Source organism: Lathyrus oleraceus, chromosome 6 (genome assembly GCF_024323335.1).
Source record: "Lathyrus oleraceus cultivar Zhongwan6 chromosome 6, CAAS_Psat_ZW6_1.0, whole genome shotgun sequence".
In the NCBI taxonomy this organism is placed as follows: domain Eukaryota; kingdom Viridiplantae; phylum Streptophyta; class Magnoliopsida; order Fabales; family Fabaceae; genus Lathyrus; species Lathyrus oleraceus.
The window spans coordinates 122662480-122806658 of NC_066584.1; positions in this window are offsets into that span (position 1 = coordinate 122662480).

Sequence of the window (144179 nt, forward strand, 5' to 3'; positions counted from 1 at the left end):
TGAGTGTCTTGGCATATATACCAATTCACGCTTTGGTCGGTCACCTATTATATACCCAGTTACCGGTATCCCTGGTGTTCCTTTCTTTCTGCTCCCTATTATGACCTTGGTCCCCTATGGAGTCAGATCTTCCTGAGTTGATGTACCTTTTTCAGGTCTTCCTCAGATGTTTGGTTGATCGATATCTCTCACCCTTATACTGGTCTTAGATATTCATTCTTCCTGAGCTTGTTACCCTTATACCGGTAACACCTCACCTTGCAGATTTTCCCCAGGAGTCTCTTTGTTAGACATTCCCCGGTGGCGTTTTCCCCCAATATATGCAGTTTTTCCCCGGCAAGGAGATTCTGTGTGAATCTTTTCAGTCCGAGTCTTGATTTTTATCCGAAGTATCCTTTATGGATAGTTTGAGTCAGCTTGAGTCTTTCCATTAGATTTGTCCCTTTGGAATATCCTTCTTCTTTTCCCCCAGTTTGAGTCCTTTATCCCCAGTGAGGTCTCCAGTCTAGTTCTTGTTTCCCCTAATTCAGAGTCGTGTCCTGATCATGCATTCTTTTTCTTATTCCCATGAGAGTCCTGCTAGAGTCTCTGTTCCTGGTGAGTGTATTACTCCGACGGATCGTCTTTTCTTCTTTGTGGACACGTATCCCCACAAAATTTGTTTGTTTTACATGCATACATCTGCATCATGAGGTCTCTCATGGACCAAAATTTGTCATTATTGTTATTTAAGCCCATTCTACCGCGTCAAGATGAAGATTTTAACCTTCACTTCTCCGGCTAGAATGACCATAAATAGGGGCATCTGTAAGACCCCAATTTTGTCCCTAAGATCCCTCATGGCATCATATCATTTCATTGCATTGCCTCAAGGATCATTGGACACCTTGCCTCCTTCCCCGTGGGTGGAATCTTTTTGAGAGTGATTCTTGATCACCAAGCATTCCTTGCATTTGTATGTCATTGCTTTTCTTTTAATCACTAACCAAAAGTACAAAAATATGTCATCTAACCTTTGTCTTGCAGATGAAGTAACAACAGGTCAAGGCAATCAAAGGCACTCATTGAGCCATAGATCGTGGTCATTCTTTAGATTTGGACCCCACAATCATTATCAAGAGTTCATATGAGTTATGATGTTCATTTTGAAGCAAAATCCCAAGTGGTAGAGGCTTGAATCTCATCAGAACAATCTCAAGTCATCTGAAGACCTAGAAAGTCAACTACAAAGTCAACTGTGGATTTGGAGGTGGGAAGTGATTATAAATACTTCATTCATGTTCAAACAAGTCTCATTTGACATTTCAAACACTCACTTTGAAGAATTTGAGGTCAGGTCAAAAATTGCCAAAAATAGAAAGTGACCTATAATTTGAATTTGCCAAAAATGGAAAGGTTTTAGACCAACTTCAACTCAAGATTACATCATCAATAAAGCTTCAAATGAAATTTTGTTGAACATGAAAGTTGTAGATCTTTCTCTCCCATTTCCAAAAAGTCCAAGATCAAGAATTTCTCATGTGTGGTTAAGGAGATATGATCAAATCTTGGCAAAGTGTGCATGGGACTTCAAATGAGCATAACTTTTCAACCAAAGCTCCAAAATGAGTGGTTCTTTTTGCATTATTCTCCTCATGACCTCTAATTTCCAAATCATGCATCACATTACATGAATTATCATCACATGATCACTTGCTAATTCATTGGCTTTTTGGAGGGAAATCATAAAATTCAAATTTGGTGCATTGTTTGAACTTTTTGACATTGCCATTGGTTTTAAAAATGGATTTTAAGTGAAAATGAATGGGATTCGTGTACTGTTCACACATGCATTCCATGCATAGAGGTGAAAAACCAATTTGTGCATACACTCAAAAACTTAATTAATCTCATTAGCATTTGGCTTAAGCTTGATTAGAGAATGATTAGCATGAGGTATTTAAGCATAAGCATAACTGTTTTCAGGGGAGGAACATTCATTTTTCAGATCTAGATCCAAATTCTTCAAACTTTTCTCTCAATTTTTTTTGCAATTTCTTCAAACAAGAACACTTTCTCTTGCTCGATTCATACTCCTGAGGTGTTATTGAAGAGATTTGGACGTGAAATTGAAGCAATCTGTGCCATATTGGAGCATACATGAAGCTTGAAGCATCCATGGTGATTTCAAGATTTGCTGGATTCAGGTGCTGTTGAGCTTCCAATTCATCATCAATCAACTCCATAAGCATTGTAAAGGAACTTTGAGGCATTGCTGAGCATTGTGGAGCACGATTCCAATTTCTGCACTCTAAGAGGTTACAAATCAAATCTCTCAATTTTTAAATCCATTGCTATGTTGTTGTAGATCTCTTTGTGCTGGTGATTCTGAGCCTTGAATCGTGAATTTTGGTGCAATAATGAATGAGTTAGGTTGAATTAAAGTTTCATGCATGATTTTTATTCTCTTCGATTTGATCTTGTTTTGATGTTTTTGTGTGAAATGAGTATGAATCCTTGATGTACATTGCATGATGAATCGATTGGTATGCTTTTGGATGATTTCTGGACATTTTTCATTTTTCTGGAAAATCCAGATGAAGATCTTCATGATCTTCATCTTCAACCTTGGCGTGTTCTTCATTTTCCAGATTTGGCCACGGTTTTGATGTTAGAAACGCTTTCCTACGCCTTGCCACGCTAGCCTAGGGTTTATTCCTCACTGGTCCACGTTTTGCTTGCCTAGCATTTTAATTGGCTTACGTTTGTTTGACCGCACACACTCAGCATTGACTGCTGATTCACCACGCCACATGTATAAATGAAACGCTGTGTTTCATCCTTGGCGCTTTTCACATTCAAATTCGTCTGTGGTTCGATTCCTGGCCAGTGTGTTTTTTCAAATGCTTCTTATATTTTCTCCTTTTCCCTCCTTTGCCATATACCATGCTTCACATGCTTTTTTTTTAATTTTTCTCATCTTAGAAAATTCATATCTAATTGAAAATTCATCCAAAAAATACCAGGTTTTTTGCATTATGTTCCTTTTTTTGTCTATTATTTTCTGATCATGATTTTACAAGTTGTGCTTGGCTGGATATTTTTTTGTGCTAGAGTGATTGAACATGTGTCCTTATTTGACCTTGCCTTGGTTATCATGTCATGAAATGCTTGTTTCTTATCCAATGAATGTGAAATTTTGCATGATGAAACTAGACACATTGCTTGACATTTTGGTGTTGATTTGGCATTTTTATCAATTATCAATTCTGTTTTATGATTGTGCTAAGTTGGTGTGACAATTTATGTCACACCTTTTGATGTTCAACTTGTATGATGTGTTTGCCATGCCAAATGATGTCCTATGCTTCTGATTTTTTGTACAATGCATTGTTTTGTCTTGATTGCTCATGAATTTCGTTGGAATTATTTGAATCATTTCTGTTTTAATTGAGATTTTTCATTCATGTTGATCACTTTTGAGCTTTAAAATTACCTTGAACTTCATTTGATCATGAAATGCTTTTGGTAATTGATTTTGATGTGAGACTTTTTGAAATGTTTCAAGAGGTGTTTGAAGTTGATTCATGTTAAATTTCAGCTTCTGTTTTGGATTTTTTCTCCATCTTTGACCCTAGGCTTTGACCTAGTGGTTTGTTGCTCACATTTGACCTTTGATTTTAGGTTAAGCATTCAAGTTTCCATAATTGATGATGCTTCATCACTTGAGCATTGTTGTTTGCTTTTGATTACTAACATTTGTGTGTTTTGTAGGTTGATGCTAGCTCATTTGATTTTGCTTTTGGCTTACATCTTTTGTATATTGGGATTATTTGTTGCTTATTGAATGTTGTCTGTTTGTCTGAGTATTGTACTAATTTGTTTAGTTGTTTCCACAGGTACTTAAGTTGCTTTAAGTTCATTTTGAACTTTGCTTTGCTTGGTTGCTTAACCACTTAGGTATAATCCCTCTTCTTCATGTAGTCTGGAAGACCTACTGTTATTGGTAGGCACCTGTCTGAAGTCCTCCTTAAGAGGCAATGCTTGTGATTGTTTAGTTTGTGCCAAGCAGGAAAAGTCCTCTTATGAGGCAATTGGCAGATAAAAGAGATGTGTAATCCATCTCCTGCTATTCGGTTGTGTCATTCACCTTGCTCACACCATGTCTTGATGCATTGTGAATAAATACCCAAGATCTTATAGAGTCAGTCATATGTGGAGAAGAGTTCCTACTTTCTGAACTCCCACACTTTCTTTTGTTTAGAAGCTCTCCCAGGCCAGGGATAAGAGCTATGAGGCACACCCCTCATCTCCATTTCATCTGCTTCACCCTAACTCTCAATGTTAGGGTTAAGAGCTCAGAATACCCCAGTCCAGTTGGCTGTAAAGCCTAACCTTGATTGAGCCTAATTGATTGTATATAGTATGTGCTAATTGACTTGTTTGTTTGCTTACTTGATTCATCTGTGCATATCTGCTTATGTGTGCCTTTGTGCATTTATCATCATTAATTGAACATCATTGCATGATCATTGTTCATATCTTTGTGACATCTTTGTTTGTCCATTGAGGAGTCAATTGTAAGTCCATTTATTGGCAGTTGTTTCCTATGATCTGGAAGGAGTTGGGACTAAGACCATTGATTGGCATCCTATTTCCTTGGAGTCGAGTGTAAGACCATTTATTGGCAACTTGTTTCCTCTTGCTTATTGCATTTGTTTTGTTTGTTGTATGTGAGGAGTCAATTGTAAGTCCATATATTGGCAGTTGTTTCCTATGATCATTCCTTAGGAGATTGGTATAAGTCCATTGATTGGCATCTGATATCCATGTTTTGTTTTGCTTTGGGAGATTGGTATAAGTCCATTCATTGGCATCTGATATCCATGTTTTGTTTTGCTTTGTGAGATTGGTGTACGTCCATTGATTGGCATCTGGTATCCATCTTGTTGTTTGCTTATTGCGTTGTTGCTTATTCCAAAGGAATCACTTTAATCATCTACATATGATTTCAAGAGGTGAACATCTATGAAGTTTTGCATCCCTTAACCTCCACCCTTTTGTTTCTTTAATCCTCCATTTGCATGTTAACCCAAAACCTGAAAACTATTGTGCAAACATCTTCATTTCTTTTCAAATTAGAAACCCAAGCCTTAAGCCTATGACTTTTCAAACTTCATTTCATAATACTTCTTTTGAATTGAATTCTAATCATACTTTGACCATCTTTTGTGAATAAATCCTAATTGGTTAATCCAACTCATTCAATTGTTTTGTGGCTTTGTCCATTCTTGATAAGTTTTCATACATTAGCCATAGGTTTGATTTATCCTAGTTGGTTGATGTTAATCTCACCTTTTATCCTTAGTGATGGAATTGTAAGACTTCCTTGCTTATTATAGGGTTAACCCCTCACTAGCAAGTTGAAGCTTTTCTCACATGGTGGACTTGCGGTTGTATAGGTTGAGTTTTCTCCCATGGATAACGAAAGACCTTAGGGCTTTTGTTTTAAAATGAATCCACTCATATTTTGGAAATCTTTTAGCCGAACTACGGCGTTTTGATCCTTACCTTCCGAGGAAAGGTACGTAGGAAACGGGTTCATCCGTTCAAACACAAAAATAATAAATTGTATATTCTTTTCTCATCCCTTCAATCCATGTTTGCACAATAAATATTTCATAAACAAATAAAATTTCATACAACAAGTTGTGAAAAGGGCTCCCTAGGAGTACCTAGGACGTTTTGGGTGCCTAACACCTTCCCATTGCGTAATTAACCCCTTACCCAGATCTCTGATCTTTTCATTAGTTTTCTATGTGTAAAACTTCTTAGGCTTTTGTTCGCTTTTTAGCCATTCCTTTGGATAAATAAAAGTGCGGTGGCGACTCGATTCTTTGTATGCTTTGCTTTTGGTTTAATCAATAAATCATAAAGTGACGAATACACCGCTACAAAGACGCTCTGCTCATCTTGCTTTCTGAAGTTGATGATTAGTCGATCTTTAACCTTCGAAGATTGCCGGATTGAATGAAACGGTGATATAACACGGATGAACTCAGATTGCAGTCATTCGCTTATTCCCTCTTTTGCGTGGACCGCCCTTTTGGGTTTTCAATCCACCGGTATACCCTTTTTTTCCTGAGCCGCCCTTTCGGGTTTTCGACTCACCGGGTGTACATTTTTTTTATATCCCTAATTTTTGCCCGAACCTCTTTATTCTTCTTTTTTTTTTGGTTCGTCGGGATGCCATTTTTCTCCTGGACTCTTTTTCTTTTGTCCAGCGGGTCAATTATGCGAAGTATTTTTTAACTGCGTCTTTTATAAATTAAACTTTGGGTGAAAAAGAGTATAGAAGGTGTTCGCTTCACTATCTCTCGAGTATTCGAATATTGACGTTCGCCATTTTGCTCGAATTCTTGTCGTCCGGTTAATTATAATGAAATCGAATTCGAATGATTTTTCTAATCAACATAACTTCGAAGGACATTTTTATAAAAACTTTGGATGAAAAAGAGTATAGGAGGCGTTCGCTTCACTATCTTTCGACTATTTGAATGATGGGCGGTCGCCCCATTGCTCGAATTCTTGTTGTCCGATTAAAACACCTTAAATAAACTTTGGATGAAAAAGAGAATGGGAGGCATTCGCTTCACTATCTCTCGAATATTTGAATGATTGTCGCTCGCCACATTGCTCAAACTTTCGTCCTCCAATTAAAACACTCTAAATAAACTTGGATAAAGGAATAGGTGGCACACGCCTCATTATTCCTCGAATAAGTAAGTGAGAGGCGCACACCTCACTACCGCGCATATTTGATTTCCACAAAAAACTTTCGATAATTATTTGAATGAAAAGGGAGTAGAAGGCGTTCGCCTTATTATTTCTCGAATAATTGAATGATTGGTGTGCACCATATTGCTCAGTTTTTTTGTCGTTCTTATAAAAAATACCAAACACATTAAATCTAATTTCTCGCTCCCGTGCGATCAACAACTTAACTCTTTTCACAAAGAACATTGCTTAATCCCTTCTAATGCGTATACAAACTAGCACTCAAGTCTCCACCGCGAGCCTACAAGCCAACATTTAACCTTTAGAATGTGATTTAAGCACTTGTTCATTAAAACACATCCAACTTATCAAACCTCTTTCCTCTCCCCCGTGCGATTGAAACTCTTTTAAAAAATAATACTATTCAATCCTTTCTAACGCGCATAACAAACTAGTGCTTAAGCCTCCGGCAAGAGTAGACAAGTCAACGTTTAGCCTTTAGAACGTGATCTAAACAATCGTTCTTAAAAGACACCAACCAAATGTAGTTCCTCGAACTACGAATTCTCTGATTTCCTTATTGCACCATAAGGATACTTAGGCAGGAGATTGCTAGATCTTCGCGAGCACAATAATAAAAAACCTCCATTTTCCCCCCTTTTGAGGTTTCCATCCATCTCCCTTTTAAATCTTTTATTCACTTGAAGAAAACAAACAAAATAAGCTAACATTCAAATTGCAAATTAAACTAAAAGGTTCTTGTTGAGTACAACAGACGTGAGGGGTGCTAATACATTCCCTCTGCGTAATCGACTCCCGAACCTGAATATGGTTGCGACGACCATTATTTTATTTTTTAAAGGTTTTATCGATATTTTCCTATTCCTTCATGGGAACAAATAAAGTTCGGTGGCGACTCTGTTCAAACTAAATTTTTCCACGACCATTACGAGGGATCATATTTTTTGAGATGCGATAGATGGTGACTCTACTGGGGACTTTTATGCTCCAAGCTATAGAGAGTCAAGCATAATTTAGTTTGATTTGCAATGAATGTTAAAATTTTATTTCTTTCTTCCATGTTGCTTCTCTGTATCTTTTTGTATTATTTATGCTATATGTGATTTACTCTGATACTGTGATGGGTGATCTATGGGGCTTGATGCATGTTGTAAGATAAGCTTTGTACCTGAGCTTTGCGAAGAACTTAGAATTTGGAGTTATGTAGTATTGAACTGAGGGGTATACACCTCGTTGGAACAATACGAAAACTCCATCTAGAGTAGATCTGTTCGGAATTTCCATCATAATATTGCTAGCCCATTATTGTGGGGAAATTTTAAATACGATATGTGACTGTAGGAACCTCGCATTAACCCAAAGTCTGTTTTCATGGTTGGAGGTTGTGTAGTATTGAACCGAGGGGTTTACACCATGTTCGAACAATACGAAGACCCCACTTAGATTAGATCGATTCAAAACTTTCATCACGATGTGGCCAACCCACTATTACGAGGAAGTTTTGAACGTGATCCGTGACTCTAAGTTCTTTCCTTGAAAACACAACTTTAGAGCCTACCCTTGAGATTTCTAGTAATCAGAGAGACTCATACTTCCTCATATTACCCTTACTTACACGACATGCATGTGATCATGAGTATTGCATTGTATTCCCTTGCATATAAAAAAACATGGCAAAATTTCATGCATTCGCATATCATCAGCATGGATTGCATATCATTTTCATAAACCAGAAAACTCAAAAAAATTACACCATATTCTACCCTTTGTCCAGTAAATGTTGACTGCTCGACACCGGTACGAGACGCACCGCAACTACAGGATGACACTCGAACAAATTGAAGCAAACCAGGGTACAATGAGAACAGACATCGACTCTATGCAGGCGAAGATGGATCGTTTGCTTGAGACTATGTTACTCTTAACCCAAAAGGAAAGATATGCTGAAACGAATGTTGAAGGCAGAAGAGTTGTTTCTCAATTTAGTTTGTCGTTTCTTAGCATCCCTGGAGTAACTAACATCGATGGTAGTCTTACTCATCCAAAAGGATGCCATATCCCTATTCCTATTCCAGCGGCCAATATAGACCTCCCTGAATATTCCGCTGCGTCTGCTCGGCATGGGTCTATAACTGATGATGAAGATCAATATGATGCTTTCTTTATGCTGCAACCTATAAAACCTGTTGTTGGAGGTCTCCTAGACCCAGCTGTTGAGAGACTCCAGGCTTTGGAGGAGAAATTCAAGTCCTTGGAAGTTCACACTACTCCCGTCTTGGATGTTGTTGATATGTGCCTGGTGCCAGGTCTGGTGATTCCCCGAAAATTCAAAGTTCCAGATTTTTACAAATACAAAGGGATTAGCTGCCCTAGAACCCACCTTAGAGCTTACTGTCGCAAGATGGAGGCCCACATCAGTAATGATCAACTCTTGATTCAATATTTCCAAGATAGCCTCAGTGGGGCATCCTTGGAATGGTACATGCAGCTGGAGAGAGGACAAGTCCAATCATGGAGAGATCTTGTAGAAGCCTTTCTCAGGCATTATCAATACAACACTGACCTGGCGCCCAATCGCACCCAGCTGCAAGACATGACTCAATGTAACAATGAGTCATTCAAGGAATATGCCTAACGGTGGAGAGAGCTTGCAGCTCATGTCCAACCTCCTATCCTTGATAAAGAACTAATTGATATGTTTATGGGGACTCTTCATTCCCAATACATGGAGAAAATGGTAGGATCCAACTTCCCAACTTTCGCTGAGGTTGTTTCTGTTGGGGAACAAATTGAGAGCCAGGTCAAGAAAGGAAAGTTGACATGCACTGCCAATGTCTCATGTGGAGTGAAGAAATCATATCCTAACCTCCCGAAGAAGCCAGAAGGTCAGGCCAATGCCATAATTGGAGGAGGGGGGAATATAGCACATCCATATGTTCCTGTGCCTTACCATTAGGCTTCTGCCATCATGCTCGCACCATATCAACAACCATATCAAATTCCAACTTACCAACAACAACAACCATATCAAGAACAACACCGAAATCAACAGCAATGTGTTCCACAACAACGTCAACCTAACCAACAGAGGGTAAGGAGGCCAGAAAGACATTTTGATCCTTTGCCAGTACCATATAGCCAGATCCTTCCTTACCTACTAAAAGGTAGATCAGTTACCTTGAAAGAGATAACGCTAGTAATTCCTCACTATCCACCAGGCTATGATGCAAATTCTCATTGTGAGTATCATATGGGTTCCCCAGGGCACACAGTGGAAAATTGTAAGGCTTTGAAACACAAAGTTCAAGACCTGATTGACTGTAAGGCAATTTCTTTCACGCCAGTTAGCCTAAATGTTGCGGCAAACCCCATGCCGGCGCATGCGGAGTCGTAAGTAAATTTCGTTAAAGGGATTGCCTAAGATAAGCTTCATACCGGCCTGAACAAGAAGAACAATTTCTAACAAAGTTAATCCGGCAGCAAATCAAGAAAGGAAAGCTCAATTCCTCAATGAAGGCAATCATTATGCCATATTATCATTTTGCATTCTTGTAATTTATTCTCGTTTGTCTAAGTACTATTTTCTTTAAGCATTGTTATTTGTATTTGGTCTTATTAATGAAATGATTATGCATGTCTTGAATCAATCTTTTCATATTCATTTATTGCAAAGCACAAACACATAATTTTCCACTTTACTTTCTTTATCATACTATTGTTAGTAAATATTGGAAGGAGGATGACGAAAATAAAATACCCATAATTGTTGACTGTATGCTTTCAGATAAAATCATGCTGATGATGTACATGCATTGCTTTAAATCCTTAAACACTGGAGAGATAAGGAGTTAATCCTTAGTCAACCACTTCGAGCCTAGAAGTAGGAGTTTCTTTCGGATCTACAAACCCTTATGTCTAACCCGGGGTAGGGTAGTGTTCAGTTAATCTAACTCCACATTTGTATCACAAGGGAATACATCCCAATTGGATATCAACTGCATGCCATTCTTCGCAAACATCCTGAAGTGTCAAAGAAATCGTGCAAAATCCAAAAGTTCTTCAATAATCAATGACTTAGCAGTCACAACCTCTCAAAAAAAAAGGAATCAGTAAAAAAGCCCGCTAAGTCGATACCCCCGAAAGGAGACTTAGGCAAAAATTAGGGAAATCCAGATGGACCTAAAGCCTCAAAAAGAAGTCCAGGAAAAAGTTAGGGATCAAGACAAAAAATCAAAAGAGGTCACGAAAACCCTCAACAAAACAAAATAAGATTCAGTGACCACCATACCAAAATATAAGGGTCACCGATGTCCGAAAAGCAAATAAGTTGACTTCCATTTTAGAAAAATATTGAATCTTCATCTTCAATCTTACATCGGCAAACACTCTTAAGAAGATGAATGTGTATATTGAATCAATTTAATGTAGGACTGGAGATCATCATGAAGAAGGGGTGGGTTAAAACGAATTTGAGCCTTATATCCTTTGTTTCACAAACCATGAACCAAGCCATGTTACAACCCTAAAAGACCTAATTGAAGTAGGGTATATTCTAAAAGCATGATATAGTAAGGTTGCATAAAATGACTCCTATAGATTTGCTAATCTTCTATTCTCGTTGTATCATTCACACACTAGCTAAATCAACACCGAGTTTGGACTCATGGTCCGCTCGTCACACGCTACCACATCATTCCAATAAAAGATTTTTAAAAACATGCATGAATAGCGCATTAAAATTAGCATTTTTGAATGAACAATTTTAATTGTAAGTTAGTACTTGACATCAGGGAAATTCCAATAAGGGGCAATCAGAGAAGTGCATGATTGTTGGTGCTGACATGAATCAAAACCACCCCATAATCCTATGGATCAGGGGCATGATTTTTTTTATTGTATTGACCTAAGAATTATTCAATATAAGATAAATCGTCGAGCATCGGTTGAGGAAAATCACTTCAATACTCAGTCTGTCTGAGGCAAGACCCTCAAAGGCTCAATCAGGGGCAAGTCACCCCAAAAGTACAGTGGAAACCAACTCCCAAAGGTCAGTCGATTGAAGAAAATCGTTTCGAGAACCAGCTAATCAAGGGAAGACCATTGTAAGATTTCAACACTAGGGAAAACAAACTCAGACCATGTCATGAGATAATCACTCCTAAAGGTTTCCTTTTGTGGAGAATTCCTTTAAATACCCTACAGACTGGGGCAAGACAAATTGCAAGGAGGCAAGTTCCCTCCACATCTTCAAGTCGGTCAAGCAGATTGTGTAAGACACTAGTAACTATTTGAATTCATAAACAAAGTGTCAAAAGTTCATGCTAGTGCAACATTATATATTAACCATCATCCTTAGGGCATAACAAAAGCGCAATCGTCACGCCTTGATCATGTCAATATGCTCATTTACAGGTCGCCTGAGCCCATCAGAAAAGAAGTCGAGATCTTCTCAAGGACAAATACACAACTTATCAGCAAGGGGTCAAACTTGGGGCACCAAGAGTATCCATATCTGTTGTCTGATCATCACGTCATCAACTACCGAGTGTCGGGAAGTCAAATCCTTTCACCAACCAAAAGTCCAATACATGTTGGTAATTACCAGAAAACCAAAGTCCACCTTGTTGGCATCCTCATAAAACCAAATCCAATCAACATTGGTATCCAGAAAAGATATCATCTTCGAAAAAGGGAGACCAATCCCAAACACCCAATCACCTATTTACATTCAAACATGCATCACATGCATCACTACAGGCATAACGTTTCAGAAAATCAAAAATATGTCATGCGTCATTACATACATAGCATTTCTTCTAAGATAAGACATTATACAAAGTTATGTCAATCATTTGCTTTCCTACATGAACCTAAAAAAGGGGTATCCCAAACAGTTGCATCCTTACATCAATGTATGCACGGTACTTCCACTAAGGTGGAGTACTGTACAAAAGTCAAATGCACATAGCATGAATCAGGATCCATGGTTAATCATAAGTATCTAGGTCAATCCTCAGTTAAGTCATTGGTATTTTCTCTGAGTGAGTTCCTACCCTGTGTTGTTTTCTCATTGGGTGTTCCCTATTGAGTTACATAATTTAACCTTTTGTTGATGAGATATTATCCTCAGTTAAGTCAATGATATATTTTTGAATAAATTCCTACCTTGCTTGTTTCTCTTTGAGCGTTCCTCAGTGAGTTATTTCCTTTAACCTTTTGTTGATGAAAATTACATCTTTCAGAGAATATTTTTCTGCAACCTTTTTGTTATTGACATCCTAAGCAAGTCTTACCCATTGGGGTTACAATACTACCCAATAAGTTTATTCTATTTACCTTTTGTTGATAATCTTATTCCCCAGTCAGTTTGTTCTATTGACCTTTTATTAATATCATCATTCCGCAACAAGTATGTTCTATTTAAACTTTGTCGATAGTCTTATTTTCTAATGGGTTTTCTTACTATCATCCTTTTAGTGGAAGGCCCTTAATCAATAATATTAATCATCACCCTTTTGGTGATGGTCGTCATCCTTTTGGTGATGGTAATCGCTAAAGTTATTGTGGCTTATTGTCATCCTTTTGGTGGTAACAAGTTTTGTTGTTTGATCTTACCGTCATCCTTTTGGTGATGGAGATCTTTATCATTATGGTCTAACCATCATCCTTTTGTTCATGGTGATCTTTGTTATGGTGTCTAATCATCATCCTTTTGGTGATGACGTCCAGTTTGATCTAACCATCATCCTTTTGGTGATAGTGATTGTTGAGTTTGGTTTAAACTATCATCATTTTGGTGATTGCGACGTTTGGCAAGTCCAATCTTACCGTCATCCTTTTGGTGTCAATGATCTTTACGGTTATGACCTTACCATTGTCCTTTTGTCAATGGTGATCTTTGGAAGATATGGTATTACTATAATCCTTTTGGTGGTAACAAGCTCTATGGTTGATCTTACTATTATCCTTTTGGTGATAGCAAGCTTCGTTATTGATATTATTGTCATCCTTTTGGTGTAAGTTATATTTGCAATTATGATCTTACATTGTCCTTTTGTCAATGGCGATCTTTGTAAGCTATGGTCTTACTCTCATCCTTTTAGTGATGACAAGCTTTGTGGTTGATCTTATTATCATCCTTTTGGTGGTAACAATTTATTGATCTTACCTTCATCCTTTTGGTGATGGAGATCATTGAAGTTGAGTGCTTACTGTCATCCTTTTGGTGGTAACAAGCTTTGTTGTTTGATCTTGTAGTCATCCTTTTGATATCAGTGATTGTTAAATTCATTATCAATTAATCATCATCCTTTTGGTGATGTTCATCATCCTTTTGGTGATGGAAAATATTTGTCATTTGTGATCTTACCGTCATCCTTCTGGTGTCAGCAATCTTTGAAGTTTTGGACTAACCAACATCTTTTTGGTGATGGCGGTCTCTGAAATGATTATGGCTTACTATCATCCTTTTGATGATGGCAAGTTTTTTTGTTGATATTACCTTCATCCTTTTGGTGGCGGTGATCATTGAAGTTGATGAGTTAACTATCATCCTTTTGGTGATAGTCTTATTGTTATCCTTTTGGTGATGGAAAGCTTTGTTAGGATAATTGTCGCACCTCGAAAATGCGATCCCTCGCGATGGACATGAAAAAATGTGTTCAAATAGAGTCACCACCGAACTTTATTTATTCCAATGAAGGAATAGGAAAATATAGATAAAACCTTTAAGAAATAGAATAATGGTCGTCGCAACCATATTCGGGTCCGGGAGTCGATTACGCAAGGGGAAGGTATTAGCACCCCTCACGTCTGTTGTACTCAACGGGAACCTTTTAGTCTAATTTTCTTTTTGAATGTTAGTTGAATGTTATTCGCTTTCTTCGAGTAATCAAAATAGATAATAGATATGGGTGAAGACCTCAGAAAGAGAAAATGGAGGTTTTCTATTTAGTGTGCTCGCGAAGATACAACAATCTCCTGCCTACGTATCCTTATGGTGCAATAAGGAAATCAGAGCATTCGTAGTTCAGACACTACGATTTGGTTGGTGTTTTTTAATGAACGAATGTGTAGATCGCATTATAAAGGCTAAACATTGGCTTGTCTACTCTCGGAGGAGGCTTAAGCACTAGTTTGTTGTGCGCATTAGAAAGGATTAACAATGTTCTTTTTTGAAAACGAGTTTCGGTCACACGGGGGTGACAAGTTGAATTCATATGTTTGTTGTTTTGTTTGATTGGTTTCGATCGCACGGGGGCGAGAAATTAGATTTGATGTGTTAAGATATTTTGAAGAACGAAAAAAGATTGAGCAATATGGTACACACCAGTCGTTCAATTCTTTCGAGGAATAATAAGGTGAACGCCTTCTACTCCCTTTTTTGTTCGAATTATTATTGAAAGTTTGTTTGCGGACTTCGATTATGTGTGGTAGTGAGGCGTGCGGCTCCTACTGGCTTATTCAAGGAATAATGAGGCGTTCGCCACCTATTCTATATCCGAGTTTATTTAAAAATGTTTTGATCGGAAGTTAATAGAAAATCGAGCAATATGGCGAGCGTCAATCGATCAATTATTCGAGGAATGGTGAAGAGAACGCTTCCCATTCTCTTCTCCGAAGTTTGGATTATAAAGTAAAGTCTTTAAAAGTTTTAGTTGATTTGAAAAAAAAAAGTAATTTGAATTTGTACGATTGCGACTTTAATCGGAAATCGATAACTTGAGCAATATGACGAACGCCAATCATTCAATTATTCGAGAGATGGTGAGGCGAACGCCTCCAATCTTTTTATTTTCAAAAATTTAGAATTGAAAAGGTTTGGAAGTTGTGTTAATTTGAAAGAAATGATTTAAATATTTTAATTAAATGACGAGAAGTTGAGCAATGTGGAGGGCGCCAATCGTTCAATCCTTCGCAAGATAGTGAGGCGAACGCCTCCCATCCTTTTATCCGAAGTTAAAAATGTGTTTTTTTTAATTATATTAATTTATCTTAAATAAAATACTCGACGCCGGATCGAGGTTTGGATTCGTGTTTGGTGAATAAAGTGTAGTGAATCGATCATCTACTTGATTAGTCATAACCGAGTAGGTCTCATTGTAAGAAAGCCCAAGAGCAAGCTATGTGAAGTTGATGGTGATCCTAGAAAGCAATCGACTTACAAAGGATTTATTTTGAAAGTGGGCTTGATGTTAAATCAAGAATTGTGTGATTTTTTTTTTTTGAAATTGGTTTGGATTGATGATGAAATTGAATTAGTTTGAAAGGATTATGAATTAATGATGAGATAAGTCGGTCCATTTTTATTAACAAAAATTGATTAAAGTTCGATTACCTAAATTAAATAAGATTAGGTATCAAAAATTATTTACTTAAATCAAATAGTCAAGTTAATTTAGAATTGGTCAATAGTAATTAACTAATTGGTCAAAATTTAATTAATTAATTTATTAACGAAAAAGTGTTTAAGTGACGGTATCACTTTATTTAATCGAATCGGTGTGCTCAAACCGGTTTATGTGAGATAGCAACGATTAATATTATTCGCGAAATCCAAACGCGGTGAAATGGTCTATTTTTTTATTGAAACTTTGGTGGCATATCGACATGGAAAGGCCGAACCCATTAATTTAAGCAACATCTTATTTTAAATGCAACAACATAATAGTAACACAAATTCATGTACAATATTGCAAAAATATTTACCACGCATATGGGAAGTATAATGATAGAAAATGATGTATGACTTAATGGGTTTGGAGGCTTTAAATATGGTGATGGCCCAACAATCAAATGTATCACAAAAATCCTAAACAAAGATAACAACAATGAAAGGAAAATGTGCATTGACGTTACAAGAATACAGCTGTACACATACTACCTTATTTTCAATTTCCAAAACAAACTTGCCACATTGTGACACATGGCGAGGTTGTATAAGAGGAAAAACAAAAAAACTAAATCTTCCTCCCCTCACTCGATTTTGTCACTGGGAATCCTAATCTAACAACCTCCAAAATATTCTTCTCTCTCCACATACATCCGCATATTTTATTTTATTTTATTTTATGCCATGTAATAAAATAGAAAGAGAGCCAATTTATTTACATCGTTTGTAAATTAGAAAAAATAGTTAAACCAACATTGAAATAGGACGTACAAATCCAGAGGTGGTAATGTCTAACTGAAATAATTGGGCTAACCCATCTCAAATGAATATTCAGTAATAATAAAATGAATTGAAGATCAGAGAGTAACATCAAGGGCAGAGGTATCGCCGCTCTCTTTCATCATGGATAATTACTGATTATTTAAAAAAATTATAGTAAGATTTCTTCATCAGAACCAATTGGGTCACGCTATGTGGCCACCCCTTGCTAACATTAATTAAATGAAAAGATAACTCAGGGAGTGAAAACATGGAAGGTCACCATAAATAACAACTCAAATCAACATCCAATTTCCTTAAGTTCATAACATTTGAACGATAAAACAAATATATGCCATCACCATAGAATTGAAGATTACCAATCTCAAATAATGATCATAGCCGGTCGCGACTAGAAACGGGAAGTGGTTTAATGTTGTCTTCTTGGGAGAAACTTGCTATCCAGATCCATTGAGTTTCTCTGCTCGAAATCGTAGATGTGTGGCCGTAAATCGGTGCTAGTTTTTTTTGTCAACGGTTCGCGGCGAAGGATGTTTTGAAGGTTGCGTGAGGTGTGTGGTTGGAGCGGTGACGGAAGATTTGGATTTGTGAAGGAAGGCGGCACGATTGGAGAGGGCGGTGGATGTTGAATATGAAGGTGGATCGGAAGAGGTGAAATGTTGGTTGAAGGTGACGACGCGATGGAAGATGATGGGTTTGGTCTCCGGTGAGTGGTGTGTCGGTGTTGTTGGAGTAGAGATGATGGAAGGTATGACAAAAGCGCGATGTTGAATTATGGTTGAAGGACAGTTGTGCGTTGGTCGGAAAGCGATGGAGGTGTTGGAGATTTACGGTGGAGGTGTGTTATTAGCGGTGAATCGCGGATGAAAATAGAGGGTGGTTGGTTCAACTTGTGGAAGAGGAGAAAGTTTGGTTGAAGGTGACGGCGTGGTGGAAGACGATGGGTCCGGTCGCCGACGAGTGGTGTGTCGGTGTGTTGGGTTGGTGACGAAGAAGATGGATAGTCTTCTTTCACCTTTTCTTGTTTTTTTTTTATTTTTTTGTTTTTTTGTTTTCTTTTTTCAGAGAATAGAAAGATGGAGAGTAGGAGCCCCAAAATTTTCTTTTCTTTTTCTTTTAATGCTCTGAGAGAGGGTCTAGGCTAGTGTGTGTGAGTGCTATTGAATGAAGAGAGTGACAGTCTTTTCAGAGAAAAAGTTCTTTCTCTTCTCCCAATTTTTCTTTTTTTTGGACCGTTTTTTCAAGAGAGAGAGAGAGAGTGTGGAGTGGTTATCCCCTTCTCCCTTTGCTTTTTTCGTTTTTTTTTCTTTTATGCCGAGAGATAGTTACTCAATGGATAGTGGAATGGGACACGTGGCTCCGGTTGAGAGGAATATGGTGTGAGTGTACCGTTAAGAGAGAGTTGAAATTTGCTAGCTGGAAAAATCCATTCCCTCAAGTGATTGGTGTATTTTGGAAAGAGAGAGGCTAATGGGGCGCGTGGCAGCATATGTATGGAAGGAAGAGATATACTTTGATATGCATCGTGTGAGCTAGCATGTAGTTGATTTTATTTGGCAAAGAAATCCAATGCTATCCCATTGTTTTGTTTTGAAAGAACAACTATTATTTTTATTATTAAAGAAAATATGCTTATTAAAAATTCATTATCAAATTTCAAACTAGAAAAATTATAATTAATTAATTTGGATATTCAGACAAAGGAATAAAATAAAATGACTAATTATGAATAAAATTCGGGCGAAAATTTACTCGAAAAAATAAATCGGATGCATGAAAATGATCAGTGCAAAATATACTTATTGAAAAAATACAGCGTTTCTTTTAATTTTGAAATAAACTTTCATCGGTTAAAAGGCCTAGGCGGGTCAAAACGCAGCCGAAACAGTCGTTGAAAAATATAATGAGCACACCAGGTTAAACTGTGTGAACCGTAGATTAATAATACTGTCGTCTGCAATTTTAATTTTGAAACTTTTTACTTGCTGATTTTGCCCGTACTTGAGGAATGATTTAACCAATTTGTCTGTATTTTCAATAATTTATTCCGACTGATATTTTAGGTATTATTCATGATGAAATGCATGTCATGCTGTGCATATGATGTAAATTGAAAATGAAATCAAATTTACGAAAATTTAAAAAATGCCTGGACAAAATTGGGGTATGACAGTTGCCCTTATTTAATTAACTTGAACTAGAAGGTAAGAATGACAGTGGTCTTCATACATTCGTGGTGGAAGATAATTAAATACGAAAAGACCCAAATTTTGTCCTTTGAAATGAAATGGAGAAATGCAGTAAGAAAATGCAACTAGTTCTAACAACACCAAGGTATTATGGGTAGAACGTCAAATCAATGTCAACCCTCAAGTCGAAATTCAAATCTTGTAAAGGTCGTTATGATATAAGGACAAAAACTGAACAGGTTTTTCGGCACCAAAAAGATGATAGTAGAATTAATTACCATCACCAAAAGGATGATAGTAATTCACCACGATTTCAGGATCGTCACCACCAAAAGGATGATGGTAAGATTAAATAACCAAACTTGATGTCACCAAAAGGGGATAGTTGATCACAAAAGATCTTCACCACCAAAAGGATGACGTCAGTCATTAAAAGGATGATGGTTATTCTGATACAACTTTCCATTAACGAGGGTATGATAGCAAGAATACCACCAAAAGTATGATAGTCAACTCATCAACTTCAAAGATCGCCATCAAAAGGTTGAAGGTAAAATCAAACCACAAAACTTGTTATCACCAAAAGGATGATAGTAAGTCAATAAATTCAATGATTATCATCACCAAAAGGATGAAGGCCGGATCAACCAACAGAACTTGTTATCACCAAAAGGATGATAATAAGTCAATAATCACCATCATCAAAAGGATGAAGATATGATCAAGCAACAAAACTTGTTACCACCAAAAGGATGATACAAAGTCAACAATCACCATCACCAAAAGGATGAAGGTAAGATCAATAACATAACTTGTTATCACCAAAAGGATGATAATAAGTCAACAATCACCATCACCAAAAGGATGAAGGTAAGATTAAACACACAAAACTCGCTACCACCAAAAGGATGATAATAAGTCAATACAATCACCGTCACCAAAAGGATGAAGGTATTTATCAAACAAAAAAACTTATTACCACCAAAAGGATGATAATAAGCACCGAACTCAAGCGATCACCATCACCAAAAGGATGAAGGTAAGAACAGGACAAAAACTTGTTACCACCTAAAGGATGATAATATGTAGACAACTCAAATGATCACCATCACCAAAAGGATGAAGGTAATATCAAAAAAATGCAACTTGTTACAATCAAAAGGATGATAATAAGTCAATACAATCACCATCACCAAAAGGATGAAGGTATTATCAAACAACAAAGCTTGTTACCACCAAAAGGATGATAATAAGTCAAAAATTTAAATATTATTGACACCAAAAGGATGGCAGTAAGATTGAACTTTCCTAATGTCGCAATCACCGAAAGGATGATAGTTTAAACCAAACTCCATAATCTCTATCACCAAAAGGATGATATTTAGATTGAACTGGACGTCATCACCCAAAGGATGATGATTAGACATAACAACAGAGACCACCATCAACAAAAGGATGATGGTTGAACCAAACTGACAAGGATCCCTATCACCGCAAGGATCGTCGACACCAAAAGGATGACAGTAAGTTGTAATAATTGCAGAGGTCGCCATTCACCAAAAGGATGAAGGTTAGGACAAAACTTCAAGGATCGCCGATGCCAAAAGGATTACGGTAAGATCACAAATCTCAAGGATTTACCATTACCCAAAGGATAACAGTTATCATAAACAGGACAACGATCATTATTCATCAAGGGGATTTCACCAAAAGGATGACATTAAGAAAAATCCTTCGGAAAATCAGACTACCGACAAGAGTTAAAATAGACCAGACTTGTTGGGTAGCATTGGAATATTGTAAGACCCCAATTTTGGGCCCTAAGATCCCTCATGGCCCATATCATCTCATATCATGTCCTCAAGGATCACTGCATGCCTTTGCTTCCCTCCTAGTGGGTAGGTTGCCTTGTGGGTTGTTTCTTGATCACCAAGAATGTCTTGCATTTGTATATCTTTGCCTTTCATATGTTTATCATTCCCAAGTGCAAAAATATTGTCAGTTTAACCTTGTTGCTTGCAGTTGAAGCAACCATCAGCAATTAGGTCAAAGACAGTCAACAGTCAGTCAAAGTAATGGATGGTGGCCATTCTTGTAGAATTTGGGCACCATGATCAATAATCAAGAGTTCATACAACTTGGGACATCATTTGAAGTCAAGGTCTCAAGAAATTAGGGTTTGGAATTCATCAGAAATGCTTCAGTCATCCAAAACCCTAGAAAAGTCAAACTTGGTCAACAGTGGATTTAATCAGTGATTTGATGGATAGAATTGATTTGAAGGAGCTCATTCATGATTATACAAGCCTCATATATCATGCCAAACCTCATCATGGAAGAATTTGAGGTTAAACAGAAAATTTCCCAAAATAGAAAGTGGACCTGTAATTTCAACTGCCAAAAATAGAAACTTCTTGATCTTCAACTTACATCATGATAAAAGCTTCAAATGAATTTTTGCCCAACATGAAAGTTGAAGATCGTGTTCTCCCATTTTCAAAAAGTCCAAGAACTCCCAAATCCCATGAATGGTTTGCAAGATATGATCATTTCATTTTCACCATTTTTTGAACTTCAAATGGCCATATCTCATGATTCCTTTGGCCAAATTTAGTGGGGTTTTTTCCTACAAGCTCCATTTAATCCCCTCTTTCCAAAAATTCATTCATCATTTACCAAAACCTTACTATGCAAAATGGCATTTTTTGAGTTTGACTTTATTCATTTCAAGTATGTGCAATTGTTGACTTTTTGAATTAAGGGTTTCTACTCATTTTCGCCATTTGGGACTTGGTTGGTATGATATTTGAGACATGTTTTAAGGCCCAAATCATGCAGAACTTATACCTCCATGTGCATATATTGGAAATTAGCAAAAATGCAATATGGCTTCATTAAAGTAAAACAAGCTTAGCACTCCATTAGCAGACTTAAAACAGCAAATATAAGGGTCATTTACAGCCTGTTTTGAAGCCCAAACTCGTGCACCAGCCACTACACCTCCACATGTGAACCAAAACCACCAATTAGCAAAACTTACCATTTAATCAAATTGTGTTTAGTTCTTAATAATGCAACCTTAAACAGAGGTATTTAACCTTATTTTCTGTTCATTTCCAACCCTAGAGACTAGGAGCAGCCATAACAAAACCAGAAAACTCTCACTCTCTCATTTTTCCAATTGGCACGATTTGCATTTTCTGGCCAAAAGCTTCAAATCCCTCGAGCCTTTCTTCATTGTTCCATCATCTGGACATCATTTGGAGCCTTTTTCAAGCACAGTTCATCATCTGCACAGCCTTCTTCATGTTCTGTTTTCACTAAGCATACAACAATGGCAGAAGTTGGTTCAAGCTATCCTGTGCATTCTTGAGCTGAAATAACTTCATCATTCATCATTTCAAAGCACCAGCTCCATCTGTTTCGAACATTGAAGGCCAAATAACCACTACAACTCAACTGTTCTTCAAAACTAGTAAGATTTCGACTTCTTCTTTTTTCCAAATCATGATATGAAATGTATAGATCTTTACACGCTGAGCATTTTGAGCTTTGATTCACATAAAATGATTAAGTATTGAGTGAATAATTTGTTTTTTTAAGATTGATGTTCATATGATGTTTGGTGTGATTCTTCCATATGAGCTCGATTTGATGCAAATGCTTTTTGGAATCTTGTTGCACATGGTTTGTTGGTTCGATTAATGTATTTGTTACTCATTTCTGGGCATAAAATTCTGGCACGATTGTTAGAAGTGAAGATGATGATTCTGCTCATAAACCCTAAGATAGAACCCAGAAATTCATGAGAAATTGTGTTTGTTTGTGGCTGTTTGATGTTGCATGATTGTTAATTGCCATGTTGTTCATGAAGTTATGTTGGATTTCGTTTCATGTTGGTTTGAATGAGCAAGATGATGTTGCCCTGCTGTTGCATGAACCCTAAGTTGCATGAGCCCCATTGGTCATTTCCCAGAACTCATATGCGATTGGCTGTTGTTGTTGGTTGTTTCTACACGAGTTACTGTTCTATTGGTGAGGGCCAATCAGAACATCTCATTTCCCTCCCCAAAACGCTGCGTTTTGCCTAGTTGTTGTGGTAATTTCAAAAATGCCACTCGGTCAACCACCTTTGACCATTGAAACATGTTACTTTGCTCATTTTATTCCAAATTGATGCTCAACTTCCAAAAATCATTTGTCATTCATTTCAACTCCAAAAATCATGAAAATTTTTGCATCATGTTCATGAGAATGTCCTCTATTTTATCATGATTTTTAATTATTTTTTGTGTGGCTGGATTTTTAATGGAATTAAGTTTCTTGACATGTATGCTCATTTGATACCTTTTGCCAAAACCCTTGTGAAATGATGAGGATGTATCCAATGGTTCTGAAATATTTTGTGGTGAATCTACACTCATTCACCTTTGTTTTGATGTAGAGTTTGTGCATTTATCATATGTGGTTTGTGAGATATAAATTTTTGAAGTAGGGTGTGACAATTTGTGTCACACCAATGATATGCTATTTCATGATTTTTGTTAACATGCTTCCTGGCCTTCAAATAATATGAAATTTTGCATGAATCATCTCTCATATGTCTAGTTTGTGTATGAATTTCCTTGGATTTAATCATACCATTTCCTATTTGCTTGTGAATTTTCTTCCCTGCCTAGTCAAATGTTGACTTTGTATGACACTTCTTGCCTTTTCATTTGGGAAATTCTCATATCTTATTGTATGATCATGAAATTTCATATGTGCATACTAGACATCTTGAGCTTTGCATTGGTGTTGATCCCATCCATTTCTCATCTGTTTTCATTTTGTTATGATTTTTTGAAGATGACACATGTTTTGATGACTTCTTTGTGCACACTTGAAATTGTGTTGACTTCTTGATTTTAATTGACCATCTTCCCATGATCCAATTGAGTTGAAATTTCATATGTATGTCATGTTATGGATTGTGGTTGACCCTGATTTATTTGATAATTTTTGGAAATGTTTGTGTTTGGTTTTGAGATAAGTCTTTCTGTTGACTTCTTTGAACATGTTCAAATGTGCTTTGACTTCATGATTTTCATTGACTGCCTTCCACTTGTCCAATTGTGATGAAATTTTACATGCTTACCATGTTAGGTGTTAGGATTGGTCATGATTTATTTGGTGATTTTTGAAAATGTTTGAGTTGACTTTTGATGCAAGTCTTGCTGTTGACTCCTATGTGCTTTCATTTGCCATGCCTTGCCTCCTTTTGTTTATAAAATAATGATGATGCATGATATGGACTTGGGCCCAATTGAGATTGCTTCTTAAATGTTTGAATTTGACTTTGGTTGACTTTTCTTTGCTGTTTTGACTTTTTCTTTCATCCTTGACCCTAGGCTAGTCCTAGTGGTCTCCTGGCTTATGTTTGAGTTCATTGTTTTAGGTTAAGCATCAATGCTTCAAAGAAACCATACAAATTTGATTGAGCTTGATTATATACCATGTGCTAACCTTTGTTTTGTAGGTGATATGACTCATGTGACTTGAGTCTTGTGCTTTGCATATTGGTCCCTCTGTGTTGACTATTGTTTATCCATTCCTTTTGCTTTAAACTGTTGAGCTGTTTACTGATTAGTTTGACTATTTCAGGTACCCTTAGTTGCTTAAGTTCTTTGAACTTGCTTTGCTTTGCTATTTAGCAATTTGCTTTGAGGTATAAACCTTTCTTCTTCATGTAGTCTGGAAGACCTGGCCTGTTACTTGGCCAGGCAACTGTCTGAAGTCCTCCTTAAGAGGGAATGCTTGTGTGTGTTTAATTTTGTCCCCAAGCAGGAAAAGTCCTTCAAGTAAGGCAATTGGTAGATCAAAGGGATAAGTAACCTATCCCCTACTATTCAGTGAGTCTTCTCCTTGCTCCCATTACATGGTTGTAGCATTGAGATCAAAACCCAAGATCTATTGAGTCAATAATGTGGAAAGAGCTCCATCTTTCTGAGCTCCCACACTTTCTATTATTTGATGCTCTCCCTGATCAGGGATAAGAGCAATGGGGCACACCCCTCATATCCTTTCATCTGCTTCACCTTAGCCTCTCAATGGCAAGGTTAAGAGCAAATCTTTGACCCTACTCCAGTTGGCCTCAGTGCCTCACCCTCTTGTATGAGCCTCCTTGTTTGGTTATAGAATGTGCTATTTGATTCTCATTGATTGATTGATTGCTTCATATGCACGTGTATGCCTGTATTGCTTTATGCATCTATCATCATCAATTGCCATTAATGCATGATCATCTCATTTGTCTTTGTGATGCTATCATTGTTGTGTACCCATTGAGGACAATTGTAAGTCCATTTCTTTGGCCTTTGTTCCTGTGATATGGAAGGATAGAGTGTAAGACCTCATGGGTCACTCATATCTTCTGTTGTTTGTTTGTATGTGAGGATACAGTTATAAGTCCCTGTAAGTTGGCATCTGTTTTCCTGTGATCATAATTTGATCTGTTTAATTTGTATGTGAGGTTGCAATTATAAGTCCCTGTAAGTTGGCAGTTGCTTTCCTATGATCATATTGTTGCTTTTGTTCTTGTACGTGAGGATCCATTGTAAGTCCCTGTAATGTGGCATTGGTATTCCTATGAGCATATGTGCAGTTGACCTAAGTCCAGATAGATTGGCAGTTGACTTTCATATTCCATCTTTGTTTCTTTTGTGGAGATTAGTGTAAGACCATAGAGTGGCCTCTGATATCCAGTTCTGTTTTAGGAAATTGGTGTAAGCCCAGTGATTGGCATCCGGTATCCGCTTTTTTTAAATTGCTTCTTTGTTTGTTTGCTATTATCCATTGTCCATTCCAAAGGACACACTTGAATCATCTTCTATATGATCTCAAGAAGTGAACCTTCTAAGAAGTTTTTACAATCCATCTTCATCCATTCATCCCCATTATGTCCTAAACCTTTTCACACTTTTGCTTTTCAAGTTGAGATAAGTGTTGTGCAAACATCTTCATGCTTTTTCTAACTGAAAACCTGGACCCAAGTCCTTAACTTCTTTTTCAAACTTCATTTCATAATACTTCTTTGAATTAATCTTAATCATACTTTGACCTCCATTTTCATAATCATAATCAGTTAATTTCACCCATTCACTTGTTTTGGCTTTGTCCATTGTTAATCTTTTCATACATGAGCTATAGGTTTGATTTATCTTAGTGGTTGATGTTAATCTCACCTTTTGTCCTTAGTTGATTGAATTGTAAGTCTTCCTTGTCTATTATAGGGTTAACCCCTCCCTGACAAGTTGAAGCAGTTCTCCCATGGTGGACTCGTGGTTATATAAGGTTGAGTTTTCTCCCGTGGATAACGTAAGACCTAGGGTTTGTGTTTAAAATTGAATCCACCAACTTTTTGAAATCTTTTAGCCGAACTACGGCGTTTTGATCCTTACCTTTGATGGAAGGTACGTAGGCAACGGGTTCATCCGTTCAAACCCATTAAAACTTGTATATTCTTTTTCTCACCATCCCGATCATGTTTGCACAATGCTTATGTCATAACAAATAACAATCTTTTACAACAAGTGTGAAAAGGGCTCCCTAGGAGTACCTAGGACGTAGTGGGTGCCTAACACCTTCCCATTGCGTAATTTACCCCTTACCCAGACTCTCTGATCTTTTTCATTAGTTTTCTACGTGTAAAACTTCTTAGGCTTTTGTTCGCTTTTTAGCCAGTCCTTTGGATAAATAAAAGTGCGGTGGCGACTCTAATTTCAAATGTATGCTTTGCTTATGATTTAACCAATAGATCATATAGCGACGAATACACCGCTACAGAAAAGTGGCGACTCTGCTGGGGATCGAACCCAGAATCTCTGGTTCCTTGGTGGTATTGCCTACTTTTCACCCTTTGTTGTGTGATATTATTATCTGTTATTTGACATATTTTTGTACAATTTGGGATGACTGTATTGATTGTAATGTGTGAATTGCTTGATATACAATGCTGTTTGCTTTGGTGATCTGTGAGATGAGTTCTATACCCGAACTCGAGTGCACTCTAGGATAGGAGAATGGCATAGTCTTGTTGACTGGTGTGGAGTATTCCTTAGCCAGTTGACTTGCGAGTCCATTCACTTGGTGGAGGTCATGTTGAATTAATAATGTCACACAAGTTATTTGTGGTTAGGCATTATTCTTTCAATCATGTGCCGAAGAAGCCAATGACCGTAGTTTACCAAACCCATCTTGGCCTATTTTTAGGACCGTAGTGCGGAGATCGTTCAGATGTCAGTTCTGATACGATTGTTACGCGATACTACACTCATAAGAGTTTCTCTTGAGAATATTCTTGGAATACGAGTATTCGTTCCTCCGATAATATTCGAAAGATGGAACGATGATTATGGGAACCTCTGATAGAACATGTCTGGCAGGTTTAAACCCTAGTACACTCCCTTTGGGTGGTTCTTAACCGAGACTCCATGCTCGTGACTCTCAACAAACCCGTGATTCGTGGTTGAGTCGTTCAAACATTGTTAATATCAATGGATCCCGGATCAGGTGTAAAACCTAAATCCATCAAAGCGGCTGGTTGATATTAAGAATGTTAGAACCGGTTCGTGTACCGTTAATATCAATGGAACTTGGGTGTCGATAAGGTGAAAACCTAAATCCACCAAAATGGATGATTGATATTAGGGATACATAGAGCTTTCCCACGACCTTTGCTTGGTGTGCTTTGCTTGATCCTTGAGTGTGTTTGTTGCATTCATGCATTCACGCATTCATCCGCATTCATGTCACCAAAAAAGGAAATTTTCAAGGGACTTAAAAAGGGTTTATTTGCAAAATTTTCAGACATGGAAAGACCAAAGAGGTATACAAAGAAGTACAGCTTTAGACAGCCTGATGTCAAAGAGTTAAGGAATCTGACATCATATGTATTAGATCCCTTGGGTTTCAAAGCTCGCTATGGGAAGCTTCTGCCTCTGCTCACCACTCAAGTGGACGAAGGATTGATGAGTACTCTGGTTCAGTTCTATGACCCATTGTACCACTGCTTCTTATTTCCAGACTTCCAGTTATTGCCGACCTTGGAGGAATATTCTCACCTTATTGGGATTCCGATTCTGGATCAAGTGCCGTTCAGTGGCTTAGAGGATATTCCATCTGCTCGAGAGATTTCCAGCTTATTGCACATAGAGGAAGATCTGATTAGAGCTAATCTGACTACCAAAGGCGGAATTCAAGGTTTTCCTTCCGAGTTCCTCATTGCTCAAGCCACTTTCTATGGGAAGGCCATGAGTGAGGACGCCTTTGAGGCTCTATTTGTGCTGCTCATCTATGGATTGGTGCTGTTTCCCAACTTCGACAAGTTCGTAGATATGAACGCTATTAGGATCTTTTCAGTCCTTAATCCAGTTCCGACCTTGTTGGGCGATGCATATGTCTCCATGCACTTAAGAAATATGAAGAATGGAGGAGTCATTGTCTACTGTCTACCCCTGCTATACAAGTGGTTTATTTCGCACTTGCCTCAGACAGTTGCTTTCAAGGAGAACAAGGGATGTCTACGGTGGTCTCAGAGACTCATGTCTCTCACCAATGATGATATCACCTGGTATGATCGCGTGTACGACACCGTCCAGATTATCGATTCTTGTGGTGAATTCCCCAATGTACCTCTTCTTGGTACATGTGGTGGGATCAGCTACAACCCTATGCTTGCACGACGTCAGCTTAGGTTCCCCCTAAAGGATAAACCCCATAACATTCTGTTAGAAGGTGTATTCTTTCAGGAGGGTAAAGATCCCCAAGGCCTGAAAGCCAGATTTGTCCGCGCTTGGCGTAATATTCGAAAGAAGAGTAGGAATGAATTGGGTCCGAAGAACTGCATCGCTTTGGAGCCATACACCTCTTGGGTCAGACAGAGGGCTGCTACCTACTTGATGCCGTATGATTATCCAAGACCTACACCGTTGGATGTGGCTGGGCCTTCAACCCTCCCTACCCAACGTGTAGAGGAGTTGAGAGAGGAGGACCTTTCGCGTGCCTGGATCCGTGAGAGGGAGGAATTGCTGCAGCAGCTTAAGGAGAAAGATGCGATGATTGAATTTCTCGAGCACCAAGTGATCGACGATCCGAATGATGCTTGGACTTCTCTGCTTCCTCAGTCTTCCAAATTCTGGAAGAGGAAGTATGATCGACTTGCGAAGGAGAAAGCTGATATGGAGGATGCCTATGAGAGAGAGATCAAGAGGTTGTGCACTCCTCGTCTCCCAACATCCCGAGCTTCTAGGGATCCATAGGATGTTATTTACCTTTTCTCTTTGTAATGATTGAATCAAAAATGCTGTACTTCTTTGTCTCAAAATATTGAATGAAATATTTTCTACGAGCAATTAAAATGTTTAAATATTCAAAATATTGCAAATAATGCCCTAAGGGTTCCTTGAAAAACAAAGCATTTGCACAAGCATTGCATGCATCATTCCTTGCATAAACAGGTACCCCCTTTTTTTCTGGTCTTCTGGTTCTAACCTCTGCTCTTCATTTATTTTGAAGACAAGCTGACTCACCGGTATTATACAAGAGTCAACTCTGCCAGAATCATGGAACAGTTGGAGCAAGAGAACCGAGATTTAAGGGAAGAAGTCGCCAGACTTGGCGCTCTGATGGAGCAACTTCTTGCTGCCCAGAATCAGCCTACTCCACCTCCTGCAACTCCTGCTCAGAGGACGGTTATATCCGAGGTTTCTACTTCTACTGTGCCCGCCAGCGCCCCTGCGCCCAATGCCATGCCGCCCGGTTTCCCCTGGGGCATGCCTCCTGGTTTCATGCCAGATCTGCCAGCTCCAACATTTGCTCATGTGCCGGCATCTAGCCCGGTCCCTGTTGCTGCTCCGCCCGTCGTGCATACCATGCCCAGGGTAGACGACACCATTTATCATTCTGAAGCATCTGAGGGCTCAGATGTTCACGAGAAAATGGATGCAATGAACGATCAATTCCTCGAGCTGAGAAAGGAATTGAGAACTCTTAGAGGCAAGGATCTCTTCGGCAAGTCAGCAGCCGAACTCTGTCTGGTTCCCGGTGTTAAGATACCAGTTAAGTTCAAGGTCCCAGACTTTGAGAAGTATAAAGGGAACACTTGTCCATTAGCACACCTGGTCATGTATGCCAGGAAGATGTCAACACAAACTGATAATGATCAACTCTTGATCCATTATTTCCAAGACAGTTTGTCTGGTGCCGCGCTCAGATGGTACATGAGCCTGGACAGTGCTAACATCCGGTCTTTCAATGATCTTGGCGAAGCTTTCGTCAAGCAATATAAATACAATGTTGATATGGCGCCTGACAGAGATCAACTCAGGTCCATGTCCCAAAAAGACAAAGAGACGTTCAAGGAGTACGCCCAGAGATGGCGTGAGCTGGCAGCTCAAATTACCCCACCGTTGGAAGAGAAAGAGATGACCAAGATTTTTCTGAAAACTCTTGGTTCATTTTATTATGAACGAATGGTGGCGAGCGCTCCCTCTGATTTCACCGAGATGGTGAACATGGGGATGCGTCTGGAAGAAGGGGTCCGAGAAGGACGATTGGCTAAAGACGACAGCTCTTCCTCTAAGCGATATGGAGCGTTTAAGAGGAAAGAAGGGGAAGCACATGCCGTGCAGTCTCAGCCCAAGCAAAGAAGACCCTCTGTTCAGAGGAAGCCTGCACGTCGTGCCGGACATCAGCACCAGGTGGCTCATATAGCGCCTGTATTCAAAGACAATGCTCCTCAATACCAACCTCCTCAGTATCAGCATCAGCAGCAATATCAACAACCGCAATATCAGCAACAGCAACGTCCACAGCAACAGGCTTACCAGCCTCGTGGAAGTACAACCAATCAGGCGAATGTTAACTATGATAGGAAGAAGGTCAGCTTTGACCCGATTCCGATGACATACGCAGAGCTTTATCCCTCCTTGTTGGAGAGGAAATTGGTATCTCCCAGAGATCCTCCTGCCATTCCTGCCAATCCGCAATGGTGGTACAAACCAGACCAGCATTGTGTCTACCATTCCGGTGCTCCGGGTCACAACGTGGAGAATTGCTTTCCATTGAAGACTAAGGTGCAAGACCTTATGAGAAGTGGAATTCTGAGTTTCGAAGACTCAAACCCGAACGTCACCAGGAACCCATTGCCTGCGCATGGGAAATCTGTCAACATGATCCAGGAATGCCTTGGGAAGTACAAGGTCAGATATGTCAGTCATATCAGGCAGTCGTTGGTTGACTTACATAAGATGTTGTGTCAGCACAGCTATTTGGAGCATAACCACGACAAGTGCCGCGTCTGCTCGGTCAATCGTTTGGGTTGCGACCAGGTCCGCAGAGAACTTCAGAAGCTGTTGAATGAGGGTACCATTGAGATTCTGCAGAATCGCAATGTTGATACAGTTGAACCTGAGGTGAATGTCATATCACCAGTGTTCAAGCTGCCTGAGCCCGTTGTTATTCGCTATAATAGCAACAAGGCAAAGGCTTCCCCCTCTTTGATCATCAAACCAGCCGGCCCTGTGCCGTATTCATCTGATCGAGCTGTACCATTCCGGTACAATCCTGTTGCTGTCCAGGATGGAGTCGAAGTGCCGTTGCCTTCCACTTCTGTAACCACTATTGCTGATGTTAGTGGGTTGACCCGAAGTGGTCGTGTATTTTCTGCACCGGCTAAGGCTACTACCTCTGATGCTGTTGAGCGTCCTGTGGGGACCGCTGTGAGTATTCAGAATCCGGCACCTGATGCTGCCAAACCCTCCTCCTCCGTACCAAAGACTCCTGTTTCTTCAGGTGGCCCTAGTGGCGTTATTGATGAAGAATCTGATGAGATACTGAGGCTCATCAGAAAGAGTGAGTACAATATTGTAGACCAGCTTCTACATACGCCCTCCAAGATTTCCATTCTTTCTTTGCTGCTGAATTCAGAACCCCATAGGGAGTCTCTGCAGAAAGTCTTGGACCTGGCGTACGTTGATCATGACGTCACCCTGGAACAATTTGATAGCATTGTTGCAAACATTACCGCTTGCAACACCTTGAGCTTTTGTGACGCTGATCTCCCTGAGGAGGGAAGAGACCACAACATGGCCTTACACATCTCCATGAACTGCAAATCTGATGCGATGTCCAATGTACTGGTGGACACTGGATCGTCCCTTAATGTGTTGCCAAAATCCACACTCTCCCGATTGTCATATCAAGGTCCTCCTATGAGGCAGAGTGGGGTTGTTGTGAAAGCTTTTGATGGGTCGCGCAAGACCGTGATTGGGGAAGTTGATCTCCCAATCAAGATTGGACCAAGTGATTTCCAGATCACTTTTCAAGTAATGGATATCCACCGATCATACAGCTGTCTCTTGGGCAGACCATGGATTCACGAGGCTGGCGCCGTGACATCCACCCTACACCAGAAGCTGAAGTTTGTGAAAAACAAGAAATTGGTTGTAGTAGGGGGAGAAAAGGCTCTCCTGGTCAGTAATTTGTCTTCTTTCTCGTACATTGATGCTGAGGATGAAATTGGAACTCCGTTCCAAGCTTTATCTATAGATGAACCAATCGAGAAGAAGTCTCCTTCATTCACTTCCTACAAAGATGCGAAGCTGGCCATTGAATGTGGTGCAGTTGCTGGTTTAGGGAGAGTGATTGAACTTGAAGATAACCGATCCCAGGCTGGCATTGGCTATGATTCTGGGGCATTCAACGAGCAAGGTTTGTTCGCCAGTGGAGGATTCATTCACGCCGATCAACCTGAAGAAGAGGAAGCTGCTGCTATCATAGAAGAAGACGCAGAAGATGTGAACAATTTTGTTATTCCTGGTGGTGTCTGCCACAATTGGGTCGCTGTAGATGTTCTACAGTCATCCATAGATCAGAGTAAATTGTTTCACTTTGTTTAAAACCCTTCTCCCATGCCAAAAGGAGAAGTGATGACATTGTTGGCAAAACATATATACAATGATATTTTCATTCAATTTTCGCATTATCAAACATTTGTTTTTCCTTTGTTTTCACTTTTTGCTTTTCTTTATGAAATCAGTGATCACAAAAAACCATAAAAACAAAAATAAAAGAAATCAAACATTTTTCATCTGCATAATGATTTGCTTGTTTGAATTCTAAAGTTTTTCTTAACCAAAATCATTATGCAGGTTGATCCTAAAACCCATTGAACATAATGATCCAACACCATCTCCCAATTTTGAATTCCCTGTATTTGAGGCAGAAGAAGATGACGTTGAAGAGATTCCTGATGAGATCACCCGTCTCCTTGAGCACGAAGAGAAGATCATTCAGCCGCATCTCGAAGACTTGGAAACAGTCAACTTGGGGTCTGAAGATTGTGTTTGCTTGGTGAAGATTGGGGCACTTCTGGAAGAGTCTGTTAAGGAAGATTTGATCGGTTTGCTACGAGAATATTCAGATATCTTTGCTTGGTCCTATGAAGACATGCCGGGTTTAGATACAGATATTGTGCAACATTTCCTACCTTTGAAGCCTGAGTGCGTGCCTTTAAAGCAGAAGCTCAGAAGAACTCATCCAGATATGGCAGTAAAGATCAAAGAGGAAGTTCAGAAGCAAATTGATGCGGGGTTTCTGGTGACTTCGACATATCCTCAATGGGTGGCCAATATTGTGCCTGTTCCTAAGAAGGACGGAAAAGTCCGTATGTGCGTTGATTACAGAGATCTGAATAAAGCTAGCCCAAAAGATGATTTTCCTCTACCACACATTGACATGTTGGTAGACAATACAGCTAAATTCAAAGTCTTTTCCTTTATGGACGGATTTTCCGGATATAATCAAATCAAGATGGCACCAGAGGATATGGAGAAGACAACATTCATCACACCTTGGGGAACATTCTGTTATCGAGTGATGCCCTTCGGTTTGAAGAACGCCGGAGCCACGTATCAACGAGCTATGACTACCTTGTTTCATGATATGATGCACAAGGAGATAGAAGTCTATGTTGATGATATGATCGCTAAGTCCCGAACGGAAGTTGAACATGTTGAGCATTTGTTGAAGCTTTTTCAGCGTTTGAGGAAGTTCAAACTTCGTCTGAATCCGAACAAATGTACTTTTGGAGTCCGTTCCGGCAAGTTGTTGGGTTTTGTGGTAAGTGAAAGAGGTATTGAGCTTGATCCTGCGAAGGTCAAAGCAATACAAGAGATGCCTGCACCCAAAACTGAGAAGCAAGTCCGAGGTTTTCTTGGCCGCTTGAACTACATTTCCAGATTTATATCCCACATGACTGCCACATGTGCGCCGATATTCAAGCTCCTCCGGAAAGATCAGTCTCATGATTGGACCGAGGATTGCCAGAAAGCTTTCGACAGTATCAAGGAATATCTGTCTGAACCTCCGATTTTGTCTCCGCCTGTAGAAGGAAGACCTCTGATCATGTATTTAACAGTTCTTGAAGACTCGATGGGTTGTGTACTCGGTCAACAAGATGAATCAGGGAAGAAGGAATTTGCTATATACTACCTCAGTAAGAAGTTTACTGATTGTGAGTCTCGGTACTCTATGCTTGAGAAGACGTGCTGTGCTTTAGCTTGGGCAGCTAAGCGGTTGCGCCAGTACATGATTAATCATACAACTTGGTTGATATCCAGAATGGATCCGATTAAGTATATCTTCGAGAAGCCTGCTTTAACTGGGAGGATTGCCCGTTGGCAGATGCTGTTGTCTGAGTATGATATCGAGTATCGAGCTCAGAAAGCTATCAAAGGTAGTATCTTGGCTGACCATTTAGCGCACCAGCCGATTGAAGATCATCAGTCCGTTCAGTATGACTTCCCTGATGAGGAAATTCTGTATTTGAAGATGAAAGATTGCGATGAGCCTACACTTGATGAAGGTCCAGAACCAGGTTCCAGATGGACGATGGTGTTTGATGGCGCTGTTAATCAGTATGGAAATGGGATTGGGGCAGTGATCATTAATCCTCAAGGTTCACACATTCCGTTTACAGCAAGGCTAACCTTCAGATGCACGAATAATATGGCAGAGTATGAAGCTTGTATTATGGGACTTGAAGAATGCATTGATTTGAGAATCAAATATCTTGATGTCTATGGTGATTCAGCTTTGGTTGTCAATCAGATCAAAGGTGAATGGGAGACAAATCAACCAGGTCTCATCCCATACAGAGATTACGCAAGGAGAATTTCAACATTCTTTACAGAAGTTGAATTTTATCACATTCCTCGAGAGGATAATCGGATGGCAGATGCACTTGCTACGCTTGCTTCCATGATAGTAGTCAGATGGTGGAATGATGTTCCCAACATTACGGTGATGCGCTTGGACAGACCCGCTCACATATTTGCAATCGAAGAAGTGAAAGATGACAAGCCTTGGTATTTTGATATCAAGAATTTCCTCCAGAACCAGGTCTACCCGCCTGGGGCATCTGTGAAAGATAGGAAAACTTTGAGAAGGTTGTCAGGCAGTTTCTACCTCAGTGGAGAAGTGCTGTACAAGAGAAATTTTGATATGGTTTTGCTCAGATGCGTGGATAGACACGAAGCAAACCTGTTGATGACTGAAGTCCATGAGGGTTCATTTGGTACTCATTCCAATGGACATGCCATGGCTAAGAAGATGTTAAGAGCAGGCTACTATTGGCTGACAATGGAGTCTGACTGTTGCAAGTATGTGAAGAGATGTCACAAGTGTCAAATTTATGCGGACAAGATTCATATTCCTCCGACACTCCTGAATGTGATTTCATCTCCATGGCCTTTCTCTATGTGGGGAATCGACATGATTGGCATGATTGAGCCAAAAGCGTCCAACGGACATCGGTTTATTCTCGTAGCAATTGATTACTTCACCAAATGGGTTGAAGCCGCTTCGTATGCGAATGTAACCAGACAGGTGGTTGTGAAGTTTATCAAGAACCAGCTGATTTGCCGCTATGGTGTGCCAGAGAGGATCATTACTGATAATGGATCCAATCTGAACAACAAGATGATGGATGAGTTGTGCGCTGAATTCAAAATTGCACACCATAATTCCTCTCCCTACAGACCTAAGATGAATGGGGCTGTTGAAGCTGCTAATAAGAATATCAAGAGGATTATCCAGAAGATGACTGTTACGTACAAAGATTGGCATGAGATACTACCATTTGCTTTGCATGGATATCGTACGTCGGTACGCACTTCAACAGGGGCAACCCCTTTCTCTCTCGTTTATGGCATGGAAGCCGTTCTCCCAGTAGAGGTGGAGATCCCATCAATGCGAGTCTTGATGGAAGCCAAGTTGACTGATGCTGAATGGATCCAGAGTCGTTATGACCAGTTGAATTTAATTGAAGAGAAGCGATTAACTGCCATGTGTCATGGTCAGTTATATCAGCAGAGAATGAAGAAAGCATTTGATAAGAAGGTCAAGCCTCGTGTGTTCCGAGAAGGTGACCTTGTGCTCAAGAAAGTCTTGTCTTTCGCGCCCGATTCCAGGGGCAAGTGGACTCCGAACTATAAGGGTCCGTATGTTGTTAAGAGAGCCTTTTCAGGCGGAGCTTTGATGCTTACAACAATGGATGGGGAGGATTTCACTCGTCCTGTGAACTCAGATGCAGTTAAGAGATACTTTGCCTAAAAAAAAGTATATGCAAATGAAAAACAGAATAGCTCGCTAAGTTGAAAACCCGAAAGGGCGGCTTAGGCAAAAATGAGCGTCTCGGTGGAGAACCCGCAAGGGTAATCCAGGCAAAAATTAGAGACTTGAAAAAGAATATATTTGCATCCCGCTAGATTGAGTACCTCACCCTGGGGCAATCTAGACAAAAATTAGGGATTTGGCAAGTAACTGCATCCCGACAAGACTTGCTGTTTCGCCAGTCGTCATTTCGTCAGAAGATTTTCGATTCGTCATCAACTGAAGCTTCGGATACATCGAGATTCAAATTGGTAGAGAAAGGATCATTATGTTCAATGTAGCCCTCTTCCAATATATATCACTGATTTCAAATTTGTACAAATCTATGGAGTCTTGCCATTTGCAGACTACCATTCCATCAAATAAATTTGAGCTTTTTATCCAATTATTTGCCCTCTTGTTTGTTTCAAATTCAACAAATGTTTTGCATGTTTTAAAATTGATAAAATATCATTGTTTTAAACAAGTGAATTTTTCAAAATTGTTGTTTTAAACAAAGTGAACATTCACGTGATCGAAGATACTCAAGAATATCTCAGTGCTTTCCCAGGGGTGGCATGATTTCCAACAGGTAAGACATTTGTTCATATTCCTGGTTTGGTGGTATCTTCTTTCTTCAGACCTTTGTCGAGGTTGTTCCTCAAACAGAGTTGTTGTTGGGGTTGTTCCTCGGTACAGTCGCAAGCAGAGTATTGTTGAAGACTTCGTTATCTCCAGCGGCTTACCCCAGCATGGGTGATTTTCTTGTAGAAGTTTCGGTGGTTGATGGTTTTGTCATCTAGGTGCCCCGACATTTTCCCAAGTGGATTGACATCCCCGGACTTTATTTGTCTCCTCAGCACAGTCATGAGTAGAACTGTTATTAATATCCCCAGTACGGTTGCAAGCAGAATTGTTGTCACTCTTCCCAGTGCAGTTGCCAGCGGAGTTGTCTGCTTTCTTTAGCGCGGTTGTCTTTCACTCGGTAAGTCGGTGGTTTGATACCTGGTACTTTACCCTTTCCCCAGCGAAGTTGTTCGCGGATTTGTTGCTATCTCTCCATCAGAGTGCTTATTTTCTCCTCAGCAGAGCGGGATTTATTTTCCTACTCGACGGTTGTTTGGGTTGATATCCCAGTATTTTCAACCATCTTGTCCTCAGCGTAGTCTGCAGAGTATTTTGTTGTGGCAGTTTCGCCCGTTGAATACTTTTTCAATCTACTGTATGGTCAGATGATGGCTCTATCATCCAGAGAATGGATTACTTTCCTGACTGTTTGTGATCCCCAGTAGAGTTGGCTTATATTGCAGGATCTACTTATTGTGATCAATTTGCTGTGTGTATTCTCCCCAAGTAGAGTGGTTTGTTGCAGAATCTACTTGTTCGATTTGTCCTCCCTCAGTGGGTTGTTCCCCAAGAGAGTAGCCGACAGTTTTCCCCAGTAGGTTTGCTCATACAGTTAGATTCTATTTGGATGATATCTTTCTCCCTCAGTGGGTTGTTCCCCAGCGGAGTGGTATGGATTTTCGCTTCTACAGCAGTTCGTGCTTATGCACTTCTTGTTTTTCAGTTGACACTGGGGTCCCCTGCAGATGCTTTGGGATTTCTCTTGTTCCCCTACAGATTCGTCTTGGTGGCTGTTTTGCCCGTTGTGACTTTCTGTACCCTGATGGGGATGTTTCCTGACATTTATGGTTCTCTGCTTCTTCAGCAGTACTCGCAGATCTTTGCTCTTCAGCATGTGGATCTCCGCAGAGTGGCTCTCCAGCTAGTTTTTCCCCTGGAAATATAATACCGGATGTTTGATTCCTGAACCTGTTTGTGTTAGAAATGTCTGTTTTGTCAGCATTCATCAAACATAAATCACGCATATTCATGCATATTCATAAAACATTCAGATATTCATGTTGCATTTCTTGCCATGTATCCTTTGTTTGTCGTGTCTCCTGCTATGGCGATATAGATCTCTTTACAGATCTCCCAAAGCAGAGGTCGGGTGTTATAAATCTCTCCATATAGAGTCAGCCCCATAAGCAGAAAATGTTGTCCTTCCTTCTGCAGTTCCCCACTGAGATATATCCTCGTGGATGACGGTTTCTTCCGTTTCCTCCCAACACATATATTGGGATGGATGTTCCTACTTGAGTTATATCCTCATTAGGACGTGTCTTGATTCAGTCTGTCTTTTCGGATTATTCCCGAATTGGCTATTTGTCAAAGTCGTGTGCTTCCCAGTGGGTTGTTCCCCAGTGGAATCTTTCGGGCCTCTACCCTCATACCGGTAGTTATAAGTCCTATCTTTCCTGGCTTTCTTGGCAGAATTTGTGGTTACACACCTTTTATTCTCCAGCCAGAGTTGTTGGTTTTCTACCCTCATACCGGTAGTTGTAAATCCTATATTTGCCTGCTCTCCAGCAGTTTGTGGTTTGTTATAAACCCTATTTTGGTTTCCCGTGCGGATTTGTGATTCGTTCTATCCCCACGCGGAGTTTTTGGTCTTCTACCCCGTATTCGGTAGATGTAAACCCTAATTTTGTGGTTATCTTCATTCGATATTCGATGTTGATTTTCCTCTTGCTTGGATAAGTTGCTCAGATAAGCACTTATGTCTCCAGCAAGTCTTTTGTGGATAATTGCCGTATGCTAGCAATTTTATCCCCAGTGGGTCCTTTCACCGTTTGCTAGTGATTTGTGCCCCGGATCATTGATTGTTATCAATGCGTCTCCAGCTTGTCCCTGTAGATAATTGTCGGATGCTTGCAAATTATCCTCAGCAGATCGCCTTTCATTTGCCCCTTTTGTTGGTAATGTCTGTTGCTCTCTTTGATTGGTTATCATTATATACCTAGTTTGGTATCCCGATGCCTTTCTTTTCGGTTGATTTATCCTTTATTAACCCAGTAACCGGTTGTGGATAATCTTCCATGCGAGTATATTATTCACGGTCTGCCGGTAATGAATAATATGTCTCACGCACTCTTCAGTCGAAACCTTTTGTGTTTCCCCAGTCGAGTAAGATTCGTTTTTCCCTTTTGCGGAGTCGAATATTCCTTTGTTGATTGGATAATTGCCGGATGCTTGCAATTTATCCCTTTGAGTTGTCTTTCGTTTACCCGAATGCTTGGTATTGATTGTCTCTCTTTTTGGTTAGTCACCTATTATATACTTCGGTATCTCTGGTGTCTTTTCCTTTCGAGTATATTATTCACGGTCTGCCGGTAATGAATAATATGTCTCATGCGCTCTTTAGTTGGAATCCTTTGTTGATTTTTCCCAGCTGAGCAAGATTCGTATTCTTTGTAGAATCGAATATCCATCCTTTAACCAGTTTGTGTTTCGGATGATGAGTGTTTTGGCATATATACCAACTCACGTTTCGGTAGATCACCTATTATATACCCAGTAACCGGTATCTCTGGTGTTTCTTACCATGCGAGTTTATTATCTACGTTCTGACGGTAATAGATAATATATCTCATGCGAGTATTCTTATCCACGGTCTGCCGGTAATGGATATTGTATCTCATGCACTCTTGGGTTAATCTTTTGATTGTTTTCCCCGCAGAGTAAGATTCATACTCCTTGTGGAATTGAATATCCATCCTTTAAACAAGTCTGTTATTCTAGCTTTCTTCAGGATGATGTGTGTCTTGGCATATATACCAATTCACGTTTCGGTCGGTCACCTATTATATACCCAGTAACCGGTATCCTTGGTGTTCCTTCCTTTCTGCTCCCTATAATGACTTTGGTCCCCTGTGGAGTCAGATTTTCCTGAGTTTATGTACCTTTTTCAGGTCTTTCTCAAATGTTTGGTTGATTGATATCTCTCACCCTTATACCGGTCTTAGATATTCTTTCTTCCTGAGTTTGTTACCTGTATACCGGTAACATCTCATTTTCTTTGTTGCTTCCTCAGTGAAGTTTTATCTTTTGCTTCTCCTCAGGAGTCAGCTTATGTCTCTCCAATGGATTTATTTTCCTTGGGATTTCTTTTCCAGTGTGAGTCCTTCACTTCCCAGTGAGGTCTCTATGTCTGTTTTCTGTTATCTCCTAATCAGAGTCGTGTCTTGTTCACGCATTTCTTTTTCTTTTACTATCCCCAATTAGAGTCTTGATAGAGTCTCTGTCCCTGGTGAGTGTATTACTCCGATGGATCGTCTTTTCTTCTGTGTGAATCATATTCCCCACAGAATTTGTGTCTCTTGCATGCATACATTTGCATCATGAGGTCTCTTAGGGACCAAAATTTGTCTCATTACTGTTATTTAAGCCCATTCTACCGCGTCGAGATGAAGATGTCCAAACTTCACTTCTCCGGCTAGAATGACCTTAAATAGGGGCATCTGTAAGACCCCAATTTTGGGCCCTAAGATCCCTCATGGCCCATATCATCTCATATCATGTCCTCAAGGATCACTGCATGCCTTTGCTTCCCTCCTAGTGGGTAGGTTGCCTTGTGGGTTGTTTCTTGATCACCAAGCATGTCTTGCATTTGTATATCTTTGCCTTTCATATGTTTATCATTCCCAAGTTCAAAAATATTGTCAGTTTAACCTTGTTGCTTGCAGTTGAAGCAACCATCAGCAATTAGGTCAAAGACAGTCAACAGTCAGTCAAAGCAATGGATGGTGGCCATTCTTGTAGAATTTGGGCACCATGATCAATAATCAAGAGTTCATACAACTTGGGACATCATTTGAAGTCAAGGTCTCAAGAAATTAGGGTTTGGAATTCATCAGAAATGCTTCAGTCATCCAAAACCCTAGAAAAGTCAAACTTGGTCAACAGTGGATTTAATCAGTGATTTGATGGATAGAATTGATTTGAAGGAGCTCATTCATGCTTATACAAGCCTCATATATCATGCCAAACCTCATCATGGAAGAATTTGAGGTTAAACAGAAAATTTCCCAAAATAGAAAGTGGACCTGTAATTTCAACTGCCAAAAATAGAAACTTCTTGATCTTCAACTTACATCATGATACAAGCTTCAAATGAATTTTGCCCAACATGAAAGTTGAAGATCTTGTTCTCCCATTTTCAAAAAGTCCAAGAACTCCCTAATCCCATGAATGGTTTCCAAGATATGATCATTTCATTTTCACCATTTTTTGAACTTCAAATGGCCATATCTCATGATTCCTTTGGCCAAATTTAGTGGGGTTTTTTCCTACAAGCTCCATTTAATCCCCTCTTTCCAAAAATTCATTCATCATTTACCAAAACCTTACTATGCAAAATGGCATTTTTTGAGTTTGACTTTATTCATTTCAAGTATGTGCAATTGTTGACTTTTTGAATTAAGGGTTTCTACTCATTTTGGCCATTTGGGACTTGGTTGGTATGATATTTGAGACATGTTTTAAGGCCCAAATCATGCAGAACTTATACCTCCATGTGCATATATTGGAAATTAGCAAAAATGCAATATGGCTTCATTAAAGTAAAACAAGCTTAGCACTCCATTAGCAGACTTAAAACAACAAATATAAGGGTCATTTGCAGCCTGTTTTGAAGCCCAACTCGTGCACCAGCCACTACACCTCCACATGTGAACCAAAACCACCAATTAGCAAAACTTACCATTTAATCAAATTGTGTTTAGTTCTTAATAATGCAACCTTAAACAGAGGTATTTAACCTTATTTTCTGTTCATTTCCAACCCTAGAGACTAGGAGCAGCCATAACAAAACCAGAAAACTCTCACTCTCTCATTTTTCCAATTGGCACGATTTGCATTTTCTGGCCAAAAGCTTCAAATCCCTCGAGCCTTTCTTCATTGTTCCATCATCTGGACATCATTTGGAGCCTTTTTCAAGCACAGTTCATCATCTGCACAGCCTTCTTCATGTTCTGTTTTCACTAAGCATACAACAATGGCAGAAGTTGGTTCAAGCTATCCTGTGCATTCTTGAGCTGAAATAACTTCATCATTCATCATTTCAAAGCACCAGCTCCATCTGTTTCGAACATTGAAGGCCAAATAACCACTACAACTCAACTGTTCTTCAAAACTAGTAAGATTTCGACTTCTTCTTTTTTCCAAATCATGATATGAAATGTATAGATCTTTACACGCTGAGCATTTTGAGCTTTGATTCACATAAAATGATTAAGTATTGAGTGAATAATTTGTTTTTTTAAGATTGATGTTCATATGATGTTTGGTGTGATTCTTCCATATGAGCTCGATTTGATGCAAATGCTTTTTGGAATCTTGTTGCACATGGTTTGTTGGTTCGATTAATGTATTTGTTACTCATTTCTGGGCATAAAATTCTGGCACGATTGTTAGAAGTGAAGATGATGATTCTGCTCATAAACCCTAAGATAGAACCCAGAAATTCATGAGAAATTGTGTTTGTTTGTGTTTGTTTGTGGCTGTTTGATGTTGCATGATTGTTAATTGCCATGTTGTTCATGAAGTTATGTTGGATTTCGTTTCATGTTGGTTTGAATGAGCAAGATGATGTTGCCCTGCTGTTGCATGAACCCTAAGTTGCATGAGCCCCATTGGTCATTTCCCAGAACTCATATGCGATTGGCTGTTGTTGTTGGTTGTTTCTACACGAGTTACTGTTCTATTGGTGAGGGCCAATCAGAACATCTCATTTCCCTCCCCAAAACGCTGCGTTTTGCCTAGTTGTTGTGGTAATTTCAAAAATGCCACTCGGTCAACCACCTTTGACCATTGAAACATGTTACTTTGCTCATTTTATTCCAAATTGATGCTCAACTTCCAAAAATCATTTGTCATTCATTTCAACTCCAAAAATCATGAAAATTTTTGCATCATGTTCATGAGAATGTCCTCTATTTTATCATGATTTTTAATTATTTTTTGTATGGCTGGATTTTTAATGGAATTAAGTTTCTTGACATGTATGCTCATTTGATACCTTTTGCCAAAACCCTTGTGAAATGATGAGGATGTATCCAATGGTTCTGAAATTGTTTGTGGTGAATCTACACTCATTCACCTTTGTTTTGATGTAGAGTTTGTGCATTTATCATATGTGGTTTGTGAGATATAAATTTTTGAAGTAGGGTGTGACAATTTGTGTCACACCAATGATATGCTATTTCATGATTTTTGTTGACATGCTTCCTGGCCTTCAAATAATATGAAATTTTTCATGAATCATCTCTCATATGTCTAGTTTGTGTATGAATTTCCTTGGATTTAATCATGCCATTTCCTATTTGCTTGTGAATTTTCTTCCCTGCCTAGTCAAATGTTGACTTTGTATGACACTTCTTGCCTTTTCATTTGGGAAATTCTCATATCTTATTGTATGATCATGAAATTTCATATGTGCATACTAGACATCTTGAGCTTTGCATTGGTGTTGATCCCATCCATTTCTCATCTGTTTTCATTTTGTTATGATTTTTTGAAGATGACACATGTTTTGTTGACTTCTTTGTGCACACTTGAAATTGTGTTGACTTCTTGATTTTAATTGACCATCTTCCCATGATCCAATTGAGTTGAAATTTCATATGTATGTCATGTTATGGATTGTGGTTGACCCTGATTTATTTGATAATTTTTGGAAATGTTTGTGTTTGGTTTTGAGATAAGTCTTTCTGTTGACTTCTTTGAACATGTTCAAATGTGCTTTGACTTCATGATTTTCATTGACTTCCTTCCACTTTCCAATTGTGATGAAATTTTACATGCTTACCATGTTAGGTGTTAGGATTGGTCATGATTTATTTGGTGATTTTTGAAAATGTTTGAGTTGACTTTTGATGCAAGTCTTGCTGTTGACTCCTATGTGCTTTCATTTGCCATGCCTTTCCTCCTTTTGTTTATAAAATAATGATGATGCATGATATGGACTTGGGCCCAATTGAGATTGCTTCTTAAATGTTTGAATTTGACTTTGGTTGACTTTTCTTTGCTGTTTTGACTTTTTCTTTCATCCTTGACCCTAGGCTAGTCCTAGTGGTCTCCTGGCTTATGTTTGAGTTCATTGTTTTAGGTTAAGCATCAATGCTTCAAAGAAACCATACAAATTTGATTGAGCTTGATTATATACCATGTGCTAACCTTTGTTTTGTAGGTGATATGACTCATGTGACTTGAGTCTTGTGCTTTGCATATTGGTCCCTCTGTGTTGACTATTGTTTATCCATTCCTTTTGCTTTAAACTGTTGAGCTGTTTACTGATTAGTTTGACTATTTCAGGTACCCTTAGTTGCTTAAGTTCTTTGAACTTGCTTTGATTTGCTATTTAGCAATTTGCTTTGAGGTATAAACCTTTCTTCTTCATGTAGTCTGGAAGACCTGGCCTGTTACTTGGCCAGGCAACTGTCTGAAGTCCTCCTTAAGAGGCAATGCTTGTGTGTGTTTAATTTTGTCCCCAAGCAGGAAAAGTCCTTCAAGTAAGGCAATTGGTAGATCAAAGGGATAAGTAACCTATCCCCTACTATTCAGTGAGTCTTCTCCTTGCTCCCATTACATGGTTGTAGCATTGAGATCAAAACCCAAGATCTATTGAGTCAATAATGTGGAAAGAGCTCCATCTTTCTGAGCTCCCACACTTTCTATTATTTGATGCTCTCCCTGATCAGGGATAAGAGCAATGAGGCACACCCCTCATATCCTTTCATCTGCTTCACCTTAGCCTCTCAATGGCAAGGTTAAGAGCAAATCTTTGACCCTACTCCAGTTGGCCTCAGTGCCTCACCCTCTTGTATGAGCCTCCTTGTTTGGTTATAGAATGTGCTGTTTGATTCTCATTGATTGATTGATTGCTTCATATGCACGTGTATGCCTGTATTGCTTTATGCATCTATCATCATCAATTGCCATTAATGCATGATCATCTCATTTGTCTTTGTGATGCTATCATTGTTGTGTACCCATTGAGGACAATTGTAAGTCCATTTCTCTGGCCTTTGTTCCTGTGATATGGAAGGATAGAGTGTAAGACCTCATGGGTCACTCATATCTTCTGTTGTTTGTTTGTATGTGAGGATACAGTTATAAGTCCCTGTAAGTTGGCATCTGTTTTCCTGTGATCATAATTTGATCTGTTTAATTTGTATGTGAGGTTGCAATTATAAGTCCCTGTAAGTTGGCAGTTGCTTTCCTATGATCATATTGTTGCTTTTGTTCTTGTACGTGAGGATCCATTGTAAGTCCCTGTAATGTGGCATTGGTATTCCTATGAGCATATGTGCAGTTGACCTAAGTCCAGATAGATTGGCAGTTGACTTTCATATTCCATCTTTGTTTCTTTTGTGGAGATTAGTGTAAGACCATAGAGTGGCCTCTGATATCCAGTTCTGTTTTAGGAAATTGGTGTAAGCCCAGTGATTGGCATCCGGTATCCGCTTTTTTTAAATTGCTTCTTTGTTTGTTTGCTATTATCCATTGTCCATTCCAAAGGACACACTTGAATCATCTTCTATATGATCTCAAGAAGTGAACCTTCTAAGAAGTTTTTACAATCCATCTTCATCCATTCATCCCCATTATGTCCTAAACCTTTTCACACTTTTGCTTTTCAAGTTGAGATAAGTGTTGTGCAAACATCTTCATGCTTTTTCTAACTGAAAACCTGGACCCAAGTCCTTGACTTCTTTTTCAAACTTCATTTCATAATACTTCTTTGAATTAATCTTAATCATACTTTGACCTCCATTTTCATAATCATAATCAGTTAATTTCACCCATTCACTTGTTTTGGCTTTGTCCATTGTTAATCTTTTCATACATGAGCTATAGGTTTGATTTATCTTAGTGGTTGATGTTAATCTCACCTTTTGTCCTTAGTTGATTGAATTGTAAGTCTTCCTTGTCTATTATAGGGTTAACCCCTCCCTGACAAGTTGAAGCAGTTCTCCCATGGTGGACTCGTGGTTATATAAGGTTGAGTTTTCTCCCGTGGATAACGTAAGACCTAGGGTTTGTGTTTAAAATTGAATCCACCAACTTTTTGAAATCTTTTAGCCGAACTACGGCGTTTTGATCCTTACCTTTGATGGAAGGTACGTAGGCAACGGGTTCATCCGTTCAAACCCATTAAAACTTGTATATTCTTTTTCTCACCATCCCGATCATGTTTGCACAATGCTTATGTCATAACAAATAACAATCTTTTACAACAAGTGTGAAAAGGGCTCCCTAGGAGTACCTAGGACGTAGTGGGTGCCTAACACCTTCCCATTGCGTAATTTACCCCTTACCCAGACTCTCTGATCTTTTTCATTAGTTTTCTACGTGTAAAACTTCTTAGGCTTTTGTTCGCTTTTTAGCCAGTCCTTTGGATAAATAAAAGTGCGGTGGCGACTCTAATTTCAAATATATGCTTTGCTTATGATTTAACCAATAGATCATATAGCGACGAATACACCGCTACAAATATCACTGGGTGAGACTGCTTGGGGGTATCAATAACAAAAGGTTGCAGAAAAAATATTCTCTGGAAAGATGCAATTTCCATCAACAAAAGGTTACAGGAAACAACTCATTGAGGGACGCTCAACGTGAAACAAGGTAGGTATTTAAAGAAACAATGTTTAACTTAGCTGAGGATAACATCTTATCAACAAAAGGTTGAAGGATGTAACTTAATGGGGAATGCCCGATAGTAGGGCATGAACCCACTCAGAGACAGTACCAATGAGTCAACTGAGGGTTGGCCTGGATACCTACGACTAAACCTTGGATCTTGATTCATGCTATATGCATAAAGGTCATGTATGCGTTATGTATGAGATGATGCATGCGATGCATGTTTGAATGCAAAGAGCGATTGGTTTGTTTGGGATTGGTCTCCCTTTTCAAAGGTGATGTCTTTTCTGGATAACAATGTTGGTTGTATTTGTTTTTTATAATAAAATGCCAGCACGGTGGACTTTGGTTTTTCTGGTAACTGTCAATATGGGTTAGACTATTGGTTGATGGAGGGATCTGACTTCTCGGCACTCGGTAATTGATGATGTGATGATCAAACAAACGGGTGTGGATACTCTCGGCGCCCCGAGTTTGATCTCTTGCTAATACGTTGCATCTTTGCCCCCGAGGCGATCTCGACTTCTTCTTTTGAGATGTCTGGCAAGCCTGTAGCTGAGCATAGTGACGTGATCAACACATGATGATTAGCTTTTGATATGCCCTAAGGAATCTTTCCACCATATGATATTGTACTAGCGTGAACTTTCGATGTTTTGGTTGTGATCTCAGATAATTTCCAGTGTCTGACACAGTCTGCTTGACCGACTTTGAAGATATGAAGTGAATTTGCCCCTTGCCACTTGTCTTGCCACTGATTAGCCTTTGAGGGGCTTGCCCCAGACGGGCTGAGTATTGAAGTGTTTTTTCATGGTCAACTGTTGCCTGGAGACTTTTCTTACGCTAGTAAACTCTTAGGTTAACATAATCGTAAGATGACATGTCCCTGATCCATAAGATCATGAGATGGTCTTGATTCGTGTCAGCACCAACGATCAAGTACCTCTTGGATTGCCCTCTGTTGGCGTTTCCTCGATGTCAAATACTGACTTGCAGTCTAAGAATTGTTCATTCAAGAAATGGTGATTTTAATACAATAGTTATGCAAGTTTTGAAAAACAATCATTCATTTGGAGTATTGTGGTAGTGTGTGATGAGTGGACCAGGAGTCCAAACATGGTGTAGACTTTAGCTAGCGTGTGAGTGATATAGTGAGAATAGAAAATAAGCAAATTTTTAGGAGTCAGTTTACTCAACCTTGTTGTAGTATGCTTTCAGAATAAACCTTACTTCAATTAGGTCTTTTGAAGGTTGTAACGTGGCTTGGTCCATGGTTATTGAAACAAAAAGGATATAAGGCTCAAAGTTTATTTTAACCCATCCCTTCTTCATGATTATATCCAATCCTATGTTTAGTTGATTCAACGCACACTTTACCTTTACAAGAGTTCAGCAGTGTAAATCTCTTGAAGTGACAATCATCTTATTTTGCTCTTCATGGATGACGGTGACTCTTCAATTTGGGTATGGTGGCCACCGATTTTTGTTTTATTGATGACTTTCATTGTCACTCTCGATTTTTGTTTTTATCCCTAATTTTTGCATGGAGTGCCTTTTGAAGCTTTAATCCATCGGGATTGCCCCAGTTTTTGCCTAAGTCTCCACTTTGGGTGTTTGACTTAGCGGGCTGTTTCTTTGATGTTTTTTTGAAAACTGTGACTGCCAAGTCATTGGTCATTGAAGAACAACCAACGTAAATTTTGGATTTTGTATGGTTTCTTAGACACTTTAGGATGTTGTGCGAAGAATATTATGTGGTTGATCCGTATATGGGATATCTCATCTTGTAATTGGACCGCGTAGTCAGATCGACTGAACACTACCCTACCCCAGGTTAAGCGTAAGGGTTTGTAGATCCGAAAGAAACTCCTACTTCTAGGCTTGAAGTGGTTGACTAGGGATTAACTCCTTATCTCTCTGGTGTTTGGGGATTTGAAACAATTCCTGTACATCATTAGCAGGATTTTATCCGAAAGAATACAATCAACAATTATGAGTGTTTTGTTTTCGTCATCCTCCTTCCAACATTTACTAACAATAGTGTGATAAAGAAGGTGAAGCGGAAAAGTATGTGTTTGTGTTTTTCAAATGCAATAATATGAGTGAATATGAAAGATTGATTCAGAACATGCATAATCATCCCATTAATAATACCAAATACAAATAACAATGTTTAAAGCATACATTACTTAGACAAACAAGAACAAATTACAAGAATGTGAAACGTTAAAAATGGCATAATGATCGCCTTCATTGAAAGAAACGGGCCTTCATATCTTAATTCTTCGTTAGGAATTGCTCTGCTTGTTTAGGCTGGTGTGAAGCTTTATCTTCGAACTTCACTCTACTCCGCATGCCCCGGCATTAGATTTGTCGCAACATTTCGCCTAACTGGCGTGAAAGAAACTGCTTTGCTATCAATCAAGTCTTGAACTTTGTGTTTGAAGGCCTTATAGTTCTCCACTATATGCCTTGGGGCACCCATGTGATACTCGCAGTGAGCATTGGCGTCATAACCTGGCGAATATGGTGGAGTTGTAGGCGTTAGCTCCTTCAAAACAATTGATCCATCCTTTAGCAGGTAGGGAAGGGGATTGTTTAACGGTATTGGAAAAGGATCGAAATCTCTTTCTGGCCTCATTTCCCTCTGCTGGTTAGGTTGACGTTTTTGTGGAGTGCGTTGCTGTTGATTTTGATTTTGCTACTGGTAAGCTGGCTGTTGATATTGTTGTTGATGTGGCTGTTGATATGGTTGCTGATATGGTGGCTGATATGGTGCTGGTATGACAGCAGCAATATGATGGTAAGGCATTGGAACATGTGGATGTTCCCTATATCCTCCTCCTCCCATTATGGCATTGGCATGACCTTCTGGCTTCTTCGGGAGATTGGGATATGGCTTATTCACTCCACTTGAAGCATTGATGGCGCAAGGTAGCTTTCCTTTTCTGATTTGGCTCTCAATTCGTTCTCCAACAGAAACAACCTCGACGAAGGTTGGGAAGCTGGATCCTACCATCTTCTCCATGTATTGGGTATGAAGAGTTCCCATAAACATATCAATCAGTTCTTTATCACGGAGAGGAGGTTGGACACGAGCTGCAAGCTCTCTCCAACGCTGGGCGTACTCCTTGAATGATTCATTGTCACATTGAGTCATGTCCTGCAGCTAGGTGCGATTGGGTGCTAGATCAGTATTATACTGATAATGTCTAAGAAAGGCTTCAGCGAGGTCTCTCCATGACTGGACATGTCCTCTCTCTAGCTCCATATACCACTCCAAGGATGCCCAATTGAGGCTATCTTGGAAGTAATGAATCAAGAGTTGATAATTGCTGATATGGGCAGCCATCTTGCAACAGTGAGCTCTGAGATGAGTTATAGGGCAGCTAATCCCTTTGTACTTGTCAAAGTCCGGGACTTTGAATTTTTGCGGAATCACCAATCCTGGCACCAAGCACATATCGACGGCATCCAAACCAGGAGTAGTGTGAACCCCCAAGGACTTGAATTTTTCTTCCAGAGCATGGAGTCTCTCAACCGCTGGGTCTAGGAGACCTCCAACAACAGGTTTGGTAGGTTGTGGCATGAAGAAAGCATCATACTGATCTTCATCATCCATCACGGATCCATGTCGAGCAGATGCAGCAGAATGTTCATGAGGGCTCACATTGTCCATTGGGATAGGAATAGGGATTGGTCCTCCTCTAGGATGGGTAGGGTTACCATCAAGATTAGTTACTCCAGGGATGCTAAGCGATGGTGATCCAAACTGAGCAGCAACTTTTCTGGCTTCGGCGCTAGTCTCAACATCCTTTTCCTTCTGGGCTAAGAGTAACATAGTCTCAAGCAAACGCTCCATCTTTCGCCTGCATAAAGTCAATGTCTGTCCTGATTGAAACATGGTTTGCCTGAAGTTGTTCGAGTGTTATCTTGTAGTTACGGTGTGTCTAGTACCGGTGTCGAGTAGTCAGCGTTACTGAACAAAGGGTAGAATATGGTGTAAGTTTTTTTTCTGGACGATGATATGCAATGCATGTTGATGATATGCAAATGCATGAAATTTTGCCATGTTTTTCGCAAAGGAATACAAATACTCAAGATCATTCATACGTCGTGTTCGTCAGGATAAAAGGAAGAATCTCGGGTTTCTCTGATTACTAGAAATACTCAAGATCATTTTGGGAGAGATCACCAAGCACTTTGTGATTGTATCATACTTGTATTTTATCATTTTACTAACCAAAATACCAAAAATATGCCTTTGCATTTGCCTAACCCTTTTGTAGGTAGGGCATGATCTCCATTGATCTATCAAGTTCATATATAGGGTTTGAGACCCTCATGACAAAGAGCACACCCATGAATTGATACAAGAATAGTTATGGGCATCATATATGAGTTCCATTGATTACTACATGTTATATTGATCAAGTTTTCTTCAAGAGTTTAAGGGTGATTTGCCTTGGAAACCCTAGTTTGACTGGGTATCTTGAGTAACTTCTCCAACAAGCTATCTCACCAATTCGTCAAATTTCTCAAGGGACACTTCAAAGTTCATCATCTTATGCATATATGAGCTACCATGAGCCAAGAAAGTCAAGAGAATTGAAGGTTAGCAAGTTGGTTGATGGTGGTTGACCAGATGAATTCATCTAATCAAAATTGGGTCTCCCTAGACCCTATCTCCTACAACTTTCACCATATAAAAATGATTCCAAGATAAAACTTACTCTAAATGACATTCCAAACAACTTTCATGTTGAGACCTCTAGCTAGTTTTTCTTTTAAAATCATTTTCTATGTTGAAACATTATAGGTCAATTTGTCTAAACCCTAATTTGAAAGTCAACTTCCAAGCCCATAACTTACTCAATTTTATCAGATGAAAGATTTCCAAGTTGAAAAATCAAATTCAAGATGTCTAATTCAAGTTTTATGTTTAGAGTGATATCTAATTCAACTTTTATGAGCATGTGATATGAGGCTACATTATAGGTCACTTTTGACCTATGCCATTGAACAAGTGAGTTTTCCAAACTTCAAAAATGCATAACTCTATCATTTCAAATCCAAATGACATGAAATTGGTGACAATTTTGAAGGTATTTCAAAGAGCTACAACTTTTATGAATACATGTTTCTCATTTTAATCTCACATAAAAAGTTAAGCAAGGTGGAATATTGAGATATATGACTTGACACTTAGAAAAAATTTCAACATGTTGAAATTTCCAAACTTCCACCTCAAAATTCATCATGATACAAGCTTCAAATGGAAAATTGTTGGACATGAAAGTTGTTCCTCTTGATCTAACCTTTCAAAAAGTCCAAATTTATCTATTTTGGACAAGAATTGCTAGGGCTTTGTATGGCATGCACATGGTATCATCATTTGGCAAAGATCAAACTTCAAATCTTCACACACACTTGCCTTGCAATCCAAGTTGATTTCATACTCTCTTACACTCATTTGTTAACCTAAACCAATGATCTCATGGGCCTGTACATGCCCATGCACCCATGCATCATCAACTACCAATTTTGGAAAGTGATTTGGAAGGTGCAAATATCATGAGCTACAATTATAAATAGAGACCTCTAGCATCAGAATTCAACACACTTTCGCGCCAGCTTTGATCCTAAACCCCTAACCCTTCCATGTGAGAGGATAATCCTGAGAATTTCATCTTGAAATTGAGTTTGAATCTCACAGTTTTGAGATTCAAAACTCCAGGGATCCAAGGCCTTTTGTGCATTTCATTATACTTCTGCAAGCATTCTGAGTGAGATCAAGCACAAGGCAAGGCAAGAACAGTTGAATCCAGACCTACATTGAAGGTATTTTCCAAAAAGTTTCATCTTTTCGATTCTCTCTCAATCTTTCTCAATTCTCTTGATTCTTTGGTTGTCTGAAGTCCTACCAATGTAGACAAGAAGATTGAGTTGCTTAGAGGTCAAATTGAAGCAACTCAGTTGACATACCTCAAAATTCAACTCCTCATATCTTTCTATATGTGAGGAGTTAGTTAAAATTGAGGTGATATTCGTGATCTACACCATTTTTCCTTTCAGATCATGTCCTTCTTTTTCATATATGATGTGGTGATGAATGGACCATTCTGGCCAAGGTCGCCTGAGAAGACGACCGACACTTTGCTCCGGCAATGATGTGGCACGGTCCAGAGCCATTGGATTGATTCAAAATGTTTTAATCAGGGACGTTGCTTGTAATGACCAAGTGTGTGGCGCGCTGACTAGCGTGTACCATGGAACGCGCGTTTCTCACCACTTGATCTGCCACCTCAATTAATGAGGCAGATCAAGTGGTCCACGTTTTTTTGATTTTTTGATTTTAATTTTTATTCCTTTGATTTTCATTAATTCATATTAATTTTAATATCGATCCAAAAAAATATGAGAGTTTCACCAAAAAAATTCAAAAATTTTCCTCTTTCATATTCTGAATTAAAATTATTTTTTGGATCATTATTAATATTTTTCATGATTTTCATGATTTTTTTCATTTATTTTTAATTGTTTAAAAATACTTTTAAGTCTTCTAAAATTCTGACATTTTTTCTCCAAGGTCCTTTGACCTTGTTTAACCTATGATAAATCTCATGGCCATTTATTTAGTGTTTTGATGAGGCTTTAGGAATTTGACAAACCATATTTAATTTAAATGTATTATTTTAGTATTTTTAATTGAAATAAATGCCAAATAATTTTGTTGACCAATTGTGATGACTTGTTGGTGTTTGACTCTTGTTGTTGGGCCTTGGTCAAGGTTGATTTGACTTTGTTAAATTAATAACATTGAATTTAGGGGATTGATGGAGTGTACATTCCATCTCCCAAAATGAATGAATGATATTAATTGGGTAAAAGTCCTCCTTTGATCAATTTGAGATTTCATCTATTCCCTTCCCTCTTCATCTCATTCCCCTTCTTTATGCATTCACCTCATTTGACCTATGATATCTTAAAGTACTAAAGCTAGTTGATTAAAAAATTAACATGAGTATGGATAAGATTATGCCACACCTTTTGCATATTCTTTTTGTGTGTGGTATGTTTCATTAGCATAGTTCATAATACTATGTGTCTAACATGCATTAACACCAAAATTCTATTGCCCGACCTCAAATAGTTGTGACTTCTACATAAGTCCAATTACGATTGCTTAACATAATGCTAAATTTGTGACATAAAGGGCATAACATTCTAGTTAGTGAGATTGTAAGTCTCCCCTCATACATGGTATTGCGTGGAAACTTGGCCTTTTTTCCTTCCTTTGGAAGATGTCTTGGTTCAAGGATCCATGCTTGTGATAAGTAGGTTGAGTGTTCTCCAAAGAATGTCTAGGAATGAAAAGCAAAAACAAAACAATACTAACTTCTAACTTATTAACTACTAACTTTTAATTTCAAGCCATTTACTTTAATGTCATTTAATTCTAGATTTTATACATTTGTCATTATTCATATCATTCTAATTGTTTATTTTAATGCAATTTTCACTTTGTCCACTTGGACCATATTGTGTGATATTTTTTGTTTGTGTATACTTTGCTTGTTTGTATGGTCTTTGACCATTAATGTACATAATAACAACAAAAACCCTAAAAAACTTGGCCAATGGACTTAGAATTTAGGCAACATTCCTATGCTAAAGGACTTGGCCAATGCCAACTTATTGAGAAACTAAGTGCTTGCAATTTGAACTTCATCTGATACATCATTCAAGATCTCTCTTAGTTCATCTGCAACTTGATCATTGTGAAGCTATTATTTTGAACCTGTGACTTGTGAAATTCATCTGTTACATAGGCTACCTGGAAGAAGATCATGGAATGGATAAGATTGGATGTGGCCATCTTTATTTTATGCCTTGCTCTTCAAGATAATATATTTGTGCATTTGTGTGTTGCTTGATTCTAAAAGTCCAAGGGAATTCTGAGTTTCTATTGACATTCTTGTTTATTCGATTGCTACCCACTTGGTCAGATCTTTTCAACTCTAAACTTTTAATTTTGTACATAGGGTTAGTCTCTTCATCTTCTCCCCATTTCTTTAATTTCAAAATACCTCCCTCATTTTTCAAAACCTTCTTTGATTGAACTTATTTTGTTCTAAACTTTGACCACTTTTGCAAAAAAGATAGAAACTTTGGCCTTATGTCATTGCATTTTCAAACTTCTTTTCTTAAATTAAATTTGTAAATAAACTTAACTATACTTGACTTAAACTTCCAAAAAGAAAAAAAAAACTAACTCATTCAAACCATTTTTAGGCCTTTGTGCCTTTCAAACTTAATTTTTGTTAAAAGCAATGCATCCGCTTTGAAATCTGTATCACGAACTACGAGGTTTTGATCCCTCATTTTTATGTTGGTACGTAGGCACAAGACCAAAGGTCTTGCCAAACACAAAAATATAATTAATGAATTCTTTTCTCATCCCCCATTCTATTTGTTTGTAAACATCACTTTGTACCAAATACATATGCACACAAAAAGGGCTCCCTAGGAGTACCTATGACACTTTGGGTGCTAACACCTTCCCTCTGTGTAACCAACCCCCTTACCTATAATCTCTGACATTTTATTAGTTTTGATTTGAAAACTTCTTACTTTTGGGTTTTGTTCGTACTTTTTCCCTTTTTCCCTTGGAAACAATAAAAGCGCGGTGGCGACTCTTGATATTTGATCTCTAGCTTATCCATAGCTTGATGATCATGAATTTATCGCTACAGAAATTAAGTGGCGACTCTGTTGGGGAGTAGTCTCCAGTGGGTTTAGCCTACTTTTTGGGTGTATATATTTGTATATATGTGATGTTTGTATATATGTATGTGTGATATAATCTGCTTGTTGTGCTTGGTGATCTCTGAGTGGTGAGATAAGTTCTAACCCGAACTTGAGTGAAATTAAGATAGGAGGATGGTATAGTCATGTTCGGCTTGTGTGGAGTAGTCCTTAACAAGTTGGTTTGAAATCCATTCGCTCAGTGGAGACTCTTTTGGATTTGGAAATGTCACAAGAGTATTTGTGGTTAGGCATTACTATTTCTAATTTGGGTCTGAGAAGCTGAGGACCATATAACATTTACCCCCTCTTAGCCTATTTAGGACGTAGTGTGGAAACTGTTCAAGTGTAGACTTGATAACAGTTGTTACGCGATACTACACTCAGACGAGTTTCTCTTGAGAATATTATGGGTCGATGAGTCAGACATCTTAACTTGTAATATCCGATAGATGGAATTAAGACTCTGGGAACTTTTCAGAACATGATCTACAGGTTTTTATCCTTAGTTCACTCCTTTGGGATGGTTCTTACCCAGACTCCATGCTCACGACTTACAACAAACCCTTGATTCTTGGTTGATCCAATCAAGTCTTGTCAATATCAATGGAACTTGGGTGTTGATAAGGTGTAAACCACAATCCACCAAAATGGATAATTGATCTTGACAATGACTTGATTCATCCCTTGACCTTTGTTTTCCTTGTGTGTGATCCCTTATTTGTGATTGTTGCATTCAGGCATTCATGCACATCATAACATTCATCACATGAAAATTTCAAGGAACTGAGGTATTATTTGCAAATATTTTCATACCATGGACTCAGGACGAAGGAACACTAAGAAGTACAATTTCAGATGTCCCGACTTGAAAGAGTTAAAGAAGCTAGCATCTTTTGTATCAGATCCCTTGGACTTCAAACCACATCATGGGAAGCTTTTGTCCATCTTGTCTGCTGATGTGGTTGAAGGACTCTTAAGTGTGCTAGTGCAGTTCTATGATCCTCTCTACCGTTGTTTCGCTTTCCCAGATTTTCAGCTTGTGCCTACCTTGGAGGAGTATTCTCATCTTGTGGGGATACTTGTTTCTAGTATAGTGCCTTTTAATGGATTGGAGGAGATTCCCCGATATAATATTATTGCTGAAGCTCTTCACTTAAAGAAGTCTGAGATAGAGGCTCATTGGGTGAAGAAAGGAGGATTATTTGGGTTGCCATCTGTTTTCCTCATCAAGATAGCTATTGCTTTTGCTCAAGCCGGTAGTGTGGATGCTTTTGAAGCTATCTTTGTGTTGCTCATTTATGGATTAGCTTTGTTCCCTAACATTGACGGTTTTGTTGATGTTAACGCCATTAGACTTTTCTTGATTGGGAATCCTGTTCCTACTTTGTTGGGTGATACGTATTTGTCTTTGCATCTAAGGAATTCTAAGGGTGGGGGAACGATTGTCTGTTGCATTCCTCTTCTGTACAAGTGGTTTATTTTGCACTTGCCTCATACACCTGCTTTTGTGGAGAACAAATAATGTCTAAGTTGTGCTGAATTCTCTAATGTGCCTCTCATTGGTACACAAGGAGGAATTAACTACAACCCTGCTTTGGCTCGTCGTCAACTTGGGTTCCCCTTGAGAGACAAACCTAATAACATTTGTTAGAAGGTCTTTTCTATCAAGAGGGTAAAGATCCCCAACATTTGAAGCAGAAGATTGTGCATGCTTGGCATAATGTGCATAGGAAAGGAAGATCCGAGATTGGTTCGCGCAATTGTGTAGCTTTGGAAGCTTACACTCTTTTGATGAAGAAGAGAGCTTTGGAGTTGAAGATGCCTTATCCTTGTGAAAGATCTATGTTTATGGTTGTGGTTGAGCCATTAACTCTCCCTAACCAAGATATAGAGGAGTTGGAAGACGCGCTCATCAAGATGAAGCAAGAGAAGGACATGTGGGAAGAGCGTTTTCGTGCTTTGAGCAAGAAGCATGAAGAGTTGCAGTTGGAGTCTTAGGACAAAGATGCACTTATTGAGCTACTTGAAGACCGAGTGACGAAGAGACAAAGAGAGCCAGAGGTTTCATATTCTAGCATGCCTCAGCCTTCTGTTTCTTGGAAGAAGATTGTTGATCAGCTTGTCCTCGAGAAGACTCAAATGAAGGCTTCTTTTGAGACTGAGATTCGTCGCATTCGAAGGAAGTATGCGCCTTCAGCCAGATCTTCTGACATTATTGTTAGGGATCCTTAGGATGACTAGTCTCCTTCTCTCTTGTATTTTTCATCTGGTTTCTGAAATTGTACTCAGTGTAATCCTTCCAATTTATATAAATAAAAAGAGATTTTCGGTCATATCAAATTGTTGCAATTGCCATTTAAATATATATATATATATTTGGAAATGATATAAAAAATTCCTTGAAAATAAAAACAATCAAGCATTGCATCTCATGCATAATTTGCATAAGCAGGTTTTCGTCAGATGTCTGATTGGTATTTCTTCTGTGCGTTAGCCAAGCTGACTCACCAGTACAATACCCGAGCTAATCATTTGAGAATCATGGAGCACATAGAGCAAGAGAACAGAGAGCTGAAGAACGAGATCGCCTGCCTGACTGCCATGATGGAGTCAGTTCTTGTCGCTCAAAGTCAATCTTCTCCAATGCCTGCAACTCCTCCTACGATGACTGTTATTTCAGAGGTGGTTACCTCTACCGCGCCTACTGTTGTCGCCAATTTCGCACCAACTATGCCTGCCGGATTCCCGTGGGGAATGCCGTCTAACTTTGTGCCTGAAGGCTTCGTGCCTACCTTTGCTTCCATGTCGGCATCTAGCCCGGTCATGTCTGTGCCACCTCTCGTTGTGCACATCTTGCCTTACGTAGAGGACACCATCTATCACTCCGTGCCGTATGAGGGTCTGAATGTCTATGAGAAAATGGATGAAATGAAATATTAGTTTCTTGAATTGCGCAAGGAATTGAAGACACTGAGAGGTAAAGATCTGTTTGGGAAGAATGCTGCCGAGTTGTGTTTGGTGCCCAATGTCAAGATCCCGGTGAAGTTCAAAGTGCCTGACTTTGAAAAGTATAAGGGGAACTCTTGTCCTCTCAGTCATCTTGTGATGTATGCTCGCAAGATGTCTACTCAGAACGACAATGATCAATTGCTTATTCACTACTTCCAAGATAGTCTGACCAGCGCCGCGCTTCGTTGGTACATGGGATTAGACAGTGCCAGCATTCACACTTTCAATGACTTGGGGGAGGCTTTTGTCAAGCAGTATAAGTATAACGTGGACATGGCGCCAGATAGAGACCAGTTAAGGTCTATGTCTTAGAAGGACAAAGATACATTCAAAGAGTATGCGCAGCGGTGGAGGGAATTGGTTTCCCAAATCACTCCTCCTTTGGAGGAAAAAGAGATGACAAAGATCTTCTTGAAAACTCTGAGTTCATTTTACTATGAACGAATGATTCCTAGTGCCCCCAGTGACTTTACTGAAATGGTAACATGGGGATGTGGCTTGAAGAAGGAGTCCGAGTGGGACGTTTGTCAAGAGATGAGGCATCAACAAGCAAGAGGTATGGTAGCAATTTCGGTAAGAAGAAAGACAGTGAGACGAATGCAATAAGCAGTGAAAGGCAGAGGATGCCTCAGATCATAAGGAATCCAACATCCCGTCAACATCATCATCATCAAGTATCTTCCGTTATCCCAGTATTTTCTAATCAACAAACAACACCAGTTCAACAATAACAACGTCAACAATAACAACCGCAACAACAAACGATCACCTACAACAACAACAATACCAACAACAATCATCAACAACAAAACTTTGAAATGAAGAAGGTCTCTTTCGACCTGATTCTTATGTCTTATGTAGAGCTTTATCCATCCTTGGTTCTCAAGAACACGATTCAACCAAGAAACCCGCCACAGATTCCAGAACCCCTTCCTTGGTGGTATAAACCTGAGCTCCGTTGTGCTTTTCATCAAGGAGCACCCGGACATGATAATGAAAATTGTTATCTGCTTATGTATGAGGTTCAGAAGCTGATGAAGAGTGGTATGGTGTCCTTCAAGGACCGTGCGCCAAATGTGAAAGCAAACCCGTTGCCCGCTCATGGGAACTCTTCTGTGAATATGGTGGATGGTTGTCCTAGGGAATTTAAAGTTTTTAATGTCCGTTTTATCAGGAGGTCCTTAGTGCAGATGCATAAGGATGTTTGTTTGGTAAGTGAGTGTGAGCACGACCATGATGGTTGTGCTGTTTGTAGTGTTAACCCGAGGGGTTGCGAAGTTGTGAAAAAGGACATCCAACGACTGATGGACGAAGGCATGATCCGAATTTTTCAATCCCATCATGCAGATGATAATGTTAATGTCATAGTGCCTGTTTTCAAGCAGCCTGAGAAGTTGGTAATCCAGTATGACTCCAGTAACAGCAACAATCAAAGATCAGTATCTTCGTTGGTAATACAGTTAGCGGGCCCAATCCAGTATTCATCTGATAAAGCTGTGTTGTATCAGTATAATGCTACAATGATGAAGGATGGTCAATAGGTCTCGTTACCTACGACTAGTTCAGTAGTAAGCATTACTGATGTTACTAAGGTGACCCGTAGTGGTCGAGTGTTTGGGCCGGTGTTCCCAAAGGATAAAGAAGAACCAGTTGTAAGTAAGAAAGTGGAAGTGCCTATTGAAAGCCCAGTTAGATGTTCTAAAGATACGTCTGGTGAATCCAGTAACTTGAAACCCAATGATGATGATGATGAGGTACTTCGGTTAATTAAAAGAAGCGAGTTTAATGTGGTAGAGCAAATTCTCCAAACCCCCTCAAAGATCTCAGTGTTGTCTCTGCTCATGCATTCCGAAGCGCAAAGAGAAGCAATGCAGAGAGTTCTAGAACAAGCTTTTGTAGAACATGATGTTACAGTGGATCAATTCAATCATATTGTGGCTAACATCACTTCTCGCAATGATCTTAGCTTTTGTGATGAAGAGCTCCCTGAGGAGGGAAGGAATCATAATTTGGCTTTGCACATCTCGATGAATTGCAAAGAGGATGCTTTGTCAAATGTGCTTGTTGACACCGGTTCATCACTAAATGTGCTTCCGAAGTCAACTTTTTCGAAGCTATCTTACCAAGGAGCGCCCATGAGGTATAGTGGTGTAATTGTCAAAGCTTTTGATGGTTCGCGCAAAACGGTTATTGGGGAAGTAGACCTTCGAGTTAAAATAGGTCCGAGTGATTTTCAAATTACTTTTCAAGTAATGGATATCCACCTGGCCTACAGTTTCTTATTGGGAAGGCCATGGATCCATGAGGCAGGAGTTCTGACCTCAACTTTGCACCAGAGGCTCAAATTTGTGAATAATGGCAAGCTAGTGATTGTTGGTGGAGAGAAGGCGTTGTTGGTTAGCCATTTGTCATCTTTATCTTATGTGGGAGATGAGGATGAGGTTGGAACTCCGTTCCAAGCCTTATCTATTGCTTATGAGAAGAGAGTTGGGGCACCTATGTCCTCATTGAAAGATGCTCAAAAGATTGTGGAAGAAGGAAATGTCGATCAGTGGGGGTGTATGGTAGAGGTCTCTGACAACAAAGGCAGAACCGGTTTGGGGTTCCAAAAAGGTTCATCAACTGCAAGGTCTAAAGATATGCAACTTAGCTTCCGTAGCGGAGGGTTCATTCATGGAAATGAATAACACTTAGCTGTTGTGCTAGAGGATGACGAAGAGGAAGACTGCACCAATTTTGTGACGCATGGAAAGGCTTGCAACAATTGGACTGCTGTTGATATTCCTGTTATTTTGCATCAATCTAAGTAATTGCTTTTATATGTTTTAAAATCCTTCTATTATGCCTAAGGGAGAAGTGAACATTGTTTGGGCATTTTCAAATTGATCATCAATAAAATTAATTATATTCATCCACATCTATGATGTTTGTTTTTACTTTTTGCTTTATTCTGAAAATGGTAATCACAAAAAACATAAATAAACAATATAATTGTCCATCTGCATAATATTTGGTCACAAATTCACTTCTATAAAATCAAAATATCAAATCATTATGCAGATTGATTCCTAACCCCATTGAATACAATGATCATTTTCCTTCTCCAAGTTTTGAATTCCTTGTGTTTGAGGCCGAGGAGGAAAGTAACGTAGAAGTGAGTGATGAATTATCTCGTCTTCTTGAGCAAGATGAAAAGACCATTCAACCGTTCGAAGAGCAAGTCGAGTTAGTCAATTTGGATTCTAAGGATGATGTGAAGGAAGTCAAGATTGGGTCTCGACTGTGTCCAGAAGTCAAGAAGGGGTTGATTGATCTTCTTCTAGAGTATTCAGATGTGTTTGCTTGGTCCTATCAAGACATGCCTGGGTTGGATTCTGAGATTGTGGAGCATAGATTTCCGTTGAAGCCAGAATGCCTGCCAATCAAGCAGAAGTTGAGAAGAATGCATCCTGATATGGCTGTGAAGATCAATGTGGAAGTGTAGAAGCAGATTGATGCTGATTTCCTTGTAACCGCTGAGTATTCGCAATGGGTGGCCAATATTGTGTCTGTGTCGAAGAAAGATGGAAAAGTCTGTATGTGTGTTGACTATAGAGATTTGAATAAAGCCATTCCGAAAGATGATTTCCCTCTGCCACACATTCATATGTTGGTAGACAATACTGTTAAATTCAAAGTCTTTTCGTTTATGGGTGGATTTTCTGGATATAATCAGATCAAGATGGCACCCGAAGATATGGAGAAAACCATATTCATTACACCTTGGGGAACATTCTGTTATAGAGTGATGCCTTTCGGTCTAAAGAATACTGGTGCGACTTACTAGAGAGTAATGACTACTCTTTTTCATGATATGATGCATAAAGAGATTGAAGTTTATGTCGATGAAATGATTGCTAAATCAATTGATGAAGAGGAACATGTTGAGCATTTGTTGAGGCTATTCCAGCATTTGAGGTAATATAAACTCCGCTTGAATCCCAATAAGTGTCATTTTGGTGTTCTCTCTGGTAAGTTGTTGGGCTTTATTATCAGCGAGAAGGGTATTGAAGTTGATCCTACTAAGGTCAAAGCAATACAAGAGATGCCTGCGCCCAAAACTGAGAAGAAAGTCAGAGGTTTTCTCGGCCGCTTGAATTATATTTCCATATTCATTTCCCACATGACTGCCACATGTGCGCCTATATTCAAGCTTCTTCGGAAGGATCAGTCTTGTGATTGGACCGAAGATTTTCAGAAAGTTTTTGACATTGTCAAGGAATATTTGTTTGAGCCTCCGATTTTGTCTCCACCTGTTGAAGGAAGACCGTTGATCATGTATCTGACTGTGCTTGACGAGAGTATGGATTGTGTTCTTGGTCAGCAAGATGAGACTGGAAAGAAAGAATTTACTAATTACTACCTTAGTAAGAAGTTCACCGACTGTGAGACTCGGTATTTTATGCTTGAGAAAACTTGTTGCGCATTGGCTTGGGCTGCTAAGCGTCTGCGCCAATATATGTTGAATCATACCACTTGGTTGATATCCAAAATGGATCCGATCAAGTATATATTTGAGAAGCCTGCTTTAACTGGGAGAATTTCCCATTGGCATATGTTGTTATCAGAGTATGATGTCGAATACCGATCTCAGAAAGCAATCAAAGGTAGTATCTTGGCTGACCATTTGGCTCACCAACCGATTGAAGATTATCAGTCAGTGCAGTATGACTTTCCTGATGAAGAGATTTTGTACTTGAAAATGAAAGATTGTGATGAACCATTGCTTGAAGAAGGGCCAAACCCTGGTTCCTGTTGGGGCATGGTATTTGATGGAGCTGCTAATCAATATGGAAATGACATTGGTGCAGTGATTATTACTTCTCAAGGCACGCATCTACCATTTACAACTAGATTGACTTTCAAGTATACAAACAAAATGGCAGAATATGAAGCTTGCATTATGGGGCTTAAAGAGGCCATGAATCCCAGAATCAAGTATTTGGATATCTTCGGTGATTCGGCTTGGGTTGTGAATCAAATCAAAGGAGAATGGGAGACAAGTCAACCCAGTTTAATACCATATAGAGATTATGCGAGGAGGATTTCAACTTTCTTTACAAAGGTTGAGTTTCATCATATCCCTCGAGATGAAAACCGGATGGCAGACACTCTTGCAATGTTGGCATCAATGATTGTGGTAAAGTATTGGAATTAAGTTCCCAATTTGTCTGTGATGCATCTTGATAGGCCAGCTCATGTATTTGCTGTTGAAGAGATTAAAGACGAGAAGCAGTGGTATTATGACATCAAATGTTTCCTCCAAAGTCATATTTACCCGCCTGGGGCATCTTTGAAAGATAAGAAGACTTTGAGAAGATTAGCCAACAATTTCTACTTGAATGGTGATATACTATATGTAGCGGGAAATTCATGATCATCAAGCTATTGACAAGCTAGAGATCAAATAACAAGAGTCGCCACCGCGCTTTTATTATTTCCAAGGGAAAAGGGAAAAAGTACGAACAAAACCCAAAAGGTAAGAAGTTTTCAAATAAAAACTAATAAAAGTCAGAGATCACAGGTAAGGGGGTTGGTTACACAGAGGGAAGGTGTTAGCACCCAAAGTGTCCTAGGTACTCCTAGGGAGCCCTTTTTGTGTGCATATGTATTTTGTACAAAGTGATGTTTACAAGCAAATAGAATGGAGGAAAGAGAAAAGAATTCATTAATTATATTTTTGTGTTTGACAAGACCTTCAGTCTTGTGCCTACGTACCAACATAAAATGAGGGATCAAAACCTCGTAGTTCGTGCTACAAATTTTTAAGTGGATGCATTGATTTTAATAAAATTTAAGTTTAAAAGGCACAAAGGCCTAAAAGTGGTTTGAATGAGTTAGTTTGTTTTTTATCTTTTTGAAAGTTTAAGTCAAGTATAGTTAAGTTTATTTACAAGTTTGATTTAAGAAAAAGAAGTTTGAAAATGCAATGGCATAAGGCCAAAGTTTCTATCTTTTTTGCAAAAGTGGTCAAAGTTTAGAACAAAAGTAGTTCACAAACAAAGAAGATTTTTAAAAGTGGAGGGAGAGATTTTGAAATTAAAGAAATGGGGAGTGTAGCGGGGTATTGGTTACCATTAGAGATATTGACTAAATCCAAGGTAAACCATACAAGTCGAGTCGCCACCGCACTTCTATTTAACCAAAGGAAGGGTTAGAAAGCGAACAAAAACCTAAAATTTTTATCGAATCAAAAACTAGTAAAAATGTCAGAGATCTGGGTAAGGGGGTTGGTTATGCAATGGGAAGGTTTTAAGAACCCAAAACATCCTAGGTACTCCTAGGGAGCCCTTTCCATAAGTGTTGTTCTAGTCTAAAGGGTGTAGGTATATCTAAAGTACTATTTACTAAAAGGAAGGTTAAAAGAAAATGACTCGCAAGGATGTCACATCCACTGCCTACGTATCTCATCTGAGTATGAGAATCAGAGTCTTCGTAGCTCAGCTACCTATGGGTTAAAGAGAAGTGTGCTCAGTAAGACGTCACGTCTTATGCCTACGTATCTCATCTGGAATGAGAATCAGAGCAAAACGTAGTTCGGCTAACTAGGGGTTAAGGATTGCCATCTGAACATGGACTTACAAAAGAGGACACCAGCTGTGTCAAAGGAGGGTGGGCAGTGTGCTCAACGTCCTAGCAGTAGGTGTCGCAGCTCGCTGAATCGAGTCTTAGGCAGTTACCTCTTTGCAATAGAAAGGACTGACATGCCACAAGATCGGAGACGCACGGAAGGTCTAAAAGTGGGGAAGCTCTGCTCTAGAGTTGTCATGCAATAGGGACCTATGTGTTAGGATATTCAAAGGGGAACATCTACCTGATGTTAGCATGCAAAGAATAAGGGAATTCTACCTATGTTATCATACAAAGGGTTCTACCTAATGGGTGCTACCTAAACGGAACAAGAGTCGACAGATGGAGCGCGGAGATGAGTTTCGGATAAGGGTAGATGGCGATGCCTGAGGCAATCGACTTACAAGTAAATGGCGATGCCTGAGGCAATCGACTTACAAGAGGATGGATGAATGTGTGTTGGCATATGAGATGAATGAGGGAGGATCAAAAGATCTCTTCAATTGCCATAAGCAATCCCTAAGTCAAACATCGATCATAAAGAAGTCAACTGAAAATTCAAGTCAACTTAAAAAATAACAAATAAATAGCAAATTAATCAAAAAAATTATGAAAAATTAAACTAAATAAGGTGGGGTCACGACATCATCATCTCCCAAAAATATTTTAAAAATAATAAAAATTGGCACGTGAATTAATTAAAACAAAACATAGGTCAAACCAAAAGTCAATTAAAAAACTAGGTTAGAAATAAATCAAGAATAAATAGTAAATTAATCAAAAAAATTATGAAAAATTAAACTAAACAAGGTGGGGTCAGGACATCATATCCCCCAAAAAGATTTTAAAAATAATGAAAATTGGTACGTGAATTAATTAAAATAAAACAGAAGTCAAATTAAAAGTCCACCAACCAAACTAGGTCGAAAATAAATCCAAAATAAATTGAAAACGTGAAATAAAATTCCTAGAAAAGGTCAGGTTGACCATCAGACAGTGGTCAACCTTCATCCCAAAAATCAAATGCTAACAATAATTTTAAGTCATAAAAATAAAATCAATAAAAAAGGTGTGTTAAAATGGACCGTTTAGAATAAATAATTAAAATAAAATATTAATATTAAAAAAATACGAAAATAAAAATTATATAAAATTAAATAAAACGTTAAAAAAAGTGAAAAATATTTTTGGGTAATTTTATGGACGAAGAAAATATTTTAAATAAGAAAAAGAAATATGAAAATGGAAGGATTAATGGTGATGAACATGGTAAGCAAGCGTAGATATATCAAAACATGGCCATGGAAGAGATGATTACCTAATGGAAAATAGAAGTGGAATGGAATCTGATATGTGATGAAGCTTTGCCTCCTTGCCACGAAATTCCAATGCTCCTTTAGGGTTAGGGTTTCAGCTTCTTAAATAGGGTGGATTAGGTGTTCTCATGGGCTTTTTAATAAGTGATTTATCCATAAGAATAAAAGTGTGAAGTGAGGTGTAAAATGTTGTTATTTTGGGCCAAACTTAAGTGAATGTATGTCCAATGCATGGCCAAAAGAGGTAAAAAAAACATGACTGGTTTGTGCAGCATGCTTAGAAAATCTGATCGGGCCAGCCAGACCCAAAATCTGCCTAGAAAATCAAGTCATGATCCCCACTTTAAATGATAGGATCTCTCAAACCATGGATCCAAATGATATGATTCCAAAAGTATGTGAAAGAGGACATGGCAAGGTACAATTGTTGTGAAGAAAGTATTTTCAAATAATGCCTTGAAGTGCAAGAAAACTGGCCAAGACGTCTTGACAAATTTTGAAGATTTTGGACTTAGAAATTTTTCTAAGTGTCCTAAAAAAATATCTCACTTTGACTAAGCATAACTTTCTCAATTCTAATCCAAATGGAGCAAACATTATATCTCTAAAAATCTTGGAACAAGAGGAACAACTTTTATGTTGGAGAAATTTTCATATGGAGCATTTATCGTGATGCAAAATGGGCTTAAAGTGAGTGCAACGATCATGAAAACTTGCCCTAAATGGAAAGTCAATCATTTCCAAATTAAGTAACTTTTCCAATTCCTGATTAAATGATGAATCCATGATCCAAGCTTGATACAATTTCACATGTAGGATCCCCTAGGCATGGATTTTGAGATTCCACTCTCAAAATGTCAGGAGTTGACTTTTTTGGCCCCACAGTTGACTTTCCCTAAACTGTCTGATTCTCGATTCCATTGATCAATTGAAGCACTTCTAGCTCAAATAAAGAGCTGATTTTTTGTATGTAGACCCTTGTGGACATATGGAGGGTCATGGAAAAGAGTTTCACCCAAAGAATCAGAAATAAACTGATTTTATACCAAACCCTAGTTTTAGGGCAAAATGATTAGGAACTGATTACACTGATTGCCAATGGATCTTTCTGAGATAATTGTGAATATTCATAGGCCAAGATACCTCTCTAATCATGACATGGATGAGCTCCTCTACTTCCAACCAAACATTGCCTGTTGCAGGTAGCCATGAAACCCTAATTTCTGATTAAATCCAGATGAACACTCTGATAGCTTTGAATCCTTCACTGATGAACTGAGGACCATAATAAGATACTTGGACCCCCCTGAGACCCTTGAGACTTGTATACTTAGAAAATAAAGTCCAATTCTCAATCTTGCTTTGTGTGGGCTCCTTCTGTTAAGGAGTGATCGATCAAAACCTGATCTCCATGTCACTAATGTAGTATGCAATGAGTATGACCTAATATGATGCTAATGAAGTGTAAAACATAATCCCATGCTTCCAGGAAAAATGAAGGGTAAATTTTGGGGTATTACATGGAGAAGATGAAGAGACTATCCTATGCATAAAAATTAAAAGTTTAGAGTTGAAAATATCTGACCAAATGGGTAGCAATCCAATAGACAAGTATGTCAATAGAAACCCAGAATTCCCTTGGACTTTTAGAATCAAACAACACACAAATGCACAATTATATTATCTTTAAGAGCAAGGCATCAAATAAAGATAGCCACATCCAAGCTTTAGCCACTCCATGATCTTCTTCAAAATAACCCATGTAGCAGATGAACTCCATAAGTCACAGGTTCAAAATAACAACTTCACAATGATCATGCTGCAGATGAAACTTAGAGAGATCTTCAAAGATGTATCAGATGAATTTCAGATTGCAAGCACTTGGTTCTTCAACAAATTGGCATTTGCCAAGTCCATTAGCATATGAATTTTTCCTAAGTTCTAAGTCCATTTGTCCAAGATCAAGCCAACAGTCCACACAAAAGTTTTTTAGGGTTTTTGTTGTTATTATGTACATTAATGGTCAAAGACAACACAAACAAGCAAAGTATACACAAACAAAACAATATCACACAATATGGTCCAAATGGACAAAGTGAAAATTGCATTAACATAAACAATTAGAATGATATGAACAACGACAAATGAAATAGAGTGCTAAAAGTAAATTGCATTAAAGTAAAATCTTGAGATTAAAAGTTAATAGTTAGTAAGTTAGAAGTTAGTTTTGTTTTGCTTTCTCATTTCAAGACATTCTTTGGAGAACACTCAATCCACTTATCACAAACATGGATCCTTGAACCAAAACATCTTCCAAAGGAAGGAAAGAAGGCCAAGTTTCCATACAATACCATGAAAGAGGGGAGACTTACAATCTCACTAACTAGAATGTTTATGCATTTTATGTCACAAATTTAGCACTATGTTAAGCAATCATAATTGGACTTATGTAGAAGTCACAACTATTTAAGGCCGGGCAATAGAATTTTGGTGTTAATGCATGTTGGATACATAGTATTATGAACTATGCTCATAAAACATACCACACACAAAAAATATGCAGAAGGTGTGGCATAATCTCATCCATACTCATGTTAGTCTTTCAATCAACTAGTATTATGACTATGAGATGTCATAGGCCAAATGGAAATGAATGAATGAATAAGAGGAATGAGATGAAGTGGTAAGGGGATGAATGAGATCACAAATTGGTCAAAGGAAGACTTTTACCAAATTAATATCATTCATTCATTTTGGGAGATGGAATGTACATTCCATCAATCCCCTAAATCCAATGATATTAATTTGACAAAGTCAAATCAACCTTGACCAAGGCTCAACAACAAACAAGCAAATTCAAACAAGTCAATACAAGTGGTCAACAAAATTTTAATGGCATTTATTCAATTAAAAATAATAAAATAGTGCATTAAAATCAAATATGTTTTGTCCAATTCCTAAAATCTCATCAAAACACCAAATAAATGGTCATGAGATTTATCATAGGTCAAACAAGGTCAAAAGACCTTGGAGAAAAAATTTCATAATTTTTGGACATTTAAAAATATTTTTAAACAGTTACAAACAAATGCAAAATCAATTAATTCATGGAAAATATTAATAACGATCCAAAAAATAATTTTAATTCAAAATATGAAAGAGAAAAATATTTGAAAATTTTGGGTGAAAGTCCCATATTTTTTGGATCAATTTTAAATTTAATATGAATTATTGAAGAAAATGCAAATAAAACAAAAATTCAGAAAAATCAAAAATATGTGGACCATCAGATCTCCCTCATTAATTGAGGTGGTAGATCTGGTGGTCCCTAAAGTGTGTTCCACATGGACTTAAGTCAACTGCGCTGCAAAGATGGTATTTAAAACCAACGATCAAGATTAAAATGTGAGGGACGGATCATGTGGTTCAAGCCTTGCCAACACATCGCCGAAGCCAGAGCTCCGGTCATGTTCTCCGATGGACCTCACTGGATTGGTCCACCATGAACCATCACCATAATTAAAAACAAGGACATGATCTTAAAGAAAAAATGGCACTGAGCTCGAATCTGACCTTCATTCACTCCAATTCCAAATATATTGAGAGATATGTGGAATTGAAATTTGAGGTACATAAACTGAGTTGCTTCGATTTAACCTCAAAGCAACTCAATCTTCTTGCCTACATTGGTAGGACTTCAGACAACCAAAGAATCGATAGAATTGAGCAAGAATTTAAGAGAATCGAAGAGTTTAAAATTTCTAGAAAATACCTTCAATGAAGGTCTGGATTCGATGGATCTTGATCTTGCTTATGCTTGGACTCACTCCACTTGCTTGCAGGAGAAGGATTGAGTGGTTTAGAAGCAATGGATTCCTGGAGAATTGAATTCCAACACAGTGGAGATTCAAGCTCAAATTCAAAAGAATTTATCAGGTTTATCCTTTGAGAATTGAGGGTTTGAAGTGGGGGATCAAAGCTGGCGCCAATGTCTATCAAATTCTGAGCAATTGAAGCTCTATTTATAGCTGAATTGGTTGATAATTGCACACTCTCTTTCACTTCCCAAATTTGGAAAATGATGATGCAATGGTGCATGGGCGTGCATAGGCCCATGAAATGATAGCTTGAGGTACAAGATTGCATAACAGATGCTCTAAAGTAAGCTAGGATTGCAAGGCAAATGCATATTGATGTTTGAAGATTGATCCATGCCAAATGATATCAGCCTGTTTAAGCCATGTGCAGCCTATGAATTTCAAGTCCAAAATGAATGAATTTGAGCTCTTTGGAAAGGTGAGATCAAGAGGAACAAGTTTGATGTTGAACACTTTTTCATTTGGAGTTTGTAACTTGGAGAAATTTGAGGTGGAAGTTTGGAAGTTTTTGACATATCAAAATTTTTCTAAGTGTCAAGCCATATGTCTCAATATTCCACCTTGCTTAACTTTTTATAGGAGCTTCAAATGTGACAAGTGTCTTCATCAAAGTTGTAGCTATCTCAAAGACCTTCAAACCAGATTCTAGAGGAAAGTGGACTCCTAATTATGAAGGCCCATATGTTGTACAGAGAGCCTTTTCAGGAGGTGCATTGATACTTACAACTATGGATGGTGAAGACTTCACTCGTCCTGTGAACGCATATGCAGTAAAGAAATACTTCGCCTAAAAAAGAAAAGAACAACTCGCTAAGTTGAAAACCCGAAAGCGCGGATTAGGAAAAAATGAGTGTCTCGGTGGATTGAAAACCCAAAAGGGCGATCTAGGCAAAAATTAGAGACATAACAACAGAAAGAAGTTCCCGATAGGTTGAGTACACCACCCCAAGGCAACTTATGCAAAATTAGGGATTATGGCAAGTAACTGCATTCTGCTGATCTTCAGTGTTTCGAAACCTTGATTGAGCATAAGGGTTAAAATCAATTCATCACCCCGGCAGTGGTCAAGAGTACAGTGGATGTCAAGAGTTCGTAGAAGGATTAAGGATCATTTGTATTCAATGTAACCCTTTTCCATGTAAATTACCATTTTCAGCTTTGTAAAAATCCATGGGGTCTTGTCATTTACAGACCACCATTCTATCAAATAAAGTTGAGCTTTTATCCAATTGTTTCTACTCTTGTTTATTTCAGCCAATAGTTTAAATTTCATTATGATCATTTTTGAAAATTTAAAAATTTTAATCAAAATCTTTTTTTCTTAAAAAACATATAAAAGCGAGAATTTTCCAAAGCAATTAAAAGAAATATCAACAACATTCTGATGGATAACAAGTCCTTGAGTGCGAAACATCAGAGGTTCCCCAAGCAGTTAACCCTTCGGGTATCCCTAGACGATTGTGTTGATTCAATTCCTCCGCGGAATTTTTAATTCCCCAGTAGAGCTTTGTTCCTTTTCCTTAGCTGAGTTGGTTGATTCAGGTACCCTGCGACTTGTCTTCCTCGACATAGTTTCTGCCTTCGCAAGTGGAGTTTGGTTTCCTTCAACAGAAATGGTTGATCTCCCCAACTGATCGCATTGGTTTCCCCGCCAATCGCCAGTCAACTTGCTCCCTAGTCAGAGTTTCCTCCTGGTTCTTGAGCAGTTTGTTTCCCTGTAGGGTTGTCTCCCATTTTTATGGTGTTGACCTAAAATTCTCCATAGTTTCAGTTATTTCTCTCTCCTCAGCAGATCTCCTCCTTCCCCGGTTAGGGTTGAGCCTTTTTGGATTGTTGATCTCTCTGTTCTGAGGCAGTTGTTTCCATATTTTGTGGATTGACCGGGGATTGTACCGAAGATTCAATTTCTTTGTGACACCTTTGTATCCTTTGTGATCATCTTTGTCAGCATAATCATCATGTATATATATACATTCATATAATTTCATAATTGCATATTCACATATCTGTTTAAATTGCTTGTTTTGAAATTCTCATTCCCTGTATGGCGGTACTTTATCCCCATACAAATTTCGGTGTTTGTCCTTCCTCAATTGTAGAGTGTTATCCCCTTAGGCATAAAGACTTTAACCTTTCTCCTCTTCCCCACTGAGTTGTTTCCTCGTGGATGATTATTACTTCAGTTTCCTCCCCAGTTGTTTATCTGGATGGAACCACTCCCCTTGAGTTATGTCCTTATTGGGTTGAGTTTTGATTGACTATTTCTTTCTAGCTCCTACCTAGATAGATACTTTGATTTCCCTAAGAGTCTATTACCCAGTAACTGGTAATATTCTTCTTAGTTTGCGGTAGTAGAGTCCCTAGTGGATCTGATTCCCCAGGAAGTATATCCTTGATATGATCACCCTAACCGATGACAGATATCTTTCCCTCCCCTGCTTGAGTCTATCCTTGATATGTTCATCCTAACCGATGGCGGATATTCTCTTTTTGGTATTCTATCCTGTAATTGATAGATGTAATTCCTATTTTATCGCCTCACAGAGTCTATCCTTGATATGTTCATCTTAACCGGTGACGAATTTTCTCTTTGACGGTATTTTATCCAGCATTCGATAGATGTAATTCCTACTTTTTGTTCAGTTAGTTTATCCTTGATATGTTCATCTTAACCGATGACGGGTATCCTGCTTGACACCCCCGGGCAAGTTTATCCTTGATATGTTCATCCTAATCGATGACGTATTTTCTTCCCTGTTGAGTTTATCCTTGATATGTTCATCTTAACCGATGACGGATACTCTCACCCTTGATCTTCTGCCCAGTAACTGGTACTTGTAAATCCTATTTTTTGCAGTTTTCCCCAGTAAGGTTATTCTTACCCAGTAATCGATAATGAATATTCCCTTCGGTTGGTTCCTAGAGAGTTAATCCTTGATATGTTCATCCTAACTGATGACGGATATCCTCTCTGTCAGATCTTTATTATCTCCTTACCCAGTAACAGGTAGTAGATAATATATTTCTGCTCCTCCTGTGTTGAAGTTTATTTCTTCCCTAGTCGAGTTGAGTGCGTATTTCCTTAGTGAAATCGCTTTTCCTGCATGATTCAAGAACTTCAGTTTTATCCTGATTTACTCGTATCACCTGCAGATGTTGTTGTTTCCCCAGCTGAGTCTTTTCCATGTTTTCATGGAATCCCTCGAGTCCACCAAGTAGTTTTGAGTCGTAGCCTGGCCTACGCATAACTCCTTTATCCCTCAGAGCCTTTGTCTCCCCAGTGATTTTTCCTTAAGAAATATATTATACTCCTGCGGATTTTCGGTCTCTCTGATTCCTTTTCCTTTGTGGCAATATTTCCCCACAGAGCATTAACTTTTACATTCATCTCATATGCGTCATGAGGTCTCTTAGGGACCAAAATTTGTTTATATATGTTGTTATTTAAGCCCATTCTACTGAGTCGACATGAAGAATTTAACCTTCGCCTCCTCAGTTAGAATGTCCTTAAATAGGGGCAGTTGTAAGACCATAATTTTGACCCTAAGATCCCTCACGCACTTTCATCATAAGCATTAACATTGGGATCATACCTTGGCATCCTCCTTACCCCTCCTTCATTCGATTTGTTTTGGGAGAGATCACCAAGCACTTTGTGATTGTATCATACTTGTATTTTATCATTTTACTAAACAAAATACCAATAATATGCCTTTGCATTTTCCTAACTCTTTTGTAGGTAGGGCATGGTCTCCATTGATCTATCAAGTTCATATCTAGGGTTTGAGACCCTCATAACAAAGAGCACAACCATGAATTGATACAAGAATATTTATGGGAATGATATATGATTTCCATGGATTACTACATGTTATATTGATCAAGTTTTCTTCAAGAGTTTGAGGGTGATTTGCCTTGGAAACCCTAGTTTGACTAGGTATCTTGAGTAACTTCTCCAACAAGCTATCTCACCAATTGGTCAAATTTCTCAAGGTACACTTCAAAATTCATCATCTTATGCATATATGAGCTACCATGAGCCAAGAAAGTCAAGAGAATTGAAGGTTAACAAGTTGGTTGATGGTGGTTGACCAGATGAATTCATCTGATCAAAGTTGGGTCTCCCTAGACCCTATCTCCTACAATTTTCACCATATAAAAATGATTCTAAGATAAAACTTACTCTAAATGACATTCAAAACAACTTTCATGTTGAGACCTAGAGCTAGTTTTTCTTTGAAAATCATTTTCTATGTTGAAACATTATAGGTCCTTTTGTCTAAACCCTAATTTGAAAGTCAACTTCCCAAGGCCATAACTTACTCAATTTTTATCAGATGAAAGATTCCCAAGTTTCAAAATCAAATTCAAGATGTATAATTCAAGTTTGATGTTTAGAGTGAGATCTAATTCAACTTTTATGAGCATGTGATATGAGGCTACATTATAGGTCACTTTTGACCTATGCCATTAAACAAGTGATTTTTTCAAACTTCAAAAATGCATAACTCTATCATTTCAAATCCAAATGACATGACATTGGTGACCATTTTGAAGGTATTTCAATAAGGTACAACTTTTATGAAGACATGTTTCTCATTTGAAGCTCACATAAAAAGTTAAGCAAGGTGGAATATTGAGATATATGACTTGACACTTAGAAAAAATTTCTACATGTTGAAATTTCCATACTTCCACCTCAAAATTCATCATGATACAAGTTTCAAATGGAAAAGTGTTGAACATGAAAGTTGTTCCTCTTGATCTAACCTTTCCAAAAAGTCCAAGTTTATCCATTTTGGACAAGAACTGCTAGGGCTGCGCATGGTATGAACATGGTATCATCATTTGGCAAAGATCAAACTCCAAATCTTCACACACACATGCCTTGCAATCCAAGTTGATTTCTTACTCTCTTACACCCATTTGTGGACCTAAAGCAATGATCTCATAGGCCTGTACACGCCCATGCACCCATGTATCATCAATTTCCAATTTTGGAAAGTGATTTGGAATGTGCAAATATCATGAGCTACAACTATAAATAGAGACCTCTAGCATCAGAATTCAACACACTTTAGCGCGAGCTTTGATCCTAATCCCCTAACCCTTCCATTTATGAGGATAATTCTGAGAATTTCATCTTGAAATTGAGTTTGAATCTCACTGTTTTGAGATTTTAAACTCCATGGATCCAAGGCCTTTTGTGCATTTCATTCTACTTCTGCAAGCATTCTGAGTGAGATCAAGCACGAGCCAAGGGCAAGAACAGTTGAATCCAGACTTACATTGAAGGTAATTTCCAAAACATTTCATCTCTTTGATTCTCTTTCAATCTTGCTCAATTCTCTTGATTCTTTGGTTGTCTGAAGTCCTACCAATGTAGGCAAGAAGATTGAGTTGCTTAGAGGTCAAATCGAAGCAAGTCAGATAACATACCTCAAAATTCAACTCATAATATCTTTCTATATGTGAGGAGTTAGTTAAAATTAAGGTGATATTCGTGATCTACACCATTTTTCCTTTGAGATCATGTCCTTATTTTTCATTTATGATGTGGTGATGAATGGACCAGTCCGACCAAGGTCGCCTGAGAAGACGACTGGCGCTTTGCTCCGACAATGATGTGGCACGGTCCAGAGCCATTGGATTGATTCAAAATGTTTTAATCATGGACGTTGCTTATAATGACCAAGTGTGTGGCGCGTTGACTAGCGTGTACCATGGAACGAGCGTTTCTCACCACTTGATTTGCCACCTCAATTAAGGAGGCAGATCAAGTGGTCCACGTTTTTTTTTTATTTTAATTTTTATTCCTTTTATTTTCATTAATTCATATTAATTTTAATATTGATCCAAAAAATATGAGAGTTTCACCAAAAATTTCAAATATTTTCCTCTTTCATATTCTGAATTAAAATTATTTTTTGGATCATTATTAATATTTTTCATGATTTAATTGATTTTTTTCATTTATTTTTAATTGTTTAAAAATGCTTTTAAGTCTTCTAAAATTATGAAAAATTTTCTCCAAGGTCCTTTGACCTTGTTTGACCTATGATAAATCTCATGGTCATTTATTTGGTGTTTTGATGAGGTTTTAGGAATTTGACAAACCATATTTAATTTAAATATATGATTTTAGTATTTTTAATTGGAATAAATGCCAAATAATTTTGTTGACCAATTGTGATGACTAGTTGGTGTTTGACTCTTGTTATTGGGCCTTGGTCAAGGTTGACTTGACTTTGTCAAATTAATATCATTGGATTTAGGGGATTGATGGAATGTACATTCCATCTCCCAAAATGAATGAATGATATTAATTTGGTAAAAGTCCTCCTTTGATCAATTTGAGATTTCATCTATTCCCTTCCCTCTTCATCTCATTCCCCTTATTTATGCATTCATCTCATTTGGCCTATGATATCTCAAAGTCCTAAAGCTAGTTGATTGAAAAATTAACATGAGTATGGATGAGATTAGGCCACACCTTTTGCATATTCTTTTTGTGTGTGGTATGTTTCATGAGCATAGTTAATAATACTATGTCTCTCACATGCCTTAACACCAAAATTCTATAGCCCGACCTCAAATAGTTGTGACTTCTACATAAGTCCAATTACGATTGCTTAACATAGCGCTAAATTTGTGACATAAAAGGCATAGCATTCTAGTTAGTGAGATTATAAGTCTCCCCTCTTTCATGGTATTGTGTTAAAACTTGGCTTTTTTCCTTCCTTTGGAAGATTTCTTGGTTCAAGGATCCATGCTTGTAATAAGTGGGTTGAGTGTTCTCCAAAGAATGTCTAGGAATGAAAAGCAAAAACAAAACAATACTAACTTCTAACTTATTAACTACTAACTTTTAATTTCAAGCCATTTACTTTAATGTCATTTAATTCTAGATTTTATACATTTGCCATTGTTCATGTCATTCTAATTGTTTATGTTAATGCAATTTTCACTTTGTCCACTTGGACCATATTGTGTGATATTTTTTGTTTATGTATACTTTGCTTGTTTGTGTGGTCTTTGACCATTAATGTACATAATAAAAACAAAAACCCTAAAAATCTTTTGTGTGGACTGTTGGCTTGATCTTGGACAAATGGACTTAGAATTTAGGCAACATTCCTATGCTAAAGGACTTGGACAATGCCAACTTATTAAGAGACTAAGTGCATGCAATTTGAACTTCATCTGATACATCATTCAAGATCTCTCTGAGTTCATCTGCAACTTGATCATTGTGAAGCTGTTATTTTGAACCCGTGACTTGTGAAATTCATCTATTACATGGGTTACCTGGAAGAAGATCATGGAATGGATAAGCTTGGATGTGGCCATCTTTATTTGATGCCTTGCTCTTCAAGATAATATATTTGTGCATTTGTGTGTTGCTTGATTCTAAAATTCCAAGGGAATTATGGGTTTCTATTGACATTCTTGTCTATTGGATTGCTATCCACTTGGTCAGATCTTTTCAATTCTAAACTTTTAATTTTGCACATAGGATTAGTCTCTTCATCTTCTCCCCATTTCTTTAATTTCAAAATACCTCCCTCCTTTTTCAAAACCTTCTTTGATTGAACTTATTTTGTTCTAAACTTTGACCACTTTTGCAAAAAAGATAGAAACTTTGGCCTTATGCCATTGCATTTTCAAACTTCTTTTCTTAAATCAAATTTGTAACTAAACTTAACTATACTTGACTTAAACTTCCAAAAAGCAAAAAAAACTAACTCATTCAAACCATTTTTAGGCCTTTGTGCCTTTCAAAGTTATTTTTTGTTAAAAGCAATGCATCCGCTTTGAAATTAGTATCACGAAGTACGAGGTTTTGATCCCTCATTTTTATGTTGGTACGTAAGCACAAGACCAAAGGTATTTCCAAACACAAAAATATAATTAATGAATTCTTTTCTCATCCCCCCATTCTATTTGTTTGTAAACATCACTTTGTACCAAATAGATATACACACAAAAAGGGCTCCCTATGAGTACCTAGGACACTTTGGGTGCTAACACCTTTCCTCTGTGTAACCAACCCCCTTACCTGTAATCTCTGACATTTTATTAGTTTTGATTTGAAAACTTCTTACTTTTGGGTTTTGTTCGTACTTTTTCCCTTTTTCCCTTGGAAATAATAAAATCGCGGTGGCGACTCTTGTTACTTGATCTCTAGCTTATCCATAGCTTGATGATCATGAATTTACCGCTACACGGTCCTCTTAGGAGTTACAGCAACAAATACTCGACCACTTCGGGTCACACCACTTACATCGACAATGTACATAACAGATGGAAAAGCAGGAATATGCACTTCTTTGTCGTCTTCTACCATAATAGCTTTATACTTGTAAGGCATATGTTTATCAGATTCGGAAGGCGTAGGACCCGCCAAATGAATAAACAACAGAGAAACAATAGTCTTCTGACCATCATATGCAATCAAAACCGATTATGGAGGATTAGAATGGGGAACTGTGACGTTCACCTCATTCTCATCTTCATTTCTATCCCTCATAACTTGAATAAGGTTCTGATTCAACATCTCTTACAAGTATCTTTTCACTACAGCACATCCTCGGGGATCTCTGAAACAAACTTGACAAGAAGCCTAGTCATGCTCATAATATCTCAATTCATATAAAGTATCATGCATTTCAATCAAAGATCTTATGGTGAGATTGACATCAAAAACTCAGTACTATCCAGGACATCCTTCGACCATATTCACAGTTGCATTGCCATGTTTGGGCAGCAAATTAGCTTGTACATTGGGATTGGAATCTTCAAATAACAAGATACCATTTTGAATTAACCTTCTTACCTCAGCCTTCAAAGCGAAACGATTTTCAATATCATGGCCATGTTCTCCTTGGTGGAATGCACAATGTTGGTCAGCTTTATACCCTCATGGAAGCTCTTTCGAAACAGCCGATGGAGTTCTTGTTTGCACGAAATTCTTCTGAATTAAAGCAAGAAACAACTATTTATAAGTCATTGGAATTGGGTCAAATTGTATAGGCCTCTAGGCACGATTCTATTGATTATGTTGATTTATGCGTTGGTGGAAATGCGGTTGATACATCGGTGCTACTTGCACAACTGGAGTAGAATTAATAACTGAAGTTATAGATGCCACATGCTGATGACATTGACTGTTCCTCAGAAGCCTTTTACGTCTCTCTTGCGAGATAGAGTTTTGTAACACCTCAAAATTTGCCCTCTTCTCTTGGGACTAGCATTAACATATTACATATCATTTTTAGGTCATTAGGCATTGCATATTGCATATCATGTGGTTACATTGTGCAAGTCATCCTCCCAAGTCTTGATCAGAAGATGAGGAAGTCAAAGTGCAAGCCTAGGGTTTATTGACTGATCATGGGCCATCTGAGGATTGGGCTGTGAATTAGGGTGTTGTGATTCTCAAAGGATGTTGGTCTTCATCTTGATTGCAATGATACATCATCATCATCATGGTTGGATGTCATCAGAAGATTGAAGAAGATTCCTTGAGATTAGGGTTTTGACCACTGGTCAACCCTAATCAGTTGCATTGGGCCAATCAGGGTTTAATCAGGAGATGGGGTTTATGATGGTTATGGGGTTCATTCTTTGATTATTTTGAGCTAATTGAAGCTAGGGTTTCATGCTTGAGCCATTTCAGTTGGAGATTGGTGTTTAAATTGATCAGTGCATTGCCAGATTCATCTGTCAGTTGAAAAGTCAACTGTGGTCAACTGTACATGATCTGATGGGTTTGGAGGTGGAAATGAGTTGGATACACTTCATTCATGTTGGAACAAGTGTGATTTGACATCTCAAAGCTTAAGAATGAAGAAAATCAAGTCAGGACAAAAACTGCCAAAAATAGAAAGTGACCTGTAATTGAAGTTTCCAAAAATGGAAAGTTTTTGACCTCAAAATAAAATGTCCAAGGAAGCTTCAAATGAAAATTTGTTCAACATGAAAGTTGTAGATCTTGTTCTCACCTTTCCAAAAAGTCCAAGAACTTGAAAATCCCATGTATGGTTGGAAAATTATGGCTCAGTGAAACTCAAAAATGACCCATAATCAGGAGGCCATAATTTCCACATGGATTGTCCAAATTGGAAGTTCTTTATATGCACAAACTCCATTTGACATGTACTTTCATGGTGCATAATTGGATTCTCTCAAAAGTGGTCAATGCAAAAAGTCATATTTCAACTGGACAGTTAAAATGGACCAGGGGCAAAATTGTCCAACTTGTGAAATAATTGGAATTTTTGAGTGGGGATTTTTGCAACACCTCACAAATGGTATTTGAAACTTGTTGGAATCATCATAACATGCCTAAGCTTCATGGTTTGGAAATTGGCTTGTAAAATGAAATTGCAAAAATGGACAAAGTGCAACCACATGGTGAAAATGAGAAATATGCATCCAATGAGAGTGAAACAAGTTGCAACAGCCCACACATGTCATTTTGAGAGTGTGTGAGCTGTCAATGAGCTGGCATTGGCTTATATGTGAAAGTACCATTTTGTCCCTAACTTGAAAATTAGCCATTTCACTAACACATTCCATTTGGCTAATGATTGTGGTTAATCATGGTTTAAGCAATCATATATATTCCTAATCATCATCTAATCATAACAGAAATCACATTCATCAAAATCAGATCCAAAAACTCTCCAAATTCTGAAAATTCTCAAGAACACCAAAACCAAAAATTGACAAGATCTTCCCCAATTCTTGCTCAATTTTCGAAGTTCTTCTTGCTGCCACTTCCTCTCATCATCTATTCCATCTGTTTTTGGTTTTCATCATCAATCAAGCTCTAATACACGACTGTCCAGTTTGAATGCATCAATGGTGAATCAAAGTTTCGAGCACTAGGAGCAACATCAACTGAATTCAAGCACTCTACTCACCTTCCACGAGCTTCTACTCCATCTGTTTGAAGCTAAAACGCGCGAAGAACATCAACATCTCCACTGCCATTCCAGGTAATCGAAAATTCGAATGTCATGATCCTTTGATTGCTGGTATGCGTTGTGTAGACTGAAGAACGTAGATTGTGATGATGTGATTGGTTTGTGAAATTGATAACTATAGCTCACGTAATCTGGAATTTAAGATACGATACCAAACCCTAACTCCATCGATTTGGAAAACATAGGAAGAATTGGACAAAATTAGGTTGATATTTGGATTCTACGTTAAGAGACGGTTCCAACGGATGTTCATTTGTGGATTTTGGTGTTGATTCATTGTTCTTCATGTTCACGCGTTTCTGAGAATTTCTGGAATGAAAACGATGATGAACAGGCTTTTGATCCGAATTTGCGTTTGAACTTTTAAAAGTGGTGTTTCCCGCGGTACTGTTCCCCTTATTTACAACTATGCCATTGGTTAATCCAATTTAATTAATTTAATTCATAAAAAATCATAAACACTTTAGAAAATTCACCAAAAATTCATAAAAAATCAGAAAAATATGGGGATTTTTGTGTTGACTTCCTTTTTGACTGTAGAATTTTATTGACCTATTGATTGAAGTTGTGCATGGTAATATTTGTGTTTGACTTAGGATTGTTTCACATGTGTGACATTTTGATACATTGTGCCATTTTGATTGTGAAGTCCTCATGGTTGCAAAGAAATACTTGAAAATTTTTGTGATGATTGTGGACTGGCTAATGGTGATTTACATGTAGATTTCATGAATTTTTGATACCTGGTGATTGAGTTATGAATTTTCGAACCTAGGTGTGACAATTTGTGTCACCCCTCATTATGTCAACTTGCTGGATTTATTTTCATGGCTTAGACTTGTTAGAATGATGTGAAATTTTGCATGGATGTTCATTAACATGTTAAGAAGCTATGTGAATTTTTGTGGAATTTTATGTGGCATTTTCAAATTGATTGCTATTTTTCATCTCTGGTGGTCAAATTTGCAAGTTCATGTGACATAGGTTGGTAGATCTTTTGTGAAATGCTCATATGGTATTGGATGATCATGAAATTTGATATGCTTGATATAGACACATGATAGGACATGTTGCTTTTCGTCCCATTCATTTCTTTATTGTTTTCATTGAGTTATGAATTTTTGAAGTGAATGCATGTGTTGATGTTGTGATTTGGCTCATGTAATTGTGTCTGTTTTTGTTGATTTTCATTGACATGGTTCCTTTTGCCCAATTGAGCTAAAATTTGACATGCTAGACCTTGAATATGTCCTGTTTAGGTGTAAATTATTTGAGGATTTTTGGAATTGTTTTGGTATGGAATTGAATGCAATAGTTCTGTTTGGATGTTTGGTGCTTCATTTGAACTAGTTTGCCTTGTTTTGTGCATAAAATGAACATGATGAATGATATGAACATGGAACTAATTGTGTTGGTTCTTGTTTGACATTAACTTGAGTTTGGTTGAATATACCTTGCTGTTTAGGAATTTTTCTTGCTTTTGGACCCTAGGCTTGGCCTAGTGGTCTTGTTGCTAACATTTGCTTGATTTTTCAGGAACAATAGCACAATGCTCATGGAGGATGATCCAAGTTAATTGAATTAATGTTGTTTGATGTTTGTACACTAACATAACTTTGTTTTGTAGGTGGTGAAGCTTGGGCTTGAGCCTTGAGCTTGCTTTGTTGTGCATTGAGTTGTATAATCTGACTGATTAAAACTTGCTGTTTATGTTTGTCTGCTTGAGTACTGATGATACTTGATTGTTTTCAGGTACATTTAGTTGCTCATAGTTCATATTGAACTTGCTTTTGCTGTTGCTTGGTTGTGAAAACCAATTGAGGTAGGTCATCTTGACTTCATGTAGTCTGGGAGACCGGGCCTGTTACCGGGTCGGGCAATTGTCTGAAGTCCTCCTTAAGAGGCAATGCTTGTGATTGTTTATGTTTGTGCCCAAGCAGGTGAAGTCCTTGATTAAGGCAATTGGTGGAAGGTAGGGATATGTAATCTATCCCCCACTATTCAGTTGAGTCATCCCTTTGCTCACACTGCTGTGTGTTGATGCATTGGGACACAAGCCCAAGATCTGTTGTGTCAGAGTCTTTGAGTATAGAAGGGTTCCCCCATTCTGGACCCATGCTCATTTGTCAGAAGCTCTCCCTGGTCAGGGATAAGAGCTGTGAGGTCTTGTCCTCACTTCATCCTTTCATCTGCTTCACCTTAGCCTCGTAATGGCAAGGTTAAGAGCAAACACAGCCTATACAGATGACTTGCTGAGGCAGTCAAACCCATTGTGTGAGCCCACTTGTTTGGTTATAGTGTGTGCTATGTGGATATCTGTTTTAGATGCTTGTGTTGATTGATATATGCTTGTATGCTTGTATGCTTGCTTCTTTCCTGGATAGGATTAGCTCGCTTATGCAAGTAGGATAGAAACCTGAACTTAGGGCAATGATGCATGATAACACTAGGCTCGAGTACAGCTCCCTGGTAGTGTGTCCCCCTTTGTTTCTGGTTAGGAGAGTTTCTCCCCTGTTAAGGGGAACTACATCGCCCTGATCCTTGTTCCAGACGAGGTATGTAGGCAGGAGGTCGTGCGAGATCTCTCCGGGCGCCTTTTTCTTTTTTGTGTGTGTTGTTTGACAATTGCTAGGCTCGAGTCCCCGACTCCTTAGCATGTTGTTGTTTGTTTGTGCTTGTTTGGTTCGGATGCCGACGTAATTCCATCAAGTGGTAGTCGGGCTCCATGTTTGCCTGTTTGGTGTTTTGTGTTGTTTGGCGTGCGTAAGCCGAACTACAGTGGCTCTGATTCTCGTTCCAGACGAGATATGTAGGCATAGGATGCGATGTCCTATCGAGCTCCCTTCTCTTAACCCCACCTGCGTTCCCCGTGTGTGTGTGATGTTTAGCAACCTATTCTTTATTTTAGAACGTGGATCCCGTCGAGTACGACGGACGTGAGGGGTGCTAATACCTTCCCCTTGCGTAACCGACTCCCTTACCCTTTCTCTTTGTTCGCGAGACCATTTCCTTTCCAGGTTTCTCTGAGCGTTTCCTTTCCCTATTTTGGGATAAATAACGCGCAGTGGCGGCTCTGTGTGTTTTGTTTTTAGCTCGCCGGTTGTTTTTTTGCAGGATGCGACAGCTGGCGACTCTGCTGGGGACGCTACAAGGATGTTGACCTATGCTGGTCCATCGTCCCTAAGCGAGTCTCTCCTAGCGTTCTAGGATTAGTTTAGGTTGCTTGTATGTGTTATTTATTGCATTTATTATTCTAACCCTCTATATTTGCATTAAATATTTGCATGCATCATACTATCATGTTGTTGCCGTCCTCTATGCAGGTGGTTCCTCTGTTTGGGGTGGGTGTTCTGAGTGGGGCTAAAACCCAGGCCCGAGTATACACCTAGGATTAGTGTGGTCTCACGTTCCTCATTTGCTAAATCAGCATATTGTTGTAACGTGATATGCCACAAGCCGGACGAGGTTCATTTGACAGTGCTCTCCTCTGTGGACATTCCACTTTGGTGGAGTTACTCCATCTGGACTATTGACTCTGGTGACCGATCATTTCCCGGATCTTTGGTTTAGACGGTTTTAAGAGGGTTACAATGGCACACCCGAAAGGGCAAACCCATTGAGTATCTCCGCCCGATTGTCGAGACTATTATCCGCCTTAGGATGACCTGTTTAGAATTTACCTGTGAGGGGAGGGTGATTCGTTCAGATGCAGATTCAGATGGTGACTTTTGGTTCTGTGGATCAGAGACCTATTTATAAGTCGGATTTATGGTCATTTATTGCCGAGACGCCGGAGTGCTGTCCGTGAATTATCAGTGGGGATCCGTTTCTTTCAGGATTCCCCGGGCCGAGATATTTATCAGTGGGGATCCGTTTATTTCAGGATTCCCTGGGCCGATTCAGATGGTGGTGGGGTGTATGCTCAGAGACCGGTGATGATGATGATGATGTATCTTTCTTCCGTTTATTTCGGAACCCGTGGGTCAGATTGGTGGTTGTTTGTTCCTCAGATGGTTATGATCGGTTCAGAGACCAGATTCAGTGCAACAGATGATCAGATGGCTTGGAGGATGGCAACACATTGCATTCATTCATCAGCATCATTACATCTCGCATTATTTGCATCTAACACATGTTTATCCATATGCAGGGACATTTTGGATTGATATCCTGGTTGAGAGACTTTCTGTTCAGATATGAGGACCGGCCTGAAAAACAACATTGCTTACAGTTTCTTCGATCCAGAGATTGGTGCGCTGAAGGAGATGATAGCATTGATTACTCCCGACCATGTGGGGATGTTCCGGGAGGCATACGGTAGTATCCTGAAGATGGTTTTCAGACTCGGTGACAGTGACAGAAGCGCCATCCATACCCTTCTCCAGTTCTATGACCCTGGGCTGAGGTGCTTTGTGTTTCCAGACTATCTGTTGGGACCTCTGATGGAGGATTATGTTAGCATCCTGGGTATTCAGATCCGAGATCAGATTCCTTTTTGTGCTATTAGGGGAGAGCCTGACGTCCTTGGGATTTCCCGTGCTCTTTATTTGAGTCCGGAAATGGTCAAGGAAGGTTTGAAAGAGAAAGGAAGATTGTCGGGTTTTCACTTGGGTTTCTTGGAATCTAAAGCCAAGGAACATGCCGCTGTGGGTGACTGGAAGACGATTTGTGCTTTGGTGGCTGTGAGCATTTATGGGATTGTTCTGTTCCCTAATCAGAAGAACTTTGTTGACCATAATGCTATCAGGTTGTTCGTACAGAAGAACCCTATCCCTACTCTGATTGGAGATGTCTACTACTCGGTCCATAATCGGAATGAGAAGCTGCGTGGGGGGTTGATCAGGTGCTGTTCTCAGTTGCTCTTCAAGTGGTTCAAGGGGTATTTGCCTTCTCGAGGTGCTTTCGTTCAGATTGATCCCAGTGTCAAGTGGTCCTTCCGGTTGATGGGTTTGCGGGCTGATGATATTGCTTGGACTCACAATGGTTTGGCCGGAAGGGATTTCATATACAGTTGTGGGGGTTTTCCCAATGTGCCTCTTATAGGAGTTCAGGGTTGCATTAATTACAACCCGATGCTTCTTAGGAGACAGATGGGGTTCGCTATGGAGGTTCCTCCTCTTGAGTGTGAGACTCAGGAGTCCTTTTATTTTCCTGTGGAGGGCAATCAGGCTAAGCTGATACAGGTGTCTGGGGCATGGCGCAACATTCAGAGGAAGGGTAAGGTTCCGTTCGGCAAAGTCAACAGTCGATATTTTCCTTTGTTTGAAGATTGGTTGCGGAAGAGAATTGAAGTTACATTTCTACCATTTCCTGGAGGTGATTTGGGGTGTCCTATGATTGAGGGTCCAAGTTCTTCTGTCAGTATGGAGGAATTCCTTGAGATGAAGAGGGCCAGAGATCAGTTACTTGCAGAGAAAGCTGAATTGGAGAGAAGTGTTGCTCGGTTTCAGGCAGCTAATCAGGAGATCAAGGTAAAGATGGAAGATCAAGACAAACGACATGCCTTGGAAGCCAAACGCTTTGAGATGGATACGGCCTACTATGGGAAGATTAGCCAAGCTTTAGCGTCATCTATCAGGGAGCACGACATCACTAAGGATAAGCTGTTCAGAGCATCGAAGGTCATTGAAGATGAGAAGAGGAGGCAAATCCTTGTCAGGGATCAGAGAGACGACAGAGTCAGAAGTCTCATTGCCGAGTGGGAGGCAAAGCTGAAAGTCAAAGAGTCAGAGAAGCTGAAGATCACCGCTGAGAGGGATCACTACATGGCAGAGAGAGACCACTACTTCAGACAGATGAAGATTCATCAGAAGGAAGTTGGGAGACTACAACAGGAGAACACCGAGCTCAGGTTCGCCGCAGAGTTCGCAAGGATGGAAGATGAGATAGGGCCATCTGTGGGACCCTCATCCAGTTAGATCTTTCATTTGTTTTGGATTACCGTCAGGCTTGTTGACGGAATTCGCTTGTCTGTATTTCTTTTCCGATTCTGGAGATTGGTATTTGTTTTGATGTATGACTATGGCACTGTTGGTGCACACTTTTGCTATGTGATGGTGGTTTTCAGTCAGTGATTGGTTTTCGAGCTTTATTTGCTTTACCGTATGCACTCACACAAGCACACACATGGTTGGGGGTATTCATGCTAAATCCCATATCTCTGATCTGCACGATGAAATCAAATGCTGAATATCTGAATATTGATGCCGGATTATTATTTGTCTCAATGATGCCAGGATCGAGAGACGAAGTGTCCTTCATATGGATAGACGCTGCATCCATGCATTGGTCATAATAACTGTGTTTTATTTTGCAGGTATCTGTTGCTAACGTGCTTGTTTGTGACAGGAATCATTGCTCGCGCTCGAAGAACTGTACCTTTGCACTCAACACGCCCTCACAGATATTATACCAGACGCAATACTCCCAGACTCATGGAGCTTCCCAGTGCTGATATTCTCGAGTTGAAGGACAAAATGAATGAGCTGATCAACATCATGCAAGGCTTTGCAGTTGGTCAGAAGGCTCTGGCAGATAAGGTTGAAAAGCTCGAGCGGGCTTCTGCAGCGAACAGTGGGGTTAACCTGGATGGAGTCTCCAACCAGGGTATTGGATGTTCCAGGGATGGCGGAAAGAGGACAACCGTTGGTATTGTGAATAATGCTGGTGGTGTTGGTGGCCAACCGGGTCAGAATCTGAAAGACAATTTTGTGCCTCCATTCTATGGGTTCGACGAAGATCAGGAGGAAGACAGAGAGGCTGATCAGTTCTCTATGCAGAACGAACCGTTTGTTCCTTACAACGCTCCACCTCAGAATAAGGAGATTCAGCTGCTGGCTGAGAAAATCAAGGTGTTGGAGAGCTATGCCACTCCCGGGGTGGTGAACATGTCAAACATGGGGCTGGTAGAGGGGATCGTTATTCCGCAGAAATTCAAAGCACCTACTTTTGACAGATACAACGGGAGTTCTTGCCTAGAGACTCACCTTCAAGCATTCGTCCGCAAGATATCTACATACACAATGGACCAGAAGTTGTGGATGTACTTCTTCCAGGACAGCCTGTCCGGAGGCTCCCTGGAGTGGTATACCAAACTGAAATCTTCTGATATAAAGAGTTGGCAGGATCTTGGAGATGCTTTCTTCAAACAGTACCAGTTTAACGCTGACATGGCTCCGAGTCGTACCCAGCTGCAGGGTATGTCTCAGAAACATAATGAGGGCTTCAAGGAGTATGCCCAAAGGTGGAGAGAACTGGCTGCGAGAGTTCAACCTCCTCTCGTTGATCGAGAAATGTCCGATTTGTTTATGGGGACCCTGCAGGGGCCGTTTGCGGAAAGGATGGTGGGTTGTCCTGTCACCAATTTCTCTGACATTGTGGTGGCAGGAGAAAGAATTGAAAGTTGGCTGAAGCTGGGCAAGATTCAGGGTAATGCATCTTCTTCTTCTTCGGGATCGAAGAAGCCATTCGGTAATGGTGGGCAGAGGAAGAAGGAAGGAGACACCAGCGCTGTTTATGCTCAACGTGGACCCAGTAGGGACCGTTACTTCCAGCACAATGCTGCGGTAACAATTCCTACTGAGTCTCAGTCAGCACAACCGCAACAGCAGCAACAGCAACAACAGAGACAACCTTTCCAACAAAGGCCGCAGAGGGCTGGATACCAAGTCAGGGGCAGGATGAATGATCGACAATTTGATAGGCCTCCCGTGACATATTCCTTTCTGTTGAAGAAATTGCTGGACCTTGGGCTACTACAATTGAGGACGCTGGCACCTTTGAGACCTGATCAAAGGCCAGCCAGTTATAATGAAAATGCAAAGTGCGAATTCCATTCGGGTGCTCCCGGACACAACGTAGAGGACTGCAAAGCTTTAAAGCATGTAGTCCAAGACTTGGTGGATTCGAAGGCCATCAATTTCGCGCCATCTCCCAATGTCAATGCAAATCCCATGCCTGCGCATGGTCAGAGGGGGGTGAATGCTATTTCTGCGGAAAATAGAGTTGGGTTGTCTGATACAAGTCAGTTGAAGACGCCTCTGGCTGAGGTCAAGAGGCAGTTGTTAAAGAATGGGGTTTATCCGGGTTGCGGTCACGTGTGTGCTGAGTGCACTAATTCTGTCAACGGTTGCGAGCTTCTGAGGAAGTGTGTCCAAGGGCTGATGGACGAGGGGAGCATTGTAATTGAGAGGGCTGATGAAGGAAGAGAGGAGGTCTCCACCATAACAATTTATTACGACCCGGTGGATTTGTCGAACCTTAGCGAGGAGGCTCCAGTTACCATCACGGTACCTGGGCCAATTCCCTATGACAAAGATGATGCCGTGTCGTGGCATTATGGTGGGGAGGTGTATTGTAACGGTGAGAGGTTGGAGGAGCAGACTGCAAGTGAAACCACCGTGCTAAAGGTGGATAATGCCGGTCCCAGCGGTTTCACTCGCAGCGGTAGGCTGTTTGCTCCTGATGCATTGAGAAGAGGTGAGGAAGGAAAAGATAAAAAAGAAAAGGCTGAGGCTTTAGCCAGGGCGAAAGGGAAGGCTGTGGCGGATTACGGTAATACTCCTGTGGTGACACCGGCGCCTGCGGGGTCGGAAACTAAATTTGATGATGATGCGGAAGAGTTCTTGAGGATCATCAAGAAGTCGGAGTATAAACTGGTTGATCACTTGCAGCAAACTCCGTCCAAGATCTCAATTCTTTCATTGTTGCTGAGCTCAGAGGGGCATAGGGAGGCCTTATTGAAAATTCTGAAGAAGGCGTATGTTCCTCAAGAGATCACCATCAATCAGCTGGAGACGGTCGTATCCAACGTGCATGCTAGCCATGGGCTGGGTTTTACGGATATGGACCTGACAGTGGATGGAAGGAACCACAATAGGGCACTACACATTGCGATGGAATGCAAAGGAGCCGTGTTTTCGCATGTGCTGGTTGATACCGGCTCCTCATTGAATGTGTTGCCCAAGAAGGCTCTGGCAAAGCTGAACTGTGATGGGCTGATTTTGACCCCGACTGATTTGATTGTGCGGGCATTTGATGGGTCAAAGCGGGCCGTGATCGGGGAGGTTGAATTGCCGATGAAGATTGGCCCCGAGGTGTTTAAGTCAACATTCTATGTCATGGATATTCAGCCGGCATACAGTTGCCTGTTGGGTAGGCCATGGATCCATGCTGCGGGAGCAATCACTTCGACTTTGCACCAGAAATTGAAATATGTCTGGGGAGGTCAGGTCGTCACCGTGTGCGGAGAGGAGGACATTTTTGTCAGCCACCTGTCTTCGTTCAAATATGTGGAGATGGATGGAGAAATATGGGAGACGCCTAGCCAGGCATTCGAAACCATCAAGGTGGAGAATGCTCTGTTCGCTAAGCAAGAAGAAGAGAAACCGTCCATTGCATCCTATAAACAGGCCGCTGAGGTGGTGAAAGGTGGAGAAGCTCCCGGTTGGGGCAAGATAATGGAAGTCCCCGAGAAGAAGGACCGTTTTGGGGTTGGATATCAGCCGGGCCGAGGCTCAGGGCGAGGAAGAGGACGTAGTACGTCGGTCACCTTCACAAGTGCTGGAATGCTGGATCCAGATCGCATCTGTATGATGAGTGAAGACATTGATAGCGACTGCAATATTGACCAGTGGATAAAGCCGTGCGCACCAGGGATGGAAATCCAGAACTGGAAGGCCGAAGAGATCATCCGGGTCACTCTCCTCGAAGAGTAATATTTTTCTTGTTTTCATTTTTATATGCATGCAAACCATATGTGTTGCCCGACACGTAATGGTTCATTGTAAGGGCCTCCTCATGTTTAAATTTGCAAATTTTGCATCATAAATAAAAGGATGTTTTTCTATCAAAAAGCGGTGTTCCCTGTTTTTCATTTATTTTTGCAGTTTAAAAATAAAAACAAATAAAAATGGCGATGTTTTTCGTTTTTCTTTTTTAATTTCTCACACCGGTTCTAAAGCAATGCATGAATCAACATTCATGCAGATGCGATTCCTCTCCGGATCTCATTGATAACAATCCTGTTACACCCTTGTATGACTTCGACAATCCGATCTATCTCGCTGAAGAAGAAGACGAAGAAGATTGTGAACTGCCCGGGGAGTTAGCCAGGTTGTTAAAACAAGAGGAGAAGGTGATTCAGCCGCATGAAGAGCAGATTGAGGTCGTGAACCTGGGCACCGACGAGGTCAAAAGAGAAGTGAAAATCGGGGCTGCTTTGGAGGAAAGTGTGAAGAGCAGAATGGTGGCATTGTTGAAAGAGTATGTCGACATCTTTGCCTGGTCTTATCAAGATATGCCAGGGTTGGATACCGATATCGTTGTGCACAAGCTACCGTTGAGAGCAGATTGTCCTCCAGTGAAGCAGAAGTTGCGCAGAACTCGACCCGACATGGCAATGAAGATTAAGGAAGAAGTGCAGAAGCAGTGGGATACTGGTTTCCTTGCTGTCACTAATTATCCGCCATGGGTCGCGAATATCGTGCCAGTCCCGAAGAAAGATGGAAAGGTGAGAATGTGTGTGGACTACTGAGATCTGAATAGAGCTAGTCCGAAGGATGATTTTCCGTTACCTCACATCGATGTGTTGGTAGATAATACAGCTCAATTCTCGGTGTTTTCCTTCATGGATGGCTTTTCTGGCTATAATCAAATCAAAATGTCGCCAGATGATATGGAGAAAACAACGTTCATTACACCGTGGGGCACTTTTTGTTACAAGGTGATGCCATTCGGTCTCAAGAACGCCGGTGCTACTTATCAGAGAGCCATGGTGACTTTGTTTCATGATATGATTCATCATGAAATTGAATGCTATGTTGATGACATGATAGCAAAGTCCCAAACAGAAGAGGGGCATTTGGTTGATTTGGCTAAGTTGTTTGACCGGCTGAGACAGTTCAGACTGAGGTTGAATCCGAATAAGTGCACGTTCGGAGTACGGTCCGGTAAATTGCTGGGGTTCATTGTAAGTGAGAAAGGAATCGAGGTCGATCCTGCTAAAGTAAAAGCGATAAAAGAAATGCCTGAACCGAGAACAGAGAAGGAGGTTCGTGGTTTCTTAGGTAGATTGAACTACATTTCACGGTTCATATCTCATCTAACGGCCACGTGTGAACCGATATTCAAATTGTTGAGAAAAGATCAAACGGTCAAGTGGAATGATGATTGCCAAGCGGCATTTGAAAAGATAAAAGAGTATTTACAGGAGCCTCCGATTCTGATGCCTCCTGTGGAGGGAAGACCGTTAATTCTGTACCTGACAGTCCTCGAGGGGTCTATGGGGTGTGTATTGGGGCAGCATGACGAGTCTGGTCGAAAAGAGCATGCCATATACTATCTTAGCAAAAAGTTTACCGACTGTGAAACAAGATATTCACTGCTCGAGAAAACTTGTTGTGCTTTGGTCTGGGCTGCTCGCCGACTAAGGCAGTACATGCTGGTTCATACCACTTTGTTGATTTCCAAGATGGATCCAATCAAGTACATTTTCGAAAAGCCAGCATTAACCGGAAGGGTTGCGAGGTGGCAAATGATTTTGACTGAATATGATATACAGTATACCTCTCAGAAAGCAATTAAGGGGAGTGTATTGTCTGATTACCTCGCCCAGCAACCCATTGATGATTATCAACCGATGAAGTTTGAATTCCCTGATGAGGACATCATGTTTCTCAAATCGAAAGATTGTGAGGAACCGATCCCGGAGGAGGGGCCTGACCCTGAATCCGAATGGATTCTGATGTTTGATGGGGCCGTTAACGTGAATGGAAGCGGTGTTGGTGCTGTTTTGGTTACGCCGAAAGGATCCCATATTCCTTTTGCTGCCCGGCTAACATTTGAGTGCACCAACAACGTAGCTGAATATGAAGCGTGCATATTGGGAATTGAGGAGGCGATTGATTTGAGAATCAAGAACCTTGTCATATATGGAGATTCAGCTTTGGTGATAAATCAGGTTAACGGGAAATGGTATACGCATCAGTCTCATTTGGTTCCGTATCGAGATTATACGAGGAGATTGTTGACGTTTTTCACCAAGGTGAAGATGCATCATGTGCCCAGAGAGGAGAATCCTCTAGCAGATGCTTTGGCTACACTAGCTGCCTTGATTGAGGTCCAGTGGTGGAATCAGTTCCCCAGTGTTGAAGTTGGATGTCTGGATAGACCGGCTTATGTGTTTGCTGTTGATACAGCGCCTGATGATGAGAAGCCATGGTATTACGATATCAAGCGCTATCTTGAGACGCAAGAGTATCCTGAGGGAGCATCAAAGAAAGATAGAAAGACTCTGCGGAGGTTAGCCATGGTGTTTTACCTGAATAAGGATGGGGTTCTGTATAAACGGAATTTTGATTGGGTCTTGCTCAGATGTGTTGATGATGCAGAAGCAAGCCAATTGATGAAGGAGGTTCATGAGGGATCGTTTGGTACCCATGCCAGTGGGAATGCGATGGTGAAGAAGCTGCTGAGAGCAGGTTATTACTGGATGACAATGGAGGCCCAATGTTTTAATTTCGTGCGGAAGTGTCATAAATGCCAGATTTATGCTGATAAGGTGCACGTGCCTCCAAATCCGTTGAGCTTAATGTCGTCTCCGTGGCCGTTTGCTATGTGGGGCATTGATATGATCGGAAAGATAGAGCCTACAGATTCGAATGGGCACAGATTCATATTAGTGGCTATTGATTACTTCACCAAGTGGGTAGAAGCAGCCTCTTATACGAATGTGACGAAGCAGGTAGTAGCCAGATTCCTCAAGAGAGACATCATTTGCCGATATGGGGTTCCCGAGAGAATCATTACTGATAATGGTTCTAATTTGAATAATAAGATGATGACAGAGTTGTGCCGGGAATTCAAGATCGAGCATCACAATTCTTCTCCCTATCGTCCGAAGATGAATGGGGCGGTTGAAGCAGCCAACAAGAACATAAAGAAGATTGTGCAGAAAATGGTGGTAACCTACAAAGATTGGCATGAGATGTTGCCGTTTGCGTTGCATGGGTACAGAACGTCGGTGCGCACATCTACTGGGGCAACTCCTTTCTCATTGGTATATGGGATGGAGGCGGTATTACCTGTTGAGGTTCAGATTCCCTCTTTGAGAGTCCTGATGGACGTGAAATTGCAAGAGGCTGAATGGGTAAGGACCCGGTATGAAGAGTTGAGCCTGATTGAAGAAAAGAGGCTAGCAGCCATCTGTCATGGGCAGTTGTACCAACAAAGGATGAAGCGTGCTTTTGACAAGAAGGTGCGACCTCGGGTATATCACGTAGGTGATATGGTGTTGAAAAGGATCCTTCCTCCTCAAAACGATCGAAGGGGCAAATGGACACCGAATTATGAAGGTCCATTCGTGGTCAAGAAGGTTTTCTCTGGTGGAGCCTTGTTGTTAACGACCATGGATGGCGAGGATTTTCCATCCCCTGTGAATGCGGACGCAGTTAAAAAATACTTCGTGTAATTGACCCGCTGGACGAAAAGAATAAAATAGTCCAGGCAAAAATGGGCATCCCGGCGAACCAAAAACAGAAGAAAGGTTCGGGCAAAAATTAGGGACAAAAATGGAAAAATGTACAACCGGCAAGTCGAAAACCTGGAAAGGCGACTTGGGCAAAAAAGGGTATCCCGGTGGACTGAAAACCCGAGAGGGCGGTCCAGGCAAAAGAGGGATTGAAACGAACAACTGCGTCTAGCATGATCGTTTGCGCTTTGATTAAAGCATCATGGATAATACCCGGTGGGGATCATTCAGAAACGTCTTGTTCAGAAGGCAGAAAGCATGGAGAGTCTGAGGACATATGGGGTGTAACCGAGTTGGAACTCGATGAGATCACGGGTTTCACATTGCCATTAGGATAGATTTTTCCTTTTGAGCGCAATTACCTCTTTTCAGGAATTGCTTCCTTGTGTATTGCTCATTTGAGCCACACTTTTCCAATCAATAAATGCATATTCAGTCAAATAATTTTGTTTTTGTTTTTCATTACCGCTTTGATTGCAAAAACATCTGATTATTTTTGATAAAGAATTTTGCATTTTAATGCATACAGGTTCCTTCCGATGCATGTTTATAAGATTGAAAATTTGAAATCTTATTTGGAAGGTTGAGTGACCCAAGTGTTGAAATCTTGACACGCCTGGGGCACGGTTTTATCTGACGGTCTGTTTTGCAGGAACTGTTAGATCTGTTCACTCACTTGCAGGTTGTGATGTGGAAGCTTTGATAAGACAAATCCCCAGAGAGTTCGCTCAGGAACGAAGAAATGACGAAGACGTTGAGACGTACGACGATTCTTGATGGTAATCAAGAAGACTCTTCAAAGTCGGAAGACTTGAAAGTATGTAATTCCCCGCAGAGTCTGATCAGGGACAAGCAAGTTGGAAAGGACGGAGAGGCGACGAGGGGTGTCCGACGACCTTTGGAATTAATCAAGAAGACTCTTCAAAGTAGGAAGATTGGAATTTCTGTATAAATCCAGGAGTACGTTTCCGTCGAACACGGAGCGATTTGGAATACAAGATGATGGAGCAGAAAAGGTCCAGATGAGTCTGGGAATTCTCAAAAGTGGAAAGCTGATACGAGTATTGGAGATGGATACCGTGGTTCGACGAGTCGACGGGTGTTCTGTGCCGACTTTTCTCGTTTCCCAGCTAGGTCCCCAAGCAGAGTTTAGGGAGCCAACTCCCCAGCAGATTCCAGATCTGTGACTTCCCCAGCCGAGTCAGGATGGTTATCCCCGGCAGATCAACAGTGTTCCCCGAGTGGAGCGGGTTTTTTTTCAAAGAAATATATCTCCAACAGTGTTCATCCTACCAGAGGATTGAACAAGTTCCCGTAGTGGACAGATTTTGCATACCCAGCTGAGCTGATTCTACCTATGGATTGCATGGGTTGTCCCCAGCGGAGTAGTATGCGGTTCCCTAGCAGGGTCAAGATGGTTATCTCCAGCAGGTGATATATTGATGTTTCCCCAGTTGAGCCTGGAGATTGCTATTCCCCTAGCAGAGTCTCTGTGAGTGTTTCCCCAGTGAAGTCAACAGGTATCTGTGAGGGTTTCCCGAAGCAGAGTCGGGATTGATATCCCCAGCAAGTCAAAGACTGTTGTATCCCCACAGAGTGTTGGTGGTGCTTATCCCCATCCGTTTCTCGAGTGGATTGGGTGCAAAGGAGGTTCTTCCCAGCAAGGGTTGCCTTATTCCCAGCAGCAGTGCTATTCCCCAGCAGGGTGGAATCAGAGCGGTGACGAGTTCCTCAGCAGAGTGTCTCGTATTCCCCAGAAGAGTCCCTCGAGGGGGAGATTCCTTTTTATTGCATTCATCATGAAAAAATAGCATGGCATATTGCATAGAAAAATAAATAGTCGCGTAGCATTTCCATAGCATTACGTAGAAAAATCAATCATGCATCATTAAAAGCATATGCTAGTCTCAAGCTGTGGTTACCGTTTGGGAGGTGATGTTGCATCAAAGTTTCTGTCGAGCGAAGATGGGAATGATAGACCAAAATTTTTCCGGTGTTCAGACCGAAGTGGCGTTCAGGCCAATGTTCCGATTTTCAGATCGAAGAAGCTTCCGACATGTAGATCGATGCAGCTTGTGGCAGTCCGACCAGTTTCCGGTATTCAGACCGAGGTGGCATTCAGGCCCATTTTCCGGTGTTCAGACCGAAGTGGCATTCAGGCCAATTTTCCGGTGTTCAGACCGAAGTGGCATTCAGGCCAATTTTCCCGGTGATCAGACCGAAGTGGTGTTCAGACCAGTTTTCCGGTGTTCAGACCGAGGCGGTATCCAGACCGACGTGGCGTTCAGGCCCAATTTCCGATTCTCAGATCGAAGAAGTTTCCGACAATCAGGTTGATGTACTTGCGGTATTCAGGCCGATGTTCCGGTGTTCAGACCGAAGTGGCGATCAGGCCGATGTTCCGGTAATCAGACCGAGGTGGTTTTCAGACCAAGAAAAATTTTTCGGGGTTCAAGAAAAGAAAAAAAAGAGAAAGAAAAAAAAAGGGGAAGGAAGAGAAAAAAAAGAAGAAGAAAGATGATAATTCCTAGCGGATGTGGTGTTCAGACCATGATACTCCCTGTGTTACCATTTATTTAGGTAGTCAGGTTAATGTTGATCGTTTCGGTGATCAGGCCGACTTTCTCCGTTCCAGACGGATTGTTTCAAGATTGTTTCTTCGCCGATGCTGACAGGCGTTGTTGATTATACCCCATCAGAGTGCAAATTGTTCGTCTGTTCTTGGTATTCAATCACTCTTCATCCTGATCATCTGAAAGTCGAGGCTGTTCATATCGACAGGTTCACAGTGGATTGAATAGGGGCAGCTGTAACACCTCAAAATTTGCCCTCTTCTCTTGGGACTAGCATTAACATATTACATATCATTTTTAGGTCATTAGGCATTGCATATTGCATATCATGTGGTTACATTGTGCAAGTCATCCTCCCAAGTCTTGATCAGAAGATGAGGAAGTCAAAGTGCAAGCCTAGGGTTTATTGACTGATCATGGGCCATCTGAGGATTGGGCTGTGAATTAGGGTGTTGTGATTCTCAAAGGATGTTGGTCTTCATCTTGATTGCAATGATACATCATCATCATCATGGTTGGATGTCATCAGAAGATTGAAGAAGATTCCTTGAGATTAGGGTTTTGACCACTGGTCAACCCTAATCAGTTGCATTGGGCCAATCAGGGTTTAATCAGGAGATGGGGTTTATGATGGTTATGGGGTTCATTCTTTGATTATTTTGAGCTAATTGAAGCTAGGGTTTCATGCTTGAGCCATTTCAGTTGGAGATTGGTGTTTAAATTGATCAGTGCATTGCCAGATTCATCTGTCAGTTGAAAAGTCAACTGTGGTCAACTGTACATGATCTGATGGGTTTGGAGGTGGAAATGAGTTGGATACACTTCATTCATGTTGGAACAAGTGTGATTTGACATCTCAAAGCTTAAGAATGAAGAAAATCAAGTCAGGACAAAAACTGCCAAAAATAGAAAGTGACCTGTAATTGAAGTTTCCAAAAATGGAAAGTTTTTGACCTCAAAATAAAATGTCCAAGGAAGCTTCAAATGAAAATTTGTTCAACATGAAAGTTGTAGATCTTGTTCTCACCTTTCCAAAAAGTCCAAGAACTTGAAAATCCCATGTATGGTTGGAAAATTATGGCTCAGTGAAACTCAAAAATGACCCATAATCAGGAGGCCATAATTTCCACATGGATTGTCCAAATTGGAAGTTCTTTATATGCACAAACTCCATTTGACATGTATTTTCATGGTGCATAATTGGATTCTCTCAAAAGTGGCCAATGCAAAAAGTCATATTTCAACTGGATAGTTAAAATGGACCAGGGGCAAAATTGTCCAACTTGTGAAATAATTGGAATTTTTGAGTGGGGATTTTTGCAACACCTCACAAATGGTATTTGAAACTTGTTGGAATCATCATAACATGCCTAAGCTTCATGGTTTGGAAATTGGCTTGTAAAATGAAATTGCAAAAATGGACAAAGTGCAACCACATGGTGAAAATGAGAAATATGCATCCAATGAGAGTGAAACAAGTTGCAACAGCCCACACATGTCATTTTGAGAGTGTGTGAGCTGTCAATGAGCTGGCATTGGCTTATATGTGAAAGTACCATTTTGTCCCTAACTTGAAAATTAGCCATTTCACTAACACATTCCATTTGGCTAATGATTGTGGTTAATCATGGTTTAAGCAATCATATATATTCCTAATCATCATCTAATCATAACAGAAATCACATTCATCAAAATCAGATCCAAAAACTCTCCAAATTCTGAAAATTCTCAAGAACACCAAAACCAAAAATTGACAAGATCTTCCCCAATTCTTGCTCAATTTTCGAAGTTCTTCTTGCTGCCACTTCCTCTCATCATCTATTCCATCTGTTTTTGGTTTTCATCATCAATCAAGCTCTAATACACGACTGTCCAGTTTGAATGCATCAATGGTGAATCAAAGTTTCGAGCACTAGGAGCAACATCAACTGAATTCAAGCACTCTACTCACCTTCCACGAGCTTCTACTCCATCTGTTTGAAGCTAAAACGCGCGAAGAACATCAACATCTCCACTGCCATTCCAGGTAATCGAAAACTCGAATGTCATGATCCTTTGATTGCTGGTATGCGTTGTGTAGACTGAAGAACGTAGATTGTGATGATGTGATTGGTTTGTGAAATTGATAACTATAGCTCACGTAATCTGGAATTTAAGATACGATACCAAACCCTAACTCCATCGATTTGGAAAACATAGGAAGAATTGGACAAAATTAGGTTGATATTTGGATTCTACGTTAAGAGACGGTTCCAACGGATGTTCATTTGTGGATTTTGGTGTTGATTCATTGTTCTTCATGTTCATGCGTTTCTGAGAATTTCTGGAATGAAAACGATGATGAACAGGCTTTTGATCCGAATTTGCGTTTGAACTTTTAAAAGTGGTGTTTCCCGCGGTACTGTTCCCCTTATTTACAACTATGCCATTGGTTAATCCAATTTAATTAATTTAATTCATAAAAAATCATAAACACTTTAGAAAATTCACCAAAAATTCATAAAAAATCAGAAAAATATGGGGATTTTTGTGTTGACTTCCTTTTTGACTATAGAATTTTATTGACCTATTGATTGAAGTTGTGCATGGTAATATTTGTGTTTGACTTAGGATTGTTTCACATGTGTGACATTTTGATACATTGTGCCATTTTGATTGTGAAGTCCTCATGGTTGCAAAGAAATACTTGAAAATTTTTGTGATGATTGTGGACTGGCTAATGGTGATTTACATGTAGATTTCATGAATTTTTGATACCTGGTGATTGAGTTATGAATTTTCGAACCTAGGTGTGACAATTTGTGTCACACCTCATTATGTCAACTTGCTGGATTTATTTTCATGGCTTAGACTTGTTAGAATGATGTGAAATTTTGCATGGATGTTCATTAACATGTTAAGAAGCTATGTGAATTTTTGTGGAATTTTATGTGGCATTTTAAAATTGATTGCTATTTTTCATCTCTGGTGGTCAAATTTGCAAGTTCATGTGACATAGGTTGGTAGATCTTTTGTGAAATGCTCATATGGTATTGGATGATCATGAAATTTGATATGCTTGATATAGACACATGATAGGACATGTTGCTTTTCGTCCCATTCATTTCTTTATTGTTTTCATTGAGTTATGAATTTTTGAAGTGAATGCATGTGTTGATGTTGTGATTTGGCTCATGTAATTGTGTCTGTTTTTGTTGATTTTCATTGACATGGTTCCTTTTGCCCAATTGAGCTAAAATTTGACATGCTAGACCTTGAATATGTCCTGTTTAGGTGTAAATTATTTGAGGATTTTTGGAATTGTTTTGGTATGGAATTGAATGCAATAGTTCTGTTTGGATGTTTGGTGCTTCATTTGAACTAGTTTGCCTTGTTTTGTGCATAAAATGAACATGATGAATGATATGAACATGGGACTAATTGTGTTGGTTCTTGTTTGACATTAACTTGAGTTTGGTTGAATATACCTTGCTGTTTAGGAATTTTTCTTGCTTTTGGACCCTAGGCTTGGCCTAGTGGTCTTGTTGCTAACATTTGCTTGATTTTTCAGGAACAATAGCACAATGCTCATGGAGGATGATCCAAGTTAATTGAATTAATGTTGTTTGATGTTTGTACACCAACATAACTTTGTTTTGTAGGTGGTGAAGCTTGGGCTTGAGCCTTGAGCTTGCTTTGTTGTGCATTGAGTTGTATAATCTGACTGATTAAAACTTGTTGTTTATGTTTGTCTGCTTGAGTACTGATGATACTTGATTGTTTTCAGGTACATTTAGTTGCTCATAGTTCATATTGAACTTGCTTTTGCTGTTGCTTGGTTGTGAAAACCAATTGAGGTAGGTCATCTTGACTTCATGTAGTCTGGGAGACCGGGCCTGTTACCGGGCCGGGCAATTGTCTGAAGTCCTCCTTAAGAGGCAATGCTTGTGATTGTTTATGTTTGTGCCCAAGCAGGTGAAGTCCTTGATTAAGGCAATTGGTGGAAGGTAGGGATATGTAATCTATCCCCCACTATTCAGTTGAGTCATCCCTTTGCTCACACTGCTGTGTGTTGATGCATTGGGACACAAGCCCAAGATCTGTTGTGTCAGAGTCTTTGAGTATAGAAGGGTTCCCCCATTCTGGACCCATGCTCATTTGTCAGAAGCTCTCCCTGGTCAGGGATAAGAGCTGTGAGGTCTTGTCCTCACTTCATCCTTTCATCTGCTTCACCTTAGCCTCGTAATGGCAAGGTTAAGAGCAAACACAGCCTATACAGATGACTTGCTGAGGCAGTCAAACCCATTGTGTGAGCCCACTTGTTTGGTTATAGTGTGTGCTATGTGGATATCTGTTTTAGATGCTTGTGTTGATTGATATATGCTTGTATGCTTGTATGCTTGCTTCTTTCCTGGATAGGATTAGCTCGCTTATGCAAGTAGGATAGAAACCTGAACTTAGGGCAATGATGCATGATAACACTAGGCTCGAGTACAACTCCCTGGTAGTGTGTCCCCCTTTGTTTCTGGTTAGGAGAGTTTCTCCCCTGTTAAGGGGAACTACATCGCCCTGATCCTTGTTCCAGACGAGGTATGTAGGCAGGAGGTCGTGCGAGATCTCTCCGGGCGCCTTTTTCTTTTTTGTGTGTGTTGTTTGACAATTGCTAGGCTCGAGTCCCCGACTCCTTAGCATGTTGTTGTTTGTTTGTGCTTGTTTGGTTCGGATGCCGACGTAATTCCATCAAGTGGTAGTCGGGCTCCATGTTTGCCTGTTTGGTGTTTTGTGTTGTTTGGCGTGCGTAAGCCGAACTACAGTGGCTCTAATTCTTGTTCCAGACGAGATATGTAGGCATAGGATGCGATGTCCTATCGAGCTCCCTTCTCTTAACCCCACCTGCGTTCCCCGTGTGTGTGTGTGATGTTTAGCAACCTATTCTTTATTTTAGAACGTGGATCCCGTCGAGTACGACGGACGTGAGGGGTGCTAATACCTTCCCCTTGCGTAACCGACTCCCTTACCCTTTCTCTTTGGTCGCGAGACCATTTCCTTTCCAGGTTTCTCTGAGCGTTTCCTTTCCCTATTTTAGGATAAATAACGCGCAGTGGCGGCTCTGTGTGTTTTGTTTTTAGCTCGCCGGTTGTTTTTTCGCAGGATGCGACAAGTTTTCATTTGGTTCTTTCTTCTTGGGTATCCCATTTCCATACCTTTTGGACCCATCAGATCAACTACCTTCTTGCAACCACTCGGTCGTAATAGAATAGACTCAACGTCTTTAAAAAACAAATTTGTCATTTCCTTTTCCTCAAACATAGCACGAAGTTAATCCATGTCTGGTGCCATGTCGATATTATATTTGTACTGGAAAACAAAAGCATCACCTGGGTCATTGAATGTTCAGATCTGAGTACTGTCGAGCCCCATATACCATTTCAGAGCAGCATTAGTTAGACTGTCTTACAAGTAGTGGTTCAACAATTGATGGTTGTCACTCTGAGTCGACATCTTACGAGCGTACATCACCATATGACTTAGAGGACATGAGTTACGTTTATTTTTTTCAAAATCCGGAACCTTGAACTTGTGCGGAATATTCACATTAAGAACCAAGCACAAATCAGGAGCATTCTTACCAAACAGATATTTCACCCTCAAAGCCTGAATCTCTTTCTGCATTTCCTGGAATCGGTCTTGGAACTCGTCCATTATTTCTTAAGCATTAACAACTCACTTTGGTCAGCGTGAAAAACAGGTTCTTCAACATAAGGAACAACATGATCCATAGGAGGTGGTACTGACATCACAGGTAAATCCACTGGAACTTCAGGTTGGTACCCCTCAGGCACAAAGTTGTGAGGCATCCCCCAAGGGAAACCTAAAGGCATATGGTGTTGCAGAGCATTGACGGGAGCCACAGAGATGGGCGTATAGAATATCTCAGAAATCACGGTCCTCTGAAGCGGGGTCTGAGGAGGAGGTAGAGGCTGATTCTGAGCAGTCGCCAAAGCTTCTATCATAGAAGTAAGCCTCTCATAACCGTCCCTCAAAGTTATCACCTCTTCACGAAGTTCACAATTCTCTTACTCTAGGAGGTCCATATTTTTCAACTAATTAGCTCGAGTAGTGTACTGGTGAGACAACTTGTCTTGATGAAGACCAAGAAAGAAATAAGGCCCCTAGCGAACTTTCTCAAAGCAAGACCAAGATGCAACATGATGCATGATATGCAAATGTAAATGTTATTGTTTTTATTTTCCAAGGAACTTTTAAGACATAAGTTGCAAACATAATAACAACACATTTCAGTGTACTAAAAATCTCATTTTATTAATAATATAAGGGATAACAATCAGAAATACAATTTCAATGATCATAAATGTAGAGAAGCTAGATCTATGGAATCATGTCCGATGACGACCCAACTCCAATATGACTCTTCTTGCAAAGTATTTTGATCTCTTTCTTGTAGATGCTTTTCATAGCATCCTTATATATCACGAGCTGGTCTACAATGCCTTTCCAAACGCCAGAAGTAGGAAGACGAGTAGACGATGAACTATTAGAGGAAATAAATCCTCTTGGCCTCTAGATCTCTTCACAGCATGTTGCTTGAGAAATTCTATCAAGTCGTCCTTTTCCTTTAGCTGTTTCTACAATTCTGCTTTCTCAAGGTGTGAGGTTTGAAATTTGTCTTCACGATCATCCCTCTCTTGCTTCATCCTATCCAAAGCCTCTTGCAACTCCTCTATAACTTTAATGGTGGGAGATTTGACCATTACTAAGGATATATGTCTTTCATAAGCGTACGACATTTTGAATTCCTATGCTCTCTTCTTCCCCCAACTAGTGTAAGGCTCCAAAGCTACACAATTCCTCAATCCAAGTTCACCTTTTCCTTTACAATAAATATTGTGCCAAGAACATACCATCCTAGCTTTCAACCCTTGAGTTTCTTTCCCTTCTTGGAAAAATAAACCCTTTAACAAAGTGTTATTAGGTTTGTTCTTCATAGACAACCTACGTTGACGTCTTGCCAAAGCCATATTCTAATTGATTCCTCCTTGTGTACCAAGAAGAGGCACATTAAAGAACTCCCCGCAACTATCAACAATCTCGACATCGTCGTAAATAGAAGAGTACCAAGTAATGTCGTCGTTGGTGAGAGACATGAGTATTTGAGACCACCTTAAACAATCTTTGTTATCTGTCGCAACCTGAAAAATACAGTGTGCGCAAAAACAACCGGCGAAAGAAAATGACAGAAGAGTCTCCACCGTGCGTTATTTATCCCAAGGGAGGGAAAGGAAACGCTCGAAGTAAACCTGAAAAAGGAAAGGACAAGACGGGGTCTCGCAACCAAATCTTGGGTTCGGGAGTCGGTTATGCGAAGGGAAGGTATTAGCACCCCTACGCATCCGTAGTACTCTACGGGATCCACTTTTGTGTTTTTTTGTCTAAAGGGGGTGGGTTTACCTAATGTGTTTATTTACTAAAAAAAGGGGTTGAATGAAAATGACTCGCGCGGATGTCGCATCCACTGCATACGTATCTCATCTGAATATGAGAATCAGAGTCTTCGTAGCTCGGCTGACCTATGGGTTGGGGGGATGTGTGCTCGCTAAGACATCGCGTCTTATGCCTACGTATCTCATCTGGAATGAGAATCAGAGCAAGCCGTAGTTCGGCTAACTACGGGGTTATGGATTGGGTTTTGGATGAAAGACGTCACTACGCAATCTACCGGATGCTCGACCTTTGGAGACTTACTCGCCTGTAGTAGAAGGAGTAAACGTGTGTTATGGGTTTTAGGGTTTGGGATGCTCGAGGGCAAACAGGCAGTTCTTGACGAAGGAACCGCGCTACATGTGGGGATATGAATACAAAACACAAAACATGTATCTCAAAGTAAAATGCCACCAAGGGGCTCAAACATTGCCTCCTATCGAGGTCTTCCAGCTAAGAAAGCGATGAAGTACGAGAAAAGGAAAAACTTACCACACTGATAAAGATCCAAAGTAACCGCAATTAAAGGAGTAAGAAACCCAGGGATCTCCCAAGCTAATGCCATCAAAGAAAGGTGAGTCAGTACAGGTAATCGGAATGGACCTCTAGGGGTATCCCACAAATAAAGTGGAAAACCACGCAAGTTATCCCTGCAAAAAGTCATGTGCCCTCACGAAAACTCAACAGAAAGGTTAGACAAACAAGGTGAAATCCAGGGAAAACAATGTCATGGCAACACAAAGACAGGTTAGAGAAACAAAATAGGGTAACCCAGAGTTGCCCCTAAATCAAAATGTAACCACATGAATAATTCCATCAAAATTCACAAAAGGCTCACAAAAAAAAGGTATCAAATTCACCCATAATACGTCATACATTTAGAGCATTCAAATTAAAGGCATAAAGATGATGGATATAGGGCAAACCTGATCGGAGAGCTTGATTGAAATTGAGTTGCACCCGTGAGGTTTACAAGTTGAGTTCCCTTCAGGGTTTGGAGGCTGCTCTGAGTTCTCTGTCAGGTCTTCTCTCACTATCTTTTCCTCAGGGTTTTGTTCCAAGGAAACCTCGGAGTGTTTTGTTTCTCCTCAAAATCCCCCTTTGTTCTGTCTTCTTTCTCTCACTATCTTTTTCCAGTGAATCTCCCAATGTAACTCCAAGTGTCACTCCTCTACTGAAACTTCAGTATTTATAGACTGATTTTCGTGGGTAGTGGGCTCAAATGAGGGAGACCCAAGTCCAAAATAATTTGTCATATTTTATTTATTTATTTTATTTATTTATTTAATTAATTAACTAACTAAATAATTAATTTTTTTTTCTTTTTTTTTTCTTTTTTTTTCCAGGAAAAATGAAGGGTAAATTTTGGGGTATTACAGCTGCCCCTATTCAATCAACTGGAGACCCAGAAAGAAGATGGCAGTTGCTTTCGTGCTTTCGAGGTATCAAGGGATTGAATAAAATAAAAGCCCAAAAATTTGCACTGAAGTGAAGTAACAATGTCTGTCAGAATCGGCAAAGAGGTGGTCTTGAAAGAAGAATCCGTCTGGTACGTTGAAAGTCAGTCTGAATATCGAAAAAGAAAGTTAAACTGGATACCAAAATAAATGGTAACACAGAAATAACCATGGCCTGAATGCCGCTCATCAGTCTGAATAATGGAAAGGATTTTGATCTAAACATCGAAAAATTGGCCTGAATGCCACAAGTCGCATCGACCTGAACGTCGGAAACTTCTTCGATCTGAACATCGGAAAGACTTGGTCTGAATGCCACTTCGATCTGAATACCGGGAAAACCGGCCTGAATGCCACTTCGATCTGAATATCGGAAAATTGGCCTGAATGCCACTTCGGTCTGGATACCGGAACACTGGCCTGAATGCCACTTCGGTCTGGATACCGGAAAACTGGCCTGAATGCCACTTCGATCTGAATATCGGGAAAACCGGCCTGAATGCCACTTCGATCTGAATATCGGAAAATTGGCCTGGATGCCACTTCGGTCTGGATACCGGAAAACTGGCATGAATGCCACTTCGGTCTGGATACCGGAAAACTGGCCTGAATGCCACTTCGATCTGAATATCGGAAAATTGGCCTGAATGCTACTTCGGTCTGGATACCGGAAAATTGGCCTGAATGCCACTTCGGTCTGGATACCGGAAAACTGGCCTGAATGCCACTTCGGTCTGGATACCGGAAAACTGGCCTGAATGCCACTTCGATCTGAATATCGGGAAACTTCATGCCTGTCAGCATTGGCAGAAATAGGGAATGATAATAGAGGCGGCGCATGGGCCAATGACACTTGCTGGGGATAACAAAGGTAAGTCATGAACAATCTTCAGTCTGAGTACTGGAAACAACTTCTGGCTTATCACTTGGGATACCGAGAATGTTTTATGCTTACATGCATATGTTTGAATTTTTCAATGGCGTAATGCTCCATGAAAATGGAAATGCTACGCGATTTGGAAGGATGCAATGCAATATGATTCTACATGCAGGGATGCGAAATGCTGGGTAGAATGCCAAGCCGAGGCAAGGGGATCTGCTGGGGAAATGATTACCATCCTCTAGGCTCTGGCCAGGCTGCTGGAGATACACACCACAATGAACTTTGTGGGGAGATGACTAGCCATGCGGTGTTCTGGCCATACCGAGACTCTGATCGGGGAAAGAATGGCATTGGAAGCCTGCTGCTGCGGAAAGCTACAATGGTTCTGGCAACCACGATTTGCGAGAGATGACTCAGCAGGGGGAGCAAACACTGATACGGTACCGAGGTTCTGCTTCAAGAAAAGAAACCATGGATCTGGCATTGGAATTATCGATCTGGCATCGAACTCTAAGGAGCAGCCACTTCTGCTGGGAAGATACAGTCTGGCACTGTCAACTCCGCTGGGGAGTGTATGTCCTGAAACAACCGCTTGGGGAAGTGCGGTGGTGAGAAACTGCTGGGGATTGAAGAATCCAACGCTCTGATCAGCTCTGCAGGGATAAGACACCGAATTTGTCTGTTGGTGACTTCACTGAGGAAGATATTCACGATCATCTGCAGGGAATTTTAAGGAAATGCCCCGAGGGTATCTGTTCTGAATAGACGATCCAAAGCACTTAAAATTTACAGCAATTTTAAATGTTTATTAAGCATGTACCTGTAAAGCCCTTATGTGTCATGATGCAATGTTTATCAAAAATTTGGACGTCATTTTTGCAAACAAAATAGTAAAATGAAAATGAAAACAGAGATATACTGAATAACATGATTTTATTGATTGAATGGCCTATGAATAAGCATTTACATTAAGAAGCAATCCCTGGAAAGAGGTAATCGCACAATAGATAAAAACAGAAATTAATCTAATGGCAATGTGAAATGGATTTCTATTGGGTTCCAATTCTGCTATGACTTGCCCGTCTTCAAGATCCTCCAGATGATCAGCTTTCTGAAAGAGTGATTGGACTGTTTCCTATCCTTCAAAAATTTCCAGTCATTGGCACGAGATGAGATTCATAACTAACTCAGAACACAGTCATTCGCTTAATCCCTAACTTTTGCCTGGATCGCCCTTTTCGGCTTTTCAATCCACCGGGATACCCATTTTTGCCTAAGTTGCCTTTTCAGGTTTTCAACTTACCAGGTGTACAATCTTTTTTATTTTTTGTTCCTAATTTTTGCCCGAACCTTTTCATTTTCTTGGTTCGCCGGAATGCCCATTTTTGCCTGGACTACTCTTTTTTACTGTCCAGCGGGTCTATTTTATGCGAAGTATTTTTTAACTGCGTCTGAGTTCACAGGGGCAGTGAAGTTTTCACCATCCATAGTTGCAAGCATTAAGGCCCCACCATCAAAAACCTTAGTGACAATATACGGTCCATCATAGTTAGGAGTCCACTTGCCCCTGTGATCTGTCTGAGGAGGAAGGATCCTTTTCAACACTAAATCTCCGACTTGGAAACAACGAGGACGCACCTTCTGATCAAAATCTCTCTTCATCCGACTCTGATACAACTGCCCATGACAAATGGCTGCCATTCGCTTCTCTTTGATAAGACTCAACTCATTGAACCTTGTCCGAATCCATTCAGCTTCATCTAACTTGACATCCAACAGGACTCTTAGAGAAGGAATCTCCACTTCAACAGGTAGGACTGCTTCCATACCATACACCAGGGAGAAAGGGGTTGCCCCGGTCGATGTACGTACTAAAGTACGGTACCCATGCAAGGCGAAGGGTAGCATCTCATGCCAATCTCTGTACGTGACGACCATCTTCTGCACAATCTTCTTTATGTTCTTATTTGCCGCCTCAACAGCGTCGTTCATCTTAGGGCGGTAAGGGGAAGAATTGTGATGCTGAATGTTGAAGTTCTGACACAACTCCTTCATCACTTTGTTGTTGAGATTAGAACCATTATCAGTAATGATTCTTTCGGGAATCCCATAGCGACAAATGATTTCTTTCTTGATAAAACGGGCAATCACATGCCTGGTGACATTCGCGAACGACGCTGCTTCGACCCACTTGGTGAAATAGTCGATGGCAACAAGGATGAAGCGATGCCCATTGGAAGCAGTCGGCTCAATCTTTCCAATCATGTCAATACCCCACATAGCAAACGGCCGCGGCGAAGACATCACATTCAGAGGATTCGGCGGTACATGACCTTATCAGCATAAATCTGGCATTTATGACACTTCCGAGCATACTTGAAACAATTTGATTCCATGGTCATCCAATAATAACCCGTTCTCAACAATTTCTTAGCCATTGCATGTCCGCCGGCATGAGTACCGAAGGAACCTTCATGAACTTCCTGTATTAATATGTCCGCCTCGTGTCTGTCCACACATCTGAGCAAAACCATGTCGAAGTTCCTTTTATACAGCACATCGTCTTTGTTCAAGAAGAAACTGCCTGCCAATCTTCTCAAAGTCTTTCTGTCATTGTTGGATGCCCCTGCAGGGTACTCTTGATTCTTCAGAAAGCACTTGATATCGTGATACCAGGGCTTGTCATCGACTACCAGTTCAGTAGCAAACACATACGCGGCCCTGTCAAGGCGCATCACATCGATCATGGGAGCATGGTTCCAACGAATTACCTTGATCATGGAGGATAGAGTAGCAAGTGCGTCTGCCATCTGGTTCTCATCACGAGGTATATGATACAATTTTACTGTTGTGAAGAAAGTCAACAGTCTTCTCTTGTAATCTCTGTAGGGGACCAGAGTGGGCTGGAGAGTATTCCAATCACCATTCACTTGATTAATCACCAGAGTTGAATCTCCGAAGATGTCCAGAGTCTTGATTCTCAGGTCAATGGCTTGCTCAATACCCAAGATACAGGCCTCGTACTCAGCTTCATTATTGGTGCACTCGAAAGTCAGACGAGCGGTGAAAAGCATGTGGGCACCTTTCGGAGTTGTGATGACAGCGCCAATTCCACTTCCTCTAGCATTGACAGCCCCATCAAACAACAAAGTCCACTTTTCGTTTGGATCAGGTCCCTCATCAACAACTGGCTCTTCACAGTCTTTCATCTTGAGGAACATGATGTCTTCATCTGGAAAATCAAACTTCATCGGCTCATAATCATCAATCGGCTGCTGAGCAAGATAGTCGGACAGAATACTCCCTTTGATGGCCTTCTATGGCGTGTACTGAATATCATACTCTGTTAAAATCATTTGCCAACGAGCGACCCTTCCTGTGAGAGCTGGCTTCTCGAATATGTATTTCACTGGATCCATATTAGAAATCAACAAGGTAGTATGGTTCAACATATACTGCCTCAGTCGGCGAGCAGCCCAGTCCAAAGCACAGCAAGTTTTCTCAAGCTGCGAATATTTGACTTCACAGTCGGTAAACTTTTTGCTAAGGTAGTATATGGCATGCTCTTTTCGACCAGACTCGTCATGCTGTCCCAATACACACCCTATCGAGTTCTCAGTCACTGATAGGTACATTATCAGAGGTCTCCCAGGAACTGGAGGTATAAGGATTGGAGGTTTCTGCAAATACTCTTTTATCTTCTCAAAAGCCCTTTGACAATCTTCATTCCACCTGATAGTCTGATCTTTCCTTAGCAATTTGAAAATTGGCTCACACGTGGTTGTTAGGTGAGAGATGAACCTTGCAATGTAGTTCAACCTCCCTAAGAAACTAAGGACTTGCTTCTCTGTTCTTGGCTCAGGCATTTCCTGTATTGCTTTCACTTTGTCAGGATCCACCTCAATCCCTTTTCCGCTAACAATAAAACCCAACAATTTTCCCGATCTCACCCCGAAAGTGCACTTGTTCGGATTAAGTCTCAGTTTGAATTTCCTCAAACGCTCAAACAGTTTCTGCAAATTCCCCAAATGTTCTTCTTCTGTCTGAGATTTGGCAATCATATCATCCACATAAACCTCGATTTCATGATGAATCATATCATGGAACAGAGTTACCATAGCTCGTTGATATGTTGCTCCGGCATTTTTCAGACCAAACGGCATCACCTTGTAGTAGAAGGTGCCCCATGGGGTTATGAAAGTTGTCTTTTCCATGTCTTCTGGCGCCATCTTGATTTGGTTATAGCCAGAAAAGCCATCCATGAAGGAGAATACTGAAAACTGAGCTGTATTATCCACCAAAACGTCGATGTGAGGTAATGGGAAATCATCTTTAGGGCTAGCTCTGTTCAGATCCCGGTAGTCGACACACATCCGTACCTTTCCATCCTTCTTAGGTACTGGGACGATGTTTGCAACCCATGGCGGATAATTGGTGACTGCTAGAAACCCTGCATCCAACTGCTTTTGTACTTCTTCCTTTATCTTGACAGCCATCTCTGGTCTTGTTCTTCTGAGTTTCTGCTTGACCGGAGGACAACCTTCTTTGAGAGGCAACCGGTGTACCACGATGTCTGTGTCCAGCCCGGGCATGTCCTAATAAGACCAGGCGAAGATGTCAACGTATTCTTGCAGTAATTCAATCAGCCCTTTCTTCACATTGTCTTCTAAAGCAGCCCCTATCTTGATTTCTCTCTTGGCGTCCTCGGTGCCGAGATTAATCACTTCAACAGACTCTCGATGCGGTTGAATAACCCCTTCCTCTTGTTTTAATAACCTGGTAAGCTCTTCAGGGAGTTCACAGTCTTCATCACCCTCTTCTTCAGCTTGAAAGATTGGATTTTCAAAGTCGAAATGAGCCGTAGCAGAAACGTTACCAATAGGATCCGGTGATGTGCATCTGCATGAGTGATGGTATGTGCTTATCAGTGTGAACAAGAAGTGAAAACTACACAAAACATTGCCATTTTTTTTATTTTGAAAAACTGCAAAAATAGAAAGACAGGGAACGAAATATTTGAATGCAAAAGACGTCCTTTATTTATGATAAAAAATGCAAGTGTCACATAGATGAGCCCTACAATGAGTCATTACACCCTGGGCGGAACGTAAGACTTGGATATGCATGAATAAACAAAGAAAATTACTCCTCAAGAAGAGTGACTTGGATAATCTCTTCAGAAGACCAATTGTTGACGACTTCACCCGGGATCCTCGGACGCACCTAGTTATCGATGTCGCAATCACTATCCCCATCTTCTTCGTTGACTGCAGAGACTTGACCATATTGAATGATTCCAGCACTGGAGAAAGTGATCGGCCCCTGAAGTGTCTGAGGCGTTGAAGTACCCACATCCGAAACATCGGAATCAAGTTCAATTACATCATGGATTACAGAATCAATAGGAACAACATCTGCGAATTCATCAATAGCATCTTCAAACCCTTCTTCCTCAACCCCTTCCGCAGACTCTTGGACAGACAGACCCTCAACCTAGAGGATACCTTTGTCGAGCAAGGCCTGAATACCCTGCTGTAGTTTCAAACAACCTCCACTCTGAGTGGCACAATCCAAACAACCCTTCCCACAACCGGGGAAGACATCGGCCTTCAGCAAGCATCCTTTGATATCCAACAATGGAGTCTTCAACTTCAACACATCCTTAATGGACTTGGCTTCTCCCCCTACCAAATTAACGTTCGCACCACCATGCTGGGGCATGGTGTAACACCCTTCTAAAATACCCCAAATATTTAATTAAAATAATAAACATATATCAATCAGAGTAATTATGCAGTTAAGGGTGTCACACAATTATTCACACCATTCACCAATTATAACTGTCATGCTCTTTTATTAATTCAAAACATAAGCATTTGCATAAAACGCAGCGGATAGAGATCTCATCAATCATGTAAAACATGTAACATTCACATGTAAATTATTCGACAAGGTAAAACATCCCATCCCGATGTTACATCTATCAGAGCACGACCCCCTAAGGAGACTACACTAGACTCCAAGCATTCGCTTCTACTCAACTCATTTCTCGTTACCTGAAAAATAGTTGTAAGGGTGAGTTCCTCAATCGATATAATAAGCATTATAAGATATCATGTCATGTTAAGTAATCTAACACATTAATCACCCTAATCGCAACATACATTCAGTAACAGCACATCAGCTCAACATCATACTCAACACCAACATAAAACACAAGTATAATCTCAAATCATACTCAACAACACACAACCACACGTATAATATTGGAATACGTCCATTCATATTATACGCCATACATATATTATGCAATGAGACTCCATGCATGCGGTACCGACTATTTGTGAACATATAGTTCACCTCACCGTCCAAATCCAGGCACGGCTACCAAGCCCACTAGTCCCACTCATTTGAGACATAGTGACTCACTCACTAATTCCTCACCATGGGAATTAGCTACCACCCCAAATGGGCCATGCTATGCACGCTAATTGTAACACCCTTCTACCCAAACGACATATTTAAATAATTTATCAGAGTACAACATGTAGAAGAGTTTACATTTCTTTCAATTCAACATTTATCACATCTCATTATAAAACATATTATTGATTTTAATAAAACTTCGCAGCGGACAACAACACAAATATAATTTTTCATCATATAATAATTCATAGTAATGTTTCAACATTATCTCAACATACTAGTCATCATAAACAACGTAAATAATAACTAATTATCTATCGAATCCCATAACCCCGGTGTCACATGACCAGAGCATTTGACTCGACTCTGTAGAATAACTCTACACTTATTCTTCAGACCTCAACAAAGCTACTCCTCTTTATCTGCACATTGCTCATCATAGATGAACATAAACACATGCAGAAGGGGTGAGAATTACATTATTAAATAATAATATAACGACAGAATATAATATAAATATATTGCACACATGTCACACAGCTCATCAAAATCATCATTATAATCAACAAACTCATGAACATCAACAAAACAACACATCAAATGCAATGCACACACCCATGCATGACTCAACACGACTCGGTATACCCATTTTGTGACCACTACAGGATCACCACTCCCAGATTCGTCACCATAGAATCTGAGTTCCCCGTAAGGAACCAAGCCTCTCAACAAGCCCGGAGTCAACAACATCATTGGAACTCAGTCCGTTCATCACTAGGCATCGGCCTTTATGAATGCATGCACCTCAAACATGCATCAAAATCAACATAGCAACAACAACATCATATAGTCATGTTATCATCATCATTAATAGCATGACATACAACTCAACAAAACAACAACAATATTTCATCGATTTCACATCATTACATAACACATTTATAATTAAACATGTAAATTCAACATCTCATCATCATCAACACTTCATACGCAATCATATAATCACTATTAATTGTTTATAATACAATTACAGCGACTTACTAAGAGTCTCGCAACTCAACGTACTCAGAACTCACCAACATAGGTTCGCGCCGCGAACTTCTCAATTACTTCAGGACGCGCCGCGAACGAAGGATCGCGTCGCGAATAACACGTTACAGAACCCCTCTGGATTCTGCTCAGTTCGCGCCGCGAACTGAGCTTCGCGCCGCGAACGCGCGCGAACAGAACTCCTCTGCTACGAAAACCAGCGCAGCTTTGCTCCTCCACTCGCTACGATTCACACTCCCCGGCAAACAACCCAATCTCGACATTCAACAGTCATATATACACAACATACTTTGATTATAAGGCGTATAACTCTACAAAACTCACAGATCGGACAGATTCCATCCAAAAACCCCAATTTTCCCAATCTCCCTAAAATCCCCAAATTTATCAACAATCTAACATATATCATGAAATTGCTCGCATATTATCGTTTAATAAGGTTCAGACCCCTTACCTCTTTGGATTGAAGGAAGTTCTGAGCACTCTCCAAGCTTCAGCTTTTCCGTTCTTCGACCTTCGCTCTACAGCTCTTTCCTCTTCTCTGCAGCTTTCCAACTTCACGTGAAACTCTTCTGTTCCAAAATGAGAATCTTTCTCTTATCCCAACTTATATATTTTCCAATAATTATTATTCCAATTAATAATAATAATAATCCAATAATTCCATTTTATTTAATTAAATTAATAAATAATATTATCAACTTAATTAAATAATTCTTTTACTTTATTTGGGGTGTTACAACTCTCCCCCACTTTAGAAGTTTCGTCCTCGAAAACATACCTCAAGCAAATAGAGCCGGATACGACTCCTTCATCTGATCTTCACGCTCCCAAGTCAAGCTCTCACCAGCTGGACCTCCCCAAACAACTTTCACTAGAGCAATCTTCTTACCTCTCAGTGTCTTCTCTTCTCGGTCATCTATCCGAATTGGCAACACATCAACGGTCAAATTATCCCTCACCTGGATATCATCCAACTGAACAACATGCGAAGGATCCGCAATATATTTTCTCAACTGAGATACATGAAACACATCATGCAGATTAGAAAGCGACGGCGGTAAAGCTATCCGATACGCCACTTCCCCAACCCTCTTCAAAATCTGATACGGACCCACAAACCTCGGAGTAAGCTTTTTAGACTTTAAAGCTCTACCCACACCTGTCGTCGGAGTAACTCTCAAGAACACATGATCTCCCTCTTGGAACTCAAGTGCCTTTCTTCTCTTATCGTGATAACTCTTCTGACGACTCTGAGAAATCTTCATTTTCTCCTGAATCATCTTAACCTTTTCAGTCGTCTGCTGCACAATCTCAGGTCCGAGTACAACACTCTCACCTGATTCACACCAACACAATGGAGTTCTACACCTCCTACCATACAATGCTTCATATGGAGCCATACCGATACTAGCATGAAAACTATTATTATAAGTGAACTCCACCAACGGCAAATAACTATCCCAAGAACCACTCTGCTCCAACACGCAAGCTCTCAACAAATCCTCCAAGGATTGGATAGTTCTTTCAGTCTGACCATCAGTCTGAGGATGATAAGCTGAACTCAACCTCAACTTAGTTCCCAACGCTTTCTGCAAACTTTCCCAAAATCTAGAAGTAAATCTGGGATCTCTATCAGACACAATACTGGATGGAATACCATGCAGCCTCACTATCTCCTCAATATACAACTCTGCCAACTTCTCTAAAGAGTGATTAATCTTCATCGGCAAGAAATGCGCCGACTTAGTCAATCGATCCACAATCACCCAAATAGAATCATTACCTTTCACCGTCCTCGGCAATCCCGTCACAAAATCCATGGAAATGTTATCCCACTTCCATTCAGGAATCTTCAAAGGTTGCATCATACCTGCCGGTTTCTGATGTTCAATCTTTGACTTCTGACAAGTCAGACAGGCATGCACAAACTTAGCAACATCTCTTTTCATACCAGCCCACCAAAACAACTTCTTCAAATCTTGATACATTTTAGTTGCACCTGGATGGATACTCAATCCACTCCTATGGCCCTCTTCAAGAATACTCTTTCTCAATTCAGACACCTCAGGAACACAAACTCTACCTTTAAATCGCAGGATGCCATTCTCATCAATTTCAAAATTACCACCATTACCCTGGTTAACCATAGTAATATGATCAACTAGAGCGACATCAACTTGCTGACCATTCCGAATATCTTCCAGAATTCCACTAGTCAATTTCAGCATACCCAACTTTACACTATCAGCGGAAACTTCACAACCCAAACTCATATCACGGAACTGTTCAATTAACTCAAGCTCCCGAACCATCATCATAGACATATGTAGAGACTTTCTACTCAGCGCATCTGCAACTACATTAGCCTTACCGGGATGATAATTCAATTCAAAGTCAAAATCCTTCAGTAATTCTAACCATCTTCTCTGCCTCATATTTAACTCTTTCTGATCAAACAGATACTTCAGACTCTTGTGATCACTGAACACTTCGAATCTGGAACCATACAGATAATGCCTCCACATTTTCAACACAAATACGACAGCTGCAAGTTCTAGATCATGCGTAGAATAATTCCTCTCATGTACTTTCAACTGTCTAGAAGCATAAGCTACAACTTTACCATTCTGCATCAAAACACCACCAAGACCCATCAAAGAAGCATCACAATAAACAACGAAGGACTCACCAGGATTAGGCAAGATCAACACTGGAGCACTGGTCAACCGCCTCTTCAACTCAACAAAACTCGCTTCACAAGCTGCATCCCACACATACACTTGACCCTTCTTAGTCAACTGCGTCAACGGCAATGCCAACTTAGAGAAGCCCTCAATAAATCTGCGATAATAACCAGCTAACCCCAGAAAACTGCGTATCTCAGTAGCAGACTTCGGAGTCTCCCACTGTAATACAGCATCGACTTTAGCAGGATCAACAGAAATCCCACCACTCGAAATCACATGGCCAAGGAAACTCACTTCCTTCAACCAGAACTCACATTTAGATAACTTTGCATATAATTTCTTTTCTCTTAACACCTGCAAAACAATTCTCAGATGTCCCGCATGCTCTTCTTCCGTCTTAGAATATATCAATATATCATCTATGAACACTACAACAAAATTATCAAGGTACGGATGAAATATACGATTCATATATTCCATAAACACACCTGGAGCATTAGACACACCGAACGGCATCACAGTGTATTCATAATGACCATACCTCGTACGGAAAGCAGTCTTCGCAATATCATCTGACTTCACTCGGATCTGATGATAACCCGACCGCAAATCAATCTTACTGAAAACATGAGCTCCAACCAACTGGTCCATCAAATCATCAATCCTCGGCAATGGATACCGATTCTTGATAGTCACCTTATTCAACTGCCGATAGTCGACACACAATCTCATCGTACCTTCCTTCTTCTTCACTAATAATACTGGTGCACCCCAAGGAGAAACACTTGGACGCACAAACTTCTTCTCAAGCAATTCTTCGAGTTGCTTCTTCAATTCGACTAATTCAGTTGCCGACATTCTATAAGGAGACATCGACACTGGACTCGTACCTGGTACTAAGTCAATGGCAAATTCGACTTCATGTTCTGGAGGTAAATCACTTACATCCTCCGGAAACACATCCTGAAATTCACAGACAACAGGCAATTCTACACTCACCACTTTCTTATCCGCTTGCAGAGACGCAAATAAGGCGAATATCTGAGCTTCTTCTTTCACAAAATCCTCCACCTGCCTAGCAGATAGAAATCTTGCCTCATCATTCTCACCAACTTCAGAAAACCGCATCGTCTTCCTATAGCAGTTGATAAACACGCCATAGAATTCTAGCCAATTCATTCCCAGGATAATATCAATTTGGTGCAAGGGTAAGCACACCAAATCAACCACGAACTCTCTCTCAAAGATCGTCAAATGACACCCTCGACAGACAACAGAAGTCTGCACAGAACCATTAGCAGGAGTATCTATCACCATACTTCCGCCTAAGGACGACATAATCACACCAATCCTGGTCGCACACTCATACGAAATAAAAGAATGCGTAGCACCAGTGTCAACAATAGCAAGCAATTCAACATTATTAATCAAGCAAGTACCTTTAATCAGATTATCTTCCTTAGGAGCTTCAGCCCCACTCAGAGCAAACACCCTACCAGTAGTATGAGCTGCAGTGGCCGCCTTCTTCGGTTTCGAGCACTGCGAACTGATATGGCCTTTCTCGCCATAATTAAAACATGTCGGACCAGCATCCCTACATTCAGTAACTCTATGACCAGCCTGACCGCATCGGAAACATCTCAGCACTCTCTTGGTACAGCTATCAGCACGGTGGCCTGGCTCGCCACACTTGAAACATTTACCAGCTATGGGAGATCCTCCCCCACTTGGCTTCTTCTCATCTACCACTTTCTGCTTACCTTTACCATTCGGAGATGCATAAGGACTACCACGATCTTTATTCTTCTTCTCACTAAAACTCTTGTAATGAGCAGTCCTAGCCTTGCTATCTTCATCGAATATCCTGCACTTATTAACCAGTGTAGGAAACCTACGAATCTCCTGATAACCAATGCCTTGTTTGATCTCGGGACGCAACCCGTTCTCAAACTTAACACACTTGGATTCCTCAGCAGCAGCATTATTATAATGAGGACAATACTGCACCAGCTCCTCAAACTTCGAAGCGTACTCAGCAACAGACATGTTACCCTGCTTCAGTCCTAGAAATTCCATCTCCTTCTTACATCGCACATCAGCAGGAAAATATTTCTCCAGAAAGGCCGTCTTGAACCTTTCCCAAGTCATCTCAGCACCTGGTACTGCAATTCTCTGGCGAGTGTTATCCCACCAGTTTTCAGCCTCTTCGGATAACATATGCGTACGAAACTGCACCTTCTGTGCTTCAGTACACGTCATCACCCGGAAAATCTTCTCAATTTCCTTCAGCCAAATCTGAGCACCATCTGGATTATAGCGCCCTTTGAATGTAGGAGGGTTATTCTTCAGAAACCTTCCCAAATTCCTAAACTCGTCGACCGGTGGATTCTGCTGCGCCTGCATAGCCTGTGCCATAGCAGTCAAAGCCTCAGCAATCGCACGGTCATTCTCTCCAGCCATACTCTGCACAACACAACCACAACCGTAAATATCGACAGTGTCATTTACACTAATCGACCAACAGGGAAAACACCACATCATGACTCGACTGGACTGACCATGCTCTGATACCACTAATGTAACACCCTTCTACCCAAACGACATATTTAAATAATTTATCAGAGTACAACATGTAGAAGAGTTTACATTTCTTTCAATTCAACATTTATCACATCTCATTATAAAACATATTATTGATTTTAATAAAACTTCGCAGCAGACAACAACACAAATATAATTTTTCATCATATAATAATTCATAGTAATGTTTCAACATTATCTCAACATACTAGTCATCATAAACAACGTAAATAATAACTAATTATCTATCGAATCCCATAACCCCGGTGTCACATGACCAGAGCATTTGACTCGACTCTGTAGAATAACTCTACACTTATTCTTCAGACCTCAACAAAGCTACTCCTCTTTATCTGCACATTGCTCATCATAGATGAACATAAACACATGCAGAAGGGGTGAGAATTACATTATTAAATAATAATATAACGACAGAATATAATATAAATATATTGCACACATGTCAACACAGCTCATCAAAATCATCATTATAATCAACAAACTCATGAACATCAACAAAACAACACATCAAATGCAATGCACACACCCATGCATGACTCAACACGACTCGGTATACCCATTTTGTGACCACTACAGGATCACCACTCCCAGATTCGTCACCATAGAATCTGAGTTCCCCGTAAGGAACCAAGCCTCTCAACAAGCCCGGAGTCAACAACATCATTGGAACTCAGTCCGTTCATCACTAGGCATCGGCCTTTATGAATGCATGCACCTCAAACATGCATCAAAATCAACATAGCAACAACAACATCATATAGTCATGTTATCATCATCATTAATAGCATGACATACAACTCAACAAAACAACAACAATATTTCATCGATTTCACATCATTACATAACACATTTATAATTAAACATGTAAATTCAACATCTCATCATCATCAACACTTCATACGCAATCATATAATCACTATTAATTGTTTATAATACAATTACAGCGACTTACTAAGAGTCTCGCAACTCAACGTACTCAGAACTCACCAACATCAGCTTCTGTATTTCCCAGTTCGCGCCGCCAACATAGGTTCGCGCCGCGAACTTCTCAATTACTTCAGGACGCGCCGCGAACGAAGGATCGCGTCGCGAATAACGCGTTACAGAACCCCTCTGGATTCTGCTGAGCTTCGCGCCGCGAACGCGCGCGAACAGAACTCCTCTGCTACGAAAACCAGCGCAGCTTTGCTCCTCCACTCGCTACGATTCACACTCCCCGGCAAACAACCCAATCTCGACATTCAACAGTCATATATACACAACATACTTTGATTATAAGGCGTATAACTCTACAAAACTCACAGATCGGACAGATTCCATCCAAAAACCCCAATTTTCCCAATCTCCCTAAAATCCCCAAATTTATCAACAATCTAACATATATCATGAAATTGCTCGCATATTATCGTTTAATAAGGTTCAGACCCCTTACCTCTTTGGATTGAAGGAAGTTCCGAGCACTCTCCAAGCTTCAGCTTTTCCGTTCTTCGACCTTCGCTCTACAGCTCTTTCCTCTTCTCTGCAGCTTTCCAACTTCACGTGAAACTCTTCTGTTCCAAAATGAGAATCTTTCTCTTATCCCAACTTATATATTTTCCAATAATTATTATTCCAATTAATAATAATAATAATCCAATAATTCCATTTTATTTAATTAAATTAATAAAATAATATTATCAACTTAATTAAATAATTCTTTTACTTTATTTGGGGTGTTACACTAATCACCTAGCATGCAAACATCAACAACAGTCCAAAATGACCAACTCACTAATTCCTCACCATGGGAATTAGCTACCACCATAAAGGCCACAGTATGCAAGCTAATCACCTAGCAATGCAATATCAACAACAATAATCCACAATGGACCTATGCTCACACTCTAAGCCATAGAACAGTCCATTCACAAACACATGCATAATATATACATTCACAACATTATGCATACCATCACACATCATCAACATATGCATCAAAACATCATATCATGTCAATTAATTAATCACAGTATTAGCACACTCTACTAATACCTATACTGCTCAAAACAGCGGGAAATAATCCCTATTACATCATACGCCAACATAGGCCAACTCTCAATTATGTACACAACATTAAAAAGTCAATTTTTTCCACTCTGCAACAGTCTTAACCGGTTAACGCCCTGGGTTAACCGGTTAACGCAGACAAAAACACGCTTTCTGGCCAAACCTACAGTGTTAACCGGTTAACGCCCTGGGTTAACCGGTTAACGCAGCACAAACAGCAATATCTCAGCAAATCACAACAGTGTTAACCGGTTAACACCCTGGGTTAACCGGTTAACGCAAGACAGAAAGCTGTTCCTGCGCTAACACAAAGCAGAATGCAAAATTCTCCGCATTTTCCGCCGTTGGAGGACTTCCGGACCTCCGATTCCAATTCCGTAAAAAGCTATACGTTCGGGAAAACACGACTCACACAATTACGGATTCAATTTCAGCTTTTACACAACTTATTCAACACAATTTTTCAGCATTCAACATCCCAATTAGGGTCAATTCAACGGTTTATCACTACCCATTACATGCTAACCCATAATACCCATTAAACGACGATAAACCCCCCTTACCTGAGTTAATCCGGTGAATCTTTAAGCTTCAAGCTCTCCCTTCTTCAACCTTCTTCCCGTGCTCTTCCTCTTTGCCCTTTCTCCCTTTCTCAATCGCTCTCTGTTTCACGTAAAAACCTTTTCTTTACCAAATGGGATCTTTTTCCTTATTTCACACTTATATATTTTCCAATTTATATTATTATCCCAATAATAATAATAATTCAATAATTCCAAAAATAATAATAATAACAATCCAATTATCTAATTAAATTAATAATTATATTATTAACTTAATTTAAATAATTATCATATTATTATCGGGGTGTTACAACTCTCCCCCACTAAAAGAGTTTTCGCCCTCGAAAACATACCTCAAGCGAATAACTCCGGATAAGACTCCTTCATCTGACTCTCCAGTTCCCAAGTCACATTGCCACCTGCTGGTCCTCCCCAAGCTACCTTCACCAAGGTAATCTCTTTACCCCGCAACTGCTTCAACTCTCGATCCTCGATCCTCATAGGTGATGTTTCAACAGTCAGGTTATCTCTCACCTGTACATCATCTACTTGGACTACATGCGACGGATCATGAATGTACCTCCTCAACTGAGACACATGAAAAACCTCATGCAAATTCGCAAGCGACGACGGTAAAGCGATACGATAGGCTACTTCTCCTATCCTCTCCAAAATCTGATAAGGACCAATAAACCGAGGTGTCAACTTCTTTGACTTCAAAGCTCGACCAACCCCAGTTATCGGAGTAACGCGAAGAAACACATGATCTCCCTCTTGAAACTCAAGTGACTTCCTCCTCTTGTCATGATAACTCTTCTGACGACTCTGAGCAATTCTCATCTTCTCCTGAATCATCTTAATCTTTTCCGTAGTTTGTTGAACAATCTCTGGTCCAACCACCGCACTCTCACCGGACTCATACCAACATACCGGTGTCCGACATCTCCTACCATACAAAGCTTCAAACGGTGCCATACCAATGCTCGAATGAAAACTATTGTTGTAGGTAAACTCAATCAAAGGTAAATAACAATCCCAAGCACCTCCTTTTTCCAAAACACAAGCCCTCAAAAGATCCTCTAGTGACTGAATCGTCCTCTCAGTCTGACCATCAGTCTGCGGATGATATGCAGAACTCAATCTCAGCTTAGTTCCCAAAGCCCTCTGCAAACCTTCCCAGAACTTCGATGTAAATCTAGGATCTCTGTCCGAAACAATACTCGACGGAATACCATGCAAACTTACAATCTTCTCAATATACAACTCGGCTAATCTCTCTAACGGATAATCCATTCTGATCGGAATGAAATGAGCCGATTTCGTCAATCTGTCAACAATCACCCAAATAACTTCAAAATTCTTGACTGTCCTCGGTAAACCAGAAACAAAATCCATACTGATACTATCCCACTTCCACTCTGGAATAGCCAACGGTTGCATTAGCCCAGACGACTTCTGATGCTCAATCTTTGACTTCTGACAAGTCAAACAAGAATAAACAAAACTCGCAATTTCTCTTTTCATGCCCGACCACCAAAATAACTTTTTCAAATCATGATACATCTTCGTAGCTCCAGGATGAATACTCAGGCCGCTACGATGTCCTTCCTCCAGAATACTCTTCTTAAGCTCGGTAACATCCGGAATACACACCCGATTACCAAATTTCAAAACACGATTCTCATCAACTCTGAATTCACCACCTTGACCTTGATTCACTAAAGTCAACTTATCAACCAAAAGCACATCGGATTTCTGACCCTCTCTAATCTCATCCAGAATACCACTCGTTAACTTCAACATTCCCAATTTAACACTATTGTGAGTACTCTTACACACCAAACCCAAGTCTCTAAACTGCTCAATTAAATCCAATTCCTTAACCATTAACATAGACATATGCAATGATTTCCGACTCAATGCATCAGCCACTACGTTTGCTTTACCCGGATGGTAATTCAAACCAAAGTCATAATCCTTCAGAAACTCTAACCATCTCCTCTGTCTCATATTCAGCTCTTTCTGATCAAACAAATACTTTAAACTCTTATGGTCACTAAAAACCTCAAATCTTGACCTGTACAAGTAATGCCTCCATAACTTCAGAACAAATACCACAGCTGCCAACTCTAAATCGTGCGTCGGATAGTTCCTCTCATGAACCCTTAGTTGTCTCGAAGCATAAGCTACAACCTGCTTATTCTGCATCAACACACCACCCAAACCCAACAATGAAGCATCACAGTAAACCTCAAATGATTCTGACGGACTCGGTAATATCAGAACAGGAGCAGTAGTTAACCTTCTCTTTAACTCTTGGAAACCTTCTTCACACTTTGAGTCCCAAACAAACGCTTGCCCCTTTCTAGTCAACATAGTCAATGGTAACGCCAACTTAGAAAATCCCTCAATGAACTTCCTGTAATAACCAGCCAAACCAAGGAAACTTCGAATCTCAGCAACAGACTTAGGAGCTTCCCACTTAGATACCGCTTCTATCTTAGAAGGATCAACAGCAACACCACCTCTTGAAATCACATGACCAAGAAAACTAACCTCTTCTAACCAAAATTCACACTTGGATAGTTTAGCAAATAACTTCTTTTCTCGTAGAACTCCTAAAACCAATCTCAAATGCTCAGCATGCTCTTCTTCAGATTTCGAATACACCAAAATATCGTCAATAAACACCACAACAAACTTGTCTAGGTACGGATGGAAAATCCTATTCATATACTCCATAAATACTCCAGGCGCATTTGTCACACCAAAAGGCATTACAGAATACTCATAATGTCCATACCTTGTTCTGAAAGCAGTCTTCTGAATATCCTCAGTTTTCACACGTATCTGATGATATCCCGATCTCAAATCTATTTTACTGAACACACTCGCACCAACCAACTGATCCATCAAATCATCAATCCTCGGCAAAGGATACCGATTCTTGATTGTCACTTTATTCAGTTGCCTGTAGTCCACACACAACCTCATAGTACCTTCTTTCTTCTTAACCAATAACACTGGTGCACCCCACGGTGACACACTCGGACGAATAAATTTCTTATCCAACAGATCTTCCAACTGACTCTTCAATTCAGTTAACTCAACAGCAGACATACGGTACGGAGCCATCGATATCGGCCTAGTGCCAGGTACTAAATCAATAGAGAACTCAACTTCACGCTCTGGTGGTAATTCATTCACTTCTTCAGGAAACACATCAGGAAAATCACACACCACTGCTAGATCGCGAATCACCAGTTTATCTTTAGCCTCCAAAGTCGCTAACAACATAAACAACTCTGCCCCATCTGCTACTTCCTCATTCACCTGCCTGGCTGATAGAAACAAACTTTTCCCTTCTTCAATCTCCGGAAATATCACAGTCTTATCAAAACAGTTGATATAAACTCGGTTAAACACCAACCAATTCATACCCAGAATAACATCAACTTGCACTAGTGGAAGACACACAAGGTCCATTCCAAAGTCTCTACCAAAAATACTCAAAGGACAATTTAAACAAACTAAAGTAGTAGTCACTGAACCCTTCGCAGGAGTATCAATCACCATACTTCCATGCATCTCATATATCTCTAACTTAAGTTTCACAGCACAATCCAAAGATATACAGGAATGAGTTGCACCTGTGTCAATAATAGCTACAAGAGGAAAACCATTAATATAACACGTACCTCGGATCAAACGATCATCTGCAGAAGTCTCGGAACCCGATAAAGCAAAAACCTTGCCTCCCGACTGATTCTCTTTCTTCGGCTTAGGACACTGTGGACTGATATGACCCACCTCTCCACAGTTGAAACAAGTCACAGTCTTCAACCGGCACTCTGCAGCCAAATGACCACCTTTTCCACATTTGAAACACTTCTTCTCATTACTGGTACACTCATGGATACGATGTCCAGCCTGACCACATCTGTAACACTTAGCAGGGGCACTAGAGTCTCCCCCACTAGGCCTCTTCATCACACCCTGTGTCTGAAAACCTTTGCCAACTGTATACGGTTTCCCACGATAATTCTGATTCTTGCCTTTCCTATCAACCCTCTGCTGATAGCTCTCCGCTCTGGCCTTGGAATCCTATTCAAAAATCCTGCAACAGTCAACCAAGTCAGAAAACACTCTGATCCGCTGATATCCAATATCCTGCTTGATCTCGGGACGTAACCCGTTCTCAAACTTCACACATTTTGAAAATTCTCCAGCAACCTCATTATACGGAGTGTAATACTTTGACAGCTCTGTGAACTTAGCAGCATACTCAGTAACAGACCTGTTACCCTGCTTCAATTCTAAGAACTCTATCTCTTTCTTCCCTCTAACATCCTCTGGAAAGTACTTCCTCAGGGATCTCTCTCTGAACACAGCCCAAGTGATCTCAGCATTCCCAGCATATTCCAACTCAGTGCGGGTAGCAACCCACCAATCATCTGCTTCCTCTGACAGCATATGCGTACCGAACCTGACCTTCTGGTTATCGGCACACTCAATCACTCGGAAGATCCTCTCGATCTCCTTCAACCACTTCTGAGCGCCATCTGGATCGTATGCCCCCTTGAACATTGGAGGATTGTTCTTCTGGAACTCACTCAGTTGACGAGCAGCTCCCATTCCCACAACATTCGGATTCCCTCCAAGTACTCCAGCTAGCATACCCAGAGCCTCAGCAATCGCAGCATCATCTCTACCTCTTCCAGACATCTCTAATCTGAAAGTCCAACAAGCTAAACAATAAGTACTGATAGGGTTACACAACACCTATCCCGTACGGGGAAACAAAATAATTACGACTCGACTCGACCGACTATGCTCTGATACCACTAATGTAACACCCTTCTAAAATACCCCAAATATTTAATTAAAATAATAAACATATATCAATCAGAGTAATTATGCAGTTAAGGGTGTCACACAATTATTCACACCATTCACCAATTATAACTGTCATGCTCTTTTATTAATTCAAAACATAAGCATTTGCATAAAACGCAGCGGATAGAGATCTCATCAATCATGTAAAACATGTAACATTCACATGTAAATTATTCGACAAGGTAAAACATCCCATCCCGATGTTACATCTATCAGAGCACGACCCCCTAAGGAGACTACACTAGACTCCAAGCATTCGCTTCTACTCAACTCATTTCTCGTTACCTGAAAAATAGTTGTAAGGGTGAGTTCCTCAATCGATATAATAAGCATTATAAGATATCATGTCATGTTAAGTAATCTAACACATTAATCACCCTAATCGCAACATACATTCAGTAACAGCACATCAGCTCAACATCATACTCAACACCAACATAAAACACAAGTATAATCTCAAATCATACTCAACAACACACAACCACACGTATAATATTGGAATACATCCATTCATATTATACGCCATACATATATTATGCAATGAGACTCCATGCATGCGGTACCGACTATTTGTGAACATATAGTTCACCTCACCGTCCAAATCCAGGCACGGCTACCAAGCCCACTAGTCCCACTCATTTGAGACATAGTGACTCACTCACTAATTCCTCACCATGGGAATTAGCTACCACCCCAAATGGGCCATGCTATGCACGCTAATCACCTAGCATGCAAACATCAACAACAGTCCAAAATGACCAACTCACTAATTCCTCACCATGGGAATTAGCTACCACCATAAAGGCCACAGTATGCAAGCTAATCACCTAGCAATGCAATATCAACAACAATAATCCACAATGGACCTATGCTCACACTCTAAGCCATAGAACAGTCCATTCACAAACACATGCATAATATATACATTCACAACATTATGCATACCATCACACATCATCAACACATGCATCAAAACATCATATCATGTCAATTAATTACTCACAGTATTAGCACACTCTACTAATACCTATACTGCTCAAAACAGCGGGAAATAATCCCTATTACATCATACGCCAACATAGGCCAACTCTCAATTATGTACACAACATTAAAAAGTCAATTTTTTCCACTCTGCAACAGTGTTAACCGGTTAACGCCCTGGGTTAACCGGTTAACGCAGACAAAAACACGCTTTCTGGCCAAACCTACAGTGTTAACCGGTTAACGCCCTGGGTTAACCGGTTAACGCAGCACAAACAGCAATATCTCAGAAAATCACAACAGTGTTAACCGGTTAACATCCTGGGTTAACCGGTTAACGCAAGACAGAAAGTTGTTCCTGCGCTAACACAAAGCAGAATGCAGAATTCTCCGCATTTTCCGCCGTTGGAGGACTTCTGGACCTCCGATTCCAATTCCGTAAAAAGCTATACGTTCGGGAAAACACGACTCACACAATTACGGATTCAATTTCAGCTTTTACACAACTTATTCAACACAATTTTTCAGCATTCAACATCCCAATTAGGGTCAATTCAACGGTTTATCACTACCCATTACATGCTAACCCATAATACCCATTAAACGACGATAAACCCCCCTTACCTGAGTTAATCCGGCGAATCTTTAAGCTTCAAGCTCTCCCTTCTTCAACCTTCTTCCCGTGCTCTTCCTCTTTGCCCTTTCTCCCTTTCTCAATCGCTCTCTGTTTCACGTAAAAACATTTTCTTTACCAAATGGGATCTTTTTCCTTATTTCACACTTATATATTTTCCAATTTATATTATTATCCCAATAATAATAATAATTCAATAATTCCAAAAATAATAATAATAACAATCCAATTATCTAATTAAATTAATAATTATATTATTAACTTAATTTAAATAATTATCATATTATTATCAGGGTGTTACACATGGGATTGTTGACGACATTCGGAGCTGGTGCAAGGTCGATGGCCTTTGAATCTATGAGGTCCTGAACTACGTGCTTAAAAGCTTTGCAGTTCTCAATGTCATGGCCAGGTGCCCCAAAGTGGAAGCTACACCTAGCGTTGGCGTCGTAACCCACCGGAAGTCTACCAACAGGAGGAGCCAGAGTGCGCAATTGCACAAGTTGTAGTTGTTGAAGACTAGAAAGTAACTGGGCGCACGACATTGGAAGGGTGTCGAAACGCCGATCCATCATCCTTTGTCTCTGTTGATAAGCGGGTCTGTTACCCGGTTGTTGCTGCTTTTGATACTGAGCTGGTTGACGTTGTGATTGTTGTTGTTGTAGTGGTGCTGCAGCTGGAATGGTCACAGCCGCAACATACGGTTGCTGATGATAACTCTGAAAATTATTCCTCCGGTTATCCCTGTTATGATAAGAAGATATGGCATTCGCATCCCCTTCTCTCCTCTTCTGTCCCTGAATGAACGGCTTCTTCACCCTGATGAGGATCCACCTCCACTCTGGATTTTGTATGTCTTTAGGTAATTCTCCACCCTTTCTCCAGTAGAGACCACATCAGCATAGTTGGAAGCATTGCAACCTACCAGAGGCTCCAAGTAAGGTTCAGGTAGCGTATTCATGAACATGTTGGCCATTTCCTTTTCCAACATAGGAGGCTGAACACGGGAAGCTGTATCCCTCCAGCGTTGAGCGTATTCCCTAAAGCACTCATTGCTTTTAAGAGACAGATTCTGAAGTTAAGTTCTGTCCGGAGCCATGTCTGCATTATACTGGTACTGCTTCACGAAAGCCTCTGCCAAATCCCTCCAGCAACGGATGTGGGCTCTTTCCGACCTCATATACCATTCCAAGGATGCCCCAGCTAGGCTATCCTGGAAGAAGTACATAAGTAGCTTCTCGTCATCAGAGTACGCAACCATTTTACGGAAATAGGCTTGCACGTGAGTTTTGGGGCAAGAGCTGCCATTGTATTTGTCAAATATCGGGACCTTGAATTTCGGTGGCACCCTCACACCTGGGACCAGTCCCAGGTCAGCAACATCTACTCCCAGAGGATTCTGTCCTTCCACAGCTTTCAACCTCTTTTCCAATCTTCTAAACATGGGGTCCATGCCAAAGTCTTCCTGAAGCAAGGGGAACTGATCATCCTGACCATCCTGAATGGGTTGTTGACCGGAGGTGACATGTAGGATTGGGATAGGCCCCGGTCCATTGGGACCATTAGCCTCTCCAGCTGGAGGATCAGCTAGCGTCTCTGGTTGAGTAATAGGGGGATCCCTCTGTACCAACAATCTAAGCTCCTGCTGTCCTTGAGCCACCCCTTGAACCAAATCCATGAATTGATTCATGCGAATCTTCATCTCGGCGAGCTCTGCTTGTAGGCTCTCCATCGCTCTCTGTTGATTCCTTCGGGTACCGTATCGGTGAATGCCTGAGTCAGCTATCCTGCTGGTGGAACACCAAACAACTGAGAACACTGTGGCGGTACCTGTTATGCAAGACATGCGGATGACTATGCAAATGCAATGACATGTTTATCAATTCCAAAAGGCATTCTACCCCCTTGATTCCAGTCTCACTTTTGATAAACAGTGTAAGAAGAAAATCCCGACTAGAATCAAGAAGAAGATTTAAACCCCACAGAAATGGATAAACATGTGTTAAATGATATGAATGCAAAATGATGTGATGATGTGAATGCAATGCAGTGGTATGTCAATCAGGATTGCTGTATCTGCTTGAACATCTGTCAGGTTGCACTATCTGGAGAGAAATTAAGAGTACACCAAACAAAGGTCATAGGGTGGATCATGTTATCCTTAATATCAATCACCCATTTTGGTGGATTATGGTTTACACCTTATCAACACCCGAGTTTCATTGATATTAAGGATACCTGATCGGATTAACCATGAATCAAGGGTTTATTGCAAGTCACGAGTATGGAGTTTAGGTTAAGAACCACCCAAAAGGAGTGTACTAAGGTCTAAACCTGCCAAACATGTTCTACAAAAGGTTCCCATAGTCATAATCCCATCTTTCGGATATTATCAGAGGAACGACTACTCGTATTCCAACAATATTCTCAAGAGAGACTCTTATGAGTGTAGTATCGCGTAACAATCGTATCAAATCTTACACTTGAACGACTTTCGCACTACGTCTTACGAATAGGCCAAGATGGGTTTGGTAAACTAAGGTCCTTTGCTTCTTAGGTCTATATTGGAACAAGTAATGTCTAACCACAACTTACTTATGTGACATTATTGATCTCAACATGACCTCCACCAAGTGAATGGGCTTGCAAGTTAACTCGCTAAGGAATAACTCCACACAAGTCGACAGGACTATGCCATTATCCTATCCTAAGTGCACTCGAGTTCGGGTATAGAACTCATCTCACAAAGATCACCAAGCAGCCATATCCAGCCAACAGATACAACAATGATATGTACACAATGCAATAAGGTAAAGCAGGTAAATAAATAACTGTACAAAAGCATGAACACCCAATAAACAAACAAACTACAAAAGCTAGGAGGGACTCGCTTAGGGAAACCGGGTCCCCAGCAGAGTCGCCAGCTGTCGCAACCTGAAAAATACAGTGTGCGAAAAAACAACCAGCGAAAGAAAATGACAGAAGAGTCGCCACCGTGCGTTATTTATCCCAAGGGAGGGAAAGGAAACGCTCGAAGTAAACCTGAAAAAGGAAAGGACAAGACGGGGTCTCGCAACCAAATCTTGGGTTCGGGAGTCGGTTATGCGAAGGGAAGGTATTAGCACCCCTACGCATCCGTAGTACTCTACGGGATCCACTTTTGTGTTTTTTTGTCTAAAGGGGGTGGGTTTACCTAATGTGTTTATTTACTAAAAAAAGGGGTTGAATGAAAATGACTTGCGCGGATGTCGCATCCACTGCATACGTATCTCATCTGAATATGAGAATCAGAGTCTTCGTAGCTCGGCTGACCTATGGGTTGGGGGGATGTGTGCTCGCTAAGACATCACGTCTTATGCCTACGTATCTCATCTGGAATGAGAATCAGAGCAAGCCGTAGTTCGGCTAACTACGGGGTTATGGATTGGGTTTTGGACGAACGACGTCACTACGCAATCTACCGGATGCTCGACCTTTGGAGACTTACTCGCCTGTAGTAGAAGGAGTAAACGTGTGTTATGGGTTTTAGGGTTTGGGATGCTCGAGGGAAAACAGGCAGTCCTTGACAAAGGAACCGCGCTACATGTGGGGATATGAATACAAAACACAAAACATGTATCTCAAAGTAAAATGCCACCAAGGGGCTCAAACATTGCCTCCTATCGAGGTCTTCCAGCTAAGAAAGCGATAAAGTACGAGAAAAGGAAAAAATCACCACACGGATAAAGATCCTAAGTAACCGCAATTAAAGGAGTAAGAAACCCAGGGATCTCTCAAGCTAATGCCATCAAAGAAAGGTGAGTCAGTACAGGTAATCGGAATGGACCTCCAGGGGTATCCCACAAATAAAGTGGAAAACCACGCAAGTTATCCCTGCAAAAAGTCATGTGCCCTCACGAAAACTCAACATAAAGGTTAGACAAACAAGGTGAAATCCAGGGAAAACAATGCCATGGCAACACAAAGACAGGTTAGAGAAACAAAATAGGGTAACCCAGAGTTGCCCCTAAATCAAAATGTAACCACATGAATAATTCCATCAAAATTCACAAAAGGCTCACAAAAAAAAGGTATCAAATTCACCCATAATACCTCATACATTTAGAGCATTCAAATTAAAGGCATAAAGATGATGGATATAGGGCAAACCTGATCGGAGAGCTTGATTGAAATTGAGTTGCACCCGTGAGGTTTACAAGTTGAGTTCCCTTCAGGGTTTGGAGGTTGCTCTGAGTTCTCTGTCAGGTCTTCTCTCACTATCTTTTCCTCAGGGTTTTGTTCCAAGGAAACCTCGGAGTGTTTTGTTTCTCCTCAAAATCCCCCTTTGTTCTGTCTTCTTTCTCTTACTATCTTTTTCCAGTGAATCTCCCAGTGTAACTCCAAGTGTCACTCCTCTACTGAAACTTCAGTATTTATAGACTGATTTTCGTGGGTAGTGGGCTCAAATGAGGGAGACCCGAGTCCAAAATAATTTGTCATATTTTATTTATTTAATTAATTAATTAATTAATTAATTAAATTTTTTTTTTCTTTTTTTTGTTTCTTTTTTTTTTTTTTTTTTTTTCGTTTTTTTTTTCAGGAAAAATGAAGGGTAAATTTTGGGGTATTACAGAGAGTTACATCAACCACTATGATAACTCAAACCTATGGCTAATGTTTATGAAAAGTTTTGATTAAGAAAGTGGCCATTGGAACCACAAAAGACATTTGAATGGGTTACATTTACCAATTAGAAGTATATACAAAATGGTCAAAGTTGACTTAAAGATTCAATTCAAAATAAGTGTTATGAAAAGAGAGTTTGAAAATCAAAAGCATAAGGCTTAGGTTTCTAATGTTTGAAAACAAAGGTTAAATGTTTGCACAAAGGTTTTGGCTTGGGTTAGAGTGGAGAGAAGAAGAAGAAGGGCTAAGTCCTAAGTAAAACAATAAGAGAAGGGATGAAGAATTAAAACCACAATGGAGTCCCTCTCTTGAGATCATATTGATGATCCAAGTAGCTCCCATCCTTTGGAATAAGCAACCACAAAGCATAAGCAAATAAACAAGTCTCTTAAAAGATCCTCAAAGTATCTTATATCTTCCACTTGGATGAACATGGCAATGGTCTTCCAATTGAGCTCAAATGGAAACTCCTAGCACAAAAGCACACACATTAAAGGTTTCATGAAGTAAAACAAGAATGGACAAGAGTGAGTTTAGAGATTTCGTCCTTCTAATCCATCTTCATCATTAAGATCCATTTATTCCAATTTTGCATAAGGAAGGTCCTAGAATCTAAGTCCAATTCTTCATTTGTTTGCATAGGGAAAGTCCTAGAAACTAAGTCCATTTCTTTGTATTTGGTCCACAACAATCAAAACAAAAACACAAGCAATATAATATATACACAATTATGTGCTCAAGTGAGCAAAAGGCAAATGGTATTAACATAAACATGTGCTCAAGTGAGCAAAGAGAAAAGCAAATAGATAATATGTGCAAGAATAGTAAATGGCATAAAGTAAATTGCATAAAGTAAATGTTAATTGTCAATAGTTAGTATTAGTAGTTAGTGTGCCATAAGGAAAATTTAGCGCTATGTTAAGCAATTGTAATTGGACTTATGTAGAAGTCGCAACTATCTGAGGCCGGTCCATAATAATGTAGGCAACAAACACAAGTTAGGAGTCTTGATTAGTGAACCAAGTCCCAACAACTTGCCATTCCAAAAAAAGAAAATGAGAATTGATCTTGTATTGGTTTAAGCCTTTTACATGATTTAGGAAACAACCTATCTCTAATGCAAAGCCATTCACTTGATCAAATGATCAAGATGAATTAGATTTGGATCAAAGAAGGTTAAGTCTCCCTAATCAATGCTAACTTATCAATCTTCAACTCATTGATCAAAGAGAAAGAAGAAGAAGAAGAAGGAGATGAAGGAGAATAATGGAATATAAAATGGAAAGATTAAAGTGCATTAAAATGAAAAGAAATGTACCAATAAAAAATGTTGACCAAGGACATTGAAAGTCCAAGTCAAACAATGAGAAATCAGAAATGAGATGAAGATTGGATGGTCAAACAAAGTATCAAAATATTTTTGGCATTTTTAATATTAGAATAAACTTGAATTAAAATAAAATAAAAGGTCAAACTTCAAAATCACTTCAAATCAACCTTGAAAGGTCCAAGTGATTTATCCCAAGTTCAACAAGGTCAAACAAAGTTTGACAAAAAATTTCTGCATTTTTAAAAGTCAGAAACTATTTTTAATCAATTAAAAATGAATAAAAATAACCTATTTGAATTAAAATCTCAAATAAATCTCAAATCAATTCAAAAATTGATGAGAATATTTTTCATAGATCCATCATCATTCAAATAGGTTAGGAAAATATTTTTGTATTTTTTGAATATCAAAAACTATTTAAAATGAATTAAAAATAACCAGAAAAGAGAAAATTCACAAAAAATATCAAATGACAAAATAAAAAATATTAAAAATCAAAAATAGAAACTAGAATTTATTTTGGAAATAATGCAATTGGTCCCATAATTTTTGGATATAAAATGAGAGAGATATGATTTTCTGAAATAAAAGGAATTAAAGAAAATAAAAATCAGAAAATAAGAAATTAGAAAAAACAAGGAGCGCTGGATGACTTCATTAGTTGACGTGGCAACATCCAATGGATCAGGAGCGTGCGCGTACCATAGTCATTAGTCAACTGAGAAGTACAATGCATTCAATAAAGTCATAACATAGAACGGTCCAGATTAGATCTGGAAACAAGATCATGTGGCCAGGATTCAAACTGGAAATGATGAAGCCACCGTCTTCTCTGGTGAGCTTGGATTTTTCTGCCAAATTGCATAAATTCAAACCTTAATGAAAATGCACGATCTATACATCTTTAGAAAGCTGGGATGATGTACATCATCCCTGTACCATCCATTTCCCCTCTAGATCTCCATAGTGTGAGAAATCAGAGATGCAAAAATTTGGTGTTCATCATGAACTTAATGGATTTCAAAAATTGAATGCATAAACATGATGCCTCTATTGAGAGGACTTCAGCCAACACAATATTTAAGCCAAAAGGTCAATAGATTAGGAGAATCGAAGAAAATACCAGTTGGAATGTAAGCTTGAGTTCTGGTGATTTGAACATGATGCCTTGCTTGTTTTGCTAAAACAGAAGTTCAATGAGATAAATGATGAAGGTTTAGAAGCACTAGATCTGAGAATTCAACCAGATGAAGTTGAATTTCAGATCTGAAAAAATGGAGAAAAATGAGCTTGCTTCTTTAGTGATGGCTATGGAAAGAATTCTGCAGCATTTCAGGTTGAATTAGGCGTGTGAAATGAGTGGAATGAAGTCTCTATTTATAGAGGAAATGGCAAGGAAAGTGTGAAATGATCCGTGTGCATGGCATGTGAAGCTTCATTGCATGGGCTTGCATGATCATGCAAAAGGCCTAAAAACAATGCCAAATGAATTCTGAGCATCAGCCAAATGGAATTGGACGTGTGACTTTGCAAGGCAATTGCTTATGCACCAAGATTTCAAGTGAATTCCTCATTTGTACCTAAACAAACATCTCTTCGAAAGTGCCATTTAGAAAATCCAAACATAGGCATATGGGTAATGGTTGGAAAGGTCTTTGTATAAGGAACAAATGTTATGTTGGACAAAAACTCATTTGAAGTGTAGAAATTTATGAATTTTGAGTTTAAAGTGTGATGTGCAAAACATGTCAATGCAAGGATTCTAAATTTGGCCAACTTTCAAGCCCTTCTGTTTTCATGATGCAAGACAATCCAAATTTGGCCAACTCCCAAATGGAAAAACCTCCAACATCAAAGTTGTAGATGTTTTCAAGACAATCAAAATGGACTTAAATTTTGCATCATTTGGATTTTTGATGAAGGAGTTATGGGCACTTGAAGTTGGAATTTTTTGACTTTTAATGCATTTGGTCAAAAAGGACCTATAATGTCTTGCATTATCACATGTATTTCCTTTGAGATTTTGAAATTTTGTTCAACATAACATTTGGAGTACACATCTTAATATTTCTAATGCATTTCATCCCACCTCAAAATCATAAAAAATGAATGAGTTATGTCCTTGGGAAACTGACCCAAAATTAAGGTTTCAATCAAAATGACCTATAATGTATTGGAATGGAAGATGGCCTTCCAAGCTTCAAATAAATTTTTGATGAACATGAAAGTTGTTCATATTGTCCTTGAGAACATTTTTTCTTTTGTAACCATCTCCATTTGACCAACACATAAAACGTTAGGTCTCAGTGCATTTCAAAATAGTCAGATGAATTGACTAATCAACTTCTCATGTCCACAACCCATATCTTGATGAATTAATGATTGAGGACACTCAAATAAGTTCAAATATGCATGAAATGAAGATTTAAAGAACTTCCCTTGATTATATTTGATCATGGGCTGAGGTTGCTTCAAGAGCAAGGCATTGTGGTGCACAGATGAACTAGGGTTCATTTGGGACATAAACCTCAAACCCTTTGACTTGCTTTGATCAAAATGATGAATTGAGGTACTAGGGAGGCACATTTAATGGATGAGAGCTTTGGGAACCATTACCATTCTGGCTATCATCTCCTCATGACCATATCTTTGTACCAATGATCTCCTAGAAGCTTTGGACCTTTTGATTGCTTAAGCTACAAACACAAGATGTTAGTGACATATTTTTGTGCTTTTGGTTAGTAAACAAAATAAGAAAAGCAATGATATATAATTCAAGCATGCTTGGTGATCTCAAACCACTCTCAAGAGGTCCCACCCAAAGGCAAAGGGAACCTAGATGCTAATGATCCTTGAGGCCATGCAAATGCAATGTTATGATTCCATGAGGGATCTTAGGGACAAAATTGGGGTCTTACACCGAGAAAATGTGGAATCGGATTCCTGATCAAGAAGATCCTCATAGCATTAACATCAACAAAATTGACAATGTTAGGAAACAAGACCAAACCATAGATGAGTATGGAAAGGATAGCTTCAAAGGCCACCATGCTGCCAGAGTTGGCAAAAGAAAAAGCTTTCTCAATCAGAAACTTTGAAGTCAACCCTCGGATACCTTCTTTGACAGTGAGGTTGGCATCTATGTCAGACTTTCTCAGGTGAGTAACTTCGGCAATAACTCGAGATTCAAGAATTCCTTCCACCCCACTAAAAGGAACTCTATCAAAAACTGGTATACCCAAAAGATAAACATACTCCTCCATGGTAGGAAACAGATGGTAAATTAGGGAAAGTGAAACAATGGTAAATAGGATCATAGAACTGAACCAAAGTACAAAGAAGACCATCCTCAACATCAGCAGATAGTACGAATAAAATCCTTCCAAAAAGGTCTCTAAAACCCTTAGGATCATCCACAAAACATGCTAGCTTCCTTAATTCCACGAGATTGGGATATCTGAAATTGTATTTCGGAGTGTTCCTCCTTCTAATATCCATGATCAAAGTATTTGTGATGTTTTCAACAAGAGTCTCTATGTTCCTTGAAAATTGAGTAAACTTTTTCATGAATTCCATGAGTGCATGATGCAACAACCACAAACAAGATCACATAAAGCACACAAACAAGGTTTAAAGGTTCGGAGTCATGAGCATCGAGCCAAAGGTAAGAACCAACCCACAATGTATGTACTAAGGGTATAATCACCTGTATATCAAGGTTCTAAAAAGTTCTCAAAGTCATAATTCCATCTTTTGGATATTAACGACTTAAACGACTACTCGTAAACCAATAATATTCTCAAAAGAAACTCGTCCGAGTGTAGTATCGCGTAATAACTAATTCAAGTCTACACATGAATAGCCATCGCACTACGTCCTAAAAGGCCAAGATGGGTTAAGGGTTCTAAGGTCCCCAGCTTCTCGGGCTCCCAGGTCAGAAAAACTAATGCCAACAACGATTACTCGTGTGACATCAGTAATCCCAAAGGAGCCTCCACTGAGCGGGGGATCTCAAGTCAGCTTATTAAGGATTAACTCCACGTATTCCAAACAGGACTATACCACACTCCTATCATAAGAGCTATCAAGTCCAGGTATATGACTTATCTTACCATACATAGATCACAAAGCACCAGACAAAACAAACGATAATAAATAATAGCAAACAACAACAAACATAATATATACATAAAAACAAAGATGGGCGTAACCCACTATGGACTACTCCCCAACAGAGTCACCACTTTTCTGTTGTGATAAAAACTTTGAGATTAAGTTGTTGATTAATTTAACTCTCAAAGAAAGAGTCGCCACCGTGCTTTTATTGTTTCTAAAGGAAAATGGAAAAAGTACGAACGAAACCCAAAGAAGTTTTAAAACAAAACTAATAAAAGGAGAACAAGCGTCTGGGGGTTAGTTATGTAAAGTGAAGGTATTAGTACCCTAAATATACATGGTACTCCATGGGAACCTCTTTTAAAATATGTACATTTTAGTTTGAAAAGGATGTTGTTTGTAAAAGATTAGAGAGATGGGAAAAGATATATTTTTGTTTAACTTTATGTTTGCCAAGACTTTTGAAGTCTTATGCCTACGTGCCAACAAAGTGAAATGGAGGATCAAAACCTCATAGTTTATGGTAAAAATAACAAAGGGAGTTTGTTTTGATTTATTTTTTATGCAAAATACATTTTGTCATTTTAAGGAGAATACTCAACTAGTCACCCACAAGTTTGATAACTTTGCATCATCATGAGAAGGGCTCCAACTTGGATAAGGATCAACAAATATGCCACTAACTGTCACAGATGGAAAAGAATTATCATATATAATATGTGGATAGGAAAACTATATCTCAACTATGGAAACGACTTATGTCTAATGCCTTGAAAAAAAGTTTTAAAAGAAAAAATTCACAAGGGCACAAAATGCTTTGGATGAGTTAGGCATTTTTAGTCTTTTGAAATTGGTCCAACTGTGCTTAAGATGGATTGGCATTTATTAAGAAAAAGCTTTTAAAATCACTTGACAAAAGTCATGGTTTATTGAGAAAGATGATTCAAGTTTGAAATCAAGAAGGTTTTTGAAAATTTAAGAAAGGTAGGAAAAGAAGAGACTATCCTAGAGCATAAAATAAAAGCTAATGAGGAAAAGATATAAACAAGAGATAGCAAGCTTTATGACATAAGTCAAGCAAGAATTCCGTCCATTGGATTGAGCCTCAGACAAGCCAAAATAAGCAAATAATAATCCATGTATCAGATGAAACCAAAATAATCAAGCCAAGTTTTCACAAAGAAGTCCAAAGTCAAAGGTATCAGATGAGTTCCAAGGTCTTAAGTCACAAGTCCCAAAGCAAGGGTCAAGGCCCTAATTCTAAGTTAATAACTCCACAATGATGCCAAGGATAGTAACCACAAGTCCATGAGTGAGGAGAAACAAGTTTCTTTTTAGGTTTTTTTCTTATTAATGTTTTCTTTACAAAGATATGAGAGTAAAATCCAAATGGACAGAGGACAAATGACATAATCACAGACAATATGATATGAAATGCTCAATATAAAGTATAAGTAAATGGAATAAAGTAAATGTGCATGAAGTAAATGACTTGGAAACAAAAGTTAATACAAGTGAAGAGTTATTAAAAGATGTTATTGAAGATCAAAAGATGTTTTGGTCATTTTTTGGAGAAAATACAACTATCCACTCACAAGCATGAAAATATGAACCTATACATCATTTATGAGAAGGGACCCAACTTGGATAAAATCAACAAGTTCGCCACTAGCTCTCACAAATGGAAAAGGAGCAAAACTTTCACACAATACCATGAGGAATAGGAGACTTACAATCTCACTTATAAAAATTCCATTGCCTTTGGGACAAATTTAGCGCTATATTAAGCAATCGTAATTGGACTTATGTAGAAGTCACAACTATCTGAGGCTGATAAATAATAATGTTTTTGTTATTACATGCTAGAGAAATGATATGTAAATCATTCTCCTAAAGTCATACCACACCAAAAAGAAAAAAAGGGAGATGATCAAGCACAAAGGCTAGGAGGATGGTCCATTACTTCAATCCACACTTCATGACACTTAGGACAAACTTATGCATCAATCAAAAGTACCTTAAATGATTCATGATCACTTAGAAGGTAGATTTAAAATGATGAAAGTTCATCAAATACCAATCCACACATCATGAACAAGATGGACACAAGCTATTCAATTGATGAAAGGGAAAAGAAGGAGATGAAGAAGAAGGATACAAGAGAAGTCACACCCAAATTGTATCAAAAATTGGATCAAGTCATCACAAAAATAAATCATTCATTTTGGTGGATTAGGGTTTTCACCCTATCAACACCCAAGATCCATTGAGTTTGATGACACTTGAAGTTCAAACCATCATGATCCAAAACCAACAGAAGTTCACAAGGTCACACAAATATTAAATGAAATTAAAATAAAATCAAAATGTATCAAAGATATTTTTAAATGATTTAAAAAATAGAAATAAAATGGAAAATCCATGACGTCCTTCAAAACACCAAATAAATGGTCAAGAAAATTATGCAAGGTTTGAAATAAAATAAAAAATGTATAATAAAATTTTCAGAATTTTAAGATGCAGAAAAGTATTTTTAAACCAATTAAAACAAAGGAGAAAAGGGAAAATTCATGAAAAGTAGGAAATCAATGAAATAAAATGTGGGAAAATAAAAATCAGATGAAGAAAAACAAAAGAGAATTTTAGAAATTATTTTGGGATTTTTTGGATGAAAAATGAAATTACTTTGAATTTTTAAAGAAAACTAAATTTAAAATAATAAAATAAAAAGAATTAAAATCAGAAAAAATATGGAGCATTGGATCACGCCTCATTAATTGACGTGGCAGATCCAAGACTCCAAAGGTTAGGATGCATAGTGGAACTTGATGCAAGCCAAACATAAGATCCAGTTTAAATCCAGCCAATCAAAACATTTCAATTTGCCAACGTGTCTCGTTCAAACTCAGACCACCTGAGGAAAATCCGGTCATCTTCTCCAATGAGGTCTCACCGCAGTTTCATCGTTTGGTAAATTCAAGACACGAGACCACCATCATTGTGATCCTCTTCACATCCTGAATTCAACCTCATACTCTAAATTCATTTATGTGAACTGAGCAAAGGGAATTTTAAATATGTTTCAGAAATAAGCAAGCCATAAAAAATAAAATTAAATGATGAACACGATCAACTAACACCAGATGAGTTAGGGGAAAGCATCAGAGAGTGAAGGACTACATTGTGGTAACTTGTTTGAGTTCAAATGATGTTCAAAACTACCTTGTCCAGATGGTGATCAGAAGGTGATGAATCTCGACCTAGTTATAGCACTTCAAAAGGTCTCAGAGCTTGGGAATTGTTGCAAAAGTTCCAGAGGATGCTGATGGAGCTAATAGAGTTAAGAAATTGGATTGGAACAAGTTGAAACTCAAAACACGATAGTTGAATTTTCTAGAAAAATTGCAAGTTACAGTAGGGATTTCTTGGCTCTCCAAAACTTGAAAATGAATGCAATAGCTTCCTCTATTTATAGAGAATGTGTTTGGATCCAAATACGTATGGAATCATGTAGAATTCGTACAAAACAAATTTGATCCAAGTGTGAGTTGAAACTCATCAAAACTCAGCCAAATAATGCGTTTTAAGTTTCAATTAACTTTTGGAGTCTTATTAAAACATGTCTAGGATCAAAACACTTTCTAATTTGGCTTGGAATTGAGATTAGTCATGATCAAACTTCGGGTAATGGTGATTTCTTCAGTTCCAAGTCACCATGTTCATTTCAATGGGTAATCCTGCTCAAGAGGCTTTTTCATCCCATTCTTTTTGCAATGTGTTAACATCATGGCCAAGATTATAATTTTCCAAGAAAGGTTGCATTTGTATGTTTGAGCACAAAGTTATGGCATGTTGAAGTTGGCATGAAAAACTGAAAATTTGAGTGCTTCATTGCTGAAAAAATTACCTATAATGTCCCAATTAATTTGATGGCCTTCCAAGCATATTTTGACCTTGGTACTTGAAGAAAACTTGTAGGTAGCATCACAAACGACATTGTGCAAAATTAATCAGCTTCACATGTTGAAAATTGAAGAAGTTATGATCCTTGAAAGTTGGGGAAAAGTCACTTGAAAGTAGGTCAAATTTCACTAAGTCCACAAATGACCTATAATGTTTCCAAACTTTTGATGATCCTCCAAGCATAATTGGATCTTGTCATATAAAGACAAGTTTAAGAGGATGTTGTGTAGATTCATATGCAAAAAGGGGATATAGAAAATGTTGAGAATTGAAGGAGTTGTGATCCTTGGAACTTTTACTTCAAATTGTTGACATTTTGGTTA